A 144,179-nucleotide genomic window follows, 5' to 3' on the forward strand; every position below is an offset into this window, starting at 1 on the left:
GGGCCAGCCAACACGATACACCAGACCAGACCAGAGCAGACTCCAGACTAGCAACAAGTTACTGCTACAGCTACACAGCTCCTACTGCAGTCAACACTGCTCTCTGGTCAGAGATTCTCTTATACCTTGCCTACTGCAGGCAGCGCATGAGGAATACATCAAAATTACATCTGCTCGGACCTCTTACATATCCCTCCACTGAGGGGGGGGGGAGGGGGGGGCAAAAATTTGGCAGCGATGGTGAGTCAATTGAACTTGCCAGTCACAGAGTATATACATATATATATAGGTGCAGAACATGAAATGAAATAGAGTGCACATGCACTGAGTACAAAACATATCAAGCAATGACAAAATGTATACGCAATGAGTACAAAAGATATTAACAAATGACAAAGTGCACACACACTATATATATTTTTTACCGTTTCACAAAAACTAGGATACGCAATGAGTACAAAACATATTAATAAATGACATAAAGTGCACACACACTGTATATATTATTTTTTTACCATTTTATAAGAACTAGGATACGCAATGAGTACAAAACATATTAATAAATGACAAAGTGCACACGCACTGTATATGTCTCTACCATTTTACAAGAACTAGGAAAGGAAAGGGAAGGTAACATGGTTGTAGCACAGTAGGTTGCACGTAGCTGCACTGAAAGTCCATATCTTTCTACAGAAGCACAACACCAAGTGAGACAATCTGAAGTTCTCTTCCCTGAAGTATTAGTCAGTGTAGCCTAGACACTGAAATGTCGTATTAATATTCAATGTTATCATTTTGGTAGTACATTAGGTACACCAAGCAGTGGGACCGTAATAACATTTCCATCGTTCAAGGTGGTGGACAGCATGATGAGTCAATACCACATTCTTGTAAGGTACACCAACGTAGAATTAGTGCAAAAACCAAATATAGTGCTCCATGATCATGAGTATAGACAGGACAAACGGATATTGCAGTAATTTCTGGTAATTAGGTCAGAAGGTGAAGGACATTAAGTATTATGCTAGTCATCATAGAGAATTGCACTAGTCTATTAAACGATTTGAGTAATTGTTGGCACTCATTGCCTAGTTACCAAACATTTCTGTACTATGTATGAAGTATTACAGAATAATGTTCAGAAATCATCTGATTATAGTGAACATTGGCACTCATTGGCCAGTCACAAACCATTTTTATGCATTGTTCAGAAGTCATCATTCAGAGCAAGAGTTAATTAATGGCATACCATTTACATAATTCATCTAGTTATAGTAATCATTGCCACTCATTAGCCAGTTACAAACCATTTTTTATGCATTGTTCAGAAGTCATCATTCAAAACAAGAGTTAATGAGTGTAGCATTAAGCTACTGGTATTCATATATGATATCATGTAAGTGATATAAGACAAATTTAAAATATAAAAAACAGTGGCATTCATTGGCCAGTTACAAAGTATTCATATACTTTTATAAAACATTATTCAGTATTATTCAGAAGTCATCATTCAAAATGAGAGTTTATTATTGGCATAGCATTTATAGAGTATAACAAAAATATTATTTACAGAAATTATTGGCATAGCATTTATGCATTATTACAAAACATCATTCAGTATTATTCAGAACTCATCATTCAAGTGACATAAGACATATTTAAATGTAACATACTATAACTATTACTCAAGGTTTGTGGTTAGAAAACATCATTCAGTATTACTCAGAACTCATCATTCAAGTGACATAGGACATATTTAAAATGTAACACACTGTAACTATTATTCGAGGTCTGTGGTCCAATAATACATAGATACAATGGATTCAATACATCTGAGAAATCTGCATTATATTTAGTACTATAAATATCTCCTAAACTAGTAGCATTATTTGGGACTGGTAATACATTTTTTTGTGCCAGCAATGCATTGCGTTGGGATCGATAATTAATTGCTGGGGCATGAAAATATTTGCTTTTGACTTATTGCTGGAAATAGCGATTAATAACGTCATTCGTCATGAGTCAGCTGTAGCAAAGTTATGAACAAGTAGAGTATATGTGATCACTTTCATGAATTACACACACAAATGGGTAAAAAAAATGCAAGTACTAGAACAGGTTTAATAACTAACTGCTTATAGCACATTAATTTAATGAATAGCTTCTCCTGGAAAAAATACAAAATGGATTATTAAGCTGAAAGAAGAAACGCATATTATGCTGAAAAGTAGTTAACTTCGAATTAACAGGTAATTAAACGTGTACTCAATATGTATGTACTCTAGCTATCCTTTCCAAAACATTCAGTCATTATACCATGCGATATAAGACATACTGTCAAAACGAACTGCAACAAATACTTAAATAACTACATAGCATTTCTTAACTAACAGTAAATATATAAACTTTATCATTATTCTCATCTGCAAAGAAAAACTTCATTATTCATATTACCATAACTTCATTACTATCATCAGCTGCAAAGAAAAACCTCATTATTCATATTAGCATATTCTTCATATAACTATTCATCATCATTCATTATCATCTGCAAAAAAGACACTTCATTATTCATTATTCATATTACCATTTACTTCATACAACTATTCACAGTATAGAGTTTCTTATTTCTAGCATATTTCATCACTAAAACTAAGATGTGTAGTTCTGTCTGACAGCCGGCATCAATCGCCTCGTATTCTGAAAGAAAAAAATTAGTTAAGACTGCTATCATACGATGTGTATAGTATATTCTTGTACATGCTTGTTAATTCTGATCCATTTATTCTTCATCACAAGGTATTGCATTTCCTTTCATTCATTCCGAAGGTCAAATTACCATTTCATAGTAATCCACTGAGGTTTGTTTAATTTATTTCTTTTACACGTTATTGCTTTCTGAAAATGATGAATAAGGATTAATATCTTGCATTTAAATCATATACCCATTAAATAAAAACTGGTTTCTAGTGATACAATTAAGCATACAGCATAGCATGACAGAAAACGTATTATTTCAAAAACATAGATAGTGTTCAGGTGCAAAAATGTACACACAGTCTCATAATGCAGTAGCCAAAAGTGTAGAAAAGTCAAGATATTGAGATATCATAAGGAAAAATGTTAAAGTCAACTGGTGTTTGTTATATCTTAAAGATTTCGTAGTGCATACAAACAAAACAGGAAAACAATCATTCATACACGAAAAATGGAAAATCTGCACGGTCTGATATATAACAACAAGAAAAGCGACCTGCTAACCTTACCTTGCCGGGCACTTGCCAAGAAAAAAAATGATAATCATCAGTAAGTAGTCATATAAATATAATTGCATAAGTGGTCATATAAAAATGGCATTACAGTGTGATAAATCATAGAGTATGTTCATTCAATAAAGGGTTTAATATTGGAGACATGGTGATTGCCTTTACTTTTTCTGGTTCTCAGAGTTTCGACGTGTACTACATTGGGGTGAGGAATGCTGCGAATTCTGTATGGACCTGCATATAGAAGCTCAGATGTACTGCATCTACTCTTTCCTCTGTTGGATAAATAATGTGTGCGTACTAATATCTTCTGTCCAATGTGAAAGTCACGGCGTGTACAAACCTGTTTTTGCTGTCTTCTCCGGCGCTCTGCGGCACGTTTGATGTTGTTCAGCGCAATGTCAATTATTTCATGGTGTCGTAGTCGACGAGATGTAAGAAACGATACTAATTCTTTAATTTTTTTAGGTGGTTCAACATTTTCCAATATAACAGTTGGAGATAGCATAGTAGATTCATTTGGTATTAATTACATCCTGGAATGACAGTATGTGTGTACCCCAATCAATATGTTTTTTATAGCAGTATATTCTACATAGTTTACCAATTTATTTCATTGGTCGTTCACAAGGGTTCAAAGAAGCGTGATACTTGGATATATAGATCGGAGAAATGTTTCTTGCTCGTAACATACGTGTCCATATAGCAGATCGAAACTGTGGTCCATTGTCGGAAATTACTTTCAATACATGCCCTACATGAAATAGAAAATGTTTTACAAATGCTTTCGAAATACACTCCCGGAAATGGAAAAAAGAACACATTGACACCGGTGTGTCAGACCCACCATACTTGCTCCGGACACTGCGAGAGGGCTGTACAAGCAATGATCACACGCACGGCACAGCGGACACACCAGGAACCGCGGTGTTGGCCGTCGAATGGCGCTAGCTGCGCAGCATTTGTGCACCGCCGCCGTCAGTGTCAGCCAGTTTGCCGTGGCATACGGAGCTCCATCGCAGTCTTTAACACTGGTAGCATGCCGCGACAACGTGGACGTGAACCGTATGTGCAGTTGACGGACTTTGAGCGAGGGCGTATAGTGGGCATGCTGGAGGCCGGGTGGACGTACCGCCGAATTGCTCAACACGTGGGGCGTGAGGTCTCCACAGTACATCGATGTTGTCGCCAGTGGTCGGCGGAAGGTGCACGTGCCCGTCGACCTGGGACCGGACCGCAGCGACGCACGGATGCACGCCAAGACCGTAGGATCCTACGCAGTGCCATAGGGGACCGCACCGCCACTTCCCAGCAAATTAGGGACACTGTTGCTCCTGGGGTATCGGCGAGGACCATTCGCAACCGTCTCCATGAAGCTGGGCTACGGTCCCGCACACCGTTAGGCCGTCTTCCGCTCACGCCCCAACATCGTGCAGCCAGCCTCCAGTGGCGACAGGCGTGAATGGAGGGACGAATGGAGACGTGTCGTCTTCAGCGATGAGAGTCGCTTCTGCCTTGGTGCCAATGATGGTCGTATGCGTGTTTGGCGCCGTGTAGGTGAGCGCCACAATCAGGACTGCATACGACCGAGGCACACAGGGCCAACACCCGGCATCATGGTGTGGGGAGCGATCTCCTACACTGGCCGTACACCACTGGTGATCGTCGAGGGGACACTGAATAGTGCACGGTACATCCAAACCGTCATCGAACCCATGGTTCTACCATTCCTAGACCGGCAAGGGAACTTGCTGTTCCAACAGGACAATGCACGTCCGCATGTATCCCGTGCCACCCAACGTGCTCTAGAAGGTGTAAGTCAACTACTCTGGCCATCAAGATCTCCGGATCTGTCCCCCATTGAGCATGTTTGGGACTGGATGAAGCGTCGTCTCACGCGGTCTGCACGTCCAGCACGAACGCTGGTCCAACTGAGGCGCCAGGTGGAAATGGCATGGCAAGCCGTTCCACAGGATTACATCCAGCATCTCTACGATCGTCTCCATGGGAGAATAGCAGCCTGCATTGCTGCGAAAGGTGGATATACACTGTACTAGTGCCGACATTGTGCATGCTCTGTTGCCTGTGTCTATGTGCCTGTGGTTCTGTCAGTGTGATCATGTGATGTATCTGACCCCAGGAATGTGTCAATAAAGTTTCCCCTTCCTGGGACAATGGATTCACGGTGTTCTTATTTCAATTTCCAGGAGTGTAGTTTTAGCAGTAGCTTTGCGTAATGGTGTGAAGGTTACAAATTTCGAAGTGAGTTCAACAGCGACAAAGATGTAACAAAAACATCTATTAGTTCTGGGAATCGGACCAAAAATGTCTACAGTGGCCAAGTGTCTCAATTTAACAGGTACAGTGGGATGTAACGGAGGAATATGTGAATTCGTGTCTGACTTAGCTTTCTGGCAGATTTTACATGACGCTAAAACTCGTTGAATACGTTTCTCCATGTTGGCAAAATAACAGTTCTGTCTCAGTATAAGAAATCATTCCCTGGCTCCATAATGTGCGTAACTTAAATGAGTATACCAAATTAATTTGTTAACAAGCTCGTCAGGAATACATAGTAACCAATTGTTGCTGTCAGGGTGAGAGCGGCGAAACAATGTTATTGCGTACAGTGTAATGGTTTCTGATGGTAACATTATTCCTATCTTGCCAAAAGTGTTTAATTTCTTTCATACGTTGTCTTTACTCTGCTCTTGTGCTATGTCTCGTAATGATGACGAAATGAAATTTTCAAATGCAACTTGTTGTATATACATGACGCTGAAATTTGTTTGGCAGAAGTTGGTTGCGATGTCTTGCTGATTGTTGCTGAGAGAACGGGATAGTGCGTCTGCTACCATAATTTGTGTACCGGGAATGTGAACAATTGTAAAATTAAATTCCTTTAAATGAAGTTTCCATCTGCTTAATCTGTCAGGTGTAAATTTAGCGGAAAGTAAAAACTGTATCGCTCTATGATCTGTGTAAACGGTCGTATGTCTTTCATAAAGAAAATGCCGAAATCTCGTAAATGCACATACAACACATAATGTTTCAAGTTCTGTAATAGAATAACTGCGTTCAGCAGGTGACAGAATGCGACTCGCAAGGGCGATGTTTTTAATTACTGTACAACCATCTTCAATTTCCTGAAAAATGTGTGCGCCTAAAGCGATGTTAGAACTGTCGGTGGCAATGGAAAAATTTCTAGTAAGATCTGGATGTGATAAAAGTGGTGCATTCAACAAAGCTTGTTTCAGATTGACAAATTCAGACTGTGCTTGGCTATCCCAGGACCAAATAGTGTTTTTACCTGTCAATCGACATAATCTAGGGGTGTCTAAAGCAGAGTAATGAATTAATTTACGAAAAAAGTTAATTAAACCCAAAAACCTGGTAGTTGTTTCTTCGTCGTAGGTACAGTAATGTCACGTAAAGCTTGAAGTTTTTCCGGGTCATGCGCAATGCCTTCTGCTGAAATTACATGTCCAAGAAATTTTATGGAAGTTTTGCCAAAGTGTGATTTACTAACATTAACTGTGAGTCCTTGTGCACGAAAAGTTTGTAACAGTTGTTCAAGAATCAGATTGTGTTCAGACCAGTTAGCTTCTGCAATAAGAGCCGGCCGTGATGGTCTAGCGGTTCTAGGCGCGCAGTCCGGAACCGCGCGACTGCTACGGTCGCAGGTTCGAATCCTGCCTCGGGCATGGATATGTGTGATGTCCTTAGGTTAGTTAGGTTTAAGTAGTTCTAAGTTCTAGGGGACTGCTGACCACAGATGTTAAGTCCCATAGTGCTCAGAGCCATTTGAACCATTTTTTTCTGCAATAAGAATGTCGTCTACATACGTTGTGATTCTGTCTTTTAATTCTGTCGGAAGTATAGTATTCAAACCGCGAATAAATGCAGCTGAAGAAATAGTTAAACCGAACGGTAATTTACAAAATTGATAACAGTCACCAAAACAGAGAAAAGCTGTGTACTTTCTGCAGTTCGGATGGAGCTGAATTTGCCAAAATCCCGATTTCAAATCTAATGTGGAATAAATAGCAGTACCATGGAATTTCTGTAGAAGTTCTTCTAGTGTCTGTGGGCGATCTGTTTCATTAATAATAATGTCACTGATGTGACGCGAGTCAAGTACGAGGCGAAGTGAACCATCCTTTTTCTTAACAATATGGAGCGGGTTTATGTACGGACTAACTGCCGGTTCAATACCTTGGTCAAGCATAGCTTGCAATTCTTTCTTAACTTGTTCTCAGTGAATATACAGAATGGGATAATGTTTGGCTTTAAACGTGTCGTGCTGTTTAACTTGAAATTCATACATAAAACCGGACAAAGTACCAGGGACGTTGTCAAAAACTGGAGCTTGCTGTAAAAGAATTTTGCGTAGTTGCGTGCGTTCGTCGTCTGTATTTGCACTGCTCTGTTTAACTTTATCAGAAATCATCTGTATAACGTCATAGTCGGCTTCGTCTGGAGTATTATAGTTGTGTACGTACGTATCTGTGAACAATGTGGAATGACAGTCTATGTTACGTGATGCAGAAATGACCTCTGTACGATTAATTGTTTGTTCTTCTACAGATAAAGAGTGCTGAAATTCTAATGCCAGTTGTACATTTTTATCCTTTAACATTAAATAGGAATTTTGAAAGTCAATAATTGCGTAGTGTTGTACCAGAAAATTCGTACCTAAAATAACGTCTGTTGTCAATAAGGGAACAATCCAAAATTTTGAGTGGAACGTATGACCTGCAATACAAAATGATAAGTGTGTCTGTAATTTTACATCTACTCCTTTACCAGATACTGCTCCTTTTACTTTAGTTTTGCCTAATGGTAACGTAGGATAGGTATTCTCTTTGTTACATTCGTTGAAAGTTTCCTCATTTATAACTGACATAGGTGATCCAGAATAGATTACTGCTAAAAATTTGGATGATCCAATCTTTACTTCAATGACAGGGTGTGAAATGGTTTTTTGAATAACTGGTTGTACTTGCAAAAGAGTGTCTCGGATGTCGTCAAAAGTAATAACGTTTTCGTGAACAAGATTCTGTGTGTCAAAAGTATTTCTTGCGTTGCTGCAAGATACAACCTGTACTGTATCTAGTCAAATTCTATCTGACGTGCTATTATTTGCGGGAGGATGCTGTGGCATTTCGACTATTTGTACTGTTCTGTTATTTCGTCCTTACGCATTAGGTTCAGGATGATATCTACTGCCTGGTTCATTCATGATAATCTGTTGTTGCGGATGATTTTGCTGCTGGTAAGACCGACTGTTATTAAACGTAAGCTGAAAATTGTGCTCATTACTTTTACGTTTGTCATGATAGTCATTTCTATACGGCGCGTTGCGATACGAGTTAAAATGATGTGTTTTCTGTACGTAGTTATTTCATTGTTGCTGTGCGTTACTATTTGGCGGAGCCGACGCTATACGTGGAGGCGGCAAAACATTAAAGCTCGGTTGACCTTGCACATTACGTTGTTGGTTAGGTATGCTAACCGGTTGGTTTTGTTGCTGTTGTTGGGAAAAACCTCTATTGTTGCCAAACCGTGTTTGCCGTTGTTGATAATTATGAGAATACTGCTGATTAAAATCTTAACTGTCATTAAAATTATGCTGGTAAATCTCGTCATTTCAGGAGTGTCTAATGAAAACTGTCACCTTCGGTAAAACTTGTCATATCAGGTTTTCTTTACTCATTCTTAATCCTAGATGGATCGATAGTTGAAGAGCTGTTTTGATGGATATGAAGGATAGTAAAAGAGAAGGCAGCAGTGCAGAAAACTAAAGAGGAAACAGCACTACTACGGCTCAGGGCCCTGTGCACGCTACGGCACATATTCATCCAGCGTAATGAATCCCCTGAGGTCACTTACGCGCTGCAAATAAATTTTAGTTTCTGCGTTACAGGAAATGCCGGTGAAAATTCAAAAACAAATTGTTGTATCCAGTCCAATGCTAGTTTCTGCATTACAGGAAATGCCGGTGAAAATTCAAAAGCAAATTGTCGTATCCAGTCGAAAGAGTGAATCTGTTCTGTCATTTTTACATACCTTAAATTTTTTTACGGATAGAAAGTGTTTGTAATCAAAATTATCGTCTCTGTATGTCTGAACAGGTTCATGATTGTATCCTAGTCTGTTTGTCTGTGACTGTTCGGAATCTAAGTCACGTACTCTCTGTAAATTACCTAAATTATACTGGCTGTGTGAGTCTGAGAAATGTTCGGAATGTAGCGTATGCTGTGCCGTGTTGGAGGCTGAAACATTTTTCATCTGTGTCACTTCTTGCTGTAAAGTTGACAATTTTCTATGTAATGTATTATTGGACGAACCTATCTCACTGATTGTCTGCTGTAAATTTTGGAATTCGGGTGTTTGATTAAACGAAACTGGTGAAGTATCGTCTGATTTGGTGTCATTATTACTTTCGATAACGTCAATACGACTGGCCAATTCATCATATTTTTCAGTCAGTACTTTTACCTGATCATCGTTTTTAGTATCACAAGCAGTAATTTGTTTTTGTAATTTACGTGTGTTTTTGTTCAATTTTTTAACGTCTGCTTTGATGGCATCCGGATCCTGTATTAGTTCCGACTTTTCAAGTCTGTTGGTCATTGTCTGAAACTCTAATGTCTGTTTTTGTTTTAAGATCGGAGATTTCATCATGCAATTCGGTGTTCAACTGTTTGATTTCGTCCGATACTGTAGCAATATTGTTGTGTATGTATGTTTTTGCTTTCGTAAATAATTTACGTTTATCTTCCTGTCTTTGTGCAGAAATTGTTTCCATAACATGTTGCTTTACTTTATTCGGTTCCTGTATAAATTTACTGTAACGCGTTTCACTGTTTTGTAGGTGGTGATTAAAACGTTCGTCAATTTGGCTGTTCTGTTGGTCAAATTTCGCGTCTGCTTTCGCATCCAGTGTGCGTGAAAGTTCTGCTGACATTAATTTAAACTCGTCGCGTAACTGTGTTGCGTTTTCAGAGCGTATTTTAGCGACTGCACTAATTTCACCTCTAAGTAATTTAGTTGCGGCTGCATGTGTATTACTTAATTTTTGAGCCACAGATTTAATTTCTTCACTACTGCTCCTAGCGCAAGCCTTAATTTCCTCACGTAATTGTTCTTTAGTATCATGACATTGCACGGCAACGGCTGTAATCTGTTCACTAAGTTGAAACTTCCTGGCAGATTAAAACTGTGTGCCCGGCCGAGACTCGAACTCGGGACCTTTGCCTTTCGCGGGCAAGTGCTCTACCAACTGGGCTACCGAAGCACGACTCACGCCCGGTACTCACAGCTTTACTTCTGCCAGCACCTCGTCTCCTACCTTCCAAACTTTACAGAAGCTCTCCTGCGAACCTTGCAGAACTGATATGAAGCTGTGAGTACCGGGCGTGAGTTGTGCTTCGGTAGCTCAGTTGGTAGAGCACTTGCCCGCGAAAGGCAAAGGTCCCGAGTTCGAGTCTCGGTCGGGCACACAGTTTTAATCTGCCAGGAAGTTTCATATCAGCGCACACTCCGCTGCAGAGTGAAAATCTCATTCTGTTCACTAAGTTGTTTGTTCGATTAATTAAGGTTGTCGTATTTTTCATTCAATTGTTTAAGATTTTCATCAAGTTGTTTGAAGTTGTTGTCTTGGCTTTCATTCTGTTGTTTGGAATTGCTGTCTAGTTTTTCATTAAGTTGTTGTTTGAGATTTTCGTTATTTTCATTAATTTGTAGCAATAATGCCATAACTTGATCCAACCAAAATTAGCGACTCTTTTTCTCTGTGCTGTGTGGTGGTGTGTCTGCATTTGTCACGTTTTGTGTAACCATTTGGTCATTCTCTGATTCACAAAAAGGTTTGCCAATTGGATGTGCACTGTTAGTCACTACCTCGAAATCAAATAAATCTGTCGTACTTTGAGTACACTGTTCATTTTCGTTAGAAACATTTATCTGTTCGTTACGTAAATTTTGCAAATCGGGTGTGTCAAGCTGGGCAGCGTTCATTGTAACGGAACGTGTCGCGTCGTCATTTACCGTTAAATTAAGTGTGGACATAAATGAATTTGTTTGCTCATCATCTGGAATAAAACCATTACTAGTGATCGGCACACACTGATTATCTGTAATTAGAGGATTATCACTATTACACTGAGTGTCGCTAGTATTATCGGTCAAATTATTCGAGTTGTCTATTTCACTCATTGCACATCGCGATGTACTGTTAACAGTTTTTCGTGGCATTTTTCACAAAATTAAGCACAAAATGAAACAAAGATGAAGCAAAAATGAAACAAACACAATTACAACAAAGAGCAATAAATGGCCGATTATCTGTGAAAGAAAGAGTGACAAATTAGTAAATGTGTTGCGCCAGATGCAAACTACATTTAAGTAAATACAGGGTTATTACAAATGATTGAAGCGATTTCACAGCTCTACAATAACTTTATTATTTGAGATATTTTCACAATGCTTTGCACACACATACAAAAACTCAAAAAGTTTTTTTAAGCATTCACAAATGTTCGATATGTGCCCCTTTAGCGATTCAGCAGACATCAAGCCGATAATCAAGTTCCTCCCACACTCGGCGCAGCATGTCCCCATCAATGAGTTCCAAAGCTTCGTTGCTGTGAGCTCGCAGTTCTGGCACGTTTCTATGTAGAGGAGTTTTAAACACTGAATCTTTCACATAACACCACAGAAAGAAATCGCATGGGGTTAAGTCGGGAGAGCGTGGAGGCCATGACATAAATTGCTGATCATGATCTCCACCACGATCGATCCATCGGTTTTCCAATCTCCTGTTTAAGAAATGCCGAACATCATGATGGAAGTGCGGTGGAGCACCATCCTGTTGAAAGATGAAGTCGGCGCTGTCGGTCTCCAGTTGTGGCATGAGCCAATTTTCCAGCATGTCCAGATGCATGTGTTCTGTAACGTTTTTTTCGCAGAAGAAAAAGGGGCCGTAAACTTTAAACCGCGAGATTGCACGAAACACGTTAACTTTTGGTCAATTGCGAATTTGCTGCACAAATGCGTGAGGATTCTCTACCGCCCACATTCACACATTGTGTCTGTTCACTTCACCATTAAGAAAAAATGTTGCTTCATCACTGAAAACAAGTTTCGCACTGAACGCATCCCCTTCCATGAGCTGTTGCAACCGCGCCGAAAATTCAAAGCGTTTGACTGTCATCGGGTGTCAGGGCTTGTAGCAATTGTAAACGGTAAAGCTTCTGCTTTAGCCTTTTCCGTAAGATTTTCCAAACCATCAGCTGTGGTACGTTTAGCTCCCTGCTTGCTTTATTCGTCGACTTCCGCGGGCTACGCGTGAAACCTGCCCGCACGCGTTCAACCGTTTCTTCGCTCACTGCAGGCCGACCAGTTGATTTCCCCTTACAGAGGCATCCAGAAGCTTTAAACTGCGCATACCATCGCCGAATGGAGTTAGCAGTTGGTGGATCTTTGTTGAACTTCGTCCTGAAGTGTCGTTGCACTGTTATGACTGACTGATGTGAGTGCATTTCAAGCACGACATTCGCTTTCTCGGCTCCTGTCGCCATTTTGTCTCACTGCGCTCTCGAGCCCTCTGGCGGCAGAAACCTGAAGTGCGGCTTCAGCCGAACAAAACATTATGAGTTTTTCTACGTATCTGTAGTGAGTCGTGACCATATGTCAATGAATGGAGCTACAGTGAATTTATGAAATCGCTTCAATCATTTGTAATAGCCCTGTAAGAGAAGATATATGACTACTTCTCAGAAATTCACAAAGAAAAAACGATCCTGGCGGGGTCGCCAAGTGTAACCTCCCCACAAAATTTAATAAATAAATAATATGATTATGATTCTAATTTAGCGCAACCTCAAGAGAAAATTCTTTCACAGTGTAACCTCACCACAAAATTCATTTACATTTAATCTGCCCACAAAAATTCTTTCTGATTTAATCTAAGCTCAAAATTCATTCACATTTAGCGTAACCTCAAAACAGAAAAATTCCTAAACCTCTCAACAGTAAAAATTGTTATTATGTCGTTCACATTCAGTGTAACGTCCCAACAAAAAAATAAATTCAGTAACCTGGTAATAAAACAATGTAACTAACCTCTCAACTAAATTGTCGCTCACTTATGACTTTTCAATAATTCACTGTGAATTTAACCTGGTAAATTTTGGACGACAGCAGTGCTGCGTCATGGCCCTGAAAGATCATTTTGAATAAAAGAAAGGAAAAATTCTTGCCTCAATGAAATCGCCGGGTATATCTGCTCTTACAATAAATTTTTCCGGCACAGCTCTGTGCAATGCTGGCCAACCTATCTGTCATTTATGTAAGGAAGCAGCTGATTTTTCTATTGCAATAATCGGGATGATCATGGATGGGAAAAAATAGTAAATTCTTTAAATTGAAATGAATGGTTGTTAAAAGTTACTTTTTATGAGGAAGATTATTATTACGAGAGTTTTAAAACATTTACATGCGACTTGAGACAACATTACTACATGTGCGTGAGGCTGCTTTTTACCTTATACAATAATACTCAGGCTCCGACATCGCTGCACCACGACCGGGCCAGCCAACACGATACACCAGACCAGACCACAGCAGATTCCAGACTAGCAACAACTTACTGCTACAGATACACAGTTCCTACTGCAGTCAACACTGCTCTCTGGTCAGAGAATCTCTTATACCTTGCCTATTGCAGGCAGCACATGAGCTATACATCGAAATTACATCTGCTCGGACCTCTTACACCACATTTCGAAAGCTTCTATTGTCTTCTTGTCCAGACTATTTATCGTCCACGTTTCACTTCCATACATGGCTACACTCCATACAAATACTTTCAGAAACGACTTCCTGACACTTAAATCTATACTCGATGTTAACAAGTTCCTCTTCTTCAGAAACGCTTTCCTTGCCACTGCCAGTCTACATTTTATGTCCTCTCTACTTCGACCATCATCAGTTATTTTGCTGCCCAAATAGCAAAACTCCTTTGCTACTTTAAGTGTCTCATTTCCTAATCTAATTCTCTCAACATCACCATTAAATATCTTTCCAAAATGCATCGTTTTTTGCTAGGTTTCGTTTCCTAAAGTTCCAGGAAGTTCTGAAGTTCTGCATTGGTCTTTATGATTCAAAGGATTAATGCGTTTTACTGCACCGAGGGAAAGTATATTGTCACATAACAGAGATTAAATCCATTTTCACCCAGGAAAAAGTGTATTTTCACTTGGGAGAAAGTGTTTTCACATGGGAAGATCTGTATTTTTACAAGGAATGAAGAATACTTTCCACCTGGAAATCCGGTAAAAATCCGTAATTTTTTTTCGCTTGTCCATATATAAATCCTCTGTATGATACAAACAGTAGATTGGTGTTTGGATTACTGCCTACTGGTAAGAACAAGGCTGCAGGTGCCACATTATTTGGTGTGATTAGTCTCCCTGCTGTCTCCTCATAGTTTGACACACACATCATTGCAATAGGCTCTGCTGTTGAAGATGTAGCACAGGAAAATATGAAAGACACTGTTGTTGAAAATAATAATAACAGGGACTTGTACGTAGCTTGTAATGGGAGCTGGTAGGAGAGAGGCCACACATCTCTGAATGGTGTTTTAATAGCTACGAGTGAGGACACTGGCAAGTAGTTGATGTGATAGTAGTTTCCAAGCACTGCAGATGCATGGATAAAATGGAAAATTAAGAGGAAACGTGCATACCATATTTTGTGGTTCGAGTGGTGTTATGGAAGTTACTAGGGTAGGAAGTACTTGTCAAAGCTCACTAAAATTGTACAAATTTGACACATAAATTATCTTGGACATGGTGACTCCAAGGCATTCACGGAAACGGAGGAATGGAGGCCCTATGTGAAAATGTGAACATTTTAAAACACGTGTTTGTGAGCCACATACAGAGAAGGATGGGGTCAAGACTTCGATGGTTCAAAGCTAGAATGACATGCATCAGCGGAAAAACTGTACATGGGGAAAACCGACTGGCAGATGGTGCTATAGATTGTATTCAGAAGTGCTTTGGTTTGGCGGGTAGGCAGAATATTGTTGATGCAGTATTAATGAGAAAAACAGTTTGGGGTCTGTTTTTTCACACAGCTTCAATGTGCCCAACATGAGTTGTGCCCAAAAGGAGAAGATAGTTGGTGCAAGTACGATAGAGTCAAGATAAGTAAACAATAATACAATTACCCTCATCATTTGCCACCTGCCATAATAGACGAAATAAAACCAGCTTTCCGAGATCTAGCAGACAATCTACTAAAGAAGTGTCTTCACAGCCAGACTCAAATTCCAAATGAGTGGGTGAACCATGTGCTATGGAACAGACTACCTAAATCCGTGTTTGTGCGTATAAACACTCTTCCCTTTGGCGTTTATGATACAGTTTCATTATTCAGTCAGGACAACATAACAAAGTGCAAAGTTTTGCAGAGGATGGGGCTCTGCGTAGGATAATAACTGCATTAGCTATGCTATGTTTAGAAAGGAATGATCCATGTCTTCAGATACTGCAGTAAAAATCTATTCGAAGATGGCTAGATGACAGAGCCATCAAAAGGAAGTTGTTGGGCAGTTCTAATTCTATTAGCTAAGAGCAGGCATGTATTGAAGCAAAACTTTTGAAGTTCATTTATGATAACTTTCATTTGTTTGTATATAAGATACATTTTCTCAGAGACTATAGCAGAAAGATGAACTTTTCAGGAGTTGTTCATTAATGCTTTCTAATATATCAGCGTTAAAAGACTTGTAAAATTATTTTGCATTAAGAAATTGGTATTGTAAAATACCTGTTAAAACTTACATTTTTAACATTAAAAAAGTCTCAAAAATTAAACTCCAGTTTTTCAAAATGATTGATTCAGTAGGAAAGCAGAACCTATGTACATGTATTGTGGAAAAATCAAAGGTATGGTTCCAACAACTCACGAGAAAATGCTTTTAACTTCAGGCTCAATTTAAGATTGTAAGCTATGGGCACTCCATAAGTCCTTAAATGTTATCCTATTCCATGAAATAACAAAGTCCATTAAAACATTACCTTAAGTACAAAATTTTCAAGCTCTCACCGATTCATAACAACCTGACCCTTAAGTACGAGGCAGGATGTAAAACATTTTTCCACACGAGCGGCTTCTCATTTAACCCCTCCCCTCTACTACAGTCTCCCTCTCACCTGTCAGTTAGCAATACCAAACGAGATTCACAATGCGTCCAAATCTTTCACTTGGGTGCCCAGGTGTCCCTCTGAGCACGGCACCCTGAAATAGAGACTACTAATTGTAGTCCTCCCGTAAACAGTGCTACGTTTCTGTAGTGTTGAAGTTATGATGTCTGCTTCACACGCCGAAGGTCACTGTCGATTTTGGTAAGGAACACTACTTTCCGCTCTATGTCGAATTCTACAACTGTGAGTCACCTCATGTGTGCATCTGCTGCGAATACCTACGTTATGCAAGTACTATTATTTGGTTTGGTTTTTCCATCCAAATGCATCTGCCTGTCAGCCGGCCGAAGTGGCCGTGCGGTTAAAGGCGCTGCAGTCTGGAACCGCAGGACCGCTACGGTCGCATCCTGCCTCGGGCATGGATGTTTGTGATGTCCTTAGGTTAGTTAGGTTTAACTAGTTCTAAGTTCTAGGGGACTAATGACCTCAGCAGTTGAGTCCCATAGTGCTCAGAGCCATTTTTGAGCATCTGCCTGTCAACACGGAATGTATTTCATATTTTATCTGAACAACCTACACTATGGTGGGTTTGAGTAGAAACCGTAGCAGATACGTGTAAGTATGTCCTGTTTAGCGTGATGAAGAGGTGTTTCCACCCAGAATCGAACAATAGACCTTCTGCGTGTTAGACAGACATGATAACCACTATACCAAGGAAACTGCTGCCGCTCACTATATTAGATTAATATTTGTTCCATAGATCATGAATACGACACTTCGTAATGATGTGGAACGTGTCAGGTTAATAAAAGATGTCTGTACAAGATATTACATTACACAAAATATTGCATGACACTAATGTTTAAGTTGGTTTTTTCCTCCCCTCCCTTAGTTTATATCTTAAAATTCAGCCAATGAGTAGAAGGAGTTGTCATCTAGAAATTCTTTTAATTTATTTTTAAATGTTGGTTGGCTATCTGTCAGGCTTTTGATGCTGTTTGGTAGGTGACCAAAGACTTTTGTGGCAGCATAATTTACCCCTTTCTGTGCCAAAGTCAGATTTAACCCTGCATAGTGAAGATCATCCTTTCTCCTGGTGTTATAGCTATGCACACTGCTATTACTTTTGAACTGGGTTGGATTATTAACAATAAATTTCATAAGTGAATATATATACTGTGATGTTACTGTGAGGATCCCTAGATCCTTAAATAGATGTCTACAGGATGACTGTGGGTGGGCACCAGCAATTATTCTGATTACACGTTTTTGAGCAATGAATACTTTTCTACTCAACGATGAACTACCCCAGATTATGATGCCATACGAAAGCAGTGAATGAAAATAGGCATAGTAAGCTAATTTACTGAGATTCTTATCACCAAAATTTGCAATAACCCTAGCAGCATACGTAGCTGAACTCAGACGTTTCAGCAGACCATCAATGTGTTGCTTCCAGTTTAACCTCTCATCAATGGACACACCTAAAAATTTTGAAAATTCTGCCTTAGCTACAGACTTCTGTTCAAAGTCAATATTTATTACTGGAGTCGTGCCATTTACTGTACGGAACTGTATATACCGTGTTTTATCAAAATTTAAAGAGAGTCCGTTTGCTGAGAACCACTTAATAATTTTGTGAAAAACATCATTTACAATTACATCACTTAGTTATTGGTTTTTGGATGTTATTACTATACTTGTATCATCAGCAAAAAGAACTAACTTTGCATCTTCATCAATGTGGAATGGTAAGTCATTAATGTATATCAAGAACAGTAAAGGACCTAAGACCGAACGATGTGGGACCCCATACTTGATAGCCCCCCCCAGTTTGAGGAATCAGCTGTTGTTTTAACATTACATGAACCACTTATTTCAACTTTCTGCATTCTTCCAGTTAAGTATGAATTAAACCATCTGTGCACTGACCCCCTCAAACCATAATGATTTAGCTTATCTAAAAGAATTCCATGATTTACACAATCAAAGGCCTTTGAGAGATCACAAAAAATACCAATGAGTGATGTCCGGTTATTCAGAACATTTAATATTTGATCAGTGAAAGCGTATATAGCATTTTCTGTTGAAAGCCTTTCTGAAAACCAAACTGACATTTTGTTAGTACTTTATTTTTACAAATATGGGAGGCTACTCTTGAATACATTACTTTCTCAAAAATTTTTGATAGAGCTGTCAGAAGAGAGATTGGGCGGTAGTTGTTGACATCCGACGTATCCCTCTTTTTATGCAATGGTTTTACAATGGCATATTTCAGTCTATCGGGGAAAACACCCTGCTCCAAAGAGCTATTACATACGTGGCTGAGAATCCTACTTATCTGTGGGGAACAAGCTTTAAGTACCTTGTTGGAAATGCCATCAGTTCCGTGAGTTTATTATTTTACTGATTTCAGAGGAAGAGGTTGGTGGAATTACAGTTGTTTCAAACTGCACAGGTATGGCCTCTTCTATTAGTAGCCTTGCCTCTTCTAGTGAAGAACTAGATCCTATTTTCTCCACAACATTTAAAAAATGATTATTGAAAATATTTTCAATTTCTGATTGTTTGTTAGTACACTTGTCATTCAGTTTTATGGCACTAAAATCTTCCTGTGCTCTTGGTTGCCCTGTTTCCCTTTCAATAATATTCCAAATTGCTTTAATTTTGTTATCAGAGCTACTGATCTCAGACATGATACACATGCTTCTGGACTTTTTAATAACTTTTCTTAGTACCGCATTCTGCTTCATAGTGAACTTGTATTGAGCCTGCCATTTTATCTTAAAAATCAAATAAATGCAGTACTTGCACAACAAAGGTATATGAAGCAGATCCACACATCGGATGGTTTACTGGAGTAGAGTCCAACGTAGGCAGGAAAAAACCGAGGACCTTCTGTGTGTGAAGCTGAGATGATAACCGCTACACTACGGAGACACTGGACGTGATAATTCATTCCTTACGCATTCGAAGGGGCTCAGCCTCTGTTCCGTCGCTCACTCACGCTTGATCAACGACCCTTTCGGCTGGCGAAAACCTATCACAGGTAAGGGATCTCAGTATCTTCCAGGTGCTCGGATACGTACTCTTCTGCGGAATCCTGTACAAGATAACGCCATCTCACGCAGTCGTTATTGCAAATCATTTCAGCAAAAACTAAAAAATAATCACTTCTCTTAGCAACAGGCAGTGCGGGCTCAGCAGTGGCACTACGTGGAATAGTTTACGATACCCTAAAAAAGCCACAGACCACTAGCCACGTCGCTTTTGACTTCAGCGCTTGCTTCAGTTTTCCATGTCGCTGCATATTCTGTAGAAGGACGGTACTACCCACCGAAAGCGCTTCCCTTGTCTTGCCAGTTTGCATCAGACGTGTGTTGTGCCCTGGAGGATTCCAGGGGATGGGCTGCGTTGGCATATGTTGCTTTCGTGCCGTAAGAGGACTCGTTGGTGTAGGTGCAGTGACGAGAGTTCCGCTCCAGACACTGTGTTGTGTGGACGTGTTTAGTCTTCCACTCCGCTGCAGTGTTACGAGTAGATGAATTTCGTTGTTTACATGTTGCATTGTGCCTTCTGTGAGCGTTTATTCGTTGTTGCGTTGTCTTTTATGTTCATTTGAGTGTTCATTTAAGTGTTTAGGCCTATTGTGTGGCGGTTTCGACGGATTCTTTGTAAATGTGACGTTTCAGGTCGTCCCACGCCTACGTACTGTTAGTTTTGCATCCACCATGTGCAAATAAGGTCCCTTGAGATCCACGACTGTTTATGAGATACTGTTAAAATTACCTCAGATTAGGCACATACCGCTTATTTTGATACAGAACTTTAAGTACTTTGTTAAATTATTGACCCCCCTTCAGGTTGAAAGATTGCTTCTTAAATATGGCAGTCAAGTTCCCTTTCGTCGTAGAGATAATTCAGTCAATAGGGCGCTGCTTTTCAATGCTTATATTGAATATAGAAATGTTCGTGTTCACAACCTTCCTGGCGGAAGTTGACATGCCGATCTTAAAGAGAGATTACTAAAGGATGGTGATGTTAAGAGTATTTGTCTAGAACGTTGGTCTAGCCAACATCGTCAACAGTGGCATTTCCTCTGTCGAAAGGCATGTAAAGCAGAACATCCCACCACGCCTTCAGATTTGTGGCTATTGCGTGCACATCACTTGTAGTGATCAGAGTGGGACGTGTTTTTTTATGCAAAAGGAGTGGCTCTTTCGTGACAACTATCACGGAGCGTTTTTGTCTCAAAAACTGCTAATGAGCAACGACGTAAAGTAACGGTTTCTCGTTTCGTTCCGAATGGTCTCGATTGTGGTGTAGGTCGACCACCACTATTGGTACGCAGCAGCAGGAACGATTTTCCCGCTTTACGCCCTAAGGTGAATGTTTTTCAGATAGCTTGTAAAGTGGACGCTCCGATTTTGAACAGTAAACGGTACTGCACCCAAGATGGAAACAGTACCGATGAGGATCCCTCAGTGTTGCCTCAGTCCGAGTGACCAGCATAGGCCGGAACCACCGCTTTGCGTGGGTGCTCCCTGCCCTGGTGAAGTGGTGGCTCCAAGTGGCGGATTCTGACATCACTCCGGTCCCCGATGCGGCTTCGCTTGAGCCTCATCGGTAGTTGGGCCTAGTGGCGTTGTATTGCTCGCCGACTCCTGCACTGCCAAAGCAAATGGTGTCGAAACAACTTCCTGTCACCCAATGCTGCACCGCTGTTGGCGGAGCTCCTCCACATTCTTTGGAGACTCCGGTTTCGGACCTTATTGCTCAGGTTTTGCCTCTTGTGATGCAGGTTTGACGAATGTTACTATTGATGTGGGCTAGTCAGTTACACCGGTTGTCACCCCTTGACGCCGAACACCGACTATGGACTGGTACAGGTGGTATCAGACGTTGAACTTAAACCTTCCACTTCGCCAGCGGCTGAGACATCTCTGTCAGTCAGCTAGCTGCCGCGAATTACGTGTCCAGGTGAACATCTGTACTGTACGTAAAAAATCGAAATGTGAGCATTCCATTAACAGCAGTGCAGCCCCCTCCCTTAGAATCATCCAAGGTTCCTGCTGTGGACTGTGACTTTGGAGCGATGGAGTAGATAGTGTTCTTTACTTTTTCCCTCGGTGGTTCAAGCGTATAAATTTATTATTTTAAATGTTAATTGCATTGAGTCTGCTCTCCGTCTTGCCCACTTACGGCAATTTATTTATGATTCGTGTGCGGACATAGTATTTTTGCAGGAAATTTTGTTTTCCAGTATCTCTCTCTCCTTGAATTTCAAACAGCTTTTAATGTGGCCTCTGAATGTTAGACTGGTACTGCCCTCTTATTCAGTTTCTTGACTCTGGGTGAGCGATTGTCTGTCGCCCTTTTGACCTCACCTTAATCGTGTTGTATGCACCTTCTAGTTCGAATCATGCTGTGGCTCAGCTGCAGTTTTATAAAGCACAGATTATTTATCTTTTGTGCAAGAGCCCTCCGTGTCTTATGCTGCGGGGCGACTCTAATTGTGTTTTACATCCTGAAGACCAATCCTCTAGTTGTAATTATGGCCGTGACTTATATGAATTGGTTCAGTCGATCGACTTGTGAGACGTTTGGGAAAACAAATATCCGACCTAGGTGAAATTTACGTTGTTCAGCGCGACCTCCCATAGCATACTCGACAGATTCTACTTACCTGATTTTTTTACGAGACTAAATTCTTGCTCTTGATGTTGTTCCTATTGCTTTCTCGGACGACTGCATTTTTGTTGCCACTATCAATCTTCGTCGTCAACCCATTAAACTTTATCGCTCCTGAACTGTGGCTGTTCATTGGGCTATATTAGCTTTGGTAGTCGCCTCTCATCTTTGACCGTAGGGCTTTGAAACTAATGTGGCTTCCTCTGGGGGGTAGACCGTGGCGAACTGGGGGTTTAGATTTGTATTGTCGTGGCAGTACGGGCAGTGGAGCGGAATCAAAAGTGAGTTTTCTGGCCGCGTCCGATCTGTCGGTGCAATAGGGAATAAGGCCCTCAACATCGCGGCCTGAAGGAACCTTGTATTAATCTTTTAGCATCTTCGCGGAGAATGGAGTTGGTTACGAAGAGGTACCGGGATGTCAGCGGCGTGCTCACCATGACGGGCAAGTGTTTGTTGCGGTGTTCGATTCGTGGCTAGTCTCTTCTACATGGTGGTATATTGCAGTAGCTTTCATTTGGTTAAGGGAGAGAGTTGACATTAAGATCTTTAAATATTGTTTCTATGAGACTTTCAAGTGGTGTTCTGGAACTTTGATAGGCCGTCGTATGAATTTTATTATCTTCTTGGATTATTTTACTGGCCTGTAAATGATGTCAAGTGTACTTGAATGGAGGAGATCACTACGCTAAGCAGCCATACCAGTTATTGTGTTTTTATACGTGCCATCTTTTTGCCTCATGGCAGTTTGGTAACTCAGCTTGCATATTTTTCTGCATTTCGTTAGTTTAAGGCTATTCCTGCATAATTTTAGACTGGGAGAGTATGATTTAATATAAATAAGGTGTAAACAAAAGCGTAAAGTGACAGCTGAATGTTCCACATGTTTGTATTTTGAGTCATACAATCATGCTAGAGACGTTTTGGACAAACTATCACCATGAAATTTTTTAAGTATTTTTACCTGATTCTGCAGGTCAGTGTTCTTGGAAATTGGTGCATTTCAAATAAGGGTTAAACAAAATTTCTCTCAGAATGGAAAGGGTTAATGCATATTTACTGGGTGACTAATCACAGTATTTTTTTTATTTTTTTTAGCAGTAGGTGTCGATGTTTTGGTATAAAAATAAAGATATTTCATTACGCATCGGTACATGGAACATTCGCACTATGCTGCAAGGCTTCCCCGACACCTGTGGAAGCTCACAAGAGCTACGCAAAACGGCTGCTATCGAATTAGAGCTAGTCAGACTCACTCGTGCTATAACAGCACTGCAGTAAACCAGGCTACCAGAAGAAGGCTCAATACGGGGAAAAAAACTACACTTTTTTTGGAAGGGGAAAGATGTTGCTAGTCCGAGACAGAACGGAATCTGTTTTGCTATCCGAAATGACTTGCTGTGTTGTACCGGAAACCCGATTGGGATCTCAGAACGCATCATGACTATACGCTTCACAGCAAATAGTGGGCCATTGACGCTGATATCTGTGTATGCACAAACACTTACCTCGGCTGCAGATGCCAAGGATCGTTTTATGAACAACTCAGTGCACATCGGGGACGGTCTATGCATCCTTGGTGATTTCAATGCTTGTTATGGTAGTGATTTTGCCACTTGGCCTGACTGCCTAGGCAAACACAGAGTGGACAAGATGAATGAAAATGGTCGACGGCTGCTTGAATTCTGCGCAAAGTATCAGTTGTGTGTCACCAATACTACTGTAAAGGCAAACTGAACCACAAGGTTTCCTGGATGCGCCTCCGCTCAAAACATTGGCACTAATTAGATCTTATTCAAACTAAAAGGAAAGAACTGCATTACTTTCTTCATACACGTTCTTTAATTAGTGCAGACTGTGACACGGATCACGCACCAGCAGCGACAAAACTGCGGTTTGTGACTAAAAGGTTTCACCCTGCCACGACGCCTTGCACGACAAAAATCAATCTTTGCCAAACAAGAAACACTGCTGCAGTAGAAGTATTCAGTGACGAGATACGAAAAGACGTGGATCCCTGGGACGCAGCCTCTCCTATTTCTAAAGACTGGCAGTAGATAAAATTGCTTCTTACCGTAACGGCTGGAAATGTGTTCGGTAATCTGGAAGCAAAATCCCAGGGTTGGTTCATCGAGAACGTAGATGTCCTGAAACCTCTCGTTGAGGCTAAAATGGTTCAAATGGCCCTGAGCACTATGGGACTTAACTTCTAAGGTCATCAGTCCCCTAGAACTTAGAACTACTTAAACCTAACTAACCGTAGCGGTCGCGCGGTTCCAGACTGTAGCGCCTAGAACCGCTGGGCCACTCAGGCCGGCCGTTGAGGCTAAGCGTCAGGTCACTGTCATCTGGCATAAAAACCCATGCAATTCTGCACGCAGGGAGCTAAGCAAAGCAAAGGCAGCTGTTCAACACACTGCAACTGCATCAATTCCTATTGGGAGCGTCTCTGCATTGGCATACAGAAGTGTTTCAATGCTGGCAACATTGGTGGTGTGAACTCGGGCAACAAACAGGCCATTGGACCCATTCCAAAGAAGAGCGTACCACTCATGGAAATAGATGGATAAGTCATCACAGGTCGAAATCGTCATTTTTGCACCGTTGGGTAGTGTGGTGTCACCGCTAGACACCACACTTGCTAGGTGGTAGCTTTAAATCGGCCGCGGTCCATTAGTACATGTCGGACCCGCGTGTCGCCACTGTGTGATCGCAGACCGAGCGCCACCACACGGCAGGTCTAGAGAGACGTACGAGCACTCGCCCCAGTTGTACGGACTACATTGCTAGCGACTACACGTACGAAGCCTTTCTCTCAATTGCCGAGAGACAGTTAGAATAGCCTTCAGCTAAGTCCATGGCTACGACCTAGCAAGGCGCAGTTAACCATATCTGGAGAGAGTCTCTCTTGTATCATCAAGAGCAATGTACAACAAGAAATTAAAGTTAAGTATACGAGAAGCTCCGTTCTTTTCTTTATAGCTTTCATCACGTATCCTGTTTCAGACTTAACGCAAGACGGCGAGAGTTGACGCGTGCCCTTCCGGCTACTTCTCAGTGTGGCGTAGCTAGCTTGTTATGCCACAACAGTTTGGCGACGAGGATGGGATAGGGACTTTAGCGTTCGTATTGCACTAATTTGCTTGTGTCATGGCTTCGCCACATTCTCCAGATGTACTGTCCGAATTTTATCGCTTGCAGAATCAGCAGACGCAGGCCTTATTGGATGCCCTTGGACAGCTCGTCCAGGGTCAACGTGCGCTGCAAAACGATGCGGCCGCCGCCGCTTCATCGCTACCGCAGCCACAACTTGCAGTTGCACCACCGTTCCGTGCTTTTCGTCCCGACGACGAAAGCTGGACGGAATGGTCACGACAATTTGGATTTCATCTCGCCGCCTACAGAATTCAAGGTAATGAGCGGCAGCCGTTTTTGCTTTCGTGTGTAGGTGTGTCCACCTACCGAGTGATAGTGAAATTGTTTCCCCGATGCGACGTAGCAACTCTGTCATACGAAGAAATTTTGTCTGCATTAGATGCCTATTTCAAAGAAACAGTAAATGTCGTTGCAAAAAGGTATACGTTCTTTCGTACAAAACGTACGGCCGGTCAGACTAATCGGGAGTGGGTTACAACTTTGCAAGGCCTTACAAGGGATTGTGCGTTTGAATGTGACTGTGGCCTCCCTTATTCAGATACTATGGTGCGTGATGCAATTGCACAGAACGTTTCTGATGTTCGCATACGGGAACAGATTTTGAAACTCGTCAATCCCTCCCTTCAACAAGTGATAGACATATTGGATAGGTAAGACACACTTGACTTTGCTCAGGAATCATTTGAAACTTCGCCAGCAGTGTGTCGCATTAACCGGCCTGCCGAGCGCGCTGTGCGGACCTGTAAACAGCCTTCGCACACGTCCGCACCGCCACGTGTCCCGCGAAAGCAAGCAAATGCAGTGAAATCATGCCCGCGGTGTGCAACTAGACATTCACGTGAGAATTGCCCGTCACGCCAGGCTATTTGCTTCTTCTGTAATAAGAAAGGACATGTTCAAAGTGTTTGCCAGAAAAAGCTCAGATCAGACAATCACAAACATTCCCGGCCCTTTGCTTCGCGCCGGAATCTAACCAAGGACACTCAGGCTCGTGAACCTTTACCCATGGACGTTCATGTAGTTAATGCCATTCCGCCCAGTGTTCCTCTCGCTAACAGTGACTGTGTTCATCCCACAAAAAGTGTGCGTCGACATCGACGCTAGTCCCGTTACATTGCACGTGCTTCTGTACCAGTGTCTGTTCACGTTGCACAGAACAGTCGCTCTTGTCGTCAGCAGGACAATAAACTTTTTGTAGATTTGGACTTTGCCGGACAAGTGATACCGTTCCAGCTCGATACCGGAGCTGCAGTTTCATTGCTCAATCACGCCACGTACAAACAACTGGGCGCACCTCCGTTGCGTGCCGCAAATGTTCAGCTCACGAGTTATTCCGGACAGAATATCCCTGTGTTAGGACAGTGCAGCCTTCTTGCCACATACAAGGGACAAACAAAACTTGTGTCTTTTTACGTTCTTCATTCTTCTTCGGCAGTGAACTTGTTTGGTTTAGATTTATTTCAGTTGTTTAACATGTCTATAGTCAATCAGGTCCTATCAGTGAACCAGACTGTGCCTTCAGCCAGTGTTTCTCGTCTATGTGAGGAATTTGCAGACATTTTTGCCCGGGCCTTGGTTGCGCTAAGAACTATGAAGCACATTTGGTACTCAAAGTGAACGCACAACCGAAATTTTTCAGAGCACGCAATGTTCCCCACGCATTGCGTGATGAGGTCGCCAGAACATTAAACGATTTAGAATCACAAGGTGTCATTGAACGTGTGCAGGCTTCTCTCTGGGCCTCACCCTTAGTAATTTTGAAAAAACCTTGCGGAAAATTGAGACTTTGCGTGGACTTCAAGGCAACTGTGAATCCACAACTTGCTCGTCGGCACTGTACTTGGTTCGGAATCGATGCTGCGATTACGAATATGTGCTCTTCTTGCATGGCGTGTGCCGAACAACAATCCGCACCACCGCGGAAATTCTTTGCATGGCCAAAAGCCACTTCCCCTTGGCAACGCTTACATATCGATTTTGCTGGTCCTTTCTGGAATGCGTGATGGTTGGTTGTTGTCGATTCCTTCAGTAATTTTCCTTTTGTTGTTCGGATGTCTTCCACGACGTCCTCTGCCACAATCCAAGCGTTGTCTGCTATCTTTTGCATTGAAGGTCTTCCCCAGACTATTGTTTCCGACAATGGCCCACAATTCATGTCCGCAGAATTTCAGTCATTCTGCAAGGCCACTGGTATTCAACATCTGACATCCGTACCGTTTTCGCCTCAGTCAAACGGTGCGCTGAACGATTGGTCCGGACTTTCAAGTCACAGATGTTGAAATTGAAAGAGTCGCATTCTCGGGAGGACGCGTTATTGCTCTTTTTGTCTTCGTATCGCCCTCAGCCCCGCGATGGTCGCTCGCCGGCTGAGTTGCTCCATGGTCGTCCTCATCGAACCTTGATGTCTTTGCTGCATCCGCCGCATCCGGTTCCTGTGCAGCGGCAGACTCCTGCTTTTGCTCCTGGCGACGTTGTCTATTATCGCAACTATCGCGGTTCACGGCGTTGGCTCGCAGGGCGCATTCTTCGCTGCCTCGGCTGCGCGATGTATTTGGTTTTGGGGGCCTCTGGTGAGGTGCGTCGGCATCTCAATCAGCTGCGCCTCTGTCGTCGCCCAGGTTCTGCCGCTCCCCGTCTGCTTTCAGCGATGGTGCCGTCCGGTCAGCGCCCTGGGGACCCATCTACTGGCTCGCCTCATCCCCAGGTGTTACCGACGATGCCTTCCATTTTGCCCCATGGCGTCGCGCCGCCGCCGCAGCCGCCGCCCGCAGTGGACGCTTCGCTGCAGCCGCCAAGCGCCTCCCTGAGTCACGCGCCGCCGTCCACTTCCCGTGACCAGCTGTCCTCCGCCATGGAACTCTTGCCCGCTCCGGACCACATGGCGTCATCGCGCGTCGGACACCCCGACGCAATGGAGGTCGACCCTTCGGCCCCTTCTGTCTTAGTACAGGCGCATACACCGCATGTTGACGTGCACCCTGGACTAGGTTTTCAGGCGTTTCCTAGCTCCCCTCGGACCGAATGGCCGGGTGCGGGTGGCACAGCCTCGCCTGTTGTTAGGCTCCCCACCTCATCGCATATGTCAACATGGGGTCCTCCCCACGGCGGACGGAAGCCTTATCACAAGATCGTTTGCCGATTTGCCGGGGAGGAATGTGGTGTCACCGCTAGACACCACACTTGCTAGGTAGTAGCTTTAAATCGGCTGCGGTCCATTAGTACATGTTGGACCCGCGTGTCGCCACTGTGTGATCGCAGACCGAGCGCCACCACACGGCAGGTCTAGAGAGACGTACGAGCACTCGCCCCAGTTGTACGGACTACATTGCTAGCGACTACACGTACGAAGCCTTTCTCTCAATTGCCGAGAGACAGTTAGAATAGCCTTCAGCTAAGTCCATGGCTACGACCTAGCAAGGCGCAGTTAACCATATCTGGAGAGAGTCTCACTTGTATTATCAAGAGCAATGTACAACAAGAAATTAAAGTTAAGTATACGAGAAGCTCCGTTCTTTTCTTTATAGCTTTCATCACGTATCCTGTTTCAGACTTAACGCAAGACGGCGAGAGTTGACGCGTGCCCTTCCGGCTACTTCTCAGTGTGGCGTAGCTAGCTTGTTACGCCACAACAGGTAGAATATTACTCCAGCCTCTACTCACATCCCATCAACGTTAGTCAAAACGCAATGGATGAAATTCCTCAGATGACACCTTACCATGAGTTGGATGCCACGCCTACTATTGCAACTGCCACCATGTAATCTCACTCCTGAGTGTACCTCGAAAAACATTAGAAAGTGTGGTGCTGGGCAGACTTCAGAAGCTTGCCGAGCGCATGTACCCTGAGGAACAATGTGGGTTTCGTCCCCAAAGATCTACAGTTGATATGATCTTTACACTCCGGCAAATTCAGGAAAAGTGCTGAGAGCAGAAAACCCCTCTGTTCATTGCCTTTATCGACCTAAACAAGGCTTTCGACACAGTAGGCAGAGAAGGACTGTTGTAGTACTTTTGAAGATACGGCATCCTCCAAAGCTCTTAAAGATGATCAAGGCTTTTCGCGAAGATATGAAGGTCCTGTGGTCTTCGACAGAATCACATCTGACCTACGTGCTGTAAAAAGAGGGGTTCGTCAAGGCTGCATATTGGCTCCCACTCTGTTCAATATTTTTTTTTTTTCTCAGCACTCCTCAAAGTTGCTTTTGGTGAAACTAACCTGGACATTCATCTATATACCAGGGCTGATGGGAGGCTCTACAACTTTTCTCTCTTCAGATCCAAGAGCTTCCGAGAAGACCTGCTTGTAAATAGCCTTTTATTTGCTGACGATGCTGCATTTGTAGCCCATACTCAAGACGATCTGAAAGAGCTTGTGGATAAATTCTCTACCTCATGCAACCTCTTCTCCATGTCTACAAACGTAAAGTAGACGGTTGTCATGCCACAAGGATACACAGATCCGCCTGTCATCAAACTGGACGGCTCCTTGTCGAAGGTAGTCCATAAATTCTGCTATCTTGGTTCAATAATGACAGAAAGATCCCTGGACGACGAGATAAATGCAAGAATAGGAAAGGCTGCCAGCACTTTCGCAAAGTTCCGCACAGTAGCGTCGGACAACAAACACGTCACATTGTCGACAAAAATACTTGTGTATCAATCACGTGTGCTGAGTACTCTCCTGTATGGACTTCGTATGCCAAACAGGAACGAAAGTTCAAATGGCTCCGAGCACTATGGGACTTAACATCTGAGGTCATCAGTCCCTAGAACTTAGAATTACTTAAACCTAACTAACCTAAGGACATCACACACATCCATGCCCGAGGCAGGATTCGAACCTGTGACCGTAGCGGTCGCGCGGTTCCAGACTGAAGCGCCTAGAACCGCTCGGCCACACCGGCCGGCAGGAACGAAAGCTCAACGCCTTTCACCTGCAGTGCTTACGGAGCATCTTCGGAATATCATGGAAGGATCATGTGGTTCTGAAACTGCAAAACAACAGAGCATCACTGCCACGCCCAAGCAACGGCGCCTGCGGCGGTTACATCCGCATCGTATGGACTACTCCCGTCTGTCGCGGCGCACTTACTAAGTGAAATAGCAGGAGCAAAGAGACCTCGTGGACGACCTTCACTACGCTTTAGGGATTGCGTCAAGCGTGATATGTGCGCATTTTATATTGGCGGTGACAAGTGGGAGCAACTCGCAGACGATCGCAACAAATGGAGGAAACTGACTGCAGACGGAAGCAAGATGCACGACCAAGTGTGGCTTAACAACTTAGCTGGAAAACGATCGCGCAGACATGAGCTTATGAGTAACCCTCCTGCTGGAGCGACTCATATTTGCCTCGCTTGTGGGCGCCAAGTCGGCTCTCGCATCGGACTTCTGAGCCACCAGCGAAAAAGTCTCCAGGACGCCACTTGAATCTTCCGATGGGAAGCACCAGGCCATTAAATAATTAAATATCAGCCTTAAATTAAAATTGTTCTAGGTTTTGTTTTTCCTGCAGTGGCTGAGTGATATATGCTTATTGTAAAACAGTGAGTCACGCAGTAACCAGTCTGTTTCAGCACACACTCGATACCGGTACCTTAAGGTTTCTCCGCAGAGTTGACTTCATTACGAGGTGCTGAGACGATTGCAGAAGCGTTTCTACGCTCCTATCACATACAACGTGAGATAAAAATTCATTATATTAGTCGTAATTTTAAAAATAAAATAAAAATAAAATAAAATTCCTCTATGTTTGTGGGCCCTCCTGAGGCCATGGATTCTTACTAGATCTCTTGTAGTGCCTGGCGTTAGAGTACATATCTGGAAGGGTGTCACATGGTAGTGTTTTTATAGTACTCCGTATCTTAAGGTCACTATTGTGTGCTGCAAGGACGTGTCATTGAGATTTCTCTAAGAGGATCATCGGTGACGAAGTTCGGGTGGAAGCGGTCCGCTCAACCTGAGGCTGTTGGCCAAGCTGGTCCCGCTAGCGTGACGTCATGGCTCTTAAGGCCGGTTCCCACTAGGGCTGCCGCGCGTCAAAACCGCGCGTCAAAACCGCGCGTCAGCGACGTGGTTGCCATGGAAACGGCGTCAGCGGCACGGCGCGGCGGGCTCCGTGTCGCGGTTTGCCCATGTCGAACCGCTTCCGCTGCCGCGTGACGCGCTCCAGGTGCGCCCCGCCAATCACAGAACGCGCTGAGCGTGACGTCAGGTACGGAACCCCGGGCCACACGACCTTTCGCCGAACCGCTGGCGCGGACGCGGCGGCAGCCATGAAATACTTATCATCCGATTCCAAGGAAACGACTCGGTAGAAAAATTTGATTCTTGGGAATGTTACAGCCTGATATCTTCTCTCGATGAAGGACCGAATTTCTTTTCGTTATTAGTCGTGGTTACTTACTGTATCGCATTTACGTAAACCTTTACACGACATTTTAATGAGTGTGCAGAGGTAAAAACGCATTGCGTGGACTTTGCGTACAGCTCATTTTAGGTAATACATTATTGCGTATGAAATTTAGTCAACATATCGAAATTGTTTTTAAAGCTGAGAGCAGAACGATAACTATCACCGTTCTCGAGATATTGAATGATATGTCGGCGGATGGGCTGTGCGGTGACCGTGCGCGGGTCGCTTGCGACGCGACCGATACTTCGTCCTGCTCGTCGTAAACCATGTGGTTGTATCAACTGCAAATTTCGTAAACGGTTCAGAAATCGAAAAGCGTTTTTTTGCAAACGATAACTTGTAAAAAGTCATGTATTTCGTCACATGATAAATATCCTAAATCTGTTTATCTACCGAGATATGAAAGAAACTACAGTTTTTCGGAAGGGATAGATGAATTTTTTTAAACGGCATTTAATAGCATGTGGAATTAGAAGTTAAACCGAGACTAATTTACTGGTATGCCATAAGATGTAATTTGCTCAGTATCTACAGCTATTGATTATTTCCTTTGGAAGTAACAAACGTTTTTTTCTTTATCCAGTGTACTTTATTGGTTCAAGATGCGTTTCGCCTTTTACTTTAAGGATCTTCGGTGGATTCTAGAATGATTCAGTTTTGTTTTGATATGTGATACTTGCAGATTATAAAACAGTTCACATCTTTTTTACGTGAATAACTGATTACTTACAGTGAATCGAGTTATTGGTAGACATCTGCGTTTCCCCTCACCTGGTCACATGCTGTAGGTTGAACTAAAACTTAGATTATGGAACATAAGCACATTTTCATGTTCTTTTTTTTTCTTCTGTCACTAGCTGTAGACATTTTACAGAAAACACTGATTTGAAGTCGTAACTACAGTGTGTTCACCTCATGTCCCTTCCTGTTTGGTTTGTTTATGTACATATTGCCAACCTAAAGAATTATATGCTGAAAACTAATGTTTGTTTATTTCTGTTCTCCTTATATCTGTATGTGTGTGTGGCTAGCCAGTGATAGTTATAGAAAGTTGAAAGTGAATGCAGTAGTTTTCAGACAGTGGTTGAAAGATTTGGTGTTCAGCTGATTTCAGTTTTGGTTTCAAGTCATTGAAGTCTTAGAAATGCAGTTTGGTTTCTGTACAAGTTGTAGATAATCTTGTGGCCCTGTGTTTTATCGATGACATCTCCAGAGTTTCAAAGAATGTTTTAATTAAGATTGTCAAAACCTTTCTCTAAACATGCAAATGCTATAAACACAGTTTCACAGTTCTTCAGTGTGTCTACTTAGCTAAGTTGTAGGATCAGTATTGCCTTGCGTGTTCAGACATCTCACAGGAATCTAACATTGTGCTTATGTTAGTTTGTACAACCCCTCCCCCTCTCCTCTCTACATATTCCTTCCACTTTCTAGCCTTCTCTCATTTGCTTAGTTCTGGCTTTGCCAAATGAGTTCTTGACAGTTGTTTCTCCTTTGAGCAAAGTTTTCTTTGTTCTTTCTCATTTTTCATTCCCCTATGTTTTCCAAGAGCAAAATCGCATTGCAATTTTGGACTTTCTGTTAACGTCATATTTAGACATTTCTATTTCCGATGGCCTACTTTATTTGCTACTTTTTTATATTTTCCCTTGTGTCAAATTTAATATATCACGTTTTATCCAACGATTTCTACTGTACCTTCTTCCCGTTCACGTACTCTGCTGCATTCACCACTTCTTCTCTCAAAGATATCTATTCGTATTCTAGCGGACTCCTTCCTCTGTTTCAGTCAGTCGTTGCATTATGGTAACTTTAAAATTATCGAAAAACTGTGGGTCTTGACTTATTCAAGTTCCATTTCCTTAATTTGCTATCGTTTACAGTCTCTTTAGTTGTAAACCGCAGCTCGTAACCAATAAATTATTGTAGGTTTGCGTCTGCACCAGGAAATGTCTTAGAATTTAAAATCTGGTTTCGAAAACTTTGTTCCAAAAATATATTATTCTTTCATGATTCTTAAGCAAGGTGCTGGCGATGATTACATTATGCTCTGTGCGAAATTCTATCAGGTGGCTTCCACTTTCATTCCTTCCCCCAAGCCTTTGTGTTCTTACTGTTTTCCTGTACATGCTACCGTATCACATTTTAAATTTTTGTCTCGCTTAACAAAAAATGGTTCAAAAGGCTCTGAGCACTATGGGACTCAACTGCTGTGGTCATCAGTCCCCTAGAACTTAGAACTACTTAAACCTAACTAACCTAAGGACATCACACACATCCATGCTCGAGGCAGGATTCGAACCTGCGACCGTAGCAGTCGCACGGTTCCTGACTGCGCGCCTAGAACCGCGAGACCACCGCGGCCGGCTGTCTCGCTTAACCATCTGAATAATCTCTTTTGTCGTACATTGTTTCAATGTGTTAGGAGATAGTGAACAATGAACGGTAGTCATGAAATTGTTTATGGTGAAATGAGAAAACATGAATAATGAAATATGTGAAAGAGTACAATGTTCAGAAAATGAAAAATTGGTATGTCTTCACCAACTTCGTCTTTCCTTCATGTAGGTGTAAGATATAGTTATTCAAACACACCGGTCGTTTCGGTGGGTCCCAGCCCGTACCTCAGTGGCTGTCCGTCATTGGCTACCGCTAGCGTCTGCCGCTTCCAGGTGGGAACGCCAATTCCGCGAGCCGCCGCGTCAACGCGGAAAACGCTTGCCGCTGCCATTGCCGCACGCCGCTCTGCCGCTCTCTAGTGGGAACCGGCCTTTACGCACGGTCGCGCCGCCTGCTGTCTTGGCGTCATGCGCCCCGCGGCACTCTACTTTGTCTGTTCCGCTCACCTGTTGCTGTTGTTGTTGTGCTCCAGAGTCCAGAGACTGGTTTTATGCAGCTCTCCATGCTACTCTAACCTGTGCAAGCTTCTTCATCTCCCAGTACCTACTGCAACCTGCATCCTTTTGAATCTGCTTAGCGTATTCATCTCTTGGTCTCCCTCTACGATTTTTACCCTCCACACTGCCCTTCAATACTAACCTTGTGATCCCTTGATGCCTCAGAACATGTCCTACCAACCGATCCCTTCTTCTCGTCAAGTTATGCCACAAATTTCTCTTCTCCCTAATTCTGTTCAATACCTCCTCATTAGCTATGTTATCTACCCCATCTAATCTTGAGCATTCTTCTGCAGCACCACATTTCGAAAGCTTCTATTCTCTTCTTGTCCAAACTATTTATCGTCCATGTTTCACTTCCATACATGGCTACACTCCATACAAATACTTTCAGAAACGACTTCCTGACACACTTAAATCTATACTCAATGTTAACAAATTTCTCTTCTTCAGAAACGCTTTCCTTGCCATTGCCAGTCTACATTTTATATCCTATCTACTTCGACCGTCATCAGTTGTTTTGTTCTCCAAATAGCAAAACTCCTTTACTACTTTAAGTGTATCATTTCCTAATCTAATTCCCTCAGCATCACCCGACTTAATTCGATTACATTCCATTATCCTCGTTTTGCTTTTGTTGCTGTTCATCTTATATCCTCCTTTCAAGACACTGTCCATTCCGTTCAACTACTCTTCCAAGTCCTTTGCTGTCTCTGACAGAATTACAATGTCATTGGCAAACCTCCAAGTTTTCATTTCTTCTTAATGGATTTTAATTCCTACTCCAATTTTTTTTGTTTCCTTTACTGCTTGCTCAATATAAAGATTGAATAACATCGGGAGAGGCTACAACCCTGTCTCACTCCCTTCCCAACCACTGCTTCCCTTTCATGCCCTTCGACTCTTATAACTGCCATCTGGTTTCTGTACAAATTGTAAATAGCCTTTCGCTCCCTGTATTTTACTCCTGCCACCTTCAGAATTTGAAAGAGAGGTTTCCAGTCAACTTTGTCAAAACCTTTCTCTAAGTCTACAAATGCTAGAAACGTAGGTTTGCCTTTCCTTAATCTATTTTCTAAGATAAGTTGTAGGTTCAGTATTGCCTCACGTGTTCCAACATTTCTACGGAATCCAAATTTGATCTTCCCCGAGGTCGGTTTCGAGCAGTTTTTCCATTCGTCTGTAAAGAATTCGTGTTAATATTTTGCAGCAATGGCTTATTAAACTGATAGTTCGGTAATTTTCACATCTGTCAACACCGCTCACCTATACTGTGTATAAGTTAAGTCTCTGTACATATCGGTTTTCTAGGCACTCCATGAGTGTCAGCTTTCAGGGCTTCATGAGGTCTCTGCAATTAACCTGGTTAAGTGGGTCCTTAGCCATTCTTATTGCCGTTGCCTTTGCAACTAAGTTCATAGTTAGTAAATTAATTTTTCTTGAAAGTATATCAGGACATTTTCTTTAAGGTAGGGAAATTTAACTCAATTCCTTACTGATTTAAAACTGCAGGGTAAGTTATCTTTTATTAAATTCAAACCGAAAATTCCTATTTTAAATACTTTGTTAAAGGACGGCTCATGTCCGTTGCTATTTGAAAGTAAGTTTTGAAATGTGTACTGTGCATTATTGGGTTCTGTGTGCTCATGTTATCCAGGGGTATTTGTATGTTGGTAATCCGCCAGTCCTAAGTTATTGCTCCTGTTAAAATTGTTAATCGTCTATATTTTAAATGCTCATTCTGCTGCGCGTTACCCCTCGTCGTTAGATTCATCGACTATTTTTGCTAAACCAAAGATTTGTCAGACGTTATTTTCTTGCTGTGCTGTCAGGGAGAGGGATAAAAAAAAAAAAAAAAAAAAACGTGCGAACTTTATTACTCTGTCCTGCATGAACTTTATGATGGAGTGGGTGCCTCTCATTTGGGGATCCACGATGATCGTCGTATTAAAGCCAAGTTGTTGACCCTTAAGCGACAACAGATGGATGGTTTATGAGTTTATGAGTTTATGAGTTTTCCGCCTACACTCTCTTGTTAAAGGTGAACTGACCTTGTTCCACCTGCTACGACATAAAACTCTTAGTCGTCGCTCCTTTATTTCTTCTCTTACGGTGGATGACGGACGCCAAATCAGTACACAAAATGAAATGGTTCGTGCTCTCCATCACTATTATGGGACCCCGTATTCTGCAGATGAGTCTGCAAGGACATTTCTGGATGATGTACCTGATGCCCCTGATGCTAATATTACGTCCGCCCAGAACGGCGACTTTCTCGAAGAAACTCAGGTGGATGATATTTTTCATCATAATCTCCGTCCTGTATATCGCCAGGTCCGGACGGTCTACCTAAAATAATTTTATCTTCTTTCTTTATCTCCTTTGTGTGGTTCTTTCATGCAGATTATGAAAGATATTGTGAAGGGGTGGCAGCTCCTGCAGATTTTAGGATGGGGAAAATTCCAGAACGAAATTTTCACTCTCCAGCGGAGTGTGCGCTGATATGAAACTTGCTGGCAGATTAAAACTGTGCCGGATCGAGACTCGAACTTGGGACCTTTGCCTTTCGTGAGGAAGTGCTCTATAGAACGAGCTACCCAAGCACGAGTCCGCAGTACTCGTCTCCTACCTTCCAAACTTCACAGAAGGTTCCTGCGAACCTTGCAAGATAGCACTTCAGGAAGAAAGGATATTGAAACATCCCTTTAGAAAAATTAATGAATTATTGTGCTGATAAACCTCTTACGTTATTTGATTTTCAAACAGTTGAGCAGAACTGAACTACTCAGATATTTCTTTCATTCTTTATTCTGATCAACACTAAACTGATACACAATATATGTGTGTCCATCAGAAAGAGTAAATTTGTAATACTGGAGATATACAGGGTGATTCAAAAAGAATACCACAACTTTAAAAATGTGTATTTAATGAAAGAAACATAATATAACCTTCTGTTATACATCATTACAAAGAGTATTTAAAAAGGTTTTTTTTTTCACTCAAAAACAAGTTCAGAGATGTTCAATATGGCCCCCTCCAGACACTCGAGCAATATCAACCCGATACTCCAACTCGTTCCACACTCTCTGTAGCATATCAGGCGTAACAGTTTGGATAGCTGCTGTTATTTCTCGTTTCAAATCATCAATGGTGGCTGGGAGAGGTGGCCGAAACACCATATCCTTAACATACCCCCATAAGAAAAAATCGCAGGGGGTAAGATCAAGGCTTCTTGGAGGCCAGTGATGAAGTGCTCTGTCACGAGCTGCCTGGCGGCCGATCCATCGCCTCGGGTAGTTGACATTCAGGTAGTTACGGACAGATAAGTGCCAATGTGGTGGCAGCTCTCTGCTAGCTCTGCGAGTCGATTTTCCTGGGCTGCGAACAAATGCTTGCTGGATGCGTGCTACATTTTCATCACTCGTTCTCGGCCGTCCAGAACTTTTCCCTTTGCACAAACACCCATTCTCTGTAAACTGTTTATACCAACGTTTAATACACCACCTATCAGGAGGTTTAACACCATACTTCGTTCGAAATGCACGCTGAACAACTGTCGTCGATTCACTTCTGCTAGTCAACAGCGCCTCAAGCGAACAAATGTACAACTAAATGAAACTATATATATATATATATATATATATATATATATATATATATATATATATATATATATATATATATATATATATACAGGGTGATTCAAAAAGAATACCACAACTTTAGGAATTTAAAACTCTGCAACGACAAAAGGCAGAGCTAAGCACTATCTGTCGGCGAATTAAGGGAGCTATAAAGTTATATGATGACTTTTGAACATTATTAAGGTAAATACATTGTTTGTTCTCTATCAAAATCTTCCAGTTGCTAACTATGCCGATCAGTAGTTAGTGCCTTCAGTAGCTAGAATCTTTTATTTAGCTGGCAGTATTGCCGCTCGCTGTATTGCAGTAGTTCGAGTAAAAAAGATTTTTGTGAGGTAAGTGATTCATGAAAGGTATAGGTTATTGTTAGTCACGACCATTCTTTTGTAGGGATTATTGAAAGTCAGATTGCGTTGCGCTAAAACTATTGTGATATTGTGTGTCAGTTTAGTGATGATCAGTATAAGTAAAGGGAGAAATGTCTGAGTACATTCAGTTTTGCTCAGCTGTTTGAAAATCGGCTAACGTAAGGGGTTTACCAGCACAGTAATTCATAAATTTTTCTAAGGGGTGGTTTCATTCATTCCACAGTTTTTACTCACAAAACAGGAACAATCAAGGGATTTCAGTACCAATTTCGTGTTCGCGAGCATACAAAATTATGTGTTAGACATACGTAATTCCGGAACATTATAGGAACCGTGTTAGAATAGAAATACAATCTATGTTTGACGAGGGCATTATTGAGCCTGCAGTAAGCTCATACAACAATCCATTACATGTTGTTGAGAAGAAAAATGCGATAACCATCGACGCAGACAGCTTAAACCAAGAACTTGAGCATTTGATGACTGTTTTTAAGGAAAACGGATACACCGAGAAACAGATTCGTCGGGCTATGGAGTTTGGACCATCTCCGGAGGTGTTCGAAGAGGAACATAGATCTGTGGCCTTTCTTCCTTATGCTGGAGGCTTATCGTTTAAGATTGGACGAATTTTAAGGAATTTTAACATTAAGAATGTGTTCCGTCCACCTTCTAAGATTAGGGTTCTGCTCGGGTCTGTGAAGGATGATTTGGGACATAGGAAACCCGGGGTGTACAAAATTCCGTGTCAATGTGGGAAAGCTTACGTTGGCCGTTCTATTCGCACAGTGCATGACAGGTGTGTGGAATATCGCCGTCATAAGAGGCTACAACAGCCGGAAAAATCGGCGGTAGCAGAACACTGCCTAAATGAGGGACACAAAATGAAATTTGAGGAAACAGTTGTGGTTGCCAACATTTCCGGTTTTTGGAACAGTGTCTTTAAAGAGGCGATTGAAATTAGGTTGGCTGATAATTTAATCAACAGAGACAATGGGTTTCCTCTTAGCAAAACGTGGAATCCTGTATTATCTCGCATCAAAACTGAACGTTCTTCGGTGCGCCTTGATTGCGATATATCGTTGCCAGCAGTGTTTCACTAAGGGCGGCGCCACCTCCCTGTTTTGGAAGGCAGAAACCGTGATGGGCGGCGCATGCGCCGTGTACTGAACGGTGGCCTATATAGGACGTCGATTTGCAACCTGGCGTCACCCTCTCCCAAGGTGGCTTCCGCCAGCTCCCCCTCCCTGATGATGCCCTCCTCCCCTCCATCTACCCCTCCTACCAACTTTGATCCTCACGCCCTCCTCCTGTGCTTGCTCCTCTGGGCACCCTCCCTCCCTTCTCTCCCTTTCCCTCCCTCCTCCATTTCTCCCCCCTCCTCCCCCGGGCTTCCCCTCCCCTGTCCCTCTCCTCCTGCCCCCGTCTCCTCAGCCATTGGCATCCTTTTTCTCCCCTCTCCCCCACCTCACCCCTGTTCCCCTCTTGGCAGGTCCCCGGACTCGCACACGCTAAGTGGACATTCGCGCGCCGGAGATCACCGCCATCAGTGTTTCGTGTGTGCTGTCATGTTTAGTGTTCAGTGTTCACCGTCACACTCCATCGTTCACCAGTGCCATCGTCTTCTACAGTGTTTGTGCATCGTATCAACAGTTTGCAGTGTGGATTATCGTCGAGTGTGAACGGCTCCGTGTTTGTCTTTATGTGTCTACTGTTTTATTGCCCACCATTCTGTGTCTTCTCAGTGTTTCTTCTCTTTGTGTATCCTCTGGCTGAAGAGCGGCGTAGAATGCTGCTGACAGCCTGCCTGTTGTACAGGTTTAAAATAACAATAAAGAAAAAAAAAACAAAACCTGGCGTCAGTTCTCAGCGGGACTCATCACCAGAAGCAGCATTTCCTGAAGATGGCGAACAGTTGGATCGCCTAAATATCGAGTCAAGTTGATTTTAGGATCCGGCAGCAAACCTGAAGAGACTTTCAAGACGTATTATGCCGGGAAAGCCTACGTAATCACAGGTTTAATTAGTTCTAAGTTCTAGGCGACTGATGACCTCAGAAGTTCAGTCACATAGTTCTCAGAGCCATTTGAACCATTTTTCAAACTGTGCTATGAGAGTATGAGGAAATCGCGCCACTCGGGCGTCTTAGTCCCCTCTGATATTGGACGCAAGGTGTGTGCTTTATGCATTCGGCTACGACTCTCATTATCACAGAAGTGAATACTGTCACGTCCAGGCCTTTCAGCACTGTGCGCTCCCCAGCCTTGCTGCGTCTCTCTATAATGGTCTCCTTCATTATAAGCTGAAACATGTAAGAGAAGTCTATCTCGCAGTGGGTGGCTGGCGTCACGTCTTTTTGTGACAGCCGATGCCGACGACCAAGTGCTTGACTGCTCGATGGAACGGGGTGGAGAGTCCGAATCCAATTAAACTGTCGTCTCCAGCCGTGTCATGGAAAACCGTGTGGACCAATGTCAGTCTCCTGACCCATTCTCTCACTGTGGCATACGCTTGGTACAGCGTAGTTAGTAATCTGATCCCCACCAATGAACGGTTAAAAAGCGTTGCATCTGTGACAAGGATAAATGTTGTCGGTGTACTCTCCTGGATACGTTCCAGCATTGTTTTATCTGCTGTGGCCACTTTGGTAACTGGTGCTGTCTTTCTTGTGCTACTGACATTAACTTGAGGCTTGCTTTCTCATACTTCACACAGACGAAGGACAATAGTGTGATGTGGCTGACTGGCCACTTAGTGCATTTTGTTGTCAGTGGTAATGGCGTGGATGATCGTCTGGCTTTTAGACAGTGCGTGCTTACTATTTACTGGCAACGACTGCGCTTGCCTCGTCTACGGGATGACTTTGCCATCATGCTCACGCTCACCTTTGACAAATATGGCGTTCCTTAACGCCGAATGTAGGGGCCTCGCTTTCGCGTTGACTTGTATTTTGTCGGGTTTCCTGATTTCTTGCCGGCCACGGTGGTCTAGCGGTTCTAGGCGCGCAGTCCGGAACCGCGCGACTGCTACGGTCGCAGGTTCGAATCCTGCCTCGGGCAGGTGTCGAATCCCGAGGCCAGGCCACGTCGCGTCCCACTGCCTGTCATTCAGATGCCAACGTATGGACAAATGGCGGCAGGATAATGGTTAAGACCGAAAACGGAAAGAAAACAATTTGCAGTGTTAATGAACTCGAAAGCCTGTGCTTTAGAAGCTAAATCATGTCTAATCTTGCTGCCACTAACCTGTATGTTTCTATTGTTTACACTGTCAACTATATCTTAACTAATGTATTATCAAATTGTTCATTTCTCTACATAACTATTTTTTTATCTCTAATTATTTTTTCTCATGTAATTTTTGTTATTATCTGTATTATCAACTTTTCGTTTCTCCACATAACTATTTTCATCTTTAATTGTTTTTCTCATGTAATTTTGTTAATTATTACATAAGGTAGTCTCACTTCCATGCTTAATTAGCAACCCACCATCATACTTTAGTTGTAATCCTCATAAGTGAAATTAACATCACACTCTGTCGTAACGTGCAGATTACTCCCGTTGTGTATAGCGAAATTCCTTCCCCTGCTAGCCCACAGCTACTTCCAGAACCGTTGCAGACCTCACTGACCTTGGCCGCAGATCCCGTTGCCTCCCCGGGGACCTACCCCCTCCCCCTCACGGCCGCTTTCACTGCACAGAACTGGGAGGACACTCCCTCAGCCCCCTCCTTCACATGCCTTCCGCATGCCTCATACCAGACCCTCTTGTCACCGCCAACCACGAACCGCAAACATCGGTCGGCAGCCTCCTTGGGCAATCAACACCTGAATGCACCAAGCTGCATATTGCACATGCAAATGTCCAGTCTCTGCCAGCTCACTTCGAAGAGTTCAAATATATATTTCAAACTGCTAATATACACGTAATACTTCTGTCAGAGACCTGGCTCAAACCAAGTATTCCTACAACTTCCGTAAACCTAGATGGCTATATCTTTCTCAGGCATGACAGATGCAACAGATGAGGGGGCGGAGTAGGGGCGTACATACGCTCTGATTTGTCACCTACAGTACTACACACATCCGACAACAATGTAGATAAACAAGTGGAATATATGTTCATAGAGATCAAATCACTTAAGAGAAAATGCTTAATATGTGTCCTTTACAAACCTCCTAAAGTAGGTGGGTTCGCCTGCTTCGAAACTGCCCTCTCTAGTCTCGAATCGTCATATGAACATGTAATTACAGCAGGTGACACTAACATTAATTTTCTGTGCAATAGTCCTTCCACTGGGAAATTTAAGAGGATGCTTTCTTCCTCAAATATGACGCTACTTCAGCTGGCACCTACTCATCACACGACTACCAGTCACACTTTCATAGATATATTCGCAACGAAATGTCCGAACAGAATAATCCGCACCTCTCAAATATCTGCGCCTGGCATGTCTGCCCATGACATCATTTCCATAACGTATTCACTAGAATGTCCTAGAAAGAAACAAAAACTGTCTACGTACCGAGACCTCAAACGCATAAATTTGCCTGAACTCGAAACTGAGGCACAAGAAATAGTTTGGGGGATGACCTCTACTCCCCTAATGGACATAAACGACAAACTCAAGGATTTCACTAACAAAATTACTCAAGTATATGACAAATATGCCCCAATAAAGACCAGAAAAGTAAAAAGGCAACCTGCACCTTGGCTGACTGATGAACTAAAACAGCTCATGAATCTCAGAGATGCTGCACATCGAGCATACAAGATACACCCTACACCTGAAAATCATGCTGTATACAAGCAGAAACGAAACAAAGTCAGTCAAGCGGTGAGAAACGCTAAGCTCAGACATGCCCGTACATTAGCTGACAATAGATGTAGACCAGCTATCCTGTGGAAAAATCTCCGTAGTCTCGGTTTAGGCAAAATAAAAGTTGCAGAAAATCACATGGTCCCAGCTGAAGAACTTAACCGATTCTTCACATTACCTACAACCAAAATTGAACCGCAAAAAAAAAAGACAGAGAATCATTGATTACTTCATGGGGATGAACGACTGTAGCAAAGAAAAATTCTATCTACAGCACGTCACTTGCAGTACTGTCAAGAAAGCCATAATGCGGATTAGATCAGCATCTACTGGACATGATGGTATCACTATCCAGATGGTAAAACTTATTATTGACCAACTACTGTCCTCTATAACAGACATTTTCAACGATTCATTAATCACAAGTGTTTTCCCTGAGGCCTGGAAAGTGGGACAAATTAAGCCACTGCCTAAAAAGGACATCGCCACAGCACCCTCTGACTACCGCCCCATCTGCCTTCTTCCTGCACTATCAAAGGCCTTAGAATATATAGTTCATGACCAGCTCACCAACTACCTAACTACTAACAACCTACTAGACGAATACTAATCAGTTTTCCGTAAACATCGAAGCGCAACATCCGCTCTGATAAAGGTGACAGATGACCTGAAACTTGCCATGGACAGACAAGAAGCTACTATCATTTGCTTCTTAGATTTCAGCAAAGCATTTGATACTGTAGACTTTGACATCTTAATGGCCAAACTTAGCGGTCTAAATTTCTCACCAAGTGCAGTGCAATGGTTTCGCTCATACATGACGTCTCGTCAGCAACGCATCCTGTCTGGGAATATAAAATCACAATGGCGGCAGGTAGTGTCAGGCGTTCCCCAAGGCTCAGTGTTAGGTCCTGTACTCTTCTCTCTGTATGTCAATGATGTGTCATCGGTTCTGACCTATTGCAAATACCATATGTATGCTGATGACCTTCAGTTGTATCTAAATGCGAAACCAAGCAATCTCAAGAAAGTTATTGAAAATTTCAATACTGACCTCGATGCACTGTCAAAATAGGCACAGGACGTAGGTCTAAAACTAAACCCATCTAAAACCCAAGCGGTACTTGTTGGTCACTCTAAGCTCATTAGCCCAAAACATTGGGAATCCGTACCACCTCTTATCCTAAATGGAACAAATATTAACTTCTCTCCCTCAGCAAAGAGTTTGGGAGTAATAATAGATGAAAATCTAAATTGGACAGAGCACGTAACTGCAGTGCGCAAAAAAGCATCAGCATCCCTTCATGTCCTACAAAAATATAAAGAAACTCTTCCCTTTCGATCTGAAAAAGAAATTAGTACAAACGCTTATACTCCCAATCATTGACTACAACGATATTATCCTACAAGGCCTCTCTCAGGAAAATTCCCGACGTCTAGAACTGGTCATTAATGCCTGCGTCTGATATATCTGTGACGTTTGACTTTTTGATCACATTTCACCAGCATATACAAAATTGTCCTGGCTGCGTGCAGACAAATGCAGAGATTTCCATACACTCTGTCTCATTTACTGCCTTATAAATGTACACTGTCCCTCATATCTCTCCTCATACCTAACGCTCATGTCGGAACAACATGACAGAAACACATGTTCCCATTATAATAAAATCCTCTCCGTTCCACTGCATCGCTCAGTCACCTTCTCCAAGTCCTTTACAGTAGCGGGAACCCGACTCTGGAATAACCTCCCTCGTTATGTTAGAGAACTTAAAAACATGTCCGGCTTCAAAAAACAGTTAATGACGTATCTACTTAAGCAACAGTAATGCCTTCCTCTGTACATGAATACACTTCACCTCATTACTTCCCTCTTTCCCCCTCCTTAAATCTCCCTTCCCCAAAACTCGCTATACTAGTAAACATCTACTTTACACACCAAGATATTATGTACATCTGCACAAACCTTCATTACTATTGCCAATCCTTCTCATGTTTGCCATTATTATTTGATTTTTTTTATTGTTATTATTATTGCTTTTATCATAATCTGTATGTATAGCACCTGTTGTAAAAATACTTCCGCATTTACTTTATTAGGTCTTAGTCACTACTCTTTATTCATATTGTCACTAGAGTAAGCTAATTTTCTCATTTAAACTATGGTCATGATGTAACTCTCATGTGTGAAATGCTGCATGTGTGGAACACTGGTCCGATGTAAGAGAGGGCCTGATGGCCCTAATCTGATCAGGTCAAATAAATAAATAAATAAAAATATAGCAACTTCACATTGAATTCACGGTCCGCAGAGCCTGAAGTAAATCAGGTGAAGAGCGACAGAATGAAATACGCCAGCCTCCGATGGGAATGTAGGACCAAGGAATTTGATGTACTCTCCTGGGAGTCAGAATTCCGGAAAAGTGGTGTTTGTGCAGACGCTAACCTTCATGGGTGGCCTGGGAGGAGCCAAATAGCAGAAGTTGAGAGGAAGGGAAATTATTGTGGGAATTTGTTCACTTCCCAGAGCAGGCATTGGTCGGCACTAGGAAGCGACGCATAATTAACGCGACTTGCGTTGCAATTGGCGTAAGTGATTTTGCTAGAGGGGAAACCGAGGCGAAGAGTGGACTGGGAGGAGTCTCCATAGAGGTCTTCCGTTCCCAGCTTGCCTAGAGTGCGGACGTGGCGTTCTTTACTCAGCTTTCATGAGAAAGAGTGAGCATCTCTGCAGTTTAGGACTGAGCAAATGGAACGATTGAGCTTGGAGATAGGAAGTTTTGGTTCAGCTATGTACTGAGCAAGATAGCTAGGAGTGAATAGACGAGCGCAGCCTTGCAGCACCACGAGGTCGGCTGACGTCCACACAACGTCACCGCTCCGCCAAGCTGAATTCGGTGATATTGCGCCCGCTCCGGCCACTGATTAATTTGCTGGATCACGTCGGCAAAGTTTCCACGAGGGTTTCATGGACCGTGTATTGTAGAATTCTTCTCGCACTTCGCATTACGCCTGGGTCAGTCGATAGGAATTACTTTTGATTTATCGTGCTTTACTCCACGCAAACGCAATTTATTACCACTGTCTGTGTTAGGAGAGTCATGTAATGTGATGATTGAAGGTCGTGAGTTAAAATAAATCTGTGCTAATCGACTGCATCTGTTTTCAATCAGCCGGCCGAAGTGGCCGTGCAGTTAAAGGCGCTGCAGTCTGGAACCGCGAGACCGCTACGGTCGCAGGTTCGAATCCTGCCTCGGGCATGGATGTTTGTGATGTCCTTAGGTTAGTTAGGTTTAACTAGTTCTAAGTTCTAGGGGACTAATGACCTCAGCAGTTGAGTCCCATAGTGCTCAGAGCCATTTTTTTTTGTTTTCAATCAAGTAGTTGAAATCCCAAGTAACTTTCTTAATTAACTTTATGTTCAACATTTGCATCTGGTGTTCAATAGCTGAATATAACATCAATGTGCACCCCTTTTTAATTAAAAGGGATCAACTCTGAACCAATTAATTTCAACACTGCCACCGCAGTTCAATCAGGAGTCACAGGGCCTTATTACTTTCTTTGCGTTATCCGACATTGCGGCAGTGTTGCACTCTCTGTTGATCTGTTAGTCAATTACCTGTGGTGAACACACACCAAAGCCAGATAAGTGATGGGTGGGGTGTTACATATGGCTGACCCATGCGAGGATGCGATACTTCGGGATTTCCTAGGAAGTAGTCTTAAAAAAGGGAATTTTTCCACGTGATCCATTGCTTAGCCATTTTTAATTGAAAAACAGGTAGCATTAGTTTCAATAAGTTACATTGTCTTCTTCATGTGCTGTCCTTGCAAATTGACATTTATAGGTGCCTCTGCAATGTATTTGTGAATTGATAGAGTACTTATGATGTGCAGTGCCGTAATCAGCCGATGCTGAGCACACAGAACACAATCATTGGTACTAGCCTTTTTGGGGGAATTCTTTATGAACTGTTTGTCGGGTCATTGCTCACACCCAGTGTATAAATTTGTGTCCTGATATATGTTTTGTGTTATCTAATTATTGAGTGTAAGAGGTACCTTGGTATTGAGTTTTCGTGTAACACAAAAGAGCAAATGATAACGAGGGGAAAAGCCAAGACAACGGCAGAATATAATCAGACTGTTGCTCTGGAGAACATGGGTGATAGTAGGGAAAGCTCTACCGATGAGCATGACGAACGCGAGTTGCAACTTCCTGAAACTCAGTCTGATGACTGGTTCAAATGGCTCTGAGCACTTTTGGACTTAACATCTGAGGTCATCAGTCCCCTAGAACTTAGAACTACTTAAACCTAACTAACCTAAGGACATCACACACATCCATGCGCGAGCCAGGATTCGAACCTGCGACCGTAGCGGTCGCGCGGTTCCAGACTGTAGCGCCTAGAACCGCTCGGCCACACCGGCCGGCCTCATGACTGGTTTAGTCCGCTGAATAGCAAGGACGTTGATTCAGGCAGTGATACTGAGGGCTCGGGGGACGCAGGGAGTACAGGATTAATCCATAAGTATGGAAGATCCAGCCTAAGAAGCCAGAGTGTGTTGGAACAAATCGGTGTCCGACGATTATCAAACGATTCATTCGCAAGTGATCCGACGGGGGCGCGGAGACGGTACTTGTCTAGATATCGAAGGGTTCCTCAGAACAGAGGAGAAGAGTAGCATTTTCAACCACAAAAGGACGAGGATCAAAATGCGGCTACTCTCAAAAACATTACGGACCTGTTGCAACAGATGCAAACGGTGAACTTAGAGCAGAGCGCCAACCTTAATGCCGAAATTAAAAAGGCGAATTTGGAGCTGAAAGAGAACCTTAATGCCGAAATTAAAAAGGCGAATTCGGAGCTGAACTATAGGCTCACAGACGTTCATAGGGAAGTAAAAGAGGAGGTAAAGAATCTCGGCGTCAAAATAGAGAAAGAGATTGCCATCATCAAACGAACGGCAATTGAAGCCAAATTGATTGCGAAAGGTGCAAGGAAAATAGCGAGAGAAACTCGGGACTCCACGCAAAGCACGGCAAAAGTAGGAAAGGTCATGTTATCAAGGCTACAAAGCCGGATAAAACGTGTTGAAGAAAAGCAACGATAGGAACCGGACGTAGGGCCTAATGAGATGTTGAAAGAAGAGGTGGCGATATTAAAAAGAAATTTATAGGACGAGGTAAAACGTCTAATTACAGAGACATCAGGAAAGAAGAAGGGTGTAATTACTGCGTCGACTGAACCGTCACTTGCCGGAACACAGATAACCGCTTCACGGTGTGACAAGGTTGACACTATAAGCAACGGGAGCCACGCCTTCATTCACAGCTCTGAGGCAACGACCGAGGTAAACACGGACAGCGCGCAGCAGTCCAGTGAGCACAATTGCTGTCAGCTGATTAGATGTACCGAACAACTGTCGAACATACAGAGGGGGAGAGATGACGATAGCGTGTCGGAACGAACTAGTCCACGTCCCGAAGTTCATACGAACCGTAAGAACGGTCGAAATGATAAATGGAATGATGACCGGTTTGACCACAAGCATTTTGTATCAGTCCGAAAGTTCCATCACTACAAGGACGAAGGTAATAGCTTGCATCCAAAAACTTTTATGGGACAATTCGAGTTATCTTTGCCCCCACACTGGCCATTGATGTACCAGCTGGATTTTGTGTGCTCCCATATGGAGGGCGCGACCGCTGAGTACATGAGAAATGTAAATTGCAGGGCATAAAGGTCATAAGAGACGCGGACAAAGAAGACGAGCGTCTCGTTCGAAGAATTCAAAAATGCCTTCTTGGGCAAGTATTGGTCTAAAGAAACCCAAGAAAGGATCAAACAAGAAATTATGATGTCCAGAGATATGGAAGGGGCAGGGTACCGGAGTCCGGTCAAATTTTTTGAAAATATGACAAAAAGGAACCAGTACCTAGACAACCCATGTAGCGGTGCGGAAATCATCAGATTATGCTACATGAAACTTCCCGTCTCGTATCAACAATCACTTGCCGGTCGTTGTGGTAGCGATACTGAGGTATTTAAGGGCATTTTGCGCGAACTGGAATTCGCATTTCAAGAAGAACAGGCGCGGGAGAAACGCCGCCAGCGTGAACAAAATAACAACCGTCGCAATAATGGACCCCAGTGGGATAGTAGGCCAGCACCGAACTACAACGGCCACAATCAAAATAAGAGTAATGATAACTCGAAAAGAAGGTACACGGAAGAAGAGAGACACTCTCCGGTGCAACATAGTAAATCACAAAGGACCTGGGGTGGTAATCAGCAATCAGGAAGGAACAGGAATTATGGTTACCAAAATAACAACCAGGAAGAGGTCGAAGTCCGCCCTCCGAAGCCTGGTCCATCCCACCTTAACGGGCAGGATTACGAATGACTATACCAGAGCGCGGACAGGAGTTGCAAAACGTCCGTAACCTCGGAACTAGTCAGTAACATAAACATTATCGAATACGAGGATGTCACCGAGTTACTCCTCGAAGAAAAGGAAGGGCAACAAAATAAAGAAATATACCCAGTAGTCAAAATCAAAATAGGTGACTTAACGGTGGCCGCTATAATTGATAGTGGAAGCCAGCTTTCAGCGATCTCAGAAGAGGTATTTAAGACATGTAAGAATGTGCTGAACCCACCGACTCTTGCCACACAAGACGAAGGTCAGGGGTCCATTACTTGGAAAGAGTATAGAAATATCTCAACAGACACGTTTAGAATTCGAATGTCAGGGACATCAGTTGACTGCTAATCTCTTTGTCATTCCTAAACTGTCCACCGATATTATCATTGGTATGGATTTCCTATCAACGAACAAAGCCATAATCGATTTGGGACGAGGAGAAGTCACATTAGGAGAGGGTGACAAACTCCATCTTCGTTTCGATGAACAGGCAATCCCAGGGCAGGTACAAAAGACTACAGTTTCCAAACCAGGAGGAGTCAACAGGTGAAGCCGACGGCGGACAGGACAATCGAGATAGTACTTCGAAACAAGCACAATTAGTAGAAATACGTAAGGAAATAAGCGAGAAATTGCAGGGCATAAAGGTCATAAGAGACGCAGACAAAGAAGGGTTAGACAATGTGCTAAGAAGGAATATTGAAGTTTTTCTCCACAAGACGGGCTCCATAAACGGCTATCAATATAAATTTGACGTAAAGTGGCACAAACCGTTTCGAGTACCGCCGTACCCGATTCCGTGGTCGTACCGAGATCGTGTTTTTATCGAACTCCAGCGGATGCAGAGGGAGGATGTGGTAGAGCCAGCAAAGTCACAATACAACACCCCCTCAGGATCGTAGACAAAAGGAACGGGGAAATTCGACTTGTGTTAGATTCCCGGCAGATCAATACGATCATAGTTCCGGAAACCGACAGACCCGAGAGGCTCGATGAGTTGCTGCAGAAATTCCATGGAGTTTCGGTGTTTTCCTCTCTGGATTTGAAATCCAGCTTCTGGCAAATCGAGTTGGATCCAGAATGTAGAAGATACACGGCGTTCATCGCATTTGGCAGATGCTATCAATTTAAGAGACTCCCCTTTGGCCTGAATATTTCGTCTGCAGCATTTATAAGAGGATTAGGAACAATTCTGGATGAGGGGTTAAGGGAGAGAATAACATGTTACTTTGATGATATCCTCATTGCGGAAAAGATATGGGAATCTCACAACAATCTTCTAGGAGAAGTGATCTCCAAATTAAGAAAACATGGGGTGACGGTAAATATAAAAAAGTCCTGTTTTGGAGAAAGACAAGTACATTTTTTGGGTCATGTCATCTCAGGGGAAGGAATTATGCCAGACCCAGAGCAGATGAGGGCAATTGCAGAATTTGCAACGCCTACCACAAGGAAACAGCTAAGAGGCTTTCTCGGTGTCGTGAATTTTTACAAAAAATTCATATATATATAGAGGCATTGGCGACACCACGACTGTGTCAATTAACCTTAAAGAATGCGGCGTGGTTATGGGACAATGATGCAGACAGCGAATTCAGTACGCTAAAATCAGCTCTGGTAAAGGCTCCGATTCTGTCACATCCTGATCTGGCTCATGACTTCTGTATGGCCACGGATAGCGCGAAAACCGGGCTAGGCGTAATGGTCTTCCAAGAATATGAAGAAGATGGAGTAAAGATACACAAAACGATCGCGTTCGGGAGTCGGGTGCTGAGTAAAAGCGAAAGGAACTACTCAGTAACCGAACTGGAGGCCCTCGCGATAGTGTGGGGGTTCCAGAAGTTCAAGTACTTTTTATTCGGACGTAAGACACATGTCTATACCGATCATAGAGCTCTGGAGTTCTTACTTGCGGCCAAATTAACGCATGGGAGGCTTGCGAGATGGGTTGCTGTCCTCCAGGAATTCAATTTCACAATAGTCTACGTGCCGGGACCCACAAATGTAATAGCGGATGCACTATCTCGTTCCCCTCTGGGGATAAGCGATTATCAGGCTGAAGAACTGGAACAAGAACATTTCTCCTTGTTCTTTCTACGAAAAGTGGCATTTGAAAATTATATCACAGTGACAATGCATGATATTGGGCGAGAACAAGACAAAGATCCTGTGCTGAGAGGAATAAAAGAAAAGTGGAAAGATAGAACGCAAGCCAGGCTTAGGCAGCATTATCTGTTAAGAAAGGGGGTCATGTTTTACAGAAGGAATCCGGGTGAGACGTTGTGGGTTGCGTGTGTGCCAGAAGAAGTAATAAACAAGCTCATCTGGTATACACATCTCAGTTACGCTCACTTCGGACCCAGGAAGTGTTTCTTGAAACTAAAAAGCGTCTGTCACTTCAAAAACATGGAAAGACGAATACGCAAGGTTCTCGCGGTATGTAAGAAGTTTCAAAAGGCGAAAACAAGTACTGTAGCCATGCAGCCGCCGCTGTACCCCACTATTCCGGAGAAATTAAGACAAACAGCGGCGACGGACTTGATGGGTCCGTTACCAACCACACAAAGGGGTTATAGATACATCATGGTGGTCTTAGAATTAACGTCTAAGTTCGTCACCCCGACACCATTGAAAAGAGCAACCGGGACAACGGTGAGCAGGGTGCTACGTAAAGATTTCCTGGCACAGGTAGGGCCAGTAGAGTATATTTTGTCAGACAATGGGCCACAATACAGGTCGGAGGTATGGAAGAGAACACTTGAAAGTGATGGAATTAAACCAGTTTTCATATCCCGCTTCCACCCCAGTTCTAATCTCTCTGAAAGAACAATGAAGGATTTACGAAACCTTTGCAGATTGTACTGCAGTAAGAAGCACGCCACGTGGGACATCTTCATCAAAGATTTCCAGGAAGTAACCGAGCGAGGTGGCGCAGTGGTTAGACACTGGACTCGCATTCGGGAGGACGACGGTTCAATCCCGCGTCCGGCCATCCTGATTTAGGTTTTCCGTGATTTCGCTAAATCGCTCCAGGCAAATGCCGGGATGGTTCCTTTCAAAGGGCACGGCCGACTTCCTTCCCCGTCCTTCCCTAATCCGATGAGACCGATGACCTCGCTGTCTGGTCTCCTTCCCCGAAACAACCAACCAACCAGGAAGTAATTAATGAGATACCCCACAGCACCACACTGTTAGCTCCAATTACGATACTAAAGAACCGGGACCCGCCGGACAGGTTCCGTCAGTTAGTGGAGTTTCCTCCAAGATCACGTCAGCGACATGGGACCGTAGTGGAGGAAGCCCTACAAAATATCCGACGTGCAAGCGAGAAGCGCAAAGCACGAGCGGATAAAAGGGCGCGAGTACGACAATTTGTGGTTGGGGAAAAGGTACTCATTAAGACACACCGGCTGTCAAACAAGCAAAGGAAGTTGTGCCACAAATTCTTCGCCGCGTATAGTGGGCCTGTGCGCGTCCGGAGAATAGCGTATGCCAACGCATTGGAAGTAGAATCCACAAAAACAGGAAAATTACTGGGAGTGCATCCGATAGCACATGTAAAGGCATTTGTGGAATGATGAACTACAGACTTTGTACATGGAATTGTAAATAGGGGCTTAGAATAAGGATTTTTGTTAAAGTGTTTTGTTTGTTTGTGTATATACTGATCTTAGTGGTAGAATGTCTCGTTTATATGTTCCTATATTTTGCGTTTTTATTATTAATAATGATATCTCGCCTCTAGATGTTGTGAAAGTAAAGTGCACTAGAGTATTTTGTAAAGACATATGATTAAAGAATGGAAAACAAGTATTTCAGGGCCTACCCCTAGAAAAAGATTGACCAGGAACTCTGTAAATTACAGAAAAGTTCCCCGTAATTGTATCTCCGTCATTGGAGAACATATTTAAGGTGGCCAGTCCTGTAGATCGTTACGAGGACGCACCGACGCATCTCGTATGCCCCTGAATACGTAAGAGGTGAACAGCTATGCGCAGTTGCGTGAATTAGCGCACCCAGTGTATGTTAAAATGAATCATCTAGAGAGCGAACAGTAGCATTGATACGCCAGAAATACTTGTTGATACCAAGGTAGTGTAACAACTGCGAGTGTGAGCAGTGAGCTATATTTGTGTTGTGCCATTATGACATTGCTAATCCGAAACAGGCCTTATAAAACCATTTGTGACAAAAGGAGAAAACGGGAAGAAAATAGAGGAGAGAAGAAGTGTCGCAATAGAACACGATAAAGGACGCTATCCAAACTTCCAACAAAAATCTTGGTAAGACTGAAACATGTCTAAGTTTGTTGTGTTTTATACATGTTCGCAGGCACAATAAGAGGGACGTCTGCCACATAGGGAATTCAGAAGAAAAAACAAAATTAGAGATAAAAAGTAGTAAATAGTAGATATGTAGTCGGGTTGGCCAACACCATGTTAGTCGTAGGAATTAGTAGTTAGAAATGGTGATGGGATCCTGTCCAGATAATATTGATTCCGTATCCCTTGATTGTGTGTGTGTGTGTGTGTGAACGACTGTGAAGGAAGTTGTCTTGTACATTTTTATGTTTATGTGTAAAAACGTTCTGTTACATTTCTATTTTAATTGATCCTGAAGTTGATTTACAAACAAGTAAAATTATTCATTTTGTAATGAAACCAGTTCATTGTCTTTAAAAAATGTATGGTACTGATGGTTAAACATAAGCACTTTCCATGTACTAAAACTAGTTGTCCTAGTGTGTTAAGGTGGCGTAACTGAGCAAGAGGGAGTTGAAGCTACGACACCTGGCACACCACACACGAGCTGACAAGGAACGAGGATGACAGAAATGAGGGGAGCACACAGCTGACGATGGTGATGGCATGCAGACCACGCCCTGAAACGACGGGAACGGTGGTCAACTCAGCAGCCAAGGAGAGGTGACATCCAGCACATCTGTGTACGACAAAGAGGTCGGTCCTGGTCTCTGTACACGGTACGGATCAGGGGCAGCAATGAAGAGGTCCAAGAAGGACCATATTTGTTGCTCGCCACGTCAGGTGGAGCGACAGCCCAGATGACCTTTTGTGGCTAATGACACCAACTTTGAAGGTTTGAGCAAAAAAATAGGCTCCTGTTTGATCACGGTCCCTCCCTTGCCCTAAAACGTCTATAGAACGAGCAATGACCTGTGGCTGAGCCGCGAGAGGTCACCGATCGCAGATGCACCGATGGGGTCTTGTGTCTGTCGGACAAGATGTCAACAACGAGCTCTTAGGTGAGAGCCATCCTGCCTCAAGAAGATGCGGGTGCCTGTGGCGCCATCTCGGTAATCGCCGTTGCTCTCTTCTCAGCCGTTAGCCATCCCTCAACTTGCTAGTCAGAACTAATGTCCCTTCCGTTCCTGCAAGAAACTTGTGCCCTGTGTGTGAGTGTGTCAGTGTGGATTCAAATTAATAACATGCACCTCAAGGAACGTAAAGTAGTCATTTGTTCTATTTATGAATTATGTTATAAGAAGGTTATGATTTTATAAATGTGCCATTTGTTAAAACGTCATATATTTGTCATGCCACATCTCTGTGTTAGAATTTGATTTCATACTTTTACCTTGTTACAAATACACAACAGTGGTTGCTCAATATGCAATGATTCTTGTTATTTTGGTTGTGTTTTATAGATATGTATATATAAAACAAAGGTACATGTGTGTACACAATCCCAGACACAGGACTGGGCCAGACCTTGTTGAATTGTGTAAAGATGACACTTACACCATGCACAATATAAACGTCCAGAGACAGTGAGACACAAAAAAAAATTTATTTATAAGATGTCAAACGGGCGTTGTAACATTATGTGATTGCCTTATAATTTTAAATCATTCCCTAATCGAGCAGTCGCTCGGCAACAGCTACAGTTAGCAAATAATGTTGCGAGAATGTAAAAGGTGAACGACCTGTGACGTAACTTGTTTATTGTCGAAGCGCCGTCAGAGATGCAGTGAGTTATTGACTTTGAAAACCGCGGCGCGAAAAACGGACAGAAGAAGAACACTTTTACACATTTTTCTTTGATGTACGAGATATTCTCGATGAACAGTTACTCATTCTTCTCTTGTCTCTTGTAACTTGTGTCGGACGCGCATGTCTTGCCGCCGTATTATTATCGTTAAAAATAATATTGTTTTAGTGTAAAGAAAATGTGTAATACTAAAAGTGCCTAGCAGTAGATTTATTGTGCGACGTGTATGTGAAAACGTCAAAGGAATTGTTTTCATTACGAGAAGTGCCAGTCAAAACGGCATCCATGTTAAATCCTTCATTGCAGTGTAAGTTCGTCTATTAATTGCCATAAATTCAGAGTTAAATGGAACTGGTGTATGGACTATTTATTTAATATAGAATGTATGTCTCACTCCTTCATGAAGTTATTTAATTTTCTTTATGTTTCTGCCAAATAGAGAGTTCACAGTCACGAATTCTTTCGTCGAAATCGGACGGAAGTTGTATGCGGCGAAATATTTTCTCCGCGCCATATTCTACTGGTAAATGCATGATAAACTACGGTCCCTTAGGAAATTCATGTTGAGCTATCCAAAAATAATTATATTTTGAATAGGCATTTACTCTCCTCTGCAATGCAACTTCCGACTGATCAGGCGATCAAACAAGAAACAGCCGCACATGGTCGGCGTTCGCAAATATGTTTCCACCGCTGATTATAGCTATATGTTACAGCACAAAAGTAAACATATTGTTATAATTAGCGACTACGAACGGGGACATTTATAATTGTATGTTTATGTGTACACATTACGTAAACATATCGTTATAATTGGCGCCCGAACAGGGATCTGAAATCAACAAAAAAAAAAAAAAAAAAAAAAAAAAAAAAAAAGAAACTACTGAAAGGAATAAAAATTTATATAAGATACGCATTGTGGGAATATTCATAAAGAATTGTAGCTAATCTTGTGCTTTTTATTTGTTACATGGCATCAAACACCATCCAATAAAATTTCCATTGAGCGAAAGAAACGAGATATTCAGAGTACATTACGGAAGAAGGGTTATTTTTTTGGAACCGAATTTGTGCGAAAATCTAGTTTCAACGCCCAAGGCAGTCATCAGTAACGTAAGTTAAAATTTCGTTAGCCGTAGCCAAGCTTCCTTAATATCAGCTGACATTAATCAATTTGTGACGATCTTTAGTAGTTGCAGTAAAATTTGCTTTGAATTCAGTACATTGCATTTAGTAGATTAGTAATTTCTTCAAGTATTGTTTAAATTCCATTGTTGTGTATTGCATATCATTTGTTTTTAAATGTCCGCTGCCTGTTCACGGAGCTGACCAGCCTTAGTTTTCATTTGTTTTGAACAGTGTGCAGCCATATTTTCTTTACGGTCTCGTGACGTGCATCTCCCGACATTCCGATCTTGTGACGTAGCAGTGACAACTGACTCGCAACTGATAAATTATATCTCTGTCGACAGCTGACGGCCGTAGCTCAAACGAACTTCATTGATTTACTGTTTGTAAATAAGTGAGCTATGGCAGACGATAAAATGTCATCACTAGATTCAAATGAACAGAATGAAACGAGTGAAGTGTCGCGTCGCTTACGCTCCCGCACGATAATTAGTAGGGCTGAGACACCAATCGAAACAATTGTAGAAAGTGAAGTGGGAAATCTTACGGACTTTAGTGCCTCACACCATAATGTTACTGGTACTGAACTAGACAATGCCAGCATAGTTTCTGCCACTAGTAGTCGTAGCCATATAACGGTTACAAGGGAGACAGGTGAAAGCAATTCAGGGGTAGTGACAGACGATATATTTAAACAGCTACTGAGTCAAGTAAGTCAAATGATGCAGGACGGAAATCGCCAAATGGTGAATTCCATTAAAAATGATTTGAAAGACGAAAATAGACAAATGTTAGCCTCGCTTGAAGATAAACTGTCTACAGTAAGCGAAGAAATAAAAACTGTTAGAGAAAACGTAGCCAAAGAAGTAGCAAAGCAAGTTACGCATGCTGTTTCTCAAATGCAAAGTGGAATAATTTTCGAACTGAATGACACTTTAGCTACCATGCAAAGCGAGACAGCTGACATCCGAAACGCAACCAAGAATCTTGAGTCCACCGTAACCAAGGTTAATCACAGATTAGACAGAGTAACTACGCAGGTAGAAAAACTAACCGATGGAATGTCAAACTTGACTCTGGAAACGGAAACGAAAGTAAAGGAGAGGCTAGATAGTCATGAGAGAGAATTTAGAGAAAAGTATGAGAACTGGATTGCTGGAAAGGACAAATTTGTCGAAGATAAAATTAACAAAGACCTAGTAGAGACAGTGAAAGCAACCACTCTTGGTATCTTGTCAGCTCCTGGAAGCTCTGGAGATACCGTAATGTCTGAACTCGGTAGCATTAGGCGTACCCTTCAGCAGGAATTACCAAATTGGAAGCAAGAGGTAACGGAACAGCTAAATAACCTGAAGGCACAAGTGAGTAGTAGTTCCCGAATACAGAGACCGAATTATCCTAACTCTTTAGCCTCAGAGGAAGAAGATGAATTATTTCAGCAATTCCGAATACCTGTTGCATCTAATGAACACACTTCACCACCACATATTCCAGTTAGTCACCGAAACCAAGAATCTGACTCAGTAGTAAAAATGATGAAGGAAGAAAGCATGATAAAGCATCGAGTTTTTCAAACCTTTAACCCGGAAAAACGAAATATCCACCCAATTGTTTTTCTTCGTGGATTCTCTGGCATTTTTCCAAATTCGTGGACTGATAGACAGCGTATCCAATTTGCTACCGGGTATATAGGTGGCGAATCGGCAATATGGGGAACCGAAATGGTTGATAGGTGTCGAACATATGAGGAGTTTGAGCACTGTTTTCTCAGCAAATTTTGGAGCGAAGGTGTTCAGAAGCGCCTTCGTAAAGAAGTCTATAATGCAGAACAATTTGACCCCAGGAATAGTAGCCTGAGAAAGTACTTCGAAAAATATCTTGGCAAAATCAGGTATTGGGATAACCCTATCAATAGTAAAGATGTAATTATGATTCTCAAGTCTAAATTACCCATTTCGATTCGTGGAAAGCCGATAGCCATAGCAGATGATGATCCAGATACCTTTCTGTCGATATTAGATTCCCTAGACCTGATCTATGAGGACATGAGAGCTAACAAACCACGGAATACTCCGCACAATTCTTGGCCACAACATTACGAGAGTAACGGCTATAAAAAGCCAGGGAACGGTTACAAAAATAGTAACGATTGGCAAAACGGAAATAAAGGCAATGGGTATCCGCACAAAAGGAGTAGACATAATCAACACAACCGATTCAATCCCGTGTATAACACGACTGGTACCCAGTACGGCAATCAATCGTACAAGCAGAAGTTTGGAAATGGTTTCAGTCAAAAAGGTTGGCAACAGCAGAGCGGATCGCAATGGAATGCACCGTACTCGCGCAGCCAACACTCAAATTACGGGCAGCAACAAACAGCTGATAACGCCCACTCATACCAACACAACTCCGCGCCTAGTAAAAATCAAGCGCAGGGAATGCACAGAAACACACAGTTTAACGGCAAACCACAGTGTGAAGGTGGATTTCACAGTAACAATTACGGAAATCATAATAGTAATAAAAATCATCAGACCCCGCAAAGGTATTACAACCCCCCTGTATTTTTCGCAAACGCGGAAGACAGTAACACGTATTGGTCACCAGAACAAACGCAGCAACATTTTGACACAAGGTTTGTGCATAACAGTAATTTTGTTCCTCAGTGTTCTCATAATGTCAGATTGGTCGAACTTTCTAATGATGAAGGCCAATCAAAACCACACAAACAGGAAAACTAAGTTCAGCATCTGAAAGCTCCCTAAGTGATGCTGTGAGACAGAATGGGGGCGACCACTTCGACGGAGAGACTAACCATGACGTACTTGTACTGAGATACAATGACGGGATTGACATGAGACAAGAATTATTACAAGAGGAAGAGACGACTGACGGTGATGAACCGATAGATGACCAAGTGCAAGCTATGACAAAACGTCCTATAGCCGGAATTTTGACGACTGTAATCCTAGATACAGGTGCAAATATTAATGCTATGTCCTTATGTTTCTATAAGCAAATTAGTACATTAATTGAAATTCCAACATTACCCGTCCAAGGATGTTCAAGGTCAATTCAGTTCCTAAGTGTAACAACACAAGTGCTAGTTTAGACGCCAGAATAAGACAAGCTCTAACAACGTTGACCACCCAAGCCAATTTACGCAAGAAGGTGTATGACAAACATATTAATAAGGTGTTAACTTATAAAGTAGGCGAAAAGGTCTTGCTAAAAACACACTTTAAACCATCGTTGCTCTTACGCAAAAATCGAAAATGGCAAAGTCTTTTGAGGGACCTTACGAGATCCTTCGTATACCACACACAGGTTGTTATCTGATTTTTGATCCCGCAAATGGAAAAATAAAAGGGTTATACCATCACTCTGATCTTAAAAAGTATCATGTTACAGAATAAGCCAAAAGGAAAGCTTTATAATGGCAAGAGAAGGTTAGCCGCTAGTGACTAAGTGACAACTGATCTCACTTCGTAAAAAAAAAAAAAAAAAAATAGCTTACTTAGAATAAATTACACGACAGTGAGTCTTTCTTGCTATACAGCAGAGAATTTAAAATATGTTATCTTGAGCCATAATTTAAGTACAGACAAGCTGATAAATAATAAAAAAGAATTCTCGTTTAACAAAGAAAGTGATCTACTCCAAGAACTCTAGTTTTAAGACTTAGTTTTAAGGAGATAGTATTTAAGAGAGAAAAATGAAATATAAAGCGAAGGATGTGCCTAACAAGCCGGCTTCTGCGATATGAAATGCTAAAGAAGTGAAAATAAAACATAGTACGTAAGAATTTTTTTTTTTAAGTTCAAGGAGCAATGATCGAGAAATGAAATTTATTTTCGTCAAGGACAAGGGTCGCTTAACAATTATTGGTTCCTGATCCCACTAAAAAGGAAAACAAGTAACTAGTTTATAAGTCAGCTATGTCTAGATTAAGTTCTAATGTACACAGAAATCTGGAACAGGTTCATCTCTGTATTAAAATAACGTAATGTTTACGAAGCATGTGAGTTACTACTTGTAAGTACCAACATGACCACGAAAGCGCTATCCTTCAGCTAGATAAACAAAGTAGCAATAATTGTAATTGAAATACGCAGGTCAGATACATTCAAAGCCATAAGTGAAATAAATACCAAGTATAAGAGCGTAAGTGGCAAGGACAAAGCAATAATGACTTAAGATCATATATAGAGGTCAATGCAGTGTAGCGCAAGCAGGCGTCAAGGCGAGAATAAAATGACAATGAAACAGCCGCCAAAACAACGCAACTAGTTCTTAATTGGAGCGTGTAGGCAGACGTACGGCGCAAAGGAAAAGTAATTTCTAAGTCATAAGGAACAAGGAGTTGTTTGCTTGATTTCTTCTTCTGTGTACTATTATATCTATGTCTTTCTTCTGAATTTGTGTAAATATCCTAACCCGCCTAAACCCGTCCCGTAGACTTGACGCCACAGATTGAGAAATGCGGTTGACGTGGAAGGCTGGTTTGGCATACGATTTTCAAAAGGAAACGCGTGAACGAAATCGGGAAAAGCTAGTTTTGAAATGTCTTTATTTTTCCTTTTAAAGTCAATCCGAGACGCAAATCGAGATCGCGATAAGGAATTTGAATATTTTCTTGAATGGTGTTCTGTTCTCATGTGAGAGGGCGATCAAATGTGACTGATTGATCCTCACATCTAGTAAAGAGGAAATTTTTGTTGAAATGACAGTGATAACTTTAATGAATCTAATAAATAAAAAGAACGATTCAAATGAATTAAAATAATAATAATAATAATAATTGCTAACAGATCGGAGAAACTAATGTATTGTGACTGTGAACTAAAAGTATAATTAGTCTTAGAGAAAGATGATGAACAATGTAAAGCGAGATGTTAAGGTAGTTACCAACAAAGCAACAGAAATTGAAATGGACATGATAATCAAAGCTCTCAATTAGCAAGCTTCAAAGTGAGACAAACTATTTGATTATAAACTGTAAAAAAAATTGTGTACATAGTAGTGTATAAGTGAAGGCTTAAAATGCTGTGGAAGTCTACCACAGACACGAAGCAATGCATCGTTGTTATAAGTAAGTGATAATTTCATTCACGATGAAGATAAAAAGTGTTAAACGTGCAGATAGGCCGACGGACAATGATAGTCCGGTTGTGTAACCGAAGGCGGTGATGTGATTACGTGCAGTGCATCGGAAACCAAGTGTGTTAGCTGCTTTGCAAAGTGAGAGCGCTAACCTACCTTAAAATCTTCAAAATCGGCTGGAAAATATGGAGACAGGGATGGTTTCAATGGAGTCTCTGTCCCTGGTAATCCTCGTCCCTCCGCGCCAGCTCAGCAAACCACAAAATACCACAACACCATCGACGCAACGTGTTCGCTGAACCGTGCGCGGAAAAGCTGTTAAGTACCGCGTGGAGGCTAGTGAGCGCCTCGAGTTGCGATTCAGCTTTAACTATCAGCCTGTGCCAACGTCCATCGACGCAACAAACGCGTTAAATTTAAAGTGATGTACTTGCACAGCACTCCCGCTGCAGTTCGACGAAACGGACTTTACATGACAGCCGCTCCCAAAATACAAGACTCTCATATGAGTTCACTACATATCACATACTATGCTAATGTTATATTCCGGAATGAAATGCGAACAGCCAAACCACACGCGAATAGTGACAAAGTCAAATTCCTATGAATCCCAAGTCCTAAAATTAGATTTAAGCTTAGATTTTTGGCTAATGGGTATTTCTATTTTTTTGTTACATGTAACGTGTGTACGTAATGCGAGTGAGACTCGCCCGCCAGAGCTGATGAAAAGTTCTCTACTCGGAGACCGCAAAGTAGCGATCCAACTTCTCAAGGGATAAGCTTCACCTGGAGAAGAATCAAATTTTAACTTACCTGTCAAATACACAAACAATGAAAGCGTAAAAATCATGACAACTAGTGAGCAATGGAAAATGGACACGTGTGAGAAATTCCATGTGTGAGAATTATGTGTGTATAAAAAGATGAACCCTATGTGTTTTCTTTCAGGAGCAAAGAGCCTATGAGCTCTGGACAATAACTTGAGGCCACAAAGATGGTCGGTATGAACTCTGTAAAAAAAGGACTGTAATGAGTATAATGTATAATATCCATTGTAAACTCCGTAGATTTACTGTCTTAGATTTTTTAAATTTTTTGTGTATATTTACCTTAAGAACTGTCTTTGACTATGAATGAGAGATCACCATATTTGTGTAATCCTAATAATCAAATGACAGGAATACTGTATTTGATCAATGTAAATCTGTAAAGCACTCAATCCCATAATGTTAACGGCGACATGTGAATCTTGGTAATCTCCTTGATTTCCAAGATACCCATGGAAGGCAATGTAACATTATGTGATTGCCTTATCATTTTAAATCATTCACTAATCGAGCAGTCGCTCGGCAACAGCTACAGTTAGCTAATAATGTTGCGAGAATGTAAAAGGTGAACGACCTGTGACGTAACTTGTTTATTGTCGAAGCGCCGTCAGAGATGCAGTGAGTTATTGACTTTGACAACCGCGGCGCGAAAAACGGACAGAAGAAGAACACTTTTACACATTTTTCTTTGATGTACGAGATATTCTCGATGAACAGTTACTCATTCTTCTCTTGTCTCTTGTAACTTGTGTCGGACGCGCATGTCTTGCCGCCGTATTATTATTGTTAAAAATAATATTGTTTTAGTGTAAAGAAAATGTGTAATACTAAAAGTGCCTAGCAGTAGATTTATTGTGCGACGTGTATGTGAAAACGTCAAAGGAATTGTTTTCATTACGAGAAGTGCCAGTCAAAACGGCATCCATGTTAAATCCTTCATTGCAGTGTAAGTTCGTCTATTAATTGCCATAAATTCAGAGTTAAATGGAACTGGTGTATGGACTATTTATTTAATATAGAATGTATGTCTCACTCCTTCATGAAGTTATTTAATTTTCTTTATGTTTCTGCCAAATAGAGAGTTCACAGTCACGAATTCTTTCGTCGAAATCGGACGGAAGTTGTATGCGGCGAAATATTTTCTCCGCGCCATATTCTACTGGTAAATGCATGATACACTACGGTCCCTTTGGAAATTCATGTTGAGCTATCCAAAAATAATTATATTTTGAATAGGCATTTACTCTCCTCTGCAATGCAACTTCCGACTGATCAGGCGATCAAACAAGAAACAGCCGCACACGGTCGGCGTTCGCAAATATGTTTCCACCGCTGATTATAGCTATATGTTACAGCACAAAAGTAAACATATTGTTATAATTAGCGACTACGAACGGGGACATTTATAATTGTATATTTATGTGTACACATTACGTAAACATATCGTTATAATTGGCGCCCGAACAGGGATCTGAAATCAACAAAAAAAAAAAAGAAAGAAAAAAAAAAAAAGAAAAGAAAACTACTGAAAGGAATAAAAATTTATATAAGATACACATTGTGGGAATATTCATAAAGAATTGTAGCTAATCTTGTGCTTTTTATTTGTTACATGGCATCAAACACCATCCAATAAAATTTCCATTGAGCGAAAGAAACGAGATATTCAGAGTACATTACGGAAGAAGGATTATTTTTTTGGAACCGAATTTGTGCGAAAATCTAGTTTCAACGCCCAAGGCAGTCATCAGTAACGTAAGTTAAAATTTCGTTAGCCGTAGCCAAGCTTCCTTAATATCAGCTGACATTAATCAATTTGTGACGATCTTTAGTAGTTGCAGTAAAATTTGCTTTGAATTCAGTACATTGCATTTAGTAGATTAGTAATTTCTTCAAGTATTGTTTAAATTCCATTGTTGTGTATTGCATATCATTTGTTTTTAAATGTCCGCTGCCTGTTCACGGAGCTGACCAGCCTTAGTTTTCATTTGTTTTGAACAGTGTGCAGCCATACTTTCTTTACGGTCTCGTGACGTGCATCTCCCGACATTCCGATCTTGTGACGTAGCAGTGACAACTGACTCGCAACTGATAAATTATATCTCTGTCGACAGCTGACGGCCGTAGCTCAAACGAACTTCATTGATTTACTGTTTGTAAATAAGTGAGCTATGGCAGACGATAAAATGTCATCACTAGATTCAAATGAACAGAATGAAACGAGTGAAGTGTCGCGTCGCTTACGCTCCCGCACGATAATTAGTAGGGCTGAGACACCAATCGAAACAATTGTAGAAAGTGAAGTGGGAAATCTTACGGACTTTAGTGCCTCACACCATAATGTTACTGGTACTGAACTAGACAATGCCAGCATAGTTTCTGCCACTAGTAGTCGTAGCCATATAACGGTTACAAGGGAGACAGGTGAAAGCAATTCAGGGGTAGTGACAGACGATATAGTTAAACAGCTACTGAGTCAAGTAAGTCAAATGATGCAGGACGGAAATCGCCAAATGGTGAATTCCATTAAAAATGATTTGAAAGACGAAAATAGACAAATGTTAGCCTCGCTTGAAGATAAACTGTCTACAGTAAGCGAAGAAATAAAAACTGTTAGAGAAAACGTAGCCAAAGAAGTAGCAAAGCAAGTTACGCATGCTGTTTCTCAAATGCGAAGTGGAATAATTTTCGAACTGAATGACACTTTAGCTACCATGCAAAGCGAGACAGCTGACATCCGAAACGCAACCAAGAATCTTGAGTCCACCGTAACCAAGGTTAATCACAGATTAGACAGAGTAACTACGCAGGTAGAAAAACTAACCGATGGAATGTCAAACTTGACTCTGGAAACGGAAACGAAAGTAAAGGAGAGGCTAGATAGTCATGAGAGAGAATTTAGAGAAAAGTATGAGAACTGGATTGCTGGAAAGGACAAATTTGTCGAAGATAAAATTAACAAAGACCTAGTAGAGACAGTGAAAGCAACCACTCTTGGTATCTTGTCAGCTCCTGGAAGCTCCGGAGATACCGTAATGTCTGAACTCGGTAGCATTAGGCGTACCCTTCAGCAGGAATTACCAAATTGGAAGCAAGAGGTAACGGAACAGCTAAATAACCTGAAGGCACAAGTGAGTAGTAGTTCCCGAATACAGAGACCGAATTATCCTAACTCTTTAGCCTCAGAGGAAGAAGATGAATTATTTCAGCAATTCCGAATACCTGTTGCATCTAATGAACACACTTCACCACCACATATTCCAGTTAGTCACCGAAACCAAGAATCTGACTCAGTAGTAAAAATGATGAAGAAAGAAAGCATGATAAAGCATCGAGTTTTTCAAACCTTTAACCCGGAAAAACGAAATATCCACCCAATTGTTTTTCTTCGTGGATTCTCTGGCATTTTTCCAAATTCGTGGACTGATAGACAGCGTATCCAATTTGCTACCGGGTATATAGGTGGCGAATCGGCAATATGGGGAACCGAAATGGTTGATAGGTGTCGAACATATGAGGAGTTTGAGCACTGTTTTCTCAGCAAATTTTGGAGCGAAGGTGTTCAGAAGCGCCTTCGTAAAGAAGTCTATAATGCAGAACAATTTGACCCCAGGAATAGTAGCCTGAGAAAGTACTTCGAAAAATATCTTGGCAAAATCAGGTATTGGGATAACCCTATCAATAGTAAAGATGTAATTATGATTCTCAAGTCTAAATTACCCATTTCGATTCGTGGAAAGCCGATAGCCATAGCAGATGATGATCCAGATACCTTTCTGTCGATATTAGATTCCCTAGACCTGATCTATGAGGACATGAGAGCTAACAAACCACGGAATACTCCGCACAATTCTTGGCCACAACATTACGAGAGTAACGGCTATAAAAAGCCAGGGAACGGTTACAAAAATAGTAACGATTGGCAAAACGGAAATAAAGGCAATGGGTATCCGCACAAAAGGAGTAGACATAATCAACACAACCGATTCAATCCCGTGTATAACACGACTGGTACCCAGTACGGCAATCAATCGTACAAGCAGAAGTTTGGAAATGGTTTCAGTCAAAAAGGTTGGCAACAGCAGAGCGGATCGCAATGGAATGCACCGTACTCGCGCAGCCAACACTCAAATTACGGGCAGCAACAAACAGCTGATAACGCCCACTCATACCAACACAACTCCGCGCCTAGTAAAAATCAAGCGCAGGGAATGCACAGAAACACACAGTTTAACGGCAAACCACAGTGTGAAGGTGGATTTCACAGTAACAATTACGGAAATCATAATAGTAATAAAAATCATCAGACCCCGCAAAGGTATTACAACCCCCCTGTATTTTTCGCAAACGCGGAAGACAGTAACATGTATTGGTCACCAGAACAAACGCAGCAACATTTTGACACAAGGTTTGTGCATAACAGTAATTTTGTTCCTCAGTGTTCTCATAATGTCAGATTGGTCGAACTTTCTAATGATGAAGGCCAATCAAAACCACACAAACAGGAAAACTAAGTTCAGCATCTGAAAGCTCCCTAAGTGATGCTGTGAGACAGAATGGGGGCGACCACTTCGACGGAGAGACTAACCATGACGTACTTGTACTGAGATACAATGACGGGATTGACATGAGACAAGAATTATTACAAGAGGAAGAGACGACTGACGGTGATGAACCGATAGATGACCAAGTGCAAGCTATGACAAAACTTCCTATAGCCGGAATTTTGACGACTGTAATCCTAGATACAGGTGCAAATAGTAATGCTATGTCCTTATGTTTCTATAAGCAAATTAGTACATTAATTGAAATTCCAACATTACCCGTCCAAGGATGTTCAAGGTCAATTCAATTCCTAAGTGTAACAACACAAGTGCTAGTTTAGACGCCAGAATAAGACAAGCTCTAACAACGTTGACCACCCAAGCCAATTTACGCAAGAAGGCGTATGACAAACATATTAATAAGGTGTTAACTTATAAAGTAGGCGAAAAGGTCTTGCTAAAAACACACTTTAAACCATCGTTGCTCTTACGCAAAAATCGAAAATGGCAAAGTCTTTTGAGGGACCTTACGAGATCCTTCGTATACCACACACAGGTTGTTATCTGATTTCTGATCCCGCAAATGGAAAAATAAAAGGGTTATACCATCACTCTGATCTTAAAAAGTATCATGTTACAGAATAAGCCAAAAGGAAAGCTTTATAATGGCAAGAGAAGGTTAGCCGCTAGTGACTAAGTGACAACTGATCTCACTTCGTAAAAAAAAAAAAAAAAAAAAAAAAAAGAAATAGCTTACTTAGAATAAATTACACGACAGTGAGTCTTTCTTGCTATACAGCAGAGAATTTAAAATATGTTATCTTGAGCCATAATTTAAGTACAGACAAGCTGATAAATAATAAAAAAAAATCTCGTTTAACAAAGAAAGTGATCAACTCCAAGAACTCTAGTTTTAAGACTTAGTTTTAAGGAGATAGTATTTAAGAGAGAAAAATGAAATATAAAGCAAAGGATGTGCCTAACAAGCCGGCTTCTGCGATATGAAATGCTAAAGAAGTGAAAATAAAACATAGTACGTAAGAATTTTTTTTTTTTAAGTTCAAGGAGCAATGATCGAGAAATGAAATTTATTTTCGTCAAGGACAAGGGTCGCTTAACAATTATTGGTTCCTGATCCCACTAAAAAGGAAAACAAGTAACTAGTTTATAAGTCAGCTATGTCTAGATTAAGTTCTAATGTACACAGAAATCTGGAACAGGTTCATCTCTGTATTAAAATAACGTAATGTTTACGAAGCATGTGAGTTACTACTTGTAAGTACCAACATGACCACGAAAGCGCTATCCTTCAGCTAGATAAACAAAGTAGCAATAATTGTAATTGAAATACGCAGGTCAGATACATTCAAAGCCATAAGTGAAATAAATACCAAGTATAAGAGCGTAAGTGGCAAGGACAAAGCAATAATGACTTAAGATCATATATAGAGGTCAATGCAGTGTAGCGCAAGCAGGCGTCAAGGCGAGAATAAAATGACAATGAAACAGCCGCCAAAACAACGCAACTAGTTCTTAATTGGAGCGCGTACGCAGACGTACGGCGCAAAGGAAAATTAATTTCTAAGTCATAAGGAACAAGGAGTTGTTTGCTTGATTTCTTCTTCTGTGTACTATTATATCTATGTCTTTCTTCTGAATTTGTGTAAATATCCTAACCCGCCTAAACCCGTCCCGTAGACTTGACGCCACAGATTGAGAAATGCGGTTGACGTGGAAGGCTGGTTTGGCATACGATTTTCAAAAGGAAACGCGTGAACGAAATCGGGAAAAGCTAGTTTTGAAATGTCTTTATTTTTCCTTTTAAAGTCAATCCGAGACGCAAACCGAGATCGCGATAAGGAATTTGAATATTTTCTTGAATGGTGTTCTGTTCTCATGTGAGAGGGCGATCAAATGTGACTGATTGATCCTCACATCTAGTAAAGAGGAAATTTTTGTTGAAATGACAGTGATAACTTTAATGAATCTAATAAATAAAAAGAACGATTCAAATGAATTAAAATAATAATAATAATAATAATTGCTAACAGATCGGAGAAACTAATGTATTGTGACTGTGAACTAAAAGTATAATTAGTCTTAGAGAAAGATGATGAACAATGTAAAGCGAGATGTTAAGGTAGTTACCAACAAAGCAACAGAAATTGAAATGGACATGATAATCAAAGCTCTCAATTAGCAAGCTTCAAAGTGAGACAAACTATTTGATTATAAACTGTAAAAAAAATTGTGTACATAGTAGTGTATAAGTGAAGGCTTAAAATGCTGTGGAAGTCTACCACAGACACGAAGCAATGCATCGTTGTTATAAGTAAGTGATAATTTCATTCACGATGAAGATAAAAAGTGTTAAACGTGCAGATAGGCCGACGGACAATGATAGTCCGGTTGTGTAACCGAAGGCGGTGATGTGATTACGTGCAGTGCATCGGAAACCAAGTGTGTTAGCTGCTTTGCAAAGTGAGAGCGCTAACCTACCTTAAAATCTTCAAAATCGGCTGGAAAATATGGAGACAGGGATGGTTTCAATGGAGTCTCTGTCCCTGGTAATCCTCGTCCCTCCGCGCCAGCTCAGCAAACCACAAAATACCACACCACCATCGACGCAACGTGTTCGCTGAACCGTGCGCGGAAAAGCTGTTAAGTACCGCGTGGAGGCTAGTGAGCGCCTCGAGTTGCGATTCAGCTTTAACTATCAGCCTGTGCCAACGTCCATCGACGCAACAAACGCGTTAAATTTAAAGTGATGTACTTGCACAGCACTCCCGCTGCAGTTCGACGAAACGGACTTTCCATGACAGCCGCTCCCAAAATACAAGACTCTCATATGAGTTCACTACATATCACATACTATGCTAATGTTATATTCCGGAATGAAATGCGAACAGCCAAACCACACGCGAATAGTGACAAAGTCAAATTCCTATGAATCCCAAGTCCTAAAATTAGATTTAAGCTTAGATTTTTGGCTAATGGGTATTTCTATTTTTTTGTTACATGTAACGTGTGTACGTAATGCGAGTGAGACTCGCCCGCCAGAGCTGATGAAAAGTTCTCTACTCGGAGACCGCAAAGTAGCGATCCAACTTCTCAAGGGATAAGCTTCACCTGGAGAAGAATCAAATTTTAACTTACCTGTCAAATACACAAACAATGAAAGCGTAAAAATCATGACAACTAGTGAGCAATGGAAAATGGACACGTGTGAGAAATTCCATGTGTGAGAATTATGTGTGTATAAAAAGATGAATCCTATGTGTTTTCTTTCAGAAGCAAAGAGCCTATGAGCTCTGGACAATAACTTGAGGCCACAAAGATGGTCGGTATGAACTCTGTAAAAAAAGGACTGTAATGAGTATAATGTATAATATCCATTGTAAACTCCGTAGATTTACTGTCTTAGATTTTTTAAATTTTTTGTGTATATTTACCTTAAGAACTGTCTTTGACTATGAATGAGAGATCACCATATTTGTGTAATCCTAATAATCAAATGACAGGAATACTGTATTTGATCAATGTAAATCTGTAAAGCACTCAATCCCATAATGTTAACGGCGACATGTGAATCTTGGTAATCTCCTTGATTTCCAAGATACCCATGGAAGGCAATGTAACATTATGTGATTGCCTTATCATTTTAAATCATTCACTAATCGAGCAGTCGCTCGGCAACAGCTACAGTTAGCTAATAATGTTGCGAGAATGTAAAAGGTGAACGACCTGTGACGTAACTTGTTTATTGTCGAAGCGCCGTCAGAGATGCAGTGAGTTATTGACTTTGACAACCGCGGCGCGAAAAACGGACAGAAGAAGAACACTTTTACACATTTTTCTTTGATGTACGAGATATTCTCGATGAACAGTTACTCATTCTTCTCTTGTCTCTTGTAACTTGTGTCGGACGCGCATGTCTTGCCGCCGTATTATTATTGTTAAAAATAATATTGTTTTAGTGTAAAGAAAATGTGTAATACTAAAAGTGCCTAGCAGTAGATTTATTGTGCGACGTGTATGTGAAAACGTCAAAGGAATTGTTTTCATTACGAGAAGTGCCAGTCAAAACGGCATCCATGTTAAATCCTTCATTGCAGTGTAAGTTCGTCTATTAATTGCCATAAATTCAGAGTTAAATGGAACTGGTGTATGGACTATTTATTTAATATAGAATGTATGTCTCACTCCTTCATGAAGTTATTTAATTTTCTTTATGTTTCTGCCAAATAGAGAGTTCACAGTCACGAATTCTTTCGTCGAAATCGGACGGAAGTTGTATGCGGCGAAATATTTTCTCCGCGCCATATTCTACTGGTAAATGCATGATACACTACGGTCCCTTTGGAAATTCATGTTGAGCTATCCAAAAATAATTATATTTTGAATAGGCATTTACTCTCCTCTGCAATGCAACTTCCGACTGATCAGGCGATCAAACAAGAAACAGCCGCACACGGTCGGCGTTCGCAAATATGTTTCCACCGCTGATTATAGCTATATGTTACAGCACAAAAGTAAACATATTGTTATAATTAGCGACTACGAACGGGGACATTTATAATTGTATATTTATGTGTACACATTACGTAAACATATCGTTATAATTGGCGCCCGAACAGGGATCTGAAATCAACAAAAAAAAAAAAAGAAAGAAAAAAAAAAAAGAAAAGAAAACTACTGAAAGGAATAAAAATTTATATAAGATACACATTGTGGGAATATTCATAAAGAATTGTAGCTAATCTTGTGCTTTTTATTTGTTACATGGCATCAAACACCATCCAATAAAATTTCCATTGAGCGAAAGAAACGAGATATTCAGAGTACATTACGGAAGAAGGATTATTTTTTTGGAACCGAATTTGTGCGAAAATCTAGTTTCAACGCCCAAGGCAGTCATCAGTAACGTAAGTTAAAATTTCGTTAGCCGTAGCCAAGCTTCCTTAATATCAGCTGACATTAATCAATTTGTGACGATCTTTAGTAGTTGCAGTAAAATTTGCTTTGAATTCAGTACATTGCATTTAGTAGATTAGTAATTTCTTCAAGTATTGTTTAAATTCCATTGTTGTGTATTGCATATCATTTGTTTTTAAATGTCCGCTGCCTGTTCACGGAGCTGACCAGCCTTAGTTTTCATTTGTTTTGAACAGTGTGCAGCCATACTTTCTTTACGGTCTCGTGACGTGCATCTCCCGACATTCCGATCTTGTGACGTAGCAGTGACAACTGACTCGCAACTGATAAATTATATCTCTGTCGACAGCTGACGGCCGTAGCTCAAACGAACTTCATTGATTTACTGTTTGTAAATAAGTGAGCTATGGCAGACGATAAAATGTCATCACTAGATTCAAATGAACAGAATGAAACGAGTGAAGTGTCGCGTCGCTTACGCTCCCGCACGATAATTAGTAGGGCTGAGACACCAATCGAAACAATTGTAGAAAGTGAAGTGGGAAATCTTACGGACTTTAGTGCCTCACACCATAATGTTACTGGTACTGAACTAGACAATGCCAGCATAGTTTCTGCCACTAGTAGTCGTAGCCATATAACGGTTACAAGGGAGACAGGTGAAAGCAATTCAGGGGTAGTGACAGACGATATATTTAAACAGCTACTGAGTCAAGTAAGTCAAATGATGCAGGACGGAAATCGCCAAATGGTGAATTCCATTAAAAATGATTTGAAAGACGAAAATAGACAAATGTTAGCCTCGCTTGAAGATAAACTGTCTACAGTAAGCGAAGAAATAAAAACTGTTAGAGAAAACGTAGCCAAAGAAGTAGCAAAGCAAGTTACGCATGCTGTTTCTCAAATGCGAAGTGGAATAATTTTCGAACTGAATGACACTTTAGCTACCATGCAAAGCGAGACAGCTGACATCCGAAACGCAACCAAGAATCTTGAGTCCACCGTAACCAAGGTTAATCACAGATTAGACAGAGTAACTACGCAGGTAGAAAAACTAACCGATGGAATGTCAAACTTGACTCTGGAAACGGAAACGAAAGTAAAGGAGAGGCTAGATAGTCATGAGAGAGAATTTAGAGAAAAGTATGAGAACTGGATTGCTGGAAAGGACAAATTTGTCGAAGATAAAATTAACAAAGACCTAGTAGAGACAGTGAAAGCAACCACTCTTGGTATCTTGTCAGCTCCTGGAAGCTCCGGAGATACCGTAATGTCTGAACTCGGTAGCATTAGGCGTACCCTTCAGCAGGAATTACCAAATTGGAAGCAAGAGGTAACGGAACAGCTAAATAACCTGAAGGCACAAGTGAGTAGTAGTTCCCGAATACAGAGACCGAATTATCCTAACTCTTTAGCCTCAGAGGAAGAAGATGAATTATTTCAGCAATTCCGAATACCTGTTGCATCTAATGAACACACTTCACCACCACATATTCCAGTTAGTCACCGAAACCAAGAATCTGACTCAGTAGTAAAAATGATGAAGGAAGAAAGCATGATAAAGCATCGAGTTTTTCAAACCTTTAACCCGGAAAAACGAAATATCCACCCAATTGTTTTTCTTCGTGGATTCTCTGGCATTTTTCCAAATTCGTGGACTGATAGACAGCGTATCCAATTTGCTACCGGGTATATAGGTGGCGAATCGGCAATATGGGGAACCGAAATGGTTGATAGGTGTCGAACATATGAGGAGTTTGAGCACTGTTTTCTCAGCAAATTTTGGAGCGAAGGTGTTCAGATGCGCCTTCGTAAAGAAGTCTATAATGCAGAACAATTTGACCCCAGGAATAGTAGCCTGAGAAAGTACTTCGAAAAATATCTTGGCAAAATCCGGTATTGGGATAACCCTATCAATAGTAAAGATGTAATTATGATTCTCAAGTCTAAATTACCCATTTCGATTCGTGGAAAGCCGATAGCCATAGCAGATGATGATCCAGATACTTTTCTGTCGATATTAGATTCCCTAGACCTGATCTATGAGGACATGAGAGCTAACAAACCACGGAATACTCCGCACAATTCTTGGCCACAACATTACGAGAGTAACGGCTATAAAAAGCCAGGGAACGGTTACAAAAATAGTAACGATTGGCAAAACGGAAATAAAGGCAATGGGTATCCGCACAAAAGGAGTAGACATAATCAACACAACCGATTCAATCCCGTGTATAACACGACTGGTACCCAGTACGGCAATCAATCGTACAAGCAGAAGTTTGGAAATGGTTTCAGTCAAAAAGGTTGGCAACAGCAGAGCGGATCGCAATGGAATGCACCGTACTCGCGCAGCCAACACTCAAATTACGGGCAGCAACAAACAGCTGATAACGCCCACTCATACCAACACAACTCCGCGCCTAGTAAAAATCAAGCGCAGGGAATGCACAGAAACACACAGTTTAACGGCAAACCACAGTGTGAAGGTGGATTTCACAGTAACAATTACGGAAATCATAATAGTAATAAAAATCATCAGACCCCGCAAAGGTATTACAACCCCCCTGTATTTTTCGCAAACGCGGAAGACAGTAACATGTATTGGTCACCAGAACAAACGCAGCAACATTTTGACACAAGGTTTGTGCATAACAGTAATTTTGTTCCTCAGTGTTCTCATAATGTCAGATTGGTCGAACTTTCTAATGATGAAGACCAATCAAAACCACACAAACAGGAAAACTAAGTTCAGCATCTGAAAGCTCCCTAAGTGATGCTGTGAGACAGAATGGGGGCGACCACTTCGACGGAGAGACTAACCATGACGTACTTGTACTGAGATACAATGACGGGATTGACATGAGACAAGAATTATTACAAGAGGAAGAGACGACTGACGGTGATGAACCGATAGATGACCAAGTGCAAGCTATGACAAAACTTCCTATAGCCGGAATTTTGACGACTGTAATCCTAGATACAGGTGCAAATATTAATGCTGTGTCCTTATGTTTCTATAAGCAAATTAGTACATTAATTGAAATTCCAACATTACCCGTCCAAGGATGTTCAAGGTCAATTCAATTCCTAAGTGTAACAACACAAGTGCTAGTTTAGACGCCAGAATAAGACAAGCTCTAACAACGTTGACCACCCAAGCCAATTTACGCAAGAAGGCGTATGACAAACATATTAATAAGGTGTTAACTTATAAAGTAGGCGAAAAGGTCTTGCTAAAAACACACTTTAAACCATCGTTGCTCTTACGCAAAAATCGAAAATGGCAAAGTCTTTTGAGGGACCTTACGAGATCCTTCGTATACCACACACAGGTTGTTATCTGATTTCTGATCCCGCAAATGGAAAAATAAAAGGGTTATACCATCACTCTGATCTTAAAAAGTATCATGTTACAGAATAAGCCAAAAGGAAAGCTTTATAATGGCAAGAGAAGGTTAGCCGCTAGTGACTAAGTGACAACTGATCTCACTTCGTAAAAAAAAAAAAAAAAAAAAAAAAAGAAATAGCTTACTTAGAATAAATTACACGACAGTGAGTCTTTCTTGCTATACAGCAGAGAATTTAAAATATGTTATCTTGAGCCATAATTTAAGTACAGACAAGCTGATAAATAATAAAAAAAAATTCTCGTTTAACAAAGAAAGTGATCAACTCCAAGAACTCTAGTTTTAAGACTTAGTTTTAAGGAGATAGTATTTAAGAGAGAAAAATGAAATATAAAGCAAAGGATGTGCCTAACAAGCCGGCTTCTGCGATATGAAATGCTAAAGAAGTGAAAATAAAACATAGTACGTAAGAATTTTTTTTTTTAAGTTCAAGGAGCAATGATCGAGAAATGAAATTTATTTTCGTCAAGGACAAGGGTCGCTTAACAATTATTGGTTCCTGATCCCACTAAAAAGGAAAACAAGTAACTAGTTTATAAGTCAGCTATGTCTAGATTAAGTTCTAATGTACACAGAAATCTGGAACAGGTTCATCTCTGTATTAAAATAACGTAATGTTTACGAAGCATGTGAGTTACTACTTGTAAGTACCAACATGACCACGAAAGCGCTATCCTTCAGCTAGATAAACAAAGTAGCAATAATTGTAATTGAAATACGCAGGTCAGATACATTCAAAGCCATAAGTGAAATAAATACCAAGTATAAGAGCGTAAGTGGCAAGGACAAAGCAATAATGACTTAAGATCATATATAGAGGTCAATGCAGTGTAGCGCAAGCAGGCGTCAAGGCGAGAATAAAATGACAATGAAACAGCCGCCAAAACAACGCAACTAGTTCTTAATTGGAGCGCGTACGCAGACGTACGGCGCAAAGGAAAATTAATTTCTAAGTCATAAGGAACAAGGAGTTGTTTGCTTGATTTCTTCTTCTGTGTACTATTATATCTATGTCTTTCTTCTGAATTTGTGTAAATATCCTAACCCGCCTAAACCCGTCCCGTAGACTTGACGCCACAGATTGAGAAATGCGGTTGACGTGGAAGGCTGGTTTGGCATACGATTTTCAAAAGGAAACGCGTGAACGAAATCGGGAAAAGCTAGTTTTGAAATGTCTTTATTTTTCCTTTTAAAGTCAATCCGAGACGCAAACCGAGATCGCGATAAGGAATTTGAATATTTTCTTGAATGGTGTTCTGTTCTCATGTGAGAGGGCGATCAAATGTGACTGATTGATCCTCACATCTAGTAAAGAGGAAATTTTTGTTGAAATGACAGTGATAACTTTAATGAATCTAATAAATAAAAAGAACGATTCAAATGAATTAAAATAATAATAATAATAATAATTGCTAACAGATCGGAGAAACTAATGTATTGTGACTGTGAACTAAAAGTATAATTAGTCTTAGAGAAAGATGATGAACAATGTAAAGCGAGATGTTAAGGTAGTTACCAACAAAGCAACAGAAATTGAAATGGACATGATAATCAAAGCTCTCAATTAGCAAGCTTCAAAGTGAGACAAACTATTTGATTATAAACTGTAAAAAAAATTGTGTACATAGTAGTGTATAAGTGAAGGCTTAAAATGCTGTGGAAGTCTACCACAGACACGAAGCAATGCATCGTTGTTATAAGTAAGTGATAATTTCATTCACGATGAAGATAAAAAGTGTTAAACGTGCAGATAGGCCGACGGACAATGATAGTCCGGTTGTGTAACCGAAGGCGGTGATGTGATTACGTGCAGTGCATCGGAAACCAAGTGTGTTAGCTGCTTTGCAAAGTGAGAGCGCTAACCTACCTTAAAATCTTCAAAATCGGCTGGAAAATATGGAGACAGGGATGGTTTCAATGGAGTCTCTGTCCCTGGTAATCCTCGTCCCTCCGCGCCAGCTCAGCAAACCACAAAATACCACAACACCATCGACGCAACGTGTTCGCTGAACCGTGCGCGGAAAAGCTGTTAAGTACCGCGTGGAGGCTAGTGAGCGCCTCGAGTTGCGATTCAGCTTTAACTATCAGCCTGTGCCAACGTCCATCGACGCAACAAACGCGTTAAATTTAAAGTGATGTACTTGCACAGCACTTCCGCTGCAGTTCGACGAAACGGACTTTCCATGACAGCCGCTCCCAAAATACAAGACTCTCATATGAGTTCACTACATATCACATACTATGCTAATGTTATATCCCGTGAATGAAATGCGAACAGCCAAACCACACGCGAATAGTGACAAAGTCAAATTCCTATGAATCCCAAGTCCTAAAATTAGATTTAAGCTTAGATTTTTGGCTAATGGGTATTTCTATTTTTTTGTTACATGTAACGTGTGTACGTAATGCGAGTGAGACTCGCCCGCCAGAGCTGATGAAAAGTTCTCTACTCGGAGACCGCAAAGTAGCGATCCAACTTCTCAAGGGATAAGCTTCACCTGGAGAAGAATCAAATTTTAACTTACCTGTCAAATACACAAACAATGAAAGCGTAAAAATCATGACAACTAGTGAGCAATGGAAAATGGACACGTGTGAGAAATTCCATGTGTGAGAATTATGTGTGTATAAAAAGATGAATCCTATGTGTTTTCTTTCAGGAGCAAAGAGCCTATGAGCTCTGGACAATAACTTGAGGCCACAAAGATGGTCGGTATGAACTCTGTAAAAAAAGGACTGTAATGAGTATAATGTATAATATCCATTGTAAACTTCGTAGATTTACTGTCTTAGATTTTTTAAATTTTTTGTGTATATTTACCTTAAGAACTGTCTTTGTCTATGAATGAGAGATCACCATATTTGTGTAATCCTAATAATCAAATGACAGGAATACTGTATTTGATCAATGTAAATCTGTAAAGCACTCAATCCCATAATGTTAACGGCGACATGTGAATCTTGGTAATCTCCTTGATTTCCAAGATTCCCATGGAAGGCAATGTAACATTATGTGATTGCCTTATCATTTTAAATCATTCACTAATCGAGCAGTCGCTCGGCAACAGCTACAGTTAGCAAATAATGTTGCGAGAATGTAAAAGGTGAACGACCTGTGACTTAACTTGTTTATTGTCGAAGCGCCGTCAGAGATGCAGTGAGTTATTGACTTTGAAAACCGCGGCGCGAAAAACGGACAGAAGAAGAACACTTTTACACATTTTTCATTGATGTACGAGATATTCTCGATGAACAGTTACTCATTCTTCTCTTGTCTCTTGTAACTTGTGTCGGACGCGCATGTCTTGCCGCCGTATTATTATCGTTAAAAATAATATTGTTTTAGTGTAAAGAAAATGTGTAATACTAAAAGTGCCTAGCAGTAGATTTATTGTGCGACGTGTACGTGAAAACATCAAAGGAATTGTTTTCATTACGAGAAGTGCCAATCAAAACGGCATCCATGTTAAATCCTTCATTGCAGTGTAAGTTCGTCTATTAATTGCCATAAATTCAGAGTTAAATGGAACTGGTTTATGGACTGTTTATTTAATATAGAATGTATGTCTCACTCCTTCATAAAGTTATTTAATTTTCTTTATGTTTCTGCCAAATAGAGAGTTCACAGTCACGAATTCTTTCGTCGAAATCGGACGGAAGTTGTATGCGGCGAAATATTTTCTCCGCGCCATATTCTACTGGTAAATGCATGATAAACTACGGTCCCTTAGGAAATTCATGTTGAGCTATCCAAAAATAATTATATTTTGAATAGGCATTTACTCTCCTCTGCAATGCAACTTCCGACTGATCAGACGATCAAACAAGAAACAGCCGCACACGGTCGGCGTTCGCAAATATGTTTCCACCGCTGATTATAGCTATATGTTACAGCACAAAAGTAAACATATTGTTATAATTAGCGACTACGAACGGGGACATTTATAACTGTATGTTTATGTGTACACATTACGTAAACATATCGTTATAGCGTTCACATATAATTGAAAGAGAGCAACCACTATCAACTTCACAAAATGTTACACAAATATTGTTCATGTATGTTTTTAGTAATTTAAGTCGAGTAGGGATAGATAACCGAGAGTGAATGGACCTTAAGTTATAATTGCGGGTCTTGCCATTCAAAGGACAAGCACAGAGGTGCTTAAACATGTGTATTTGCCCTTTGCGACGTGTGTCCTTGTAATAAAATTGTAGTTTTCTTTTGGTTACTCTGACCAATAGTTGCCTCAAGAATCAGCAGAGATTAAAGTAAAATTAAGACTAAATGATGACCATGTCTTTACCAGTAAATGCAGTCACTGAAGGCAGGTACCCAAGGAATGAGTGGGAGTTTGCATCAGAGAGGAGGCAGTGGTAATCAATCGCCCATAACTAATCACACGAACGGATTAAAAATACCAGTTATGGAGATATTAATTTTGTACCACAGGTACATAATTAACGCGACTTGCGCTGTAATTGGCGTAAGTGATTTTGCTGGAGGGGAAACCGAGGCGAAGAGTGGAATGGGAGTAGTCTTCATAGAGGTCTTCCGTTCCGAACTTGCCTAGAGTGCGGACGTGGCGTTCTTTACTCAGCTTTCATGAGAAAGAGTGAGCATCTCTGCAGTTTAGGACTTAGCAAATGGAACGATTGAGCTTGGAGATAGGAAGTTTTGGTTCAGCTATGTACTGAGCAAGATAGTTAGGAGTGAATAGACGAGCGCAGCCTTGCAGCACCACGAGGTCGGCTGACGTCCGCACAACGTCACCGCTCCGCCAAGCTGAATTCGGTGATATTGCGCCCGCTCCGGCCACTGATTAATTTGCTGGATCACGTCGGCAAAGTTTCCACGAGGGTTTCATGGACCGTGTATTGTAGAATTCTTCTCGCACTTCGCATTACGCCTGGGTCAGTCGATAGGAATTACTTTTGATTTATCGTGCTTTACTCCACGCAAACGCAATTTATTACCACTGTCTGTTAGGAGAGTCATGTAATGTGATGATTGAAGGTCGTGAGTTAAAATAAATCTGTGCTAATCGACTGCATCTGTTTTCAATCAGCCGGCCGAAGTGGCCGTGCAGTTAAAGGCGCTGCAGTCTGGAACCGCGAGACCGCTACGGTCGCAGGTTCGAATCCTGCCTCGGGCATGGATGTTTGTGATGTCCTTAGGTTAGTTAGGTTTAACTAGTTCTAAGTTCTAGGGGACTAATGACCTCAGCAGTTGAGTCCCATAGTGCTCAGAGCCATTTTTTTTGTTTTCAATCAAGTAGTTGAAATCCCAAGTAACTTTCTTAATTAACTTTATGTTCAACATTTGCATCTGGTGTTCAATAGCTGAATATAACATCAATGTGCACCCCTTTTTAATTAAATGGGATCAGTTCTGAACCAATTAATGTCAACACTGCCACCGCAGTTCAATCAGGAGTCACAGGGCCTTATTACTTTCTTTGTGTTATCCGACATTGTGGCAGTTTTGCACTCTCTGTTGGTCTGTTAGTCAATTACCTGGGGTGAGCACACACCAAAGCCAGATAAGTGACAGGTGGGGTGTTACAGTAAGTACAGCTGAGAAACAAGGAAATGTGTGACAAAATTGTAGAACCTAGTGTCGGAACATTTAAGTACAAACATCACGAAGGCAATATTAGTGAAGTTTGTGTTACGCATGCTGGATTTGGAATTAGCACTGGTCATATCTTTGAGCCACTTCCTGAAATCACTGCTGATCAGACCAGTTCAGTGATAAGCTCCTTATGGGAGAATAATCTGCAATTTTGTAGAAAAGCGGTCTTCTGCTCACAAGTTTCCCGTCATGAGTGGAATTAGGCAACTGCAAGTAGGTTTACACAAGCATGTACTCTCATACAAGCACATACCCTCATACTTAAATGTCTACGGTTATCGTGCTATCATAATACAAGATGCGCAGCCAGCAACCTGAGCGTCTTGCGGCGGTACAGGCCATGTCCGCTCGCGATGTATAGAGAACCAAGTGGCCCAGCTGCCGGCCGGTGAAGCTGTGAGACGAGAGATGGGCAAACTCGTTCATCCTTGGGAAGTAGTTCACTGCTGATCGTTCTTTTTTGAGAACCGTTCATTTTTGCACGTTCACCATTCATTTGTGCTTGGTATATGGTTCTTATGAAAAACTGAAAACTAGTAGGGTAGGTGACTGAAGGATGGAGGGCATCAAGAGGGGGCACTTGCCTCCCCCTGGAGTATAGAGTTTTTATTCATTACAGAATTCTTACATACTTTTAGAAGTAATTTTTGTGATTCTGCAGAACCTCTCGTTTAGCCAACTGTAGCGTTGTGTAACTGATCGCAGGGAAATAATAAAGGGTGGCGCACGGAAAACCGGCCACGAGTACAGACTGCTCGACAATTACGGACGATATGTTGCCCGTTACGTGCAGATACAACAAACAGACAAACATGCAATAATTAGACAGCGAAGAAATAACAGGCTAATGCAAGCAACAATGGCGAAACAATCGATGACGATGTGTAGAGAGCTGGAGAAGAGAACATGAAAATCTCACGCGATGCGCACGGGCTATAGCCCATGTAGTCTTGTAAACCTGTTGGTGGCTGTTTCCCAACGTAATAGACCACAAGTGTCTTGTATAAAATCCTTTGTTTCTACTTCCACTACATAGCTATGCTACGTTGTAAAAAATAATCGTTCACACCCCATATATACTTCACGTTGTCTCTGAGTTCATAGGCGAAGTAGATTTTATGGAAGCATAAAATAAAATGTGGTTTCCTCGTCACACTTGCGTCACACGCTTAGTAAAAATTAGGTTTTTATGTTGCATTATTAAAGTTAATGCAGTAATAATAATAATAATAATTAAGTTCGCAGTAATAAAGTTTTTGGTTTGAAAGCTCCTTCTGAACAAATGTTTTTGAGATAATAACTAAATACGATTTTATGGCAATCTATACCTTTTCAAATGGAGAGGCACCACTTTTCCTACTGAGCGAAAATGACCCACAACCCACTTTTTTTTTCATAGTAACCAAACTAGCAGGTAATGCAAATTGGAAACAAGCAAACTTACAAATTATTAGAGCATTCCTAAATATAATGTTTTGTATATGAAAGATACACGAAAATCGTTTTATATGAGTTTTCGTACACTAAAAATTAAGCAAATTATTGAAAGTTAGTTGCTAAATCAAGTCGATGAAACCAAAAAAATATGAATAACAAAAAAAAACTTGCCTTGTTATAAGTATGTCTTCTGCTGTTCATCGATATAATGAAGTGAGCTCATATGCCCTTTTGTTTCCTGAAAAGACGTACCTATTACATACAACGTAATTTTTATGTAATTTATGTAACTATAAAATACTTTTTGATTACCGGTCGTGGACACTGAATAGCCAGACTCAAGTGCAGAACAGTTTGGAACACATGTAAAATGGGCGAGCGCAGTGAACGAAACGAACAACTGGATACTGAGCTAACTAGGAGCAGTCGGCTGTGGAACAGAGACAGGTGGTCATGCGAAGAACAACGAGTGCGGCCGAGGCAGACCGAGACTGTGACGAGCTCGCGACCGCAGCTGGAACGAGAAATGCCAAAGTGACCGCCGCGACCGAAATAAACTAGTGAACTATGGACCGATTGTTTCTCGTTCCTGGGAACTATAAGTAGACCGCCGCGACTGAAGTGAACTAGTGAACTATGGACCAATTGTTCTTCGTTCCCGGGAACTATAAGTAGATCGCCGTGACCGAAGTGAACTAGTGAACTATGGACTGATCGTTCCTCGTTCCTGGGAACTATAAGTAGACCGCCGCGACCGAAGTGAACTATGAACCGATCGTTCCTTGGAATTCGTTCCTCGGCCCTTTTGTTCATCTTGGTGAACCGTGCCTTTGCATCCGTTCGTTCGCGAACCACCCATCTCTAGTGAGACCCTCGACCATGTCAGTGCTAACTTTATTTAACTTATTCACCAGAAGCCACCAGACAAATCCATATATCTCATACTACTGAATATACCCAGCACGACACTGAACCGACAGGGAATTGGTAATGGACATTAGAGACTCGACAGTGACAGCACAACCGAAGTGCCAAGAACAAGCACCTAATACAACTGCTCAGACAAAAAAAGAACAACCTAGAACCGACTACAGCCCTTCAGAAGAAGCACACTCCAGGGAAAAAAAAAAAAAAAAAACGAGGAAACCGGGTCTCCACTTGCCAGCGAACAGGTTCGTGCGCAAGAAAAAACTGTGGCAAGGGGAAACGCTGAAACCTCCACAAGAGGCAGCCCTTCGGAAAAGCATAAAAACAGGAGACAAGGGCGCTGAACAACTCTCACCGGCTTTGTGAGAAAAAGCAGAGCAAATCAGCAACAAAGCACATGAAGAACCACCTGTTTTGAGTATGCATGCTTCTGATCCATTGCAAGCGAAATATTGTACACTATGCCACATTCCACTGGACCATTTGTCACCCGAAAGATTGTAGGTGAAAGCCAATTACGATACAGGGAAGGTTCTCCCCGAGATTAAAAATAAAAAAAATAACATGTCGAGTCTGACGAAATGAAATAAGATGAAGAAATGACTGAAATTGCAGGAGTGGGACAGGTTCCTGCCCAACAAGAAGATCAATCGAACACGATGGATACAACTTCGCCGGACTAAATTACGACGAATGTTGACATCGATAATGAAAAAGATAATATGAACGCAGCACAAGCCTACAACATCGCCAAGTTGAACGTCAATGGGATACGATTCTCTCTGCATTTACAACATCTGCAAGACTTCTTATAAGCAGCTGATGTTGATATACTACTGTTACAGGAAGTAACACATTTTAAATTAGTGAAGATACGTGGGAACAACTCCAAATCAACCCTGGCGCCTATGAAGAACTGGGAGCCGCTATTCTCTCGGAAGAAGACATCCATGTCACGCAAACTGAACAGCTTGCAAACCATAGAGGCACTGCAGCGACCGTTAATAACACCCGCATCACAACGTTTACGCACCACGTGGTAACAATAACAGGCGTGCAATAGCAGAATTTTTTTAAAGTGAAATCGTTCCTCTATTCGGTAACCATCAAGATTACGTAATTCTAGCCGGCGACTTTAATTCTGCCCTCAGCCCGAAAGACGAGACACCGAATTTCAACAAAACTATAGAACTGCAATGAATAGTCCACCAATTGCAGTAAACCGACATGTGGGAAAATAACCATGGCGCAGAGCCCGCCTTCACATATTTTACCAGCCACTTAGCAAGCAGGCTGGACAGTATTGCCCAACTTAAAGAAGCATGAACACCAGTCAGAGGTCAGGCCCGCTATCTTTTCTGACTGCACTGCGTACATGACCACAAGAAATTTGGAAGAAACAAGAGACTTACCGAGAGAGGGGCATATGGAAACTTAACATTACACACACAAGTTGAGAGTGTCGTGTGGCATTTACTAATATATGGAAAGAATGCGAAGAACGATTCCCGCTATACAATTCCGCTGTAGCTTGGTGGCTGCAGTGTGCTAAGCCTAAAATAAGAAGAATATTGGTCGACTACTCACGACAGAAAAGCTTCTAGATTAAAAAGACGACTGAGTTTTATTTTAGCAGCCTTAGAGACTGAACACGCTGAACATACGAGTAGTAGAGACCTATACACTGATTCAGAAAATCAAAACAAAACATTTAGCTCTGAAGTGGCGACCATCAGAAAGTTTTAAAATCAGAACAACAATACGAAACATCGTACACGGGGAAGAAACAGATATGTACCATGTGATACGTGAGAATAAGAGAGGAAACAGAAGCATTTTGACAGAAGTTAAGTTAACTGATGCAATCAGTCTCGCAAAACAGAATGAAATTAAAGACGCAGTTTACAAACATATCTCAGATATAATGTCCAACTAACCTAGCGACGACGAGGAGTGGCAATATCTTGTAAGGATCGTATCAGGCAAAATTAGCGCACAGAAAGTAGAAAATCTCTCAGCTGAGACAGAGGAGCACGAACTGAAAGATGCAATGGCACGGAGTTCTAAAAATAAATCTGCGGGAGCTGATACTATCCCTGTGAATTCTAGCAAGTGTTCTGGCCACAAATGAAAAGCGATTTGCTGTACGTGTTCAACGAACTGCCGAATGGAAATGTGGACGCTCTTAGAGAATTTCCTAAAGGGATGATAAAATTCAGTTAGCAAAGGAATTGAAAGCTTGCGCCCAGTCAAGTCAGTCAACAGTGATTGCAAGATCGTGGCCCACGTATTAGCAAGAAAAATGAAAATGGTAATGCACTCTATAACCTGCTCCCTACCAAAGACGTGTAGACAAAGACAGAAACATTCATCAGAATACATGCGAATAAGGGTAATACCAACTGCAGATGTCTGCCGAATAAAACGTGCATTTAGTGTCATTATACTTCCAGAAGGCCCTTAGTAGAAGTAGATCATAGCTATCTTCTCGGATTCATGGAAGTAATTTGATTCCAACCATGATTCGTGATGATTGCTTAACAAATACGAGGGCTATCCACAAAGTACATTACGTTTTGGAATTAAAAATAAATAAAGTATTGGAAAAATTTTTTATTATGTACAGATGAAAGCCACACTTAAATACTACTTTTCTACATAGTTGCCATTTAAATTAAGGCACTTATCGTAGCGATGGACGAGTTTGGAAATTCCTTCGTCGTAAAATTCGGCCGCCTGTGCCTTCAACCACGTGGTTACGTCTTCTTGAAGCTGTGCGTCGTCATCAAAACGCTGCATAGCCAACCACTTCTTCATTGCTGGGAATAAGTGGAAGTCGCTCGGTGCCAGGTCGGGACTGTACGGCGAATGAGGAAACAACTCCCACTTAAAAGATTCGAAAACTTCACGAGTGGCATTTGCCGTGTGGGCCCAGGCGTTGTCGTGAATCAGCAAGATCTTTGAGCCCAACTTTCCCCTGCGCTTGTTTTGTATTGCTCTTCTGAGATTGTGCAGAGTTTGGCAATACCTTTGAGAGTTTATTGTAGTGCCTCTTTCCAGGAAATCCACAAAAATCACACCTTTTCTGTCCCAAAAGACATTGGGCAATCTTGTCACCTTCCTTGCCGACATTGTCTGCAGGCATTTCTTGGGTTTTTCGGGGGAATTTGTGTGCCCCCACTGCATTGACTGCAATTTTGTCTCGCAGTTCACATGCTTAACCCGTGTTTCGTCACCAGTAACGATGTGATCGAGTAATGAGTCACCATCTTTCTCGTAAGCGTCCAAAAACGTTAACGCTGCAGCCATTCGCTGATTTTTGTTAATCTCTGTCAAGATTTTTGGTATCCATCTTGCATAAAAGTTGTGGTAACCAAGCTTTTCGGTAATGATTTCGTGCAGCAAACTTCGTGAAATTTGTGGAAAACTCATAGAGAGTTCCGTTATTGTGAAATTACGGTTTTCACGGACCGCGGCATCGACTTTTTCGACAAGTTCGGCAGTCACTATGCTGGGTCTTCCACTTCGCTCTTCGTCGTGAACGTTAGTTCGGCCATTTTTAAATTTTATGACCCATTGACGCACTACACCTTCAGTGATTATGTTGTCCCCATACACTTCACAAAGCTGCCAATAGATTTCTATCGGTGTACAGTTTTTTGCAGTCACAAACCTTATTACAGCACGCACTTCACACTTCGCGGCATTTTCAATTAACGCTGACATTTCAAACTGTTACAGTAACTCAACGGAGTACAGCACGAACCTCTCAATAGCACGGCAGGATGCCGACTGAGCTGCGGAATGCCATGACACCAAGATGGCCGCGCTAGCCCCGCCCCTAACGGACACAAACGAAAACGTAATGTACTTTGTGGATAGCCCTCGTATTAAGAAACAGCACAGCACGAATAACGGTAAACAGTCAATTCAGTAAAGAGACTGAGATGACTGGATCCGTATGACAAGATTGCCCAATATCAATGGCCTATTTCGCATTAGCAATAGAACCTCTCGTCACGACACTGACGCATCACCTACAAGGACTGTACATAAATGGCAAGAAAATAGTGTACAACGCCTACGCAAATGATGTGGGCGTCTTGCTCGCGAATGAATATGAAGTGGTGGGGGTGGTGCGACCTGACCCATCTCGTCGTGTTTTACGGCCTTCCGTGAACCATTCTGCACACACCCGTTTCACTGTCGAAACATTCCACACGAGCAGCAATTTCCCGGATGGATGCATCACATTCTCTCATGACAATAAAGTGCCCTCTTTCAGATTCACTGATATGACGGTACGGTTCGCGCGTACGTCTACGAGGCGTACTGTTCGCCTGCTCAAGGCAGACTTATCAGTACCTCCAGTCTGTATGGACAACGAGGCCACAGGCATAGTTTACCGGTAGGTGGTGTTGCGCAGCGATATCGATGTTGACTTTGAACCTGCTAGCCGACACTGTTCAATAATCATTTCTGCAAAACATACTAATGTATATGACCAGAGAATATGAACGTCATATCTCTAGTCGTTCAAGGGGTTAGGTTTTTTTTTCCTGAAGATGAGTGTATGTACAACAGCCAAGCTTAACTACTTTGCACAAGATCTGCCGATACTCTTAGAAACAGCCAAAAGACTTATGTCGGTGACAGGAAGCTTTATGAGCCAAGGCAAAATTTTAAAAGTCAAGTTCGATACACCATCGCACTCCACAAGGAAAGGACTGAACTTCAATGATGTCAATTATAAGTTACGAGCGTTATACCTGTGTCGAATGTACAAGCAGTAGAAACAGTTGCCAGACGGCTTAACGGCCCACTCGCTGAACGAATTGCTTCTGCCAGGCTCCAGACACCAATTGATGTGCATAATATACCAACTGGTCTTTGTCATCTAAAAAATTTCTCGTTGAATACAGTTACATCTCATCGAATTTCGCAGAACAGCAGGTGACGAAATTATAGGAAATTTATTCAGATTTGATGGAAACCAAGGAAACTAGTATCATTAGAAAAATATCCTAACAACGATTAGTCTGCAGTTAGGAAAAACGTTCACGACCGGAACTTACCCTCCAAAGTGAAAGTAACTTGGTATAATGCACTCAACAGGAAAAAACCAACTAATTCAAAACTGCATGCTATGCATCTCACAAACTCGCCCACGTGCGCGTCATGCAATCTTCTCGATACTGAAGAACACAGATGTATGTCTGAAAGGGTAAAAGACATTTGGCTTATAGTCAAGCGAAGTTAGCAATAGTCAACAGAACAACTCTCAACATCTACACCGCCGCAGATTTTCTGACTCCAGATGCAGTACTATACCCTAATATGAAACAAAATGTCATTAAGTGGGTAAAAGGACACACGCTGCATTATATTTTGAAGGTAGAAAATAAAAGGAAAGGAGATTACTGGATGCACCTAACGACTCAGCAGAAGATTACTGGATGTACCTAAATACTGAGCATTATCACTAAAAACTACAAAAAATTATGCATGCCTCCTAAATAGAGAAATAGTACAAAATGCTTCAGTGCACTGTAACAGAAAAAGACCGACACGAACTGCATAGTTTGTTATCTTTGTACGATTACATATAAGGGGCTCAAGAATTTCTTAGTTCCTTTCCCGAGACATTCAAGAAGAGAAATCGAGTTCCTGGCAAGAAGCGCGAGACTAAATCCTCATGAAAAACTACGACAAAAAATATATTTTATTTTTACTTTTTAATCACATTCTTTCGTAAACAGAGAATGTCTATTTTCTAAAAAAAATTAACCTCAAGTGGTAGAAAGAATTTACATTTTTCTTATGAAGCTGAGAGACTTGACGAATAGTTCACTTTAACATAATTTTCTTCCGTTATTAAGAGAGAGACCAATTTTCTATGAAATTGGTTAGCTGAAAAATAAAAAAATTGTAAAAAAAGTAGGCCTATATCCACGCAAAAATGAATACCAAACACTACTGAACAAAAATTCTACTTGGCGGAGAAGCCAGGTAATGAGAACAACTTTGGCTGCGTGTGGACGGGCTAGAAAGGGTACATGATTTCTGCTTCGGGTGCAGGAGGTCCCGAGTTCAAATCCCCAGCGAGCACTATTGTTTTCAGCAAACTAATCGCACGTCGGTGGTTATCTACCGCATTTGCAGATCCTCAAATCAGCGCAAAAAGCTGCTCGTTGGTATCGAATGAATTTCATATTTGATTTGAGCAATTCGAACTCTGGTAGGATCTATGAAGATGATTAAGAAGATTTAAGGTAGAGATCGTAGTAAATGAATGTCAGTATGTCTCGTATGGCGTGGAGAAAAAGTGTTTCCGCTCTCAATCAGACCATGGATCTTCTAAGTACAAGGCAGACGTGATAATCGCTACACTATGGAAACTGCTACTGTGCACTCTGCTTCATAGCGAACTTGTAGCGAGGTTGCCATTTTAGGTTAAAATCGAATAAATGCGGTACTTGCACAACGAAGGTAGATGGCGCACATCCTGACATGACGTGGCTCGCTGGAGTAGAATCTGACATAGGCAGGAAAATAGTGTTCCCGCTAGTGTTCCCGCCCGGGATCAAACTGGGGACCTCCAGCGTGTGAAGCAGACTGGATAACCGCTACAGTACGGAAACGACGTACCGATAACTCCAACCTTTTGCACTAGAATAAGCCTCAGCTTCTCGCCCGTTCGCGCACGCAACCTTCGCAAACAATTCTTTTGGCTGCCTGAAACCCATCACAGGTGAGGGCTCAAAAAGTCTTCGGGTGTTCGAGCGCGTATCTGCCGTGGCATCCCGAGCGAGATAGCGCAGTCTTGGGCAGTCGTTATCGCAAGTCATTTTAAGAAAAGCAATCACTTTGTTACCACAACTAACGAACTTAGAAGGAACACCAGTGGGGATTGAAGCAGCACATGGAAGAATAACATTTGTTGCTGCATATTTCAGCTCCAATTAGCAACTAGTCGAAGAGGACTTATCTCACATTTTTGATGCATATGACAAAATTCTGTTAAGGGCGGGAGGGACCTAAATGCTAAACATTATGCCTGGAGCTCACGGAGAACCAACCCCAGGGGAATAAAATTACATGAAATGCAAGAACAACGCCAGTGCATTACTCTTAGCCCGGAAGAACCGACTCACTTCACAACAGCACACAACCATAGACCAGATGTCCTTGACATAATTTTGATAAAGAACCTACGAATAAACCCAAGACTAACCACAATCAACGATTTAATTTCAGAACAAGATCCAATTAAAGGTGTACTGATGAAAGCAGTTGATCCAAAATTCCCGCACCCAGAAACACATAGAGATTGGGACCAATATAACGCGTACCTCAATGATAGTAATATACAGCCAACACTGGCATTAAATAATAGATAAGAGATAGAAGAAACGATAGTAACACTCACAAATAAAATTCAAAGAGTGTACAGACGAGCCATGATAACATGGACAAGCGAAAACCAGTTCAATGAAAAGTTTTCTCCTCTCCTTCAAGACTTGAAGACCTTAAAGAATAGAGATCGATAAAGGTGGCACAGATTTCGAAACCGTGACAACAGAGAATTACGACAACTATCCCGAGAACTACATGCTGTGCACTTGAGTGGAGAATCGAAAAGCGGGAAGACAGAATTGACCATTTCCTCCTACAAAACAGAGAGGACTGGAACATGGTAAGATGTTTTCGCTGCCAAAAACCACCAAAGACTGCCATCGAGGAAGCAGCAGGCATAGTATTCGGTCCGTTATTTAAAGCATATATATTTGCATAGACTTACAAAGCGCAAAACGCTATTGATATCCCTGACAACGAAAACCCAGACGCCGAAGACATTAGAACACCGAGCGAACAAGGGCCACTACTGACGACCCCGACTGAGTTCTGAAAAATAACTAGGAATTTGGGCACAAAATCAGCCAGAGGCCCAGACGGCGTAACAAGTGAACAATTAAAACAGCTACCAAGAAAATCGATAGTGCTGCTAACACGAGCTTTCAATGGACGTCTCGGACACAAAGATTTCCCGACGCAATGGAAAACATCTAGAATTGTACTAATCCCAAAACATGAAAAGATTTAAAACTGTCCCAGAACCTCCTTCCAGCTAAGGTTGAAACCAAAGTTTTCGAACGAGTAACCCTACAAAGGCTAAAACAACCACTGCTTGAGAGTGAGATCATTCGTCGAGAACAGTTTGCATTTCAGACCACAATATCGGCAGAGATGCAACTTTCACGCATATCCGAGAATATTACATATAACATCAATAGGAGCTATTACACGGCAGCAGCTTTCCTAGATGTAGAGATAGCTTATGATAACCTAGATGTAGAGAAAGTTTCTAATAAAGTCTGGAAAGATCGCCTTATCGTATAACTACAAAATCTAAATTGCACCCCAGACCCCTACATAAAAATCATGGATGAATTTCTATAGCACAGGAAATTCTTCGTAAAAAACAACAATCAAGCATAAATTCATTGGAACAAGGAATCCCTCAAAGGTCAGTATTATCGCCGATACTGTTCATAATTTATGTTAACAACATACCTCTGTCACCCAACGTAGTATTGGCTCAATTTGCAGACGACGCCGTCTTACATGTAAGTAGTAATAGAACGACCGCTGCTATCACGAAGATGCAAAGACAGCTAAACACCATAGAAGAATGGGCACTCGAAAACCATGTCAAATTAAACGCAGGAAAGACACAAGCAATAATGTCTACGAGGAAGAGGCCAGAACTACGAGACAAATTACTAATAAATGGAACACCCATAAATTGGACAAATGGCTCAAATGGCTCTGAGCACTATGGGACTTAACATCTGAGGTCATCAGTCCCCTAGAACTAAGAACTACTTAAACCTAACTAACCTAAGGACATCACACACATCCATACCCGAGGCAGGATTCGAACCTCCGACCGTAGCGGTCGCGCGGTTCCAGACTGAAGCGCCTAGAACCGCTCGGCCACACCGGCCGGCTCATAAATTGGACAAATCAGGTCAAATATCTTGGAGTAATGTTGGACAATAAGTTGACATATAAAACACAGGTCATATATAAAAAAGAGAAAATGATGAAACCAGTACATACATTATTCCCACTTTTGGCCAGTACAGAAATGGGAATCCGAACAAAATTAAAAAGGTATAACACAACAATACTACCAGCTCTATTATACAGTTGTCCAACTTAGGGGACAACTTGCAACACAAACCATCAAATGCTGCAAAAAGTCCAAAAGCGATGTTTCAGGATAATGCTCAAAGGCCTTCGGTGGAGTGAAATAAACGACTTACATGTCGAACGCAATATGCCAAAAGTCACACGACAAACACAGGAAAAACTCGAAAACCGTTGGAAAAAATGGACCGATTAAGAAATACAACCAGATACCTAGAATATGCTGAAAGCGTTCGAACTTCGAGAATTTCACAGAGTGAGAGTTCCCAGACCCATCATAAGGAAATAATAGACCAAATAAAAACTGTAGCAAAAACTTAATGGGCGACAACAGCTCAAATGTCGTTCTAAAGTGAAATGAAATAAAATTATGTTGAAAACTATAAATGAAGTCCAGCAGCCACAGGCGGAAGCACTTCTAAGCAAACGAAAAAAAAAAAAAGATAGCTGTGGGCAGTGCGAGCCCAGCAGCAGTGATGTCAACAATTCAAACACTGGTCAGATGTATGAAGATGATTTCATGATTTCGAAGGTTTCAGTTAGAGATCGTGGCAAATGAATGTCACTATGCCTTGCTTAACGCCTTGAAAAAGTGCTTCCACCCACAATCGAATCATGGAACCCCACGTGCTAGCCGGCCGGTGTGGCCGTGCAGTTCTAAGCGCTTCAGTTTGGAATCGCGTGACCGCTACGGTCGCAGGTTCGAATCCTGCTTCGGGCATGGATGTGTGTGATGTCCTTAGGTTAGTTAGGTTTAAGTAGTTCTACATTCTAGGGGACTGATGACCTCAGAAGTTAAGTCCCATAGTGCTCAGAGCCATTTGAACCCACGTGCTAGGCAGACGCGATAACCGCTACCACCATGGAAATTGCTCTCTGCACTCTGCTTGATGGTGAACTTGTAGCGAGGATACCATTTTAGCTCAAAAATCCGATAAAGGCGGTACTTGTGCAACGCAGCACAACCACAAATGACATTGCTCACTGGAGTAGAATCCCACATAGGCAGGAAAATAGTGTTCCCACGCAGGATTGAACCGGAGACCTTTTCTGCATGTGGAGCAGACATGGTAACAGCTACAATACGGAAACGACAGACACGATCCCTCCAACCTTGTGCACACGAAGAAGCCTCAGATTCCCTCCTATTTACGCAAGCAACCTTGATAAACAGTACTTCTGACATGAAACTTCCTGGCAGATTAAAACTGTGTGCCCGACCGACACTCGAACTCGGGACCTTTGCCTTGCGCGGGTAAGTGCTCTACCAACTGAGCTACCGAAGCACGACTCACGCCCGGTGCTCACAGCTTTACTTCTGCCAGTACCTCGTCTCCTACCTTCCTGCGAGGTTCGCAGGAGAGCTTCTGTAAAGTTTGGAAGGTAGGAGACGAGGTACTGGCAGAAGTAAAGCTGTGTGTACCAGGCGTGAGTCGTGCTTCGGTAGCTCAGTTGGTAGAGCACTTGCCCGCGAAAGGCAAAGGTCCCGAGTTCGAGTCTCGGTCGGGCACACAGTTTTAATCTGCCAGGGAGTTTCATATCAGCGCACACTCCGCTGCAGAGCGAAAATCTCATTCTGGAGTACTTCTGACAGCCTGAAACCCATCACAGGTGAGGGCTCAAGAAGTCTTCGGGGCACTGGAGAGGGTGTCTGCTGTATCATCCTGAACGAGATAGCTGGGTTTCGCGCAGTCGTTATTGCAAGTCGATTTTTTAGCAGCAGGTTGGGCAAGCCCAGTGGCAGTGATGCGAGCAATTGAAACTCTGATTGGACTTATGACGATGATCTCAAAGGCTTCGGGTGGAGATCGTAGCAAATGAATCTCAAGTCGTCTTGTTTAGTGACGGGAAAAAGTATCTCAGCGGCAGTGATGTGAGCAATTCAAATGTTGGTCGGATGTATGATGGTGATCTAGAAGATTTCGCGTAGAGATCGTAGCATACAAATGTCAGCACGTCTTCAGTGTGGGAAAAGCGTTACAGCCCAGAATCGAACCAGGGACATTCTGGAAGTTAGGCAAATGTCATAAACTGCTATGCCACGGTAACTGCTGTTCCACAGTCTGCTTCACAGTCAACTTGTAGCGAGGGTGACATTTTAGCTTAAAAATCCAATACATGCAGTACTTGCACAACTAAGGTTGTAAGATGGCAAGAACGATGCCCCTTACATGAAGTCATTAAAGATCACCGAACTCACGTTGAGCGAACAGTAGGGCTGAACAAAAATGACTAACAAGGCACAATGTATCTTGTAGAGGGTATAGTATGGACATATTGGAATAATTAATGTTGGGTGACGGTTTTAAAGTAATTCACGCGACATGAAAACTTTATGGAAATGCATCAATTTACTGGAGGCTATCTTCAACTTTTATAGTCCTGATGGTCCATAAGTAAAAATTATTAATATACCGTAATATTACTGGAGGCTAGTTTATCCCAGGGAAGTATTCACAGTTGACCCCGGCCAGGTGGCGGCGTGCGGCTGGGGAACAGGGAAGGGAACCGACAATAGGCAGCTTAGGGTGGCTCAAACTCTGAGAAAGTGGTAACGGGGCGCGGCCTCCAGCTGCCTTAAGATGAGTGACAGTGAGGGGGTGGTTGACCCCATGCTGGTGTACCGGGAAGCAGACGGAGAACTTGTACGCCTGTTGATAAATGTCCGTGGTCCCGTTTTCAGTGAAACATGCGAGAAAGCCACGCAAAGTTACAGTGGAGCGGTCAACAGAGACCAAAATATGTGTGTTCGTGACTATAGCAACTTCATGCTGAATTCACGGTCCACAGAGTCTGAAGTAAATCAGGTGAAGAGCGACAGAATGAAGTACACTGGCCTCCGATGGGAATGTAGGACCAAGGAATTTGAAGCACTCTCCTGGGAGTTAGAATTTCGGAAAAATTGGTGTTTTATGCAGATGCTAACATTGATGGGTGGCCTAGGAGAAGCTAAATAGCAGACGTTGAGAGGAAGAGAAATTTTGTGGGAATTTGTTTACTTCCCACAGCAGGCACTGGTCGGTGCTGGGAAGCGACGCATAATTAATGCGACTCGGGCTGCAATTGGCGTAAGTGATTTTGCTGGAGGGGAAACAAAGGCGAAGAGCGGACTAGCAGAAGTCTCCATAGACGTCTTCTGTTCCCAGCTTGCCTAGAGTGCGGACGTGGCGTTCTTTACTCAGCTTGCCTGAGAGAGAGTGAGCATCTCTGCAGTTTAGAACTTAGCAAATGGAACGATTGAGCTTGGAGATAGAAAGTTTTCGTTCAGCTATATACTGAGCAAGATAGCTAGACGAGCGCAGCCTTGCAGCATCACGAGGCTGGCCGACGTCCGCACTACGAAGCCGGCCTGCCACGCTGAAGTCGTTGATATTGCGCCTGCCCCTGCTTGAGTTAGGCCACTGATTAATTTATTGGATCACGCCAGCAAAGTTTCCACGAGGGTTTCATGGGCCATGTATTGTAGAATCCTTCTCGCACTTCGCATTATGCCTGGGTCAGTCAATAGGAATTAATTTTGATTTATCGCGTTTTACTCCAAGTAAACGCAGTTTATTCCCACTGCCTGTTAGGAAAGTCATGTAATGTGATGATTGAAGGTCTTGAGTTAAAAAAAAAAATTGTGCTAATCGACTGCATCTGTTTTCAATCAAGTGTTACAAGGTATATGCAGCGCATCCACACATGATGTGGCTTACTGCAATAGAATCAGACAGAAGCAGGAAAATGGAGTTACCACCTGGGATCGAAACGGGAACTTTCAGCATCAGCAGCAGATGTAACTACTACACTATGGAAAGAACAGACATGGTAACTCCAACCTTGTCCAAATTGGCTTTAGTGTACTCCAGCGCATGTCTGTCATAGCATCCCAAAAGAGATAGCGCCGTTTTGCGAAGTCTTTATTGCAAGTCATATCACCAAAAACACTTTGTTAGCAGCAGGTAGTGCGAACCAAGCGGTAGTGATGTTGCGGTACTTGTGCAACGAATCCATATGGAGCAGATCCATACATGATGTGGCTCACTGGAGTAGAATAAGACATGGGTAGGAAAATTGTGTTCATGTACGGTATCGAAACTGGGACCTTCTGTGCGTGAAGCAGCCTTGATAACCACTACACAATGGAAACTACGGGCACAATAACTCCAAACTAGTGCGCTGGCACAAGCCTCAGCATCTCCCCGTTTGTGCACGCAACCCTGGTAGATAGTACTTTTGACTGCCTGAAACCTGTCATAGCTGCTTGCTAAGTCTTGAGGAAGTGCTTCAGCCCGCAATCGAACCAGGGAACCCCCCGCATGCCAAAATTCCAAGGACCCCCTATGTGCTAAAAATCCAATAAATGCAGTACTTGCACAATGGAGGTATACGCAGTATATCCACAAATGATGTGGTTCACTGCAATATAAGGCTCCTATAAGCCAAGCTGAAATGTCCGCCATCTTTGCCCCAAAGTATTGCCTACTGCTGTGTGTTTATATATGATTCTCGATACCCGTGGAGTATTTTCATTGAATCTAGAGAAGAATTCGTGTTGAAAATGGGTGGCTTCTCAGCTGTGAACTGCAGTAACATTGCAAAAATGGTTTTCACATGTTCAGGTTTCCGAGGGACCCTAACGGAAGAGGAAGATGGGCCATAATTGCCACTGAGAGAATTGGGAACCAGGACCTGGCGCTCAGATGTGTATGGGAAGTTTATGTTAATGAAAGTAGTTACAAACATGAAAACCATTCTACAAAATTACGTTTTTCCCTCCAGTCGAAGACTATGCTGTAGCTGCTAGTCTCAAAATTTTTCGAGGGCTGAGAATTTTCGGAAGTAGCAAAATTAAGAGGAATTCATTACAGTAACTTTTCGTATTTTTCAGCAACACTTGAAAATGGCTATACAGCCTAAATAGCAAAGTGTAAAATAAAATACAGTCATTGGCGAAAATGATATCCTTCAAAAATATTTATTGTTTTGTATTTGTATGTTGTCGTCATAAATATGCATACATACGCAAACTTAATAATACTTAAACTCATGTCTTATATGGGTGCAAAAGGACAAGTGATAATTAAGGTATTTTTATAGTGGATTGGTCGTTATGCAAACGTAACATACGGCAATCTTAAACAAATAATTTTGACCATTCCTCAACAAACAACAATTATTGTGTGTCTATAACAAAGACACTTAATAGCAGTATGAATTCTATACATGGCTTTAATCAAAACATATTGATCCTTTATGCCCAAGATTGTCCCACGTTTTGACGACTCGTATTAAATGATTTTTTTTTCTCCATCCTCGAACTCAAAGGCAAAAACGCCGTCGGCCTTTTATAAAGTTTTGCCACAATATTAATATTGCACCTTGATACTCAAAAAGGACCTTTCTTGCTTTCTGCATGAACATGTGACAATACTGATTCCTCTGTTAGTAATACGGTGTTTAACAGAAACTTTGATAAGAAAATTGTCTAAAATACTTGCGAAACTTGTGAAAAAAACACCTGAAAAATTATTGAAAAAGAATTCTAAGGAAAGCACAAAAAGTGTCTTTAAAAGTGATTGTGTTTTAGAATGTTTTTCGTCCTGTATAATTGTCATTCTGGAGTCACTAAGGACAGAACAATTTGAGCTATAATGGCAGGTATGGTGTATTTATGATATTTTATGATTTCATCTTCTGTGGTTGTTTCCAGTCTGTCAAGAATTCTCTCGAGGATGAAAGGAGGGAAAATCCAGAATGAATTTAGTATATTGTGTCAAATGGAAATGAGTGCTTGTGAATAGGAGTGTTTATAATAAACACAAAATTTGCACATGCGTTTGAATATGGGGAAAATGCTGAAAACATCTATACCATCTGGAACATTCCTGTTCCCATCCCACTTTAGTAAGAGGCTATGTGAACCTCAATCTAGACCACATGGTGCATGAAATCGACAACCCCAAAGGAGTTGATTAACCAGACTGTAAAATAAATGACACTTACAGTATATTTATTTAATAATATTAATATTTCCAAAGGACATTAGTTGTTTTAGAAAATAATATTTCAGGAACACACAAATACAAAAAAATCACACTCAGTCTCTTGGGATGTTGGAGTGTCACTAAAGTTATTAATGAAAATCACTTTTTTGAAAATACAGTATATTGTTTTGCTCTGTTATTGGCACAGACTACTGTTAAGTGCACTTGGAACCACAACCACCTAAGTGCAATTTTAACCTTTGACTATTTCGGCTACAATTTGTGTTGCTTGATTGGTGTGACAGTACTAAACACATGTACTGTTTGCATTAACAAAAAGTGACTATTTGTAATGGATGACACACACACACACACACACACACACACACACACACACAATTTAGAATGCCGGTAATCACTTTATTTACACAGTAAAAGTAGGCTGTATGTTTCTCCAAAAAATAACTTCTCTATCATTTAGTAATACAGTATATATGTTAAACTAATAATATATATATTTGTTTCAGGCTCATTTTGAAGAGTCGCAGTTTGAGAACAACATACTTGATAATTGGAAAAATGTTAAGCCAACAGCTGCGCCAACTATATTTGATGTACCCAATCCTCCAAAGTTACTAGCCAGTAAGCGGAAGAAGGGCCTGGGACTCCCCAGGAAAGAAACATTTTTTTGCGACTATGCAAAACCATCCAAAGAGGTAATTTTTAAATTTGGTTTTACTTTCAGTCTGTTGAGATGATGGGAAATGGCCGTGCCACATGTGCACAACCTGCCGGAATTGATCCAAACAATATAGACACTGGTGTAAGTTTTGAACAGTTTTATCTTATATTATTACATTACATTACACAGCTACTCTTTAGTACGCTGGTTAGAATTTTCATATCGCAATACTTTGCAATTTTAATATTAGATTATTTCAATATCCATTTATTATGATTCTCCCATTATTTGAACTAGCTCTTATATTTCAGAATAGTTGCACATAACATATAATTATTACCTGTTAAAATGACATGAATTATATGGTTAATGCATAGACTGAATGAATTACATCCCAGATTTCCACTTATTCATTACATTTTAGTATGTGATGTTCATTCTCATACAATATGATAATAAATGTTCCTTTGTTTTCAGGGCCATGCTGATGACACCTGTGTGGCTGCATTAAATGAGGAAATTACAGCTTTGAAAAGAGAGAATGCTTCGTTAAAAATTGAGTTGGAACTACAAAATCTGCAGAGCAGGTTGAAATGACAAAAACTGAGATATACTCAATATCTGAATGGTCAAGTGAGACAATTATTAAAGGCCTGAAGCTATGTTTAGCTTTAGGTAAGATCGACTGGATATCCCACGCCAAACTACAGCACACTCATTAGGAGAATGAGGGGCATAGATTTGAATTATGGGATTATTGAGTCCACTACAGCACTACTAAAAACAAAAGTAGAGATCATGGACTTCAATAACAGGGAATGCTGCATGTATGTGGATGAAATGCAACTGTGTGCAGATACGGCGTATGATACTGTAAGTAATTCATTTACTGGACATCTTAGCCTGGAATCCAAAGAAAGGATTGGAAACCATTATACAGTTCTTTTGTTAAGAGGACTTAAAAATTGATGGAAACAAGTTATTGCCCATGAAATTACAGGTCCGTCTACTACTGGCATAGAGATGAAACAGCTCATTAAAAATGCAGTTACTGCTGTTTGAGCTGTTGGTCGCTGTATTAGAGCTTTATTGTCAGACATGGGGAACAATAACAAGGTACTGTGGAGTTCTCTGGGAGTTCGTGTTAACAGAAGCACTAGAAATACTGCATTTCAAATAGATGGTTCTCAAAATATGCACACTTTTGAAGATGTATCTCATTTATTAAAAAACATATGATCTGCTTTTCTTTCTCGTATTATCATTTTACCTTGGGAAATATGCGAAGCAGAAAGTCTACCAACTAAAGTTGTATCTTCAGGACACATTAAAGAGCTTTGGGCAATGGAAACAGTGTCTGAAGAACGTTTGAGATATCTTTGTCATTTAAGCAGGATCCATTTGTTTCCATCTCATTTTAACACCACGAATGTTGCACCAGCTGTGCTACTGTTTTCCATTAAAAGTGCTGCAGCTTTAGAGAAGGCTGTTAGTTTACAACAAATAAGTAAAGATGTTCTCTTCTCTGCTTCATTGATGAGGTTCGTGCACGAGTGGTTTATTATCATGTCTGCCAGACACTTGAAGAAGTCTATGACAGTGAAAAGAATTTCTATTCCTCACATCTGTTCTTGAAATTTTTCCAAGACACGGAATTTGAGAAAGGATGGAAACCTCTTCAGATAGGAGTTATAATATCTAGTATTAGTGTAATGACCGTTGCAAGAGATCTTTTTGAACAGGGATTCAAATTTCTGATGCCAGGAAGGTTGACACAGGATGGTTTGGAAAACGTTTTTCCTCAAGCGCGAAGAAAAGCAGGTGCTAAACCTACTGCATTAGAAACTAGGAGAGCCATGAAGCTTGTGGTTATTTCACAGTTTATATCAGATGTATTGAATGATAATTATACTGCTGATACTGACACACATTTGTTGGATTTCACTAGTGTAAATAAGACTTCTGATGTTACAACACCAGGCTTGTCAGATGACAATGATTTAGAAAATGTGAAAATGCCCATAAATCTGACAGATGCCGAAGAAAATGACCTATATTATATTGCAGATGCAACTGTAAATGCCCTGGAAAAGAGAAAGGTGTGCAGTAAATGTTTAGTGGCCTTAAAGACTGTAAAAGATCTCACTCATCCCATTATTCTAAAGCATCATACACGCTTGACAGAATATTGTGACAGGGGGGGGGGGGGGGGGTTAAAATGGCCATCATCAGGAATCTACAGAATCTGCAATGAATCCTGGAAAATGCTACAAATTTTCATACGCACTCTCCTAGATGTGAAAAGACAGTGGATGATTTTTTAATTAAGAAAATCACGAAAAAGTGTAATGACATAATTCTACCAACATGCTGCAACCTGAACGATAAAATAATATCACATTATGTAACAATTCGGTGCAGAGATATCCCAAAGCATTTAAGTGATAAAAAGTCTCAGTTAAATTCATTTGGCTCTGCTTCATTCCACAAGAAGCAAAGGAAATAGTAAATTATGTACTGTCCTCTATGGCTCTGTCACACACCATGTTCCACCACCTGTTTTTCCTTCTCTCTACTTGCCCTAATTTTTGCAGATCTTTCATTTTTTGTGATAGTTTTGTCCAGTCATTACTGTAGATTTTTTAAATATTTTGGTTATTTCTTTCTTGTGTTGTTGTATGTACTCTGTGTATAAATTTTTGTTTGATGTGGAGGATTAAAAAAACTTTTCTTGTTCTGACATCCGTAATTTCCCTGGAGACTGGTGTGTTGTTGGATGATTTCCAAGTTCGTAGTTTCTTTTGCAGTTTCAGGAAATGAGTGGATGATTGAAGTCGAAAATCATATTGGACATAAAAATGTCCTAGTAACACTTCTATGTGCCTTTTGAGGATTTTGTTAGTGGTTTCTTCCAGATCTTCTCAAAATTCTTCTGTCATGTGGGGGTTTTCTTGTTGTAATTTTTTGCAGGTGCTATATGCATTGATTAATGTATAGGCTTTTTTTCCAGATTGTATTGTGATGAGTTGTTATTTTTCTGATTTTAAGGTGAAATCTGTTACAGAGTTCAGTATTGGTTTGTGTACTACAAATTCTGTTTCAAAAAGAGTGAGATTTTTTCCCAGAATGGTTATGGCTAGTTTCTCCTTGTATTCAGAGAGACAGTGGTCTGACCTGAGGATCTTGTTTCCTGTATTGCCATAACTTTAATAATTGAATTAATCTGTGGTGTTTGCCAGTTGTTTCAATTTACCTAGTTTTAGTAGAGTGTTCATATTCAGTGTTCCTGTTTAATATATATTGAGGGTTTTGACAAGCACCAGTTCTCTTCATGACATGGCTGATCCCCTGGAATCCAATGATCAGTTCCACTACAGAACTGACTGGTGACCCGGGTAGTGGATTCTTTCCTGTTGTGCTGTCATGATTATTGGCATGTGTTGAGATTTTACCAGTGGTTATCACACAGACATGTCTGGATTTTGGGACTTTACCTGTAACACTAGGCAGGGACCCTCAGCAGGTGTTGCATTCTGGAGCCAGAACCACCAAGGTTTTTTTTTTTTAAGTGATTCATTCTCCTCCCTCATTACTTGTGAGATGAGGCCTTGGAGTTCGGTTGAACAATGGTGGAGTTAAAATAAAATATTAAAAATAAATAAATCCTTGTGATGTTCCTCATTTGTAAGTCTGTTAAGTAGAATTTTTTACATCTGAATGTGTTCTTACAATTACTTTTTAAATGTTGGAAAATTTTGTAAATTTCAGTGGATAGTCAATTCAGAATTTTACATTTTTAATAATGTAAATGTTTGCAAACCACTTTCAAAGTGTAAATTAAAGATTCTGTTTTATACTTTACAATAAATAAAGAACAATATGTATATGTTCTCTTACTAAAACCATACATTTATTTGGTATTTATATTTGTGGGCTTCAGTTTGTATATTTGGTGTATTGTTCTCCTTTCTAGGATTCCATGTGTGTAGTTTACAAATGTAAAACTTTGTACTATAATCTACTGTATGTAAATTCTTTGTGCTAATTGTTAATAAAATTGTTTTTTACTGTGATTATGTTTATTACTGAATAAAACAGCTAAACTCATTAATTTCTGTTTTCTAAATACGTTGTCAAAAGCAAACCTCTTCCCCACTCCTGAAACCTGGCACTGTCCACCATCTTCTTAAAGTGTAACAATAAAACCACCAATTTTACTTGTATATTTCAATGTTGTGGATCTGCATAAACTATGGCATTTTCTGATTAGAAATGTATACAGTAAATGTGTAAGGTTAGTTGTGAAATATATGCATGAAAACGTTGGAATAAAAATGGAATAGAAATTGTAAATATTGTTCCCAATCTATGCTTGCATTCACATTTCATCTGCTACAGTCTTGACAGTTTTGTTGGTAGAAATTTGGCTATGTCCTAATAAACCCTAGCTTTGCCAAGCAAACTTTTATGAAATATATACACTGGGTATCCACTCAAAGCACAGTTTGTGTACACAAGCTCTACAGCAAACACAGATATACAAAAAACACAATGTTCCAGGAGAGAGTTATTTAAAGGCACTGACTCTACAAGCCATCTACTCAATAGAAGCAATAGAACTGCATCTTGAATGCCTAACTAACCAAAATTATAGGCGTTAATTCTGTGGAAACAGAATCTAAGGTAATGCAACACAGCTAACAATCTAGGTGTTCATGACAGTGGCTTCCTTGCTTTATGGTAGTGTGTTATACCTAGATAGAGCTACAGAACTATTTTCTGATATTTTTTCAACACTGTCACTGAGTTGTACAGACCTATCATGAAGTACACAATATGAATACTGATTAAATGATAGAGGAAATTATTAATAAAAATTCGTTTCACTCGAACATGATACAATATTATTTCCTCCCCACATGTACAATAAAAATGCCACATTTCTTAAAGTACCTACTTATAATTAGAAAAACAATACCGCTTTTGCAAGTGCCTATATACAGATCAAAATTAATAAGTGGCCTGAGGTTGTTACTGCATCATGGCCATATTTGATTTTGAAGAACATTGGGACCAAGTTCTTTACTCATCACATTTTATTTTTACGAAATACCGCGCAAGTTCTGAGACTACATTTCATAGCCGTGTAATAATACATTTCAATTCTTGTGATATGTAAAAATGGCATTCTAAAGATCTCTCTAAACATGAATTACCGTTCGGGGAACTTCATACATGCAATAACTAATCTTCTATAAGAAATGTTGTAAAAAGTCGCGTAAATAGGTTAACCACCCGAAAGGTAAACATTGCCAAAATGTCAGAATTGGGGAAAACATGGCGGACGATTCAGCCAGGCTTACAGGACCGCTATTTGAATAGAATCCGACAAAAGCAGAAAAACAGTAGTCCCGTCCGGGAGAGAATGGGGACTTTTAGCGTGCGAACCAGACGTGATAACCCCAACTCTACGAAAACGATGGATACAATAATTCAAAACTTAACCACTCGAAGACGCCTGAGTTTCTCACCCATTTGCTTACGCAATCTTGATAGACAGTACTTTCGACTGCCTGAAACTCATCACAGCTTAGGGCTCAAAATGTCTAAAGGACGTTCGAACGCGTGTCTGCCGTTGCATCCCGTTGCGCAGTCGTTATTGCAAGCCATATCACAAAAAACACTCAGTTAGCAGCAGGCTGTACGAGTCCAACGTCAGCCCTACATGCAGATACCAATAGCCCCGGAAGGCCGCCCTCCGCGAGCCACGGCGCCTCCGAAAACAGCGTTAGCTGTTAAGACACTGCTTTCCCCGAAAGTAGATAATATTTTTTTTCTTTTGTGCATTACCTTGTCATAGTACGTATGTATCATTTATTTCAACTATTCTTTATTTGTTAATACGTCACATTGTTTCTTCGTTCATTTTGCTACTGTTTTATATATTATATTGTACGAATATGAATGTTCTGGTTCTATACGCTATGTAAATCTTTGCTTAGCCTCGGAGAAATATTGTGTCAGAGAGCGAACGACTATCGATAGAGAGCGTGCGAGTGTGTTGTAGTACGTGGTCGGTTCGTGGGTGTAAAACGTTGCAAATTTCGGCGTGAAAGACGGTGATACGCGGAGGAACAATTAATTACAGTGCGTCCGCTGTGTTAATAGGAGATCGTGCGTTATTAAGTGAACAGTATAAACTCAAAAGTATATTGAGTGTTTGCGGTGACGATTTTACAAACTGTGTGAACTTGTGACAATTAGCCATGAACCAGACACCATTGTCGTGTGGAGACACTAACTGTTAGAATTGCGTGAAAGTGTGCCAAACCAAAGTGTTAAATAAAAGAACAGTGCTGTGATTTGATCAAGAAACATTTATTATATCGTCCAAACTGTCTTAAAGACGACGACGCAATTGAACTGATGTTTAACGGACTGTTATAGTGAAAAACACATTTGACTGTTTTCCTGTGGCAACACGGTGAAAGAACTGTGCGAAGTATTGACATTAACCGGATATATATCTTAAATGCTAAAGACATTGCATAATTCCGACCTACTCGCACTGCGTGATTAATAAACTTTTAATAATAAAACGTCGCGTCCGTAACGACAACGCACATACTGGAACTATTATTATCGCGCCAGTGCTGCCAGCTGATTCGACTACAACGGAGACGTGGACCACCGTCGTCACTGGCATATTGATGAAACAGGAGGGTCCATCATTATCTTCACGCCACGAACCAAGATTCACTTCACACATCGTCCGCGCGGACTACCGCTGACGTCATCGCACTGCCTGCAGCAACAGTTAAGACATTAATAGAAAATTATTAGACTCTCTCTCATTTCAAAATTAAAGACGATTGCAGTTAAATTAACTATTTTAATATTACTGTAACAACACCTCAATTTTGTTTAGTTCCAATAAATATTCTTTCCATTATTTCGTCTTGTTGACAGTGTTGAAAACTCGCCAAAGTTCAATCAATAATTTTCTTTCAAAATTCTTCTCAGACATTTTGCTGTTCATTATAATTTTATTTTAATATTTGTTTGTAACTTCTTTTGGAGGGAGTGCATGTTTTATTTTTGTGTAGTAAAATTAGCTACCATAAAATTACGTATATTACCAGCTGATGCTGTCCGCCATTACTGCTTGAAAACCGCACCTATTTTCTCATTGGCTGTCAGCTTCAAAACAAATTACTTACTTCGTGGGCATCTAGCAAATGCGCGCTGTCTATGTAGGCCCCTACAATAATTTGTTATTACTTTTGCAGGTTTACCCCATTAAAGTGATTTATCGCATCTATATAATAATTATACTGAATTACCTAATTTATTTTTTTTCTTTTTCGTCCATGACTAACAGGGGTAATCAGATTCCTTGTATAGGTCAAGTTTTATTATTTAAAAGGTTTTTTTTTTTAGAAGTAGAGAACCACTTTCTTTACATTGCCAACAATGCTCCGTGTCACCACGAATTCTATGGAAGGTCAACAGCACTTTCCAACAATGCACTGTGTCACCACACATTCTGTCGAATTGAGCAGGGTCTGAAGAACGCACCCCCCCTCCTTCCCAAACCCCCAATCCAACCAACTGACACCATACCTACAGAGCACCCCTGGACGATTTCGCGGGATGGTCTGCACTGGAATATTTCCCGTTCGTGATATCACAGGGCTCGTAGACCTACAACTGCGCTTGAGACACGACAGAGATTGGACGTCCCGATCCAGTTGTGAATATTTAGATTGTGTGAGTGGCGTTTCTTTGTCTGCTGGTCTTCTTTGTCTCGTAATTTTACTGTTTTTGTTGTGAAATGTATTGTTTAGCAGCTTTTGCGCATACTATCATGGCTTCCCGATTGTTTCTACGGAAGCGTACACCCAGTTTTCAGTTTAACAAGTCAACCAGGAACGTTCAGCCAACACCGTTGGAAACTCATGAATGGGTAGTGGACACGATTGGCATTACATCAGACCAGATACAGTTAGCATATTATGTACTGACCTTAACTGCCTTTTTGTGATTTCTTGACCCCTGTTTTGCTATGTAAGTTTTTGCATAAACATTGTGAGCAGGTGTCGTTTCGTCACAGTGCTGGTTCTGTTAGCACAGTTCAGAATGATAATTTACACCAGAAGTAGATTAAAATTATCTCAAGGAAGCTTTGATGGTGTGTTGTTCAATTGATTCGTAATGAACATTGGTCTGCACAACATAAATTGCAATGCTGTAATGGTGTTTGATCAGTTGAGATGCACATTAACGTAAATATACCCTCCCATCTGGTTATTTGCGGTTACCGTGTTCTTCTTACTTATGAGGGGCAAGTTGGTACGCGCTAACTGGCCTAAACGGGTAATTGTGCTTAAAAATGGCTGAGTACAGCGCCAAAAATTAATGGTTGCCGACCTTGTTGCAGAGACTTCTCCCACTGTTTCCCACCAGCCTTCTGCAGTAGATTCTTTACAACAGCTGTCACCCTCCTCTGATGTAGGTCTTCCTCCGTTCCGCCCTCGACTAGATGTGGTAACAGTGCTTCTCTATCGATAACTTCTTTCTTAAGTAACAAAGACTGCTGCACTAGGGATGCTAGTAACACTGATGGTGTAGTAGATGTTTCGCAACAGTTTAGGGAATCTGAAAAAATGTTTCCAGAATCTCCCCCACATATTCCAGTTTCCGTTACCACGGTGACTCCGCTTATACCTGATGGCATCAAACTTTCCGCCATGACGTCAGCGCACGAGCCGCAACATTCGATCGAGGTGGTGTTGACATCACCTCAGTCTCTGCGGTCATCACATGTTGACGATACTCTGGCGCAGGCCCATGTTTGCCGGGATTCTGCATCTAGGATTGCAAATATTGCTTCTGTAGACTCCACACCTATTTCTGCCTATATTGCTGTTTCGATACTTGTCCCTCCTAATGGCGGTCGCTGAATTGCAAGCTGAAAATGAGGCAATATCCACAGATCAAAAAGACATAGTTATTGAACTCTATCGGTTTATACGGAACTATATGAAGTGTGACAATAAAGTAATGAGACTGATTTTCTTTGCAAGAAGTGGCAACCCTGCAGGCTTGCATAGGCTCAATATCTTTGACCTTGGTCTACTAGCTGCTGCTTGTCCAAGCAGCACATCGATGCAACTGCTCAGTCATGAGTCGTGCTGTAATAAGTTAACATGTGTTTGTGTCTCTTATCACGGAAATGGAACTGCATAATACTGTGCAACGGTATGCCATTTCTTTCTGCGTTAAATTGGGTGAAAACGCGACAACAACTTATGGTAAGCTTCAGAAGGCTTTTGGAGAGGAGGTTATGTCAAGAGCTCAAGTTTTTCGTTGGCATAAAATGTTTAGTGAAGGCAGAACGAATGTTGAAGATGAAGACTGCAGTGGACGACCATCAACCTCACGGACGGATGTCAACTTTGCCAGGCTGCATGAAGTTGTACGATCTGGTCGAAAGTTATCCGTGAAAATGATTACAGAAGAACTGAACATCAATCGAGAAACGGTTTGTCTAATAATAACTGAAGATCTTGGTACGAGAAAGATTTGTGCAAAAATTGTCCCCAAAAATCTCACACCACAACAGCGAGAAACACGGAAAAATGTCGTAGCCCTACTGTTACACCAAACGGAAATCAATCCAGGATTGTTGAGCCGTATTATCACTGGTGATGAAAGTTGTTTTTTTTTTCAGTACGATCCACAGACAAAACGTCAAAGTTCGCAATGGTGCTCTAAGGGATCACCCAGACCAAAAACAGCTCGCAAGTCAAAGTCAAAATGAAATTCATGCTTGTGTGCTTTATGAATAATTGTTCATAAAGAGTGGGTGCTTCCTGGACAAACAGTTAACCAATATTAATACAAAGAAATTTTAGAAGTTCTTTGTGTCTGTGAGGATAATGAGTCTGCATACTGACTCTTTTTCTGGTTTTGTTTCTGAGAGTAAACTTGTATTTACATCTAAAAAATCAGCAGTGACTATCATTCAGAAATGAATGCTGTCAGTTTCGTGACGTGATTCACAATTCTTGGCATACCTTGCTTCGAAGTCAGTCACTGCTAGTTATAATTCAACTGTTACAGAGAAAATACCAAGTATAAACACCAGAAAGGCGGGTATTTTTCCCTCGCTTCAAAATAAAAATATTAAGCACAGTATAAACCACACTCATGCTGATCTCTTGCACTTCCTTAATTTATACAAGTCAAGTGACAGAACGTACAAACTTGACATCCTTGCACGTGATGGGGTCGCATAGTTTTGGCAAAGGATAAGGTTATGTGGGAGAAGGAAAAAAACGTTTCAGATAACATTCACTGGATCGCTTGTGCATGAGGCAATAGGCAATACCCCACCTGTAGCATGGGCACAGTTCTTGCAGCGTGTTGAAAAGCTTCAGAAAGAATAATTTTACAGGAAAGTGATGATGGATAGCCTTGAACCTATCATCGTAGATTTACAATCAGATTGTTTGGAAACATATTGAAATAGAAGCGATGGTAGCATAGCGATGTAGACTTTGGAACAAAGTAATAATATTTCTTAGTTTTAAAGACTTGTGGTTTAAAAATGTGTTTGTCAACGTATCAGTTGCCTACATAATAATGAGAACTTCCTAGCCTTTTGGATCAGGACGTTGTAACCTTTGAATTACATCTACTATAATGCTCAACATATTGCCCAAGGAGATGTTAAACTTCTCCCATCACGTTGTATGCTCTAATAACATGCGAGAATGCAGCTTTCATTAAAAGTCCGATATTTCCACATGGAAGTCCCTGTCATTTTCAAGGCATGAACTGTATAACGCCTTAAAATGACAATAACTGTTACTTGTGGAGATATCAGTGGTTTTCGCTGTTATCGGTAATCATTCTCTGGAGTTATTCGCAGATGATGATTGATTTTTTGCTTGTTCAATGTCGTCTCTCACTGTAAAGTCGAACAAATTAGTTTACACTCATAATAACTCGTTAACAGCGAAAAATGTGACCATTTTTTGCTATTGTATTTTCATTAGTCTTTTCTACCACTAATTGTTTTGAAGAGCAGTGATTACACTCAATTACAGTCAAACGCATCAACACACACATATTATACACATTTTTGAAAATTATATTGAGTAGAAGCAGCTGTCAAACAAATATAACGATTTCTGTTTGTGCTTTAAGTTAATTTTGTTGTGTATTAAATTTTTACTTATAATACAGTTCAAATCACGATAAATGATAATTATTGCAAGCAGTTTCAATGATCTTGTCGTTAGACAACAGTCATTTTGAGGAAAATTGTACTTCACGTTTTCACAAAGCTGTCAGCGGTTTTCGCCTCCTGACTTCATGCAGAGTAAATCTGTGGAGCAGTGGACGCAACGTCTTCAAGACTTAAGTTAATATTTCTCTCATGACGACTGATCGAAATTGGTTTTAATATTTACTATTCCCCTCATAGATTTGAACGTATAATACGATGTACTGTAGGCAAATGAGCTGAATGTTATCTGCAGCAAAGCAATCCGGCAATGTGGACTTTCTTTGCCCGCTCTGTGCACAGGAGTCTAAAGCTAGCGAAATGAGGGATGCTCAACTACCGGACCTACCGATAGATGGCTCTACCAGCTGATTACTGTCGTCTGTATTGTCCGCCATATTCGAATTTGGCAAGAAGTTTCTCTAGGTCTGTACGGTGTGTAAGGAATTAAGGATTATCGAAATGGTGATTTCTTGTTCCGCTTTCAATTGTACGAAGCGATGGAGTAAGGAAAGTGACTTACCATTTCACAGGTAATAGGACTATCGATACAATACGATAAAAATACGGACTTAGTGCGTTTGCTAATTCGATGTATTTGAACAGGTTTCCTCTAAAGCACCCAGAGCTGCTAAAGAAGTGGATTACTTCCGTGAAGCGGAAAGGTTTTAATCCTACAGCTTGCAGTTTTCTTTGCGGACACCATTTCCGGTTAGATGATTACGTAGTGAGCCCTGGAACGTGGAAGAAACGTCTCAAACCCGAAGCAGTGCCGTCAGTTTTTTACTTTCAGACATTTTTGATACCACCAAAGAAACAGCCACGACGACATGTTGTTAGGATTTTGAGTGACAACGATGCTTCTCCATTTGAGGTAGCTAATTAATTTCCTTGCTATGTGTGTGCTTTTTACTTTTCTGAATTTATTTCGTACAGACACAAATGGGCTACATAGGTCTAAGCAATGTTGTAATACAGGTCCGTATTTTTGTTTTTAGCGTTCTGTCATGGAATCCGTGCTCGATTTGCCCACTGTAGAAGCTACTGATTGCGTGGAGAATGTTGTCAATGAGAACGCTTCCGTGGAAAGCATGTCCCATTTATCCAATGCAGAAGCTGCAAATTGTGTCGAAAACGTTAGTGTAAGGATGTTTTCACACCCCCAAAGTTTTCTTATAATATTTTTTCATCAAGCCTTGAGTTATTTCAATCATGTATAACGAAATTATTTCTTTATTTCAGAGTGCAGTTAGTTCTTCAGTAAGTGATTGTGGTGTACAGTCGAAAGTAGAAATGGAAGACAATGCAACTGAAACTTGCAATTTTTCCTCAGACATTGTGCACGTAAGCTGAAGTGCGTCCATGAAAGTGTTTTCCATGGTTGACATCATAAGTTCATTGAAGGAGAAGGGGCATCTTCCTGAGAAGTTACATAACTTCCTCAATCATCAGGAAGGAACACATGTGGAATTAGTGTGCAATTTAGTGAACAACTCTCTCTTGTCAAAGGATAATAGAAAACAACAAATGTGAAAATGTTTGCGATGACTGTAGTTTTATTCACCAGCAGCATATGAATACCTGCAAAAATTAATGCCTCTGCCCCATAAATCATTGATTTCCAAATGGGTGGCAAGTGTAGACTGTGAACCTGGCTTATTAAAAGATGTTTTTAAGTACATTGATTTGAACCCAATTGTAAGGGACCAGTTCAGCGATTCATGTCTAATTGTAGACAGTATGGCAATTAGGAAGGAAGTAGTTTGGGACCAAGGAACTAAGCAATCCACTACATATAGATATCCTGCAATTCCACAGAGAAGTGTAGAAGACAATGGGGAAATACAGATTATGTGTATGCGATCTGTTGGGGACTCAGCAAAGGTATTCAAAGCTGCCAAGGAGGATGTATCCTGCATAAAGTTTAAACAAGTCGTTGCTATTCTCCCAAATCCAAATGTCAAACATGTTAGGGACACCTTATATTATGAGTTTCCCGGCAATTTAGACATTTTCGAAAGTGGGTGAGAGGTCAAGTGTATATTTTTTCGAAGTGGTACATTCTTCAAGTGAAATAATTAAGTACTCAGAACTGTAAACTAATACTATACCAAGATTTATATTATTTATAGGCAACAAAAATGTTCAAAAAAGTTATTAAAACTTAAAGTGCCCTCTAAATATGTTACCTACTGATTTGTAGCTAACTGACATAATAAAATCAGTTTAAATTAAAAAAAAAAGGATTGTACTTCACATGAATCCCACCCATAACAATTCCTTGTCCCACCCGTGACAGTCTAATTGCAACTAAGTATTACTAATCTAATATTTATTGATATTATGTCATGTAGAGAATTGTTTTATTAATGTGAATTCAATATTTTCAAAAGAAAATAAGTGCATAAATCACAAATGTCTTCTAAATTGTTGGTGGTTATTCAATGCTACGTCTGTTTACTGTCCCACCCCTGACAAAGTTTTAAAGATGAATAACAGCTCAATTTGTAAACTTCTGACATTCAGATTTAAAGGGAAGGTAAAACAATTATTTGTATGGCAACCAGTCAATCTTTACTTTATTTCTATTTATACTTTATGCTATATCAGCATCTGACTGTTGAAAAACGTAGTGAAACTGTCCCACCCGTGAAAATGGAATCCACCCACTATCTCTGTGCCACTGGTATTGGCTAGTGTACTTTTGCATATAAGAAAATCGATTGGACTAGAATGTCCTGTCAGTATAGGACAAATTCAGACAATATGGAACTTTTTACACTAAATTTGCAATATGTCACCCTTGTCTCACACAGATTGTAGCAGCCACTGGGGTGCCTGTCTGGCCAGCTTCTGCAGCTTTCGCTTTCAGGTTTGTTTTTTGCTTGGGCCCTATACTGACAACCAGTCATTGCAGTGATTGACACCATGTCCAAGACTGGACCCAAGATTCACAGAATTAAAATTCCATGGTTGTAATTCATAGCATAATTAATTTTGCTCACTAACATGTTTTGAATTCAATTTTAAAATAAAACCATGGTACCAGTCATTACAGTTTTAAGACACCCCAACCTTAAAATTAACAGCTGTGATCGATGTTATTTTCAACAAGTTCCTTCACTTCCTAAATCATCATGGATCTGTCCAATATAAAGTTATTACTAGACTTAACTTCCAAATGATACAAGTCATGCTTTTAAGACGAGCCTTAACGTTGGCCTTTGTGTTTCTCTCATTTAAATGTATTTCTTGTCACGTATCAAAGACTGAAGCACTGTCAAAAACTGGTGCCGGCTACCGTATCACTCAGTTAAAATACACCATGCCACGTACAGGCGTTAATAAAATCTTGGCATTTAAATTTATGATCAAAGAGAGAGCCAAATTCGTAAGTGCATGTTGCAATTACAGTGTCAGCATATATGCAGATCGGTAATGCGTCACTTCAGATAAAGAAAAATAACAATTTGTTCCGTTTGTACGTAAGTAATACTTTAATAGTTTAGTTGTAATTTCTGTTGTCAGTAACGATACCCCTAAGCAAACGATGTCAACTTTTTTTCAAGAGACATCTTCACTGTTTTCCACACTTTATTTTCCGAATTGTACCTGTTGTTAAAAGCTCTGGCAAGTAAGGTAATTTGTTGACCTCCACTGAATCTTAAGTAGTGTTTTAAAACGGGCAAATAAGTAAAGTGCTCATAAAATTAATAGTAAACAATTTATAGGTCAGCTTGTGAAACTAGCAAAACACACTCGAATTTAGGAATTTCATAGCAGAACTGTCACTGTTTTTTCTCGCTAGATTAGAAACACATCATTATGTTGATGTGTAGATATCTAGAACATCCAATATAAAAGACTCATTTGGGCGCAGAACGAAAAACATTTTCATCCGTGTTTTGACACTTCGTTTTTAGCCAAATTCAGATATGGCTGACAATCATATGAACTTTGGCCGGCACGCGCTAGAGCCATCTATCAGTAGGTCCGGTAGTTGAGCATCCCTCATTTCGCTAGCTTTAGACGCCTGTGCTCTGTGCTGCCATGCATGCGCAGTTCTCATCCCTTCATTGCTCTGCCTCTACGTGCAGAAACGCTGTCTTACGTGACGCGAGCTATAGCTGTAAATAATATTTTTTTGTTTATTTATATATATTGTTAAGCAGATCTTAGCCTTAATAGTATTAAGAAACTTTGTAATGACAACTTTAACGAGTCATGGGTTTAGGCTTAAGTTAAAATTTAAAGGGATTCCTGTGGTGTCACCGCCAGACACCACACTTGCTAGGTGGTAGCTTTAAATCGGCCGCGGTCCATTAGTACATGTCGGACCCACGTGTCGCCACTGTTAGTGATCGCAGACCGAGCGCCACCACACGGCAGGTCTCGAGAGACTTACTAGCACTCGCCCCAGTTGTACGGACGACTTAGCTAGCGATGCACACTGACGAAGCCTCGCTTATTTGCAGAGCAGATAGTTAGAATAGCCTTCAGCTAAGTCAATGGCTATGACCTAGCAAGGCGCCATAGCAATTGATAGTTATCGTATGAAGCATGTCTCATCAAGAACGATGTATACAAATGATGGATTAAAGTTAAGTATTCCAGAAGCTACGTACTTTTCTTTATAGCATTCATTACGTATCCTGTTTCAGACCTCACGCCATCCTGCGTGAGCTTATAGTGTGCATATCGGTCTCCTCAAACCACACTGTGTCGGCACTTCTGTCGACACATCAATTCCCCCACAGAAGGATGAGGTAGGAGAAACGTTGTGACAAAAAGCTCCAGAACAGTTCACTTTGTGAGTCGAAAAGATTGTGAAGTAATGTGTGGTGTGATGCCCACGTACTGTATTATGTGCTGATTAAGAGGAGCACAATCATTGTTAAATGACCTTGGATGGACGGGAAGTTATTGCTGCACATAATTGTACGATATTAAGCTGCTATTTGCGAACCAAGCAGAAGTGGCAATGTTATTACGAGAGCCACTGGGAAGTCGTCGTTTGCTGGGAAGGAGACAAACATTATGTTACTGCATTACCCACTGTACTGGACAATATTAGAATGGGAATTACAACATGGAAGCCACTGGGTGAAATCTGTTAAACCATCCATCACGAGCAAAATGTCATCGGAGGCTGCAGTATGTTGCTCAACACAACAAAATGACTGAAGTATTTATTTCTATGTTGAAGTTAATTATATTCTATTTTCCATAGTGACTGACATATTGCAAAAGCCATAATTGGTCTTATTCTTGTACAAGTTAAGTAATATTAGCGTTTAAAAGCAACAAGTTTCATCACAGTGTTGTTATTTCAGTAGATGTTTAGTGTGTCCTTTTCATATACTGTGATATTTAATCAGCAACATTTTAAGGTCATAAGCTGAATATACTTAGGCATATATAAAGCGCTGGAAATTATTATTGCCATAGTAAGCAAAGTATCAGACAGTGTTCAAAGTATCAGCTATTTTATTACATTGACAAGCATAATAAAATCTGTTGCAGAAGAAGGAAACAAAAGGTACTGTGCATATTTTCATTGCTACAAAGAGATTATTGCTGTGGTGTTCAGATCATACAGTTTTACTGATTCATGGCATGTGATAAACTAAATTGGTGCTTCAACAAAAGTGCAGGAAAATGTTACATTGCACGGAAATACTATCAGTTCAAAAATTCTTCACGCTGAAAATTATTAGAAAACATGGGTGTAAAAAGTCATTTTCAGTCAGTGGTCAATTCTGTGTAAAGATAACGTCAAAGGAAGATGTTTATTAGTTACAAGAACTAGAAAAACACCACCACAGTAGCTATGGATCTTTAATGCTTAGCAGAATCGTTTCACTCTACATTTCAGTGTTGTTTTAGATAAAAGTGTCTCAAGTTTAGAACAGATCCATTCTGTACAGATGAAAGTGTCTTTTGCTGCGGCAATGAAAGTGATACATGTGTAGGATCTATATTGTCCATAAGCAGTATGTGCCTCTATTTCTAAGTGGTTATTACTTATATTATGTGCTCTCCTCCCCCTTGCCTGCTTGTCAAGTTACTACAGCGGTTCCAATTATTCAAAATTAAAGATTGTGTTGTAAGTGATTAGCTCAGCAGCGCCTAGAGCGATTAATGAAATCAACACTGATTTCTTACTGTATGTGAGTGTCCTTCCATTATAATTATGACTCCGATCGCCAGCCATCGTCATTTATAAGCGAGAACTGGTGCATATAAGGATAGAACTGTGTGGGGCATCGCACGTGACTTCCTGGTGACAGGACTTTCTGACTTGTACCTAGCGTTGAGAGAACATGTAGGCAAAGATGTTGCGAAAGTTAGGAAACAAAATTGGGACCGTTTTCAAAATTTTAAAGAGGATTTAGCTAAGAACAGTGTTAGGAAGTGTTCGCACATTAATCGGAAGTTAGTAAGTGTGAACAGGAACATTTTAAAAATTAAATGGTTATTTTGGCTATGTAATATTACAAGTTTTTCAAGATGGCGGACAAGCAGTCACTAGGAGAGGATCATAGACTATTAGCAGACGTGGACAAAACGGATGCCATACGCGGGAAAGCAAACATCAATAGTGTACAAGATAGTCCATTAAGTACAAAGGGTATAGAATTTATAACAGTGAAGCAAGTGCCGATAGACATCGACCAGGGAAGTTCAGAGGATTCAATTATGTGTCCACTTTTGAATATCAAGCAAGAAAAAATAGATTCAGACCAAAAAGAGGTACACCCTATTGAAGTAGGAACAGTGAAAATGGGAGTAGGTCTGAACACATCGGATAGGGATAATCCAATAATGAGTGTGTTGCAGGCAATGTCGTCACAAATGAAGACACAATGTAGTAAGACAATAGAAAAGGAAATTAAAACTATGCACAGTGTAGATACAAAATTTAGTCAAACTATGCAAACTGTAGATGCGAAATTTAGTCAACAAATCCAGTCAATACAGGCACTGGGTACTAAACAAGATCAAACCATGCAAAAGGTAAATCAATTACAACAGTCACTGATAACTCATATAAATCAGTCAATAGAGGCGTTGGAAACTAAACACAAACAGGCCATACAAACACTAATAGATAAGGTCACACAACAGGGAAGTTAGACGAAAAAGCAGATTTAATGTCTAAGTCATTAAAAGAGGAACTGGAGGAAGAGGTAACGGAGTTTGTAGACCAGAAAGTAATGAAGAAGCAAAAAAACAGGTAGTTAATGAAAGGATAGGTAGTTGCAAGGAAAGGATAAGCACTGTAGAAACTACTGTCCAGGAAGTACAAACTGAAACTGATATTAAAATTCAGAGTTTTGGAAAATCAGTGCCTGAGAAATTAAATGAAACTGTTACTAAAATAAATACTGAAGTAGATAATAAAAATAAATCTTTAGCTGAAAAAAGTTACTGTGTTAGAGAATAAAAAAAAGTATGTTAGCACCTCATATTGCATTTGGAGGTGCATGCCAAAATCAGTTAAGAACTGAAATAGAAAATTTCGCCCCAAAAGGTAAAATTCATGCAATGAGTTTTATGATGCCATGTAGGAAGTTGATCCCCTAAAGAACTCCAAGAAAAACAGAGTTGTAACAGCTGAAAACAGACTCAGTCGCGATGTTAGTAATTGGGTCATTAAAGCTACAGAAGAATGTGAAACTTTGATGGTATTTTTGCATAAATTTTAGGAAGAACTTTGGTCAAGTAGTAAGCAAAGTGAAGTTTATCAGTAATGTTTAGATACACAACCATATAGAAGCCAGGGAATAAAAGTATGAGAGAGTATTGTGAAGGTTTTTGTAGAAAGATTGAACATGTCAAGGGACTGATAACAAAGAACATCCATTGCATGTGTTACGATATTGCCTTGGCATGTACAGGTTTGTGTCAGTTTGGGCAACTGTGATACAGCAACATTCTTAAGGACAGAAGGTGAACTTGATGTATGGAATAGGGCTAATGAAAACAGATCTTATTACAATAATCAAAACAGATCCAACAATAATTATAATAACCACAATAATAATAACAGAAATGAGAATAAGGAATATGCTGTCAGAGCAGTGAGGTCAAACAGAGGTAGGTGAGGTGAAGAGATCGTGGACATATAGTTGGTTACAGTTGTAGGACCTATTACCCACATGGTGATAAGGGAAACAATTGGCCGCAACAGTGATGGGCAGAACTGGAGCAGATAGAGAAGATAGGACATCACAACAGCAAAGGCAAACTAATGAAAGGGTGTTAAAGATGAATAGATCTTATGGTGAAAGATAGATTGATAAATCAAAAATTAATTGCGAATTTAAAAATAGAAATGATAAATACTGTGCTTGGTGTGACAAAGACATAAAGTACTGGTCAAAGAGAGAATGGGAATCTAAATTAAGATAGGTATAGGGTTTGACTGAAATGCTTACAGAACAGGAGGTGCAGAGATATCATAAACTAAGGAAGGCTTTTCAGGTATGCATAGATGATATTTTGCCAGTAGAGGAATATAAAACTAAGGAAAGAATATCCCAAAAGGCCAATAGCGTTTCCAAAGACGTAGTACACGATGGTAGTAGATATGGTAGGAAGTGTTATAACAGAAACCAGTGAGAGCTCTGGTAATGTAGAGACTGAGGAATATGATAACTGGGTACATACATTATGCAGATTAGTTGCATATGTAATTGAATACGTGAAGAGGAAGGGAGAGAAAGTGAAAAATAGGCAGGAGAAATTGGAAGAAACGTGTAATGTAATACAGCAGACAATATTGAAAGTAATACTGCCATTGCGAATTATAGTGAGGAGTCAGAGGATAGTGAGTTCCAGTGACCATAGTGAATAAACTGATAGTGATAGGAAGGATAAGGATGAGGAGATTATTAGTATATGTGCTACTGTAAATAAACATGAGCTATGTAATACAAGTGTAATGGATGATGGGGAACTAGCAGGTGATAATTTACTGGAATATGATGTAAATGAGGCAACTAAAGAGAAAATAGTCAGGGACGATACAATCAGTGAAGTTTGTGGGCCAGGAAATATAGAAAGTCTACCTGTATTGGACAGGGAATCTTGGAAAAAGCGCTGGGGTCAGACTATCTAGAAACTACAGATCGAGAAACCCCAGAAGACGAAGTAAATCTAATTTTAATGCGAAAGGATAGGCGTAATTAGAGTAACAGTGATGAGGAAAGTGTAAAGGAGGATGATAGACCTGCCGTAAAGGAATTTCAAAAAGAAAGGGAAGAGCAGTGGACACCACAAAAGGAATCTGTGAGGATGTAGGCGGGAAAAGAAAGAAGCCCCTAGATAAGAGTTCAGATTAATTTACAGGAGGTCGGCTGAATCAGATGCTAGGGAAAATCAGATATCTCCAAATGAATAGAAATTAGACAGAAGGAAGAAACCACCAGATAAGACTAATAAAGTAGTCCATGTTATGTAGACCGAATGGAATGATGAGGTGATAGAACAAGATTTATTGAGGAAAAAGGAAGTAGAGACATCAACCAAAGTAAGACAACTGATAACTGAAATAAAGTTACATGGGATACACAGTGAGTGAAGTAACAGGGATTGCAGAGAGCTTATGGAAAGATTTGGCCCAGAATAATAATATTGCAGATATGTTTGTGTCTGGTTTAAAGATAATTATTGCTACAGGAAAACTGAGTATGCCCATTAGGAAACAAGTGCATTTTTCATTCAAAATTGGAAAGTTTATCATCGAAAGTATGTTCTCAGTAATTCCTAATCTGAGCATGAATATTATTCTTGGCTCAGATTGAATGAGTGCCAATGATGAAATTATTAATTGTGGTCAAGAGTAAATGTCATTCAAATAACTAGGCATAGAACAGAAGGTAAAGTTCATGGGACAGGTTGTTGGTGATACACAACCATTAGACTGCTTGAGGGTTATAGAAGCACCGTGTGGAAATTACTATGACAATGTAGAATATGAGCAGCCTGGAAAAAATAATGATGATGTAAAAACCAAGAGGAAATATTTAGGCAAAAAGTTATTGAAATTACTAATAAGTGAAGGTCAAAATTACATTAAGTAGTGATGGAAAATAAGGAAGTATTTTCAGAGGAACCAGGGAGAGTAAGTGGATTTGAGTGTCGGTTGAACATCAAACCACATGCTCCTTTTTATAAGAAAGCTCTTGGGATCCCAGTAGCAAAAAAAAAAAAAAAAAAAAAGTGGTTGCTGAGGAATTGGATACGATGGAGAATCTGGCAGTGATAGAAAGAAGTAATAGCAACTATAATAACCCAATCATGTGTCTTGTAAAGAAAGATGGTGGAATGAGAGTAGTGTTAGATGCAAGGAAGTTGAATAATATTACTGAATGGGAATGCGACAAAGCTGACAGTTTGGATGAAATAATTCAAAATTTTAATGGAATTAAGTATTTGAGCAGTCTTAACCTAACTGACAGGTAATGGTAGATCCCATTAGCTAAGGAACATTGGAAGTATACTGCTTTCTTGTTTGGTAGAAAATGCTACCAGCACTATGTAGTGCCATTTGGATTGAATATATCTGTATCCATATTCATACGAGCATTGGACAGAGTGTTAGGAAAAGATCTGTGTAGTAAAATTACAGTCTATGTGAATGATGTTTCATGGCTACCAAGAATTGGGAAGATCATTGTATGTTACTAAGGGACGTCTTCCAAGCTTTGAGAAAACATGGAATGACTTTGTGGTTAAAGAAATCTGAATTTGTTGAAACTGAGTTTATGTTTGTAGGGTACTTGCTATCGAATGAAGGAATCAGAAAAGTCCCAGAGAAAATTAATGCTATAAAAGAATTTTTGAGTTCCAAAGTGTAGGAAACAGCTAAAATCATTTTTAGGATTATGCAGTTTTTATAGAAAGTTTGTGTCTGAGCAAGCTTTTAACAGTCTAGCACTTAATGGCTTGTTAAACAAAGAATGTCAGCAGCATTTGAACAACTTAAAGTTAAACTGAGTGAGGAAAGCATCTGGATTTAGGACTACCATTTTGCCTGGAGACAGACAGCAGTTCCTGTGGCTTAGGATCACATCTATTTGAAATATGGGAAAGAGGAAAGTAAATATATAGCATTTTCCAGTAGAACATTAAGTATATGTGTGCGCAACTACACTACACCATAAAGAGGCGTTAACAATTATTTGGGCATTTAAAAAGTTGTACAACATTTTATGGGGACATAAAGTGGTAATACATACTGATGATCAGGCACTGACATTTCTGGCAAAATGTTAACCAGATGGGTACTATATTTACTAGAGTTTGATTTTGATATACATTATATAAAGGATGAATAGAATGTTGTAGCAGATGCATTACCAAGGTTAACAATAGGTATGGAAGATGGTGAGGATGGTTTTAGGAATTGAAGGGTGGAAAAGGATGTATTACATAAAAGGAGTTAAGCCACAGAAGGAAATCAAAAGTATCTGTAGAAACTTGAGAAGGGAACAGAAAAATGAACCATTTCTGAAATTGGTAATATCTGAACTTAGTAAAATGAGGAATGATAAAGTATCACTATATTAGAGTATATTTAATGGCCTACTGTTCAGAAGGAAAGATGTGAGGACTGTTGTATGGAAGATGTGATGGCCAGAAGAACATGTGATCACTTTAACTGACTGTATCCATGAGAGTTATGGGCATTGTGGAAGTAAAAAGAGTGTAGAAAAGTTAATGGAATCAGTATATTTTAGTAATGTGGCTAGGAGAGTGCATGAGCGAATAAAGACCTGTAACTTATGTCAAAAAGCTAAGGTGAGCAACCAAAGGGGTAGGGGTCTCATGTAACCTATATTGCCTAATGATGTGTTAGAATTAGTGGCTTTGGATTTCTTTGATCCATTACTAAGAAAAACAGGAGTTTTCTGTTATATTTTAGTAGCAGTGGACGCGTTCTCTAAATTTATCAGATTGCACCCCTTGAGAAAATTGGAAAACAGTGAGTGATAAGATGATCAAGGACTATGTTATACAAGTAGGCAAACCTAAAGGCATTTTAATGGATAACGGATCTCAGTTTGTATCCAAGAAATGGAAAAGTAGTATGAGAGATCAGGGAGTAGAGTTAAAATACATAGCAGCTTACGTTGTCACAAGTAATCAAGCCAAGCATTGTATAAGAGAAATAGGCAGGCTGTGCCAGACATTCTGTGCTGATAAACACAGTACTTGGGAAAAATATGTGTCAGACAGAAGTGTTAAACAATTTACTCATGAGAGTACAGGGTTTACACCCACTGAAATTATGAAGGAAATAACAGAGCCAAATATTATTGAGGAGAAGACTATTTCCAACTCGGAAGGACATGGATATGGATGAAAAGAAGAATTTGGCTGGAGAGCATTTAAGCAAAGTGTTAAAGGTAAGGAAAGGCATGATGGACAGTAGACTGACCGAAATACTAATTTGTGAACTGATTATTGTGAAATCACATGAAAAATCTAAAGAAATTGCTGCTGAGATTTCCAGTTTTTTCCACATATATAAAGGACCCTTTGAGGTGGCGAATACACTGCATTCCAATGCATAATATTTGATATTTCCCAAATCAAGAAGGAAGTATGGAGTGAGGAATACTGTGGATGTTAAACTGTATAAAGAAAGAGAAAAAGACTAAGTCAAAATTTTATATATATATATATATATATATATATATATATATATATATATATATATATATATATATATATATATATATATATATATATAACCAATTATGAGTGAAAGATAGGACTTCCATAAAACAAAATGTTTCAAATATTATGGACATTCTAGTAATTATGAACTGTGAGATAGCTGTAAGGTATCACAATGACGAACACTATCTAAATATCAGTTAAAATAGATTTTAAATTGATTCATTAAACAATATATTTGGTGTACATTTAGGTACAGAATGGTCTAGGTAGACAATAAGGTTAGTTTGATGCTTTGTGTATTGATTATAGTGTTAATGATGTTAGCAGAAAATATTTTGAGTTACTCAACAGTATTGACAAAGACTTGAAATCAAGTCACTACTAAATTTTCTTGGTCTCAGGTTCTTAAAATAAGATCTAAAAAATGTATGGTTTAGGTTATTGTAATGTTATGAAATTTTACTAAGTACCAAGGGAATTATCAGCAGGATGCGTGTAAAAGACACTCAATGAGTGACATGTTTGATAAAAAATACGAGGAAAATACAGCAAAAATATGAACTCTTAACTTGCCGCCGTGCGCATGTATATCAGTCGAGAGCTGAACCCTCGCTACAAGTTCGTTCTAGCTGTGCCTTTAAAAGCGTTAGTGTTTACGTTCCAGATCACAAACGTTGCTCAATGTGGCGACCATTTATAAATTGAAAATTTGTGGAAGGACTATGGGACCAAACGGCTGAGGTCATCGATCCATAGGCTTACGCACTACTTAATCTAACTTAAACTAAGTTACGCTAAGGACAACACACACACCCATGCCTGAGGGAGGACTCGAACCTCCGACGGGGGAAGCCGCGCGAAGCGTGACAAGACGCCTCAGACCGCACGGAGACCCCTCGCAACAACCATTTGTATCGACAACAGCCTGGGACCTCACTAGAGATACAGTTTTACAATTGTTCGCAACATTGTTCGAACGGTGAACCATGCAATGTTCAGCTGTCGCGACACAGCTCGTTCCCTGCTTGAAGATCGCACATTGCGTCCAGCATTCTCATCCATGGCAACAGTAACATCTTCAACAATCTGAGGCGCAATAGGCCGTCGGCCTCTCCTAGGAGCAATGCCCAGGTCGCCAGTTGATTCGAACTTCTGAATCATGTTCTTCAACCCCTATATAGACAAAGAACCTCTCCTTACGCTCTCAAAGAGCATCAGCTCTATTGCTGTTGTATTGATAAAGCAACTTTCCGAGTAAGGCCCCTCTAACCTTGTTTAGGCTCACGTTAACTGTCTCCACTTTCAATGCACACCGATGCTTTTGTTTAAACTCTACGTCACCGTATCAGTACCGACGCCTAACGGGAAGTCGTGACACAAACATTACTAACAAAGCAAGGCCTGCAGGGCACAGTCTGAACATCATTCCTGTGGAGTTTGGTATCCATCCCGTAAATAGTTTTCCGTCTCCGCTGTCGCAAGCAGCGAAAGAGGAAATATAAACATAGTCCACATAACATTTTCTTTCTTCGCTTTACTGAAATTTGTCTCTTAGATCTTGAATAGATGACCATTCGAATGCCTCTCGTGGTAAGACGGAAGTTTTGCATTGGGATTACTCGTACCATTGTTTCTGGAATGAGCTATTTATTATCCTAGCATGTTTTCTAGTGGTTCTGAACGTTCAAGGTCAGGCACTTCCCTTGTTAATCGTTCTACATGTCTTCTGTTCTTAATGTCTGCGCTGTTACCTGACACATTAAAACATTTTGGCCTTTCAGTTTCCTTTTTTCAAAGTAAATGTGAAATTTAAACTGTAATTATATTCTGAGTCCTCTGCTTGCAATCCTGAATGTTTTCTTTAAAAGATTTTCCTCAGTCAACCATACCTTCAGATACGTAGACTTGTCTTTTCACAGCTTTGTTGACATGGTGTGAAATGCTTTCCTAACTTGTCCACTAGAGAATATGCTGCTCCTAAAGAACATTTACACAATTCCTTTCCCTTTCATAATTTCTGTTTGCAAGGTAGAATAAGTGGACATCAATGTAAGCTTTATTAAATGAGGTCTTGAATATCGAACAACCTGCGCCGGCATCCAATCTCTGTAACTATATGTGACTTCATAGGCTTTCCCGGCGTGATAATTCTTGATAGCCTCCTCGAGTTTGCTGACGGATCAAAAATGGGCATAATATCTGTTTGCTGGCCATCTTCAGTGGAATGCTGCTGCTACTGGGTCTCGCTGAAACCTGATACCCAGGCGTTTTCTTTTTTTATTTATTGTTATTTCATCGCCCACGCCCCAAATGGGCGTGGGGGAGGGGGAGGGGAGAGGGAGGGCGGACGCCAGCAGTACAATATTCCGCTCTTCAGCTAAAAGCACTCATAAGATATAACAAAGAAGACAGAAAAATGTATGTAGATGGTTTACATTAAACATTAAAAAGATTAATGACAGACAGCTAAAATGACGAAAAAATACACAGTTTAAAGAACAAAATTGTGATGAGTCGATACTCTTCTATGAAGAAAGCTCTGGAGCACTGCACTTTCATTTAACATAGGAGGGTCTGCCCTAGATGAGAATTGTGGGAGGAGAGAATATGTTTTATAGAGGTTAAGGGGTGTGGGTAAAGAGATGTGGGTCTGTTAGGTGGGGAAACTATGGAGATGATAGGTAGGAGATAAAGTGGATAGTCGAAATACAGACTGTGGGAAAGACAGAGGGTGAGGAGGAGTAATGCTGTGTGAGGAAGGCAGTGGTACAAGAAGAAGGGTTGCGTTGATTTGTGGAAAGAGACCATACAGCGAGGTTATCAGTCTCATCGGATTAGGAAAGGACGGGGAAGGGAGTCGGCCGTGCCCTGTCAAAGGAACCATCCAAGCATTTGTCTGAAGCAATTTAGGGTAAACACGGAAAATCTAAATCAAGATGGCCATACGCGGGATTGAACTGTCGTCCTTTCGAATGTGAGTCCAGTGTGCTAACCACTGCTCCATCTCACTTGGCGTAAAAGAAGAAAGAATAGGGCTGGGTGGAGAGGGAAAAGGAGAAAAGAGCTCTTATGTGGAGTGGGACAGGCGGAGAAGGGCTAAAGTTAGCAAGAGGGATAAATATTAGGGCGGATCTCATTGCCTGGAGGAGGGAGTTGGTTGAAGTTGCGTTGAGGTAGGGATTTAGGTGTAAGGATGGATGGTTGTGTCCGAGAAGCATGGCAGCATACCAGGGTTATGATGAGAGGCGACAAAATGCGGTTCCTGGAATCTAGTTTGCGGATAATATCGGAGATGAGGAGGTGTTCAATGTGTGTGAGGAGAGATGAGAATTTTATGAGATCGCAGAGGATCCATGTGGGAGAAGGTAAACGGATGCAGAAAGCAAGACAGAGTGCATGGCAATTGAGTATCTGGAGGGACTTATAGAAATTTGGTGTGGTGGATATCCATACATCAATTGCACATCAGAGGATGGGTCAGAGCAGGATTTTGTGTGTTTAGAGTAGTGGAGGGGTGTAACCCTAAGTTTGGCCAGTTAGTAATTTTAGCCTATTGTGGGGTTTCTGTTGGGTGGTTGGTAGGTGAGGTTTCCATATTAATTCCAGGTTAGTGGTTAGTGCAAGATATTTAAGTGTGTTAATTAATTGGGTACATGGTCATAAATGGTGAGGTAGAAGTCATGGAGGTGAAAGATGTGGGTGGTTCATCCTAAAATTAATGCTTTGGTTTTGGAGGGGTTGATTCCATTGGTTACAAAAGGAGGTAAACAGATTGAGGTGGATTTGGAGGGATTTTTGGGTTTGTGCGAGTGTAGGGTACAGAATGAGGAAAGCAGTGTCATCAGCATATTGAAGGAGATGGACTGATTGGGATGGGGGGGGGGGGGGAGGGGAGCTGGGTGTATCAACAGTGTAGAGAGGTTAAAGGAGATGGAAGGTACCAGAACTGGTATTGTTAATAATGACAAAGGATGGGTGATTAGATAGGAAGAATGCAATAAGGTGGACATAGTTAATTGAAAGTGCATCTGTCTGAGTTTGAAAAGGTGATTAGAATTCCATAAATGATTACAGGCTCTCTCTAGGTCGAAGGACACAAAAATAGCAGATTTACGGGAGTTGAGTTGGAGGGATAGGAGATGGGTGAGGTGCAGGAGTAGGTCATCAGAAGAGAAACTGGCTGGCTCTGAGCACTATGGGACTCAACTGCTGTGGTCATAAGTCCCCTAGAACTTAGAACTACTTAAACCTAACTAACCTAAGGACAGCACACAACACCCAGCCATCACGAGGCAGAGAAAATCCCTGACCCCGCCGGGAATCGAACCCGGGAACCCGGGCGTGGGAAGCGAGAACGCTACCGCACGACCACGAGATGCGGGCAGAGAAACTGGGTCGGAAGCCATACTGGTTAGTTGGAAGGAGCTGGTGCTGGTTCAAGTGTTGATGGATGAGTTAGGAGAGGATGGATTCGAAAACTTTGCTGAACAATAACGTGCAGTAGATGGGGCGGTAGGAGGAGGCATCGGTTGGGGTTTTGTGTGGTTTGAAGAAAAGTAGGATTTTTGAGGTTTTCCACAGCTCAGGATTGTAGCCTGTGGAAAGGATAGTGGTATAAAGGGTCAGAAGGGTTACGAGAAAGGAGAGGGGGCCATTCTTTAAGGTGTTGATAGGTAATTTAGTCCTGACCAGGGGAAGTCTTGCGTTTTCTGTGAAGTATATGTTTTACGTCATGTTCTATGTATTTACTTCTGTGTGTGACATGTTACACAAGTACTCAAAGCTGGGAACCAGAGGTGGGGCAGGAGTGTTAGTACATTCTTGGATGGTATGGAACGAAGTAATCAGAATGACGGTCGTCAGGGATGGAGAAAATGTCGGAGATATAGGATACAAAAAGGTCATGTTCCCTCAGGTTATCAGGTAAGCGACGGTTGTTGTGGAGCAACAGGTAGTGAGGTATGGAGTTATTGCTTGTGAGTCGTTGGAATGCCTGCCAATACTTGAAAGTTTATGGGGAGTGTAGCGTATAGTGTGGTGCATGTCTAGCACCAGTATCGGCTTTTTATGCATTTCATAAATTCCTAATGTGTCTCTGTATTTGCCATTGGCATGTGAGCGTATCCCAGTCACTAATTCGAAGCAAGAAGCGGTACACCTGATGGGATTCTCGAAGGTGGAGTAGGGCTGATGAGAGAATGGTGGAATGAAGATATATGACCTTGGTAGGAATGTGGATGGATATATTGTCTGACAAGGTCTGCTACAGGAAGGATGCAGCGTGAGAGATATCGACAAGTTGCAGGAAGGACTGCGAGTGGCTTCCAATCTGGGTTTTATGAAGTTCCGGTAGGCTTCCATTCGGTCTTGAAGTAGTCTGGGATGTCTCCTGGATGGAGACTGGAATGGGGAGTATGAGGATGAGGTTGTGTCTAGGACATCGTGAGGAGTGCTGGTAAGTGGTCACTTCCCATCCGATCCAGGACTTCTACAGTGTTGTCCGAGGAGATTCGGAGATGCTAGGATGACATTGGGGTGGTCTTGCTTTCATGATGCCAAGACTGTAAATCGTCCTAGACAGACCGTACACGGCACATGTGATGCTCACCACAGCTGCCGCCCTCCAATATTGGACTGGCGGCGCCGCCATTAGTAGAACACCGCCGGTAACGATATATTGCAAGGACACACTAATTTCAGACACTCGGGCGCCCGCAACGAAAAACGTTGTTTTGCTGCGGGACAGTACAGGGTTTCACGTCCTACTAAGAGGAAAACCACTGTCACACATCGAAAAAAGTTTTGCATCACCTCCGTTCCGAGACTTTCGGAACCTGTGCAGAAAATTGGAATAGAGATCAACATAAACATCATTTCCGCTCTTTTTATTCCTCATGAAAACCACACATTGCATGTTGTACCACCATACAGCGAGACCTTCAGAGGTGCTGGTCCAGATTGCTGTACACACCGGTACCTCTAACAGCCAGTAGTAGGTCCTCTTGCATTGATGTATGCCTGTATTCATCGTGGCATACTATCCATAAGTTCATCAAGGCACTGTTGGTCAAAATTGTCCCACTCCTCAACGGCGATTCGGCGTAAATCCCTCAGACTGGTTGCTGGGCCACGTCCTTCACAAGATGCCCTTTTCAATCTATCCCGGGCATTCTCGACAGGGTTCATGTCTGGAGAACACGCTGCCCACTCTAGTCGAGCGATGTCGTTATCCTGAAGGGAGTCGTTCACAAGATGTGTACTATGAGGGCGCGATTTGTCCATGAAGACGCCTGCCTCACCAATATGCTGCCGATATGGTTGCACTATCAGTTGGAGGATGGCATTCACGTATCGCCTTCCATGACCACCAGAGGCGTACGTCGGCTCCACATAATTCCACCACAAAACAACCTCCACCTTGCTCCACTCGCTGGACAGTGTGTCTAAGGCGTTCAGACTGACTTATTGCCTCCAAACACATCTCCAACGATTGTCTGGTTGAAGGCATATGCGACACTCATCAGTGAAAAGAACTTGATGCCAATCCTGAGCGGTCCATTCGGCATAGTGTTGGCCTATCTGCACCATGCTGAAAGGTGTCATGTCATGATTGCAAAGATGGACCTCGCCATGGACGTCGGAAGTGAAGTTGCGCATCATGCAGCCTATTGCGTGCAGTTTGAGTCGTAACACGACGTCCTGTGGGTGCACGAAAAGCATTATTCGACATGGTGGCGTTGCTGTCAGGGTTGCTCCAATCCATAATCCGTAGGTAGCGATCATCCTCTGCAGTAATAGCCCTTGTGCGGCCTGAGCGAGGTATGTCATCGACAGTTCCTCTCGCTCTATATCTCCTCCATGTCCGAACAACATCGCTTTGGTTCACTCCGAGACGCCTGGACACTTCCCTTGTTGAGAGCCCTTTCTGGTGCAAAGTAACAATGCGGACGCGATCGAACCGCGGTATTGACCGCCTAGGCATGGTTGAACTACAGACAACATAAGCCGTGTACCTCTTTCCTGGTGGAATGTGTGGGACTGATCGGCTATCGGTCCCCCCTGTCTAATAGGTGCTGCTCATGCATAGTTGTTTATATCTTTTGGCGGGTTTAGTGACGTCTCTGAACAGTCAAAGGGGGTGTGGTGTGTCTATGATATAATATCCACCGTCAACGTTTATCCTCAGGAGTTCTGGGAACCGGGGTGATGCAAAACTTTTTTTGTTGTGTGTGTATACTTCCTCTCTTAAGCATTGATGTTTTTAATTCTCTGTGTATTACAGGTCATTAATTTTTTTCTTTTCAGGAGCAGTTGACACGGAAACTCCGGCCTCTCTGCAGGAGGAATTTGCATGTTAACAGATGCTTTTGCAGTCTGTGAGTCGTGCAGATGTGCGAACGCAGTAAAGAGCGAAGCGAATAGGTTACTCGTATTTCGTAGAACAGAACCTGTAGGCCTGACTTCACTAATATTCTAGAATACAGCACAAAGAAAGGCACTCGTTAACGGGTGTTCTTACTGCTCGATTTCGTTTAATTATTCTCATTTTTGAATGGTAACTGATGATGTCGTCTTTCTTTGGAGAGATAATTAGAGATAAATAACAATGTCATGGCAGAGACAAATGCATCGTAAACAGTGAAACAGCGCGCGCTGCTGGCTGCTGCGATTATAGTTGTTACAGTTTTTGACACTGTGGAAGTTGCAATCACTAACAAGAAAAATGAGATGTTCTCTGAACGAAGAAAACAAGTTCTTGTACATCATGCTCACTTCGAGAAGGTAATAAACTGGATAAGACACTAGCGCTGTACTGTAACACAACTTATGCGCATAATAGTGTCGTTTATTTATTAAATTTCAATCAGATTAAGTAACTTAACTACCAGTAGGTGGTTCTATTGCGGTAGATCGTCACACAGTCTAAACTGGCGGTCTTGTACAGTGCGGACGAGAGGGCGATAGTGTGGGGCCACAGTGCTCGACCCTCTGAGAGCGCGGGATGAGAGAGAGGTGTCGCACACGTCCGCATGCTGGAACAGTGTTCTTGTTTCTGTGCCAATTAGAGTCTCTTAAAACTGTGATACTGTTTTGCTTTATTTGTTTGAGTCACATAGCGACAACGGTTGACTAAACTCCAAATGAAATTGCAGACGTGACTACGATTTTAGGAGAGTGCCAGGGTGTAGACGTCAACGTGGCTGTACGTTTTCCCAACAGACGACACTCACGTCACGTCACTATTCGCGATGTGACTGATAAGAGTCTGCAGAGAGTTACATTGTGTACGTTGTGAGCATGGGGTTGTTTTGTTATTCTGTTATTCTGCGCAACGGATTAATCTGAGATGTACCTTTTACCCTGTGGCTCCTTCAAGATGCAATTTCCACCCCCACATTACTACATAAGTCAGACAGACGCTCCTAACGTTCTAAAGAGAAATGCCTGAAAAACTTTCAGCAATAAATGTCTTCCGGAGTCGTCCGCTGTAAGGAAATGGCACAAAAATTCACAAAATTTCTTACGTAACTAGTGGGATACTTGGGTGCTGGAGTAGTGCTAGTTAGTGTAAGAAAAACATGAAACTAACGAAAGTTATTATTTATTTTGCAAAAATTCTGAGAAATCACAATGGCACTTTAAGTTATGAATTGAACAAGTTATATCCTGGTTCTTTTCGAAATATGAAGTTACCTCTCAAGGATAGGATTCGCTAATGAAATTTCTATACAAAGTTTAAGATGGTTGTTGACTTGGCAGAATGGCTGAGAGGCGCGCCTACTCAACTTGAATAATTATCCTCTAGAATGTTGCTAGGTACGGTCGAGGCTGTCACGTGTGAAATGCAGTGAAGTGTACTGTTGTGGAGGAAATATTTGGCTCGCAACAACTGTAGCGCACAATACCATAAGCTGCGATGACTGCTGTCTGCGCCGCTCGCTGCTGACAAATAAGATAACTCTCATTCTATCTGGATTCACCTTCGCCAATCAAACTCTCCCTATGGCTTGATGAAGTCAAGGATTCCTATTCGACCCTAGTCTAACTACTGGCGTGGTACACCGGTCAGATAACCAGTCCACCGCGATGCCACTCGAAATTCGCTCGCAGGCGTTTAACTATAATTCTGTCCATTCACACCGCACAAAAAGTGTGTCGGCCAACAGAGTGGACAACACTTAATCGCAAGGACTCAATGTAGAGTAGCACTTCGATTTGCTCTCGACAGAGGTGCTCTCGTAGTGAAGTACTGAGGATAGACTTGTTCCTCGCTCCAAGAGCGACAAAGGAACGGCGCCTCTCCACGCCAGACGTGAAGGGGTATATCTTTCAGTCTCTTCCATTATGCCTTCAGCTCAAGGCGTCAGAAATATCGTCTGCCAATCAGCATTGCTCTTCTAAAACGGGAGAATGACGTTTCGTTTAAGGCGACCAATCCGGAAACCTGTAGCATTGGCGTTTGGCGTTTGCTGTCTCCCTGTGAAAATCTCTGAAACTGCGTGCAATGTGTAAAGAATGCATAGGATGGCCGCTCCCACACAATGTAGTGGAATTTGCTTTTAAGCTGAACACGGGGTTGTTCCCCCCTTTCACTCGGGCCCACGCTGTCCGCTACACGGGCAGTCACCGGCTGACATAGGCTGGGTCGTCCTCTGAAGGAACCGGCGTCCCGTTGTGCAGTTTCTCTCCCGAACTAAAAGCTTCTGTGACCGTCATGTCTGGAATGTGTGTGTGTACGCCAGCCTCGAGTATTTCAACCACAATGCGCTTATTTGTTAATTGCATATCGTTTACATGAATTCATACAACATTGACTTTATCTTATAGAGTTTTGGTTCGAATGAAGCGTCTTGATGTGCGGAATATGATCGTGAGGACGGAATATGTAAGCAATGAAGGTCAGGAGACTACGAAGTCTTACATCATAGTCATGAATGTCGGGAATATTATAATTCCATCGTAACCGTCCATGGTGTGGTCCAGCTATATCCTTATATTAGTTCACGACAAAATAAAACGGATCAAGTATTATCGAAGTCTAAGGTTCTCAGAAACATAGCCGCGCGGGATTAGCCGAGCGCTCTAAGGCGCTGCAGTCATGGACTGTGCGGCTGATGCCGGCGGAGGTTCGAGTCCTCTCTCGGGCATGGGTGTGTGTGTTTGTCCTTAGGATAATTTAGGTTCAGTAGTGTGTAAGCTTAGGGATTGATGACCTTAGCAGTTAAGTCCCATAAGATTTCACACACATCATCATCAACAGAATCATAAAGGCGCAGAGATTTCTTTTCTTTCCATATCATAATGACGCAAGAACTAACGCTTCGGAAGCTCGAAGAATGCCTTGCATTTTGCCGCAGGGCTGTACATTATCAAGAGGTGTTCACGTCCTTTCCAGATGAAACCTCATTTACAAATACTGGTGAATTAAACAGGCACAACTGTCATTATTGGTCGGATGTCCATCTACAGTTGTACAGAACTGTTAACAATCAGCATCGTTGGAGCCTTAATTTTTAGTATGGAATTGTCAGTGGCTATCTGACAGGTCCCTATTTTTTTAAATTTCTTAGAAATGTTGACGGACCATTTACCGCGCTGACTTGAAGATGTTGACTTAGAGGTCAGACAATGAATTTGGTGCAGTTGGATGGTGCGCTGCCGCATTACTCACCGGATCTAAAGGACATTTTTAAATGAACGATGTCCACACCAATGGACTGGACGTGGTGGTACCATTTACATGGCTCGCTTGTTCACCCGATCTAATATCCTCTGATTTTTTATCTTTGTGGACATTCAAAAAATATTTGTTACGAGCAGCAGCCAACGACAAGAGAATTCATGACCAAAAGTATCCTGAGACCTTGTGCAGCCAATCCACGAGATACCCTGCTTTCCGCTTTCAGATATTTCTTACGGAGGATTAATTTATAATTGGAAGCAAACGCTGGTCACTCTGAGCATATGTTCAATGGTTAATTTGTGGGTGCAAAGTGAAAGGGGCCGGTCGGGGTGGCCGAGCGGTTCTACAGTCTGGAATCGTGCGACCGCTACGGTCGCAGGTTCGAATCCTGCCTCGGGCATGGATGTGTGTGATGTCCTTAGGTTAGTTAGGTTTAAGGGGACTGATGACTTTAGCAGTTAAGTCCAGTAGTGCTCAGAGCCATTTGAACCAAAGTGAAAGGGAGGGGAACTCGTTAAATCGAGCACCCCGAGGAATGAGAGGCAACAGGACTCACTCGACGTCTTTTAAACAATTATCTACGTTTTATTTATGTTTCTTCTGTCTCACAAATGTCAGAATAACGTTTATGCGTTGTGATCTATTGATTTATGCCAATAAATAAGTTAATTAAAAGTTGAAGTTCGACTCTCTCTTCGCTCTTTCTAAATCCGATGTCACAAACTGGGGTCTCCATGAAACAAAACACAACCTTCGAATGACCTTCAGTAACTACCTTTACCATCATGGTTATTGGTAACATGTATACTTTGTATCTAACACTGTATTTGTCTGTATCCCTCTTCTATTCCGAGCTAATTCCTGCTTGTTTGACCTTCATCAAACCTTGTCATGACCTTGAATAATGTACCATTTTATACGTAAAATTTGTCACACTTTTCAAATCTTAAAACAATATTAGGGTTGTCATTTTAAAAAATCACATTAACTTCCAAATCATCTTGGAAATCACGTTCATCGTCACGGCAGTTATTACCAGAGGGTGACCCCCTGACCCCCTTTTCCACCTACAACTTTTATCTAAAACATTTTGCCGTATCTCATGTTATCCCGAGTTATTCACCATTATGGTTTAAAATGGTCCACCCTGCATGTGAATTACATACTAATAGCATCTGAAGTTCTATGAGACTTTTCATGTGTGATACTGTTGTATACAGAGAAGTGGATACACTAGAAAATTGAAGATAAATGCAGGAATACATGCAGAGAATCAACGCTTGGTGGAACGTGTGCAAGCTGCCCTCATCATAAACAAATGTAACGCACAGGTACTGCGAATACATACTCTTCACTGTATGATTACACGATTCCAGAACAATCACTGGAAGCAGTCGCGTCCATAAAATAATTAAGGGTATACGCATAGGGCGATTTAAAACAGAACGACCACATAAAACTAACAGCAGGAAAGGCTGAAGCCAGGCTAAGGTTCACTGGAAGAATTCTCAGTAAATATAGTGCATAAACGAAGGAGGTACTTTACAACGCTCGTTCGACCAGTACTTGAATACTGCTCGGCATTCTAGGATCTGTACCAGACAGGACTGATAGAGGAAATGGAGCAGATAAAAAAATAGCGCGTTTTGTTAAAGCTTCATTTACTAAGCACTACAGTGTCTCGCAGTAGATCAACCAATTCCAGTGACAGGCCCTGTAAGAGAGGCGTTTTGCATCGCGGTATGGCTTACTGTCGAAGTTCCGAGATCATACGTTCACAGAGGAGTCAGAAAATGTAATGTGTCCTCTTATGTACATCTCGCGGAAGGACCATGAAGATTATTTCGGGACATTAACATATTTCCTAGGCCCAAATCCGGGACACATTAAAAATTTTGCAAAATAGGCTATATTTATTTATTTATTATATGAGAAGAAGGTTTCAATTAAATGTAATAAATACAAAATATCAATTAAATTTGTTACAAAGAAAAGCACATTTACATTTTATTAATACCTTCTAAGATGAATGAGTGTGATCAGGGCAACTTTATTTATCAGTGCTGTGAATTTTCTTTATCAAGTCTGTATTTTTCAACAACATATGAAAAAACTCGACACAAATTTCATCATAATTTATTCTACTTACTAACATTGCTTTCATGGTTTCTACAGACAACTGTGTTTTGTCACTTGTCCATGTATTGTTCATGTGGGAAAATACCCTTTCAGTAGCAGCATTAGTGCCAGGAAGGCTGAAAAGAAACTCCACTAGCTTGAGTACATTTGAGAATGGCAAATGATTATGGCTGAAATGAGAAATCATCTCAACCCATCTTTGACCTGGAACAGGGTTGTTAGCAGTCCATTCAATGATTTTCTCAGTGGTTACAAACTGTTTGACACTGACATACTCATCATACATTACATTTTCTGCAAACTGAACATATGGCTCAGTTTCGATAACTAGAGAAGAAGTTCTTTCAATAACATCCCATACAGGTATTTGATTCAAGGTAACACAATAGCAGCAGTCCAAGTCCCGGAAACTTTTTTCAGTCCACTTTTTTAAGTAGGATACAGCAGTTTCATAGAAAAATAATACAGCACCATGAAAACTCTTTACCTCTGCTGGAAGCAGAGCTACCTCTGTTTCAAGAGTTTCAAGAATTGTTTTAACTCTTGAGGGAAGGAACTGGTCTTCAATTTTGGACTGCAAGGTAGTTTTCAACTTGCTAATACAATCAGCCACTTCAAATATAGTGACTGTCTGTCCTTCAACTTTTTTAACTGCTTCATGAAATGATGAAGCCTTACTGTGAACAAAGTATAGCCATACTTCAGACAAATGGTTTTGAAAGAAGTTTTGAAGTAACAATGGACACTTTTTTTCAGATTGGAAGTATGATTTTAGTGGTTTAAACATTTTGATGACTCGCTCAACAGCAGGCAACAGTGCTAACCATCTTATTTGAGCATAACCCAAAATCATTGATAATTTTGTTTCAACAAAGCTGCAAAAGTCCTTCAGAGTTTCAACTCTCACAGTGTATGATTTGAAATACAGAAATATTTTGGAAACTACCATTTCTATATCTACAGGCAAAATATCAGTAGCTGCTCGAACAGTATTATGCAGTATACGAGCGGCACAACCAACCCCTATCAGTCTATGACCGTGTTCCACTTGTAGTTTAGTAAAAACATTATTCTGACCTTTTCTTTCAGCACCTCCAAAATTGCAATTAGTGTTATCAGCACACAGTCCAACAACTTTTTCTTCTAGGCTGTTTTTTCTGAGGCAGTCTGTTAAATAGCCACTCACAATAGTAGATGTTTCCCCAGGCAACTATTTTAATTGTAATACCCTTACTTTTACACCAGTTTTGTAATCAAAATATCTGACGAGGATAGGAAAGACCTTAATCTCTTTGTGGTTAGATGCATCAGTCAGAAGTGTTCGTCTGTTCGAGTTACTTTGTATTTCGTCTGCATGTTTGCCATAAAACTTCCTCTGCCTCTTACATGTCTATCAGAAAATATGTAGATTTCTTCCTTCTTCTGTTCGAGTTACCGTTAGAACCGTTTCGACCACACGAATGCGTTCGAGTGCGAATTTTTGCCAGTTGCCGTGGTCTCTGACTGCCCATTAGCTGTCCGAGCTGCGGCCAACACGTGTTTGCACAGTAGAAATAGTTTGATAACGATTTCGACAATTTGTCGTACCCTCTTGTCAAACAATTTCCCACCATAACTAAAACTAATAATAAAATATACCGATACAGGTAAAATGAATGTCTAATTCGGGACAAATTGGATCATGATTGTTAATTTCGGGACAAACAGGTGTCCCGAATTACCTTTGAAAAAATTCGGGACAGACACACAAAAACCGGGACTGTCCCGAAAAAAACGAGACGGATGGTCACCTTAATGAAGATAAAATTGGAGAGATTCAAACCCACACGGAGGCTTACCGGCCATCGTTCTTCCCAGGAATTATTTGCGACTGGAACAGGAAAAAGAGGGAAGTGACGGTGATACACAAAGAATCCTCGGTCACACACCGAGCTGAGCATAGATGAAGATGTAGATTTCTACATCTACATCTACATGATTACTCTGCAATTCACATTTAAGTGCTTGGCAGAAGGTTCATCGAACCACAATCATACTATCTCTCGACCATTCCACTCCCGAACAGCGCGTGGGAAAAACGAACACCTAAACCTTTCTGTTCGACCTCTGATTTCTCTTATTTTATTTTGATGATCATTCCTACCTATGTAGGTTGGGCTCAACAAAATATTTTCGCATTCGAAAGAGAAAGTTGGTGACTGAAATTTCGTAAATAGATCTCGCCGCGACGAAAAACGTCTTTGCTTTAAATGACTTCCACCCCAACTCGCGTATCATATCTGCCACACTCTCCCCCTATTACGTAATAATACAAAACGAGCTGCCCTTTTTTGCACCCTTTCGATGTCCTCCGTCAATCCCACCCGGTAAGGATCCCACACCGCGCAACAATATTCTAACAGAGGACGAACGAGTGTAGTGTAAGCTGTCTCTTTAGTGGACTTGTTGCATCCTCTAAGTGTCCTGCCAATGAAACGCAACCTTTGGCTCGCCTTCCCCACAATATTGTCTATGTGGTCTTTCCAACTGAAGTTGTTCGTAATTTTAACACCCAGGTACTTAGTTGTATTGACAGCCTTGAGAATTGTACTATTTATCGAGTAATCGAATTCCGACGGATTTCCTTTGGAACTCGTGTGGATCACGTCACACTTTTCGTTATTTAGCGTCAACTGCCACCTGCCACACCATACAGCAATCTTTTCTAAATCGCTTTGCAACTGATACTGGTCTTCGGATGACCTTACTAGATGGTAGGCCGGCCGCGGTGGTCTCGCGGTTCTAGGCGCGCAGTCCGGAACCGTGGGACTGCTACGGTCGCAGGTTCGAATCCTGCCTCGGGCATGGATGTGTGTGATTTCCTTAGGTTAGTTAGGTTTAAGTAGTTCTAAGTTCTAGGGGACTGATAACCACAGCAGTTGAGTCCCATAGTGCCCAGAGCCATTTGAACCATTTGAACTAGATGGTAAATTACAGCATCATCTGCGAACAACCTAAGAGAACTGCTCAGATTGTCACCCAGGTCATTTATATAGATCAGGAACAGCAGAGGTCCCAGGACGCTTCCCTGGGGAACACCTGGTATCACTTCAGTTTTACTCGATGATTTGCCGTCTATTAGTACGAACTGCGACCTTCCTGACAGGAAATCACGAATCCAGTCACACAACTGAGACGATACCCCATAGGCCCGCAGCTTGATTAGAAGTCGCTTGTGAGGAACGGTGTCAAAAGCTTTCCGGAAATCTAGAAATACGGAATCAACTTGAGATCCCCTGTCGATAGCGGCCATTACTTCGTGCGAATAAAGAGCTAGCTGCGTTGCACAAGAACGATGTTTTCTGAAACCATGCTGATTACGTATCAATAGATCGTTCCCTTAGAGGTGATTCATAATGTTTGAATACAGTATATGCTCCAAAACGCTACTGCAAACCGACGTCAATGATATAGGTCTGTAGTTCGATGGATTACTCCTACTACCCTTCTTAAACACTGGTGCGACCTGCGCAGTTTTTCAATCTATAGGTACAGATATATCGGTGAGCGAGCGGTTGTATATGATTGCTAAGTAGGGAGCTACTGTATCAGCGTAATCTGAAAGGAACCTAATCGGTATACAATCTGGACCTGAAGACTTGCCCGTATAAAGCGATTTGAGGTGCTTCGCAACCCCTAAGGTATCTACTTCTAAGAAACTCATGCTAGCAGCTGTTCGCGTTTCAGATTCTGGAATATTCCATTCGTCTTCCCTGGTGAAGGAATTTCGGAAAACTGCGTTCAATAACTCCGCTTTAGCGGCACAGTCGTCGGTAACAGTGCCATCGGCACTGCGCAGCGAAGGTATTGACTGCGTCTTGCCGCTTGTGTACTTTACATACGACCAGAATTTCTTCGGATTTTCTATCAAATTTCAAGACAATGTTTCCTTGTGGAACCTATTAAAGGCATCTCGCATTACGTATAGATGAAGAGGCAACCTGTGGAAATAACAACGAACACTGTACCAGGATCGCGAAGATCACGGTGATAGGCAGTGTCGCCGGCAGCGAGGCAGAACGGCTTCTGAGGAGCTGCACCCCAACAACAAGGCTGGTACATCCGGGTGGGAACGGAACGGCTTTCTACACGCGTGCGCGGGCTTCCAAACTGTGACGTCAGTCGACAGCGCAGCCACCAACCTGGTAAGGTCTGTGGGGCGCTTCAGTCATCTGATGACAACCGGGGAGTGGGACGTGCCATGTACGCGTTCGGTTGTTAGTGATATGACAGTGCGACGTTTTCTCTCCCGCGCGGGGCCCTCGAAGTGGCCGTCTGCTACGATCGTGCTTCTGCTCGTAGCGGCAACCAGCGCCAGAAGAGGTGGTGAGTCTATATCTGAATGCATTAATAATTAATGATCTTGTTTGTGCACATGGGCAAACAGAGAGAAAATTGACGCCTGTCACTACTGCAATATGTGAACATTATTACCACGCTATGATAATGCCTGACAATTGTCGCTCGTATGGCTTAATAGCTTTGTTAATTAAGACACTGTAAACAACCATGGTACTCTAGTCCAGTTTAAACATAAAAACATAGAGCTTGCAATAGCAGAATCGATCTCGCGTTGCTTTGTGTGGCGGGGGAGAGGGAGGGGGGGATGTGAAGTGGAAAAACAAATGCAGCTTATCATATATTTCATGCCACGCCCATTGTTGACGGAAAGCACCGGTTTCTTTCCCATTATAAATAGAGTGATTTTTAGAGAGAAAATTTAAGTGCCCGTTCAGTAGAGCGGTCACAAATTAGTCTACTGCGGTATTTGTTTCATCTACGTATTAATTGCCCTGTCGGAAATGATCGTATGGCATTGTTGGCCGGAAGGCCCCATTCGAGGGAGTTCGGCCGCCGTATTGCAAGTCCTTTTTAGGTGACGTCACATCGGCGACTTGCGGGTCAATGATGATGAAGGACACACAACACTCGGTCCCCTGCCGGGAATCGAACCCGGGCCTCCTGCGTGGTAGTCGGTAACGCTACCGCTACGATACGGGGCGGACTACTACCCTGTCAACACATATCGATAAAAACGAATACGCCTCTAGACTAATTTGGGACCACGCTATTGGGTGGGCGGGTAAAATTCCGCTTTAAAAACTATCTTTAGAAATCGTTTTGTTTGTAATCGAAAACAAAGCGATGCTTTCTGTCGTCACGGGGCATCGCATGAAACCCGTAATGACTCCATAATTATGTTACAAAAACGAAATTGCAATTTTCAGTAAATGATTTGTACAGAGAATTTGTTATAAATCTGCCGAAACATCAGAGAAAATGCGCATGACGATTCTTAGGAGGGACACCCTGTATATTTTTCTTCGCTTTAGAAACGCACTAAAATGTTCTTAGCCTGCCGTAAATATTTTAACTTCTGCCGCGTTTTATCTATTTGCTTTTTGTATTTGCCGGGAATCGCAGCGCCAAAATGTTACATTGTAATTTTTAAAAGTTTAATGTTGAAGGTACGCTTCCTACTAGTCATTCAACACTTAATGTTAAGCTTTACATGTTTTCTACGTGATCGACGAACAGACGTCTAGCATTGGGCTGAATACTTTCTCATAAACGAAACGTGTATATTTTGACCCTATCAATTCACGCTCCAGAGGTAACTACTGGATTGTTTATGCTTCGCTATGACAAACTTATGGATATTTCCCTCAGTTCACATTTCTTATTTGATTTAAGCACCGCCTAGAACGTCTCGAGTCGCCTCTATCCCAGGAGGATGGTTTGCAGCATTTAGGCAACTGACTTATCTGCTAGTAGCATCCAAGACAATGATTAGTGACTTAACATATGCCTCGAAAATTTGCGGCATTTGATATATAAGCAGTTATCTTACCTGATAGCTTGAGGGGCTTAATAACATGGTTCTTCTAGTTCAAACTTTCATCAATATGTTCACCTAAAAATTTGGAGCATTGTGTCCTATTTATCGACTCCTGTTAACGCGCTTCATCAGTTGTTGGTATGATCTCTTCGTTGTACAGAAGTGAATAGAGTATTTTTGTTCAACATTTAGGGAGAGTCCATTTTCTGAGAAACTCTCAATAATTTTTGGAAAGCATCATTCACAGCCCCTTCTGTTGCTCCTCAAAGCTTGTGTTCAACGATGCAAAGGCTACAGTTATCTACATTCGCCAGATATCTTGTATTTGGTCTCTGCAGTCGGCCATCGCTGTATTCTGAAAAGATCTGGACTCAGTGCACCGTCTCTAACGACATCTATACCCACAACATTTTAAATTCCAGCTTTCCTTTTCCAAATAAATTGTAAGACAGCCTTAACACACAGCTCTCATCAAAAAGTCAAAAGTTCAACAGTTCCTTGTGCAAAAAATGCGAAATGTGAGTTATAAAAAGAATGTTTTGTGTGAAGTGCAATTAACTGCTTTTCGAGATATTTTTGATGTAAGGTAGGTCTGAAATTCATAAATAACGACTCTCCTTGGTCATGCGGTGACTGTTTACTAATATTAGCACTAGTGTGAACTCAACAGTCAAATTCTTTAAACTGCTGCAAAGCGATTTGGATTCGCTTGAAACATAGATTTTAGCAATAAAGAAAAAATGGGAGACCGTAGTTTCTCCAGAAGTATAAAATATTCAAATAACTTACGGGAAAGCAGGCGCGTGACGTCGACAACCGCCAATATTTCGAAAGGAGCACACTCTGTCATTTGCAAGGCAAAACAGCAGCAAGTAAGCGCTGTGCAAGCGTATTTAATACCTCGGTTTTCACAGAAACAACGTAATGATCTCTCTCTCTCTCTCTCTCTCTCTCTCTCTCACACACACACACACACACACACACACACACACACACACAATAGCGCAATCACAAAACGAAGATGACGGACGTCAAAAGTTACCGATGATGAAATTAATAATCAACAGGTGACATAGCATGAGCTCTGTGTCTCTGTTGTTTTGACAAATGAGACAGCAAGATTTCATGCAGAATTGAAAAAAAAACCAAAAAAACAAAAAAAAACACCATCTCTATTTATAAGGTTACTTGCTAATTTAATTTCTACAGTTTCCTTAATAACACTATCCCAATACCTGGAAGTTCATGACAGAATCTCCGTGTTTATTCCAAAGGATTGCTCGGGTGCCAAGACAATGCTGCTCGGCTCTTGTAAGCGTGTGTGCCGCTTACGCTCCGTACACCGGTCCTCCACAGTTCTGATGGTCTGATCAGTATATGACAGGCCACAACTGCAAGGTATACGATAGACACCCGTCTACTGCAAATCAAGATCATCCTTTACGGAACCTGAAAGGACCCTTCTCTTAGATGGTGGTCGGAACACGCACTTCACATCATATTTCCGCAAAGTACGAGTTTGTCAGCTGACTTTGCCCATCCCGAAGTCACCTTTGTCAGAGTAGTTATAGTGGAAGACAGATAAGAAGTGCGTTGCACTATCGATCAACCGTACACTGAGTGAACAATGATAATATCGAGGTGGCGCCAAAGTGTACGGGCTTTTTGCCTTGTGCGGAGAGTATTTCGAACAGGATTGGTCGTACTTCCAGTTATCTACGATAAATTGCTGGTAGAAGAGGAGAAAGTTCTTTCGCTTGATT

The sequence above is a fragment of the Schistocerca nitens genome, chromosome 2 (genome assembly GCF_023898315.1).
Source record: "Schistocerca nitens isolate TAMUIC-IGC-003100 chromosome 2, iqSchNite1.1, whole genome shotgun sequence".
Taxonomy (NCBI): domain Eukaryota; kingdom Metazoa; phylum Arthropoda; class Insecta; order Orthoptera; family Acrididae; genus Schistocerca; species Schistocerca nitens.